This window comes from Gossypium arboreum, chromosome 6 (assembly GCF_025698485.1).
Source record: "Gossypium arboreum isolate Shixiya-1 chromosome 6, ASM2569848v2, whole genome shotgun sequence".
In the NCBI taxonomy this organism is placed as follows: Eukaryota; Viridiplantae; Streptophyta; class Magnoliopsida; order Malvales; family Malvaceae; genus Gossypium; species Gossypium arboreum.
The window spans coordinates 19,359,970-19,504,148 of NC_069075.1; the positions used below are offsets into that span (position 1 = coordinate 19,359,970).

Consider the following 144,179-nt stretch of genomic DNA (forward strand, 5'->3'; position numbering starts at 1 on the left):
ATCAGCTTGTCTGAGTATTCTTTGATTGACTCAGACTCATTCATTTGTAGCCTCTCGAATTCTCTGATCAACTTCAACACCTTCATGCTCTTGATCCTCTCATCTCCTTGGTACTCAGCTTTGAGGTAGTCTCATATTTCCTTCGTTGATCCAAAAGACATAATTCTATTGAATATAGTTGGCGAAACCGAAGCATAAAGACAAGACCTTGCCTTAGCCTTCCTGGTGGTTCTCTCCTTGTGCATTTTGATCTGATTCATAGTTGGATTATTAGGAAGTGGAGTCACCTCATAGTCTTCCTCGATAGCTTCCCAATAATCACAACCCTCCATGTATGTTTGCATTCTCACGGCCCATGCTTGATAATTCTCTCCATCAAACACAGGTGGGGCTAAGATGGATAGGTTACTCGATCCCGATTCTATTTTCCTCAAAAAAAAAACCTCACAAGTGTATCTCTCAAAAAAAAATTTCTCAAAACTCTCACAAAACTTTTCTTACAAGTCCCTCAAGAAAAATGGCTCTGATATAGTAAAGACTTAAATGAAATATAGAACTAAAGATGAAATGAATAGATAATTTCATTAACTAAACTAAAGATGAAATGAATAGATAATTTCATTAACTAACAAAGCAGCCCTTATATACAAGTCCCAAGTAACAACCTCAACAAAAATAAATTCAAATTGCTACTAACAAGCTAACAACTCCTACTCCTACTAACAAGCTAACAAATCCCCCTAAGACTTAGTCTTATTATTTTAAAAATAGTTGCAGCCTTGAGATATTAACAGTATAGCAACAGAATGGAAGTGCAAAGGAGTCAGAAGGCTGAGGAAATTGTTGGGTTTTAACAACAAAGGAGGAAAACAGAAGCAAGTAATCCGGATGAAGTATGAAGCTCTGTCTGGAAATAGAGCAACAATGTAATTAACCCGGATGAAATATGAAAGAAGTTTAAACTTCAAAGACTTGAGACTTGTAGTGAAACTACCAACAAAGTAGAAATTTTTTGGAAGAAAATAAAATTTTCTTACTTTTCATTTCATCCGAGTAAAGTATATATGTTACAATAAAAATGACAGTTACCTAACATAACTACTCCCATAAATGCTTGTCAAAAGCTTAGCTAAAATTACAAACAAAATGTAGCAGACATACCAGCTATTACATTCAAATCATTGACCAAATCCTACTAACTTAAAAGTTAGATTACAAATCAACCAAATCAAGTTACAAATAAACAAAATTATTTTGCTTCATTTGGTTCAGCTCCAATGCTGGTTTGCATGTTACATTGCAGGCCAAAGCTTAACACTCCTCCTTGGACTATATGCAACAATCTCCAATCTTTCTTCTCAAAGCTTCAAATCGTGTGGCACTGAGAGACTTAGTTAAAATATCAGTAAACTAATTTTCTAAGCTGCAGTGAACCAGATTTACCTCCTTCGATTGTTCAGCCTCTCGAAAAAAATGGAATTTAATCTTAAAATGTTTGGTTTTACCATGAAAAACAGGATTTTTAGCTATAGCAACCGCTGACTGATTATCAACCTGATCTCAGTTGCTTCAACTTGTTCTTCATTCAAATCACACAAAAGTTTCCTAAGCCAAATGGCTTGATTAACAGCTGCAGCAGTTGCAATGTATTCTGCTTCAGCTGTAGATTGAGCAACAGTTTGTTGCTTCTTTGAGCTCCAACAGAAAACTCCCAAGCCAAGAATAAAAAAATATCCAGATATGCTTTTCATGTCATCAATGGACCCTGCCCAATCACTATCTGAATACCCTATCAATTTGAGCTCTTTTGCCTTATCAAAAATCACTCCATGATTCAAAGTTCCCTTCAAGTATCTAAGAACTCTCTTTGCTGCTTTAAAATGGACAACATCAAAGCAATACATGAATCTGGACAGTAAGCTCACAGTATATATAATATCAGGCCTAGTAGCTATTAAGTAAAGCAAACAACCTATCAAGCTTTGATATTCCTTCTCATCAACCCTTTATTGATCCTCATTACTAGTCAGCTTCTCCTCTTGAGCCACTGGTGTGCTGACTGTTTTCCATTTTGACATACAAAATCTATTGAGAATCTTCAAAGTAAAGGCATGTTGGCTAATGAAGATGCCTTGATCAGATTGATTCACTTCCATGCCAAGGAAGTATGTCATGACTCCCAAATCTGTCATCTCAAAATACTTCTTACATCTGCACTTTGAACTCATTAATCAACTCTTATTTGCTTCCAGTTACAAGTAAGTCATCCACATAAAGTGAGACAATCAGAAGAGTTTCATTTTCTGACTTCTTTATAAATAGTGTAGGTTCACTAACACTTTTTTCAAACCCAAGCCTAGATAGGTACTCATCAACCCTATCGTACTAGGCCCTTGGTGCTTGTTTTAGACCATACAAGGCATTTTTCAGCTTGTAAACTTTGTCCTCCTCACTAGGAACCTTGAACCCCTCTGGTTGTTCAATAAAAATTTCTTCCTTTAAAAAGCCATTTAAGAATGCTGACTTGACATCGAGGTGGTGAATTCTCCATTGCTTCTGTGCAGCCAAGGCAAATAGAAGTTTAATTGCGTCTAGCCTTGCTACTGGAGCAAATATCTCCATGAAATCAATGCCATATTGCTGACTGTAGCCTTTCACCACAAGCCTTGTCTTGTGCTTGTTCAATGAGCCATCAGCATTGTACTTGGCTCTAAACACCCACTTGACACCTATGACTTTCTTATGATCAGGTCTATCAACCAAATCCCAAGTGTCATTCTTGTGGATCATATCTAATTCAGCTTCCATGGCCTTCTTCCAACATTTATCCCTTGTAGCTTCTTCAAAATCTGAAGGTTCAACTATTGCAATATCACATCTTTGGTAGATATTAGCAATAGTCTTTGTCCCTCTCACAGGTGCTTCATCAAAATTATCATCAACTGGTCCTTTTTCAGTTAGTTCCAAGCTGTTGTCTAGCTGATCTTCTTCAATCAATCTTGCATTTGTATCATTCCAGCTCCAAACCTTCTCTTCATCAAGCCTTTCATCCCTACTCACCAAAATATTCTTTGTTGAGGGATCAAATACCCTATAGCCCTTATTGATGCTGCTGTAACCAACAAAGATTCCAAGCATAGATCTTTTGTCAAGTTTGGTTCTCTTTTCAGTTGGTATAAGAGTGTAGCAGACACAACCAAACACCTTTAGGTGTGACACTGTTGGTTTGAGATTATGCCAAACTTCAAAAGGAGTTTTGTCCTTGACAGCAGTGGTAGGCAGCCTGTTGAGCAGATACACTGAAGTGTTTGCTGCTTCAGCCCAAAATTTGCTTGGCAATTTGCTTTCAAATAATAGACATCTGGCCATATTGAGCACTGTTTGATTTTTTCTTTCACAAACTCCATTTTGCTAAGGAGTATAAACTGTTGTTAACTGATGATGAATTCCAGCTTGCTCACACAACTTCTGAAACTTCTCGGAAAAATACTCATCACCATTATTTGATCTCAAAGCTTTGATCTTGCAGTCTGATTGGTTCTCAACTAGAGCTCTAAATTTGTTGAATGCTCAAACACCTCTGATTTTTGCTTTAAAAAATAGATCCAACAGAATCTACTGAAATCGTCAATAAACAGTACAAAGTATTTACTGTCATTAAAGGAGGAAGACCTCATTGGTCCACAAATGCCAGTATGAACTAATTCGAGCTTGCCTCGAGCTCTCCATACCTTATTAACTGGAAAAGGCAATCTTGCCTGCTTACCAAGCTGGCAAACTTCACAAACATCATTACTGACCTCAATTTTGGACATGTCTTCAACCAAATTCAATCTATTCAGTAAACCAAGTGACTTGTAACTGTCATGGCCTAACATTTTGTGCCATAAGCTAGCTAAGTCAGTAGCATTAGCATAGGTCTTTTTCTCTAAGTGATTTACATCCAGCATAAAACACCTATTAGTCATAGCTACTATAACCAGTACTTGACCAAATGCATCATCAACAACACAGGAGTTATTCTTGAAAACTAGTAAATAACCCTTCTCAATTAGTTGACCAACACTAAGTAGGTTTTGGTCTATGTCAGGCACATAAAGTACATCAGAAATAACTTTGTTACCTGAATGTATGTTGATCACTACATCTCCTTTGCCTTTGGCCTCAATAAGGTTACCATTTCCAACTCTGACTTTGGAAGTAAACCTTCTATCAAGATTCTTGAACAGCCTTTCATCTGAAGCCATATGGTGAGAACAACCACTGTCAACTAACCAGTTCTTACTGATTTTGTTTGAGGTTGGATAACAAGATGTAGAGAAAACATGCTCCTCCTAAGCTTGAAGGTCTTCAGTAGCCTTAGCTTGTATTTTCTGCTGACCTTGTACCTTCTTTTTATTCTTGCATACCTTCTCAACATGACCAAACTGTTTACATCTCCAGCACTGAACATTTGGTCTATGCCAACAGTTCTTCTCTAAATGTGTAGTCTTTTTGCAGTGAATGCATGGTGGAAAGCTCTTTTTTTCAACATCCCTTTTTGATTTCTCCCATTTGTCAAGCCATGGTTTCTTCCCTTTCTAACTTGAACTTGAGCCTTCTTTAGCTTTTGCTTGGAAAGCTCCTTGAGGATGCTCTTCCTGCCTATTGGCCCTCCTTTGCTCAAGTGCATACAAGGAATTTACCAACTCAAATAGTGAGATGGCTGATAAATCCCTCGAGTCCTCCAATAAAGAAATATTTGATTCAAATTTCTCAGGGAGAGTTGTAATGACCTTTTCAACAACTCTGCTCTCACTGAAACCATCACCAAGGAGCCTAATGTTGTTGACTATGGCCATTATCCTATCAGAGTACTGCTTGATGGTCTCTGACTCTTTCATCTTCAATTTCTCAAAGTCTCTCCTAAGGTTGATCATCTCCTACTGCCTTGTCTTTTCTGACCCTATAAACTCCTCTTTTAGCTTCTCACATGCTTGCTTTGGTGATTCACATGCCATTATCCTAGTAAAAATCACATCAGATACTCCATTTTGTAGGTAAGCCATAACCTTATGCTTCTTGGCACAATCTTCACTATGTTGCCTTATCTGTGCAATAGTGGGATTGGCCCTCAGTGGAGGTGGTTCAGTATCATTCTCTACAACATTCCACAAATCGTGTGCTTGGAGATATGTCTTCATCTTCACTACCCAGATGTGGTAGTTTTCTCCAGCAAACACATGTGGTGGTGGTGGTGTAAAACTCATCTTGCAGCAACAAAAACAACTTCAACTTCTTTCTCTGTAAGTTTTCTCCACAAAGAAAAATACCAACAATAGAGGCCCTCAAAGATGACAAGCTCTTGATACCATTTTTTGGGTTTTAACAGCAAAAGAGGAAAACAGAAGCAAGTAATCCGGATGAAGTATGAAGCTCTGTCTGGAAATAGAGCAACAACGTAATTAACCCGGATGAAATATGAAAGAAGTTTGAACTTCAAAAAGACTTGAGACTTGCAGTGAAACTACCAACAAAGCAGAAATTTTTTGGAAGAAAATGATTTTTTCTTACTTTTTATTTCATCCGGATAAAGTATATATGTTACAATAAAAATGACAGTTACCTAACATAACTGCTCCCATAAATGCTTGTCAAAAGCTTAGCTAAAATTACAAACAAAATGTAGCTGACATACCAGCTATCACATTCAAATCTTGACCAAATCCTACTAACTTAAAAGTTAGATTACAAAGCAACCAAATCAAGTTACAAATAAACAAAATGATTTTGCTTCATTTGGTTTAGCTCCAATACTGGTTTGCATGTTGCATTGCAGGCCAAAGCTTAACAGAAATAATATGATCATTGATATACGCCCTTTAACCGTCTCATTAGGTCAAATCCAAAACAAGGATTTACTAAGATGATCGTTATCTATTAATCAAATTAATTGAGAAGTTATTTGGTTTATAAAATAATTTTATATTTACACACAAATATTAAAACTATATATAATATGCAATGTTATACTGAAACTTTAATTTTGTGTGATTTTATAAATGAAATTTTGATTTGATTCAGTTTTCACAAATCACTAACAATATTATCGAATTAGCATCATTTTACATTTATATATTGCATTCACAAACATTTATATTAATCCAATCGAATATACATGTATGTATTCATTTCTTTAAATGTGTATAATTGAATCAAAATTAAATTTCATAAATACATATTAATCAAAATTCAAACTTCTTGTGTATAATTACTTCAAATCAAAATTCATGTATCAAATTGCACATTAAATCAACTTTCATGAATAATTTTGAGATTTATCCTAAAATTTATCATATTTATAAATAAAAATTCTTATTCTTTCAAAAGACTTTTGTTATAATAAATTTATAATAAATAAAAATATTATATTTTGTAGAGAATTACTTCATATTTAAATTATTATTTTTTCATTAACCAAAAATTAATATAAATATATATAACACTTTAGTTTTAAATAGAAAAAATAATGGGTTCAAAGAATCTTTTCAACAGACTAAAATATAATTTGTTGTTAATTTATATTGTTATATTGACATTAGAATAATATTATATTATAATTATTAAATTTTGAATATTAAAAATTATTTTATTAAAGATAAATTTATATTACTTATCAACATTAAATTATATACTTTCATATTAGTTTAACTTTTAAGGGCATTTTAATAAGAAAAATTGATAGTGTTAGAGTTGTGTGACTCAAATTTTATTAAAGAAATAATACAGTGATAAAATTAAGGTATTTGTAGAGGGCTTAAGGCCGAGGGCCGAAGTAGAATTTATATAGAACTGCACTTCGTCTATTTGACATTGATTAGAATAAGATTTTTCAAACTTTGAATAGATTTAGTTAAAACTCTTTTTGTATTATTCGATTTTCAACATTAGCAAATTTTATTCTCTTCTACTGTGGTTTTTTTGGGAAAATGTTTCCACATAAAATCTATATATTTCTTAGTGCTTTGCGGTCATTCTATACTATCATTATCAACGTTCAGTTATTTCAATACAACAACATTTTTAAGTAACTAAAATGAGTTAGAATTTAATTTTCATTGTTGTAATTTTTAATTATTAAAATACTTTTATATTTAATTATGTTAAGCAATATAGTAATATTACTTTACATGTAAGTAATTAATAATAATCATGTAAAATCACGTTAAAAGTATATAACATTAGATGAAAACGAAAGCTCCAATTTTTTTATGCCGTACAGATATGTTTTAAAAAAACAATCAATATATATACTTGTAAAAGGAAGGATCTCTCTTTTGTTAAATTTCAGTTTTGGTCTCTGTCATATTTAAATTTGAGATTTCATTTTAACAATTTGATCATATTTTTATAAAGTTATTAATTAATTAAAATATATATATATTGTTAATTTCTTTTACTAAAGTATCATGTGGTTATATATAATTTCAATGTATTAAAAGTCTTAGAGATTGACATATTGTTTTCTATTTCTTTTAAGTTTGCTTTTTTTAAAAATTATAAAATAATAGTCAAATTTTAATTTTATCCGCCCATTCTATGATGAAACTTAAGATTTAATCTATATACTTTAATTTTTTATATAATTTGATTCTTCTACCTTTATAATGTTATTAGTTAGTCTATATAGTTAATATTGTTGACTATTTCAATCAAAACGATTACGTCAATTTTTCTTAAGAACACAACTCTAATAAAAAATTATTTTATCATGACGAGTTCAACAAGGTGTTTTTAAGAAAAATCCTAATCAGTATTTTCAACATTTTTTTTAATGTTACATGAATACCAAGTGTTAACCTGAAACAATTGTTAAATAACAAGTTAAGTGCTGGTAGAAGTGACCAAACAAAAAACATGGTACACAAAAATTGTTTATACAATTCGATTTCCCTATGTCTGCTAAGCCTAGCTCAGCGAGAAATATCCATTATTTTCAAATACTTATAACAAGTGAACCTAAACCTATCACGTCTCCAGTGACAATTTCCTCATTTAATTTGCACTTTTGAATACTAGAACTCTCACCACTAAATTCACTTCCAAAAACTTAGCTTTTAAAATCACAACACGAAGGTTTTATAATCAAATGCACTCACAAAAATAATGTTTCTCACTTGAAAATATTAAGTGATCTCAATACTCAATACATTACCTATACAAGTCTCTTAATTATATAGAGTTTTTCGAAACTTATTAACATAATCAATATCTATCACAATCTTTATTAAACAACAACTAAACTAGTTGAAAACAATATAATAATAACAAACAAGGTAAACATGGATTGTTGTAGAGCTAAGACTTCAACATTCCAATTCAATCCAATTTTCTCACTCCAAGAAATTAAATAGACTCGATCCGATCTAATCATGTTTCTCCAAGTTATATGATTTTCATTGATGGATTAGATACTATCCATGATTTCATCTCAACCCAAAAACCCGATTCAATAAATTGTCAATCACATAAATATGAAAAGTTACTTGTTTGTTGCAGTGAGTAAACAAGTGAGCACTTATGCATATATAAGCAAATTCATATTTTTGAAACACCAAATTAATATATATTATAATTTCAAAATGTTAAATAAATAAATTTAATAGAAGAATTTTAACAATGGTAATAATTGGACTTAATTTTTAAATCCAAAATGTAAATGAATTAAATTCCTAAAATAAAAATAAAAGTAGGAATTAAATTCCAAATGTATAAAATATATAGAAACTTAAAACATATTTTAATATTAAAATTTTTACTCTATAATTTATTATAAATAAATAATCAATTTAATACGAATGACACAATGAAACCATTTAAGAAGAGAAAAATAAATTTATATCTAATTTTATTTATTTGAAAAACAAGTACAAATAAATACTAATTTTTATTTTTACTTATATTTTAAGAAAAAGGAGAACTTTACTTTTATGATTTATAAATAATTTAATCCAAAATATATAAAAAAATCTGATTGACAGTTGGGACCCGGAGCAGGTGCCTGTGTAAATTCTCGTGACTTCCCAGTTGGAAAAAGTGAAAAATTAAATTAGACATGTCTGCTTTTAGTGAAAAAAAATCAAATGCAATTATTCTCTTTATTTAAACGGTATAATAATTAATAATTTTTTAAAAAATAGGTTATATTTTTACAGTAATTAGTCTAACGATTTTTTTAGAGAAAATTAATTAATGAATTTTATGAATAATTTTATTATAAGTTTTGATTATATTTATTTTTTAGCACAAGGTTTAAAATAATTCATAATTTCTCCCTAATACATAAATAATATGATAATACACTACAGATTGCATTCGAACTTATATCTTCTTACATTGATAATAATACTCATACTAATTAAATTAAAACTCAATCTTAATAATTCTTAAATGAAAAGAAAATGGGTGAAAAATGTTTCACTGTTTTCAATTATTTTACACTAGAACTCGTCGTAAAATTATCTTTTTATAAAAAATTAATTATATAATCAAATTGAAAATTAAAAAAATGAAAAGAGGTGATTTTTAATTGAATGCTTATAGTAATTATTTATTAAATTTTAGGAGTCATTGAAACTATTTAATAATTAGATTTAGGTGTAATTATTTGTAATTAGATAGAAGTGGTATATTTGGATAATTATTGTAATTGAAGTTTTCCATTAAATTGAGTATAATTGGAGGTGTTTAGTTTAAGGGTGAGATTGGTTCAATTCAATTTTTTGAACTATATCGGAGTATTCGAATTTTCGTTTTCCTAATTGAAACTGAATCTGTGGGCATAAAAAATTGGTTATTACTAAATCGTTCTAAACCGATTCATTCGAGTTTCTATTTATTTTTAGGCTTTATTTAGACAAAATTATCTTTCAATTTGAACTTTTCAACTTTAATTATATAAATTTTTCTTTGCTTTATGTTTCTTAGACACTATTTGACAAATTTAATTTGTTTTCAATTGTACATAAAATATTAATTAATATATTTATCTAAAAATAATTTGTAAAATCTATAATTATAAATGTTTATTAAAAATCTAATTAATCCTTGTTTTAGTCACTCTCAATCTTCACTTGAACATAATCAAATATTAAATTATTTGTATTTTATAATTCTTAATGTGTAATGACAACAAAAAACACCCAACTTGAAAAGGTTAATAATGATAACCAAAATTTTAGAAGTTTTAACAAATATAATAATAGAAAAAGAACACAATACATAATAAGTAAAAAGAGATGAACACATGAATTCTTGAAGTTTTAAGAACAACAATAAATAATAAATGCATTCGTGAGAAATAGACACTAAAATTAGATTTATGGTTTATTTTTATTTTTATTTAATTATAAAATATGTAAAAGTATAATGAAAGTTATATTTAAAATTTAGAAGCAATGAGTTTTGTTTTGGGTTTTAAATGGGTTTATATATTGGGATTATATGTTCAAAAAAATTGGGTTTTTTGGAAATTTTAAACTTTTTTTTTTGGACTTTTTAGTGTTCAATGGAATAAACCGAAACTTAATCGAATTGATGTGTTCAATGATATCATCTAATCGAAACTGAAAAGAATTATAAAAAAACTCGAAACAAACCGAATCCAATTACGGGTTTGACTCGGTTTGATCTTCTTCTTTTTTTTTTTTACTTAGCCCTAATCCAATTATATTTTCGAATACTTATCAAGGAGGATAAGAATTGAAGTAATTACGTGAGTAATTACACTCAAATCAAATTATCTTATGGCTTTTCAAACACTAATACATAATTTAACTTTGAAAAATTATTTTTATAAGAGTTTAAGTTATAAAATAATAACTGAATCCACAGTAGTAGGTTGGATTAGATATATTTTGAGTTTGTATATAACTATTTCATTTTATAAAGATATAATAAAAATATATATTAATTAAATCCTAAAAAATTTAAAAGTTATGGCCAAACAATATATTGTAGAAAATAATTTATATGTTATAAAACTGTTATAAAAATTGTCACAATATATTTATTTATAAAAAGTGTGTCAAAAATATGAACATAACTTATTTATGTGTCTAGACTATATATTATAAAAATATCTTTCTAAAATTATGAAAAAAAAATTATTTATAGAAAGTGTTCTGAAAACTATTAGACATTTTATAAAACATTTTATAAAGCTTATATATATCATAAATTTTATATTACTTTTTACCCGATTTATATATTATAAAAGGTTAGAACCTAGCATAATTTTTCACACCAAATTAGGTTTATATAAATTCTTATAATCCAAGCCATAGATTATGTAACGCCCTCAACACGACTAGATTCGTCGGGTTCCAATCTCGGGTGTTACTACACATATTATTTAGAAAAATCTATGGAACAGTTTACAATTCTTCTTTTGTCTAATTATTTTATTTATCGTTTTAACTGAAAAACTTATATGAAACAAATGAAGTATTTTAAAATAAATTGTTACATCAGATTTGATACAAATCTTTACAATATAAAAGTTTGTTATTAAAGACAGACACTGAAGGCGTATCCCCATACTATACCACTTTTTCGCTGTATACATTATAGCCCACTCCGCCACTACCTTGGTGTACTCCTACTCTAGGCGAAGTCTATTTCCAAATAACTGAAAAACAATAACAAACCTTGTAAGTACAAATGTACTTAGTGAGCTTTATTACGACAATACCTTGATGAATACTTTACATTCTTATTTGAATTACTGTGCTCCAAACATTCTTCTGTACCATTATTTCTGACTGATACCACTACAATTTTATCATACTTCTATACGCCACCTATCATGCTCTTATCACACTCACATCTTCCTTATCTAACTAACTGAATATCCTTCTAAATTTTTCATAAATCTCTTTGTCACGTATTAATTTCTCAATAGAACATACCCTAAGAGTCCACTTCCTACAAACCATGCCTTAACACATACACTTATCTCAAAATAGTTGTTCACTGAAATTTATCACAGGTAAATATATATATGATTGACGAATACTTACGCAGAACTAAATAACATCAAATTCACACCCAGACATACCCTGGTTCAATACCACACATACTTATACTGAAAAAGTATTGCATAGACCATTTAGATGAATTTCATATAATTTTATTACGGAATCTCATAAACTCAAGATAACACTAACTCAGTCTAAATAATTTTAGAAGAAGATACAATACAACTTAGACATAATGAATTTTGCATAACTCGGATTCAACCCTTACATAATATGAATTAGATCATTTAATAATTTCTTAAGTCTCTCATAACTATGAATACACTCAATTTCAATATTTATAGATTATCACGACGGATACTCTTCTTAACATACAGACACGCGTCTCTTTTCACGAAAACACTTAAGACTTATTCAGTTAAATTACAAATCTTATTCAACTCTTAACCCTAAGTATCATAATACATTATCTTAGCTAGAACTAACATAATTTATTCATATCTTACTATAAAGACAAACATTCAAATCTTACCAGAAATTCTTGATAGATCATGCCACATAGGCTAAACAAAACAAGCCATAAAGGCGTCATACAGAATATCGTGTTTACTGTCCCGGCGAACTTCACGAAAAATGCCATGGGTCTCACCCTCATGGTCTTATACAAAGTTTCATGTATCGTGATCTGCTATTTCAATTTAAACATTATCGAAGGCTACATCACGAACATATATACAATCATATCATATCATGCTATGGGTCTTGACCATATGGTTTTACACACATTCATGTATCGTGTTCTGCCTACTAGAAGTTGCATCATGAATGGTTCCAAATCATTTCAAGCTGTCATATACCTCTACCTCATGGTCTTGCACTCGTTTTCAATATATGATATACCAGTCTTATAACTGCCTTACCAGAGGCTTCACAATGGGATATTTCTCATTACTTACTTACCCAGATGTGATCGTATTCCTGACTGACATTCTTTTTGCATCACAAATATACCTGCATTCTTGCCAATCAGTATTCTTCTCAACAGAACCTTACACATATCATCATAACCCTTACTTCATCTTTACTATGATCATACATTTACCGATTATTATAGATATCATCATCATTTATATATAAATACTTCTACTTGAAAAGTTTACACAAGCGAGTCAAGGTAAAGACTTACCTGATTCTCACCTACTGTAGTTCTAAGCTCCAGACCCAAACATCCCTCTCGAACCAACAACAACCACTTCTTAGAAACATAATTTCACTATTACAACTCTTATGCATACAATTGACTTATCATCTCAATCGTTGACAACCTCATGTAAAACCTTACACTTACAACTTATTTTTCAAAAACCACATACAAATTTACTCATTCATAACTTAGCATGTAAAGCTAAAACACTTACCCTGATATGAAATAACCACTGATTAAACTTAGAACCTTAGATTCCAGTTTAGTGAGGAAGAGATATCAAAGAGAATCAGGAAATAATATTTTGGGAAAAAAAAAGAAGAAGAACCTCCTTCAAGACCCATCTCATACATATAAATATGACCCAACTTACTTAATATAACTTAACAAGTGCCACACATTTTCAAAACATGTCCATCTTAATGGCCTATGATGGTCACTAAACTAACTATAATTACGATAAAGGCAAGTGCACCTATCGAACAATAATATAGCTATGGTGAGTAAGGAATATCGTATCCACGAGGACTAAAAGTACTAGTAATTACCGTTTTCCTATTATTTAGCCGATAAATCGAAATGATTGCTTTTAATCTAAATTTACTAATCTAATTTAACTACGAATGCAGTAGAGAATGAAATGGGAAAATAATTGAAGATAACTAATGAAAAAGACAATACCCCGGAAAGAATCCACCTAGATTTCACCTATTATTTTGAATCTGAATTAAACAATTTATTCACTTATGTCTTGATCCGTAGAAATCCCTAAATTATGTTCATATCTCTTTCGAGAGTAAGAACAACTGACTCTAGGTTGATTAATTGAAATCTCTTTCTAATTAAAACCACTATCTTCATATTAACTCGATCTATGAATTCCCCTATTAGATTTGACTCTAATCTGGTAGATTTATGTTGTCCTATTTCTAGGATTGCATGCAACTCCACTTAATTGTGCTAGATCTACTCTTAAACAGTGACTTTTGCTCCACTAAAATAAGCACATTAAACATGAATTAATATCCTAAAAATATTAAAACAAGAAATAAGCATACATAAATGAGAACAAGAATCAAGTATTTATCGCGTAAAAACAGAAATTAAATAATAAAATTCATCGTAGGTTTCATCTTCCCTAGGTATCTAGGGAATTTAGTTCATAATTCTGAATAGAAACATTTTCAAGTTAGGATAACCACAAGACATAAAGAAATTCAATAAAACTTCTAAAGAATTTAAAAGGAGATCTTCAATCTTGAAGGAGATCCACTTCTGAGTTGGATCCTATGGTGTTCTTCGAGTGTTTTCTTTGATCTTCTCTGAGCGCCCCCTTAGGTTTTTCTGCGTATCTAGGAAGCAGAGTGCGATATCGACACGGGCTGGCTCATGGGCGTGTGGCCAACCCGTATGGAAATGCCTAAGCCGTGTGGATCCTGGAAATAACCCTATTTGTCCAATTTTGGCTCGTTTTTCCCTCGTTTCACTCCCCTATGCTCACCTAAGTATAGAAACATGAATTTAGAGGATTAGGAGCATCAAATTCACTAATTTATATAATAAATCATCCAAAAATGCATCAAGAATAGGATTAAAAATATGTTACTTTTATAGCTTATCAGCCTACAATTCCAAGGGAAACATAATTAAGTTCCTTACATTTTTAATTATCAAGTTAAACTGTACAGTTGATTTTTAACCAGGTTACTTATAATCTAACAGCACAATATTCTAGACAAATCAAGTGTACTATACATTTGGCGATAACTTATTCCATACTTACCATTTTATCACCTAACACAAACTTCTCCTTAATATAGAAAAATTTATAACATGAAACCAAATCCTTCTTATGTGGCGGATACTGAACGCCCATACGTATACACTAAAATAATCATTTGGGAAAATAACACTTCGCCAGACAGTCTGTTAACTACTATACGCCAAAACCTTAAATTCGCCAGACCTGAGGTGCTATAGATTATTTGCACTATGAACCCAAATATTTTGTAGTAGATGCTATACTGCAAATAGAAAAGGTTTTCTTACACCATATTGTTGGATATAATACTATTTGGGAGAATAAAGCCAGACACAAACACCAGAAAAGCTTGTGGACTCTTTAAATTGAGACATTTCAAGCTTCAAAATATAATTGAGAGAACATTTGTTGTTATAACTTTTTTTTCTCATATTAACAACATTACCTCAATATAACATAAAAAAGGTTGAATCATAGTAGTATATTGCATACTTTATTACTTTATTCATAGGTAAAATGGGGATAATCCACACTTTGAAGAGTACATGAAACAAGAATATGTTAATAATATTAATGATACAAATTCAAATTCAGATGATGAAAAACTCGGTCGAGGACCAATAGATCTTAATAAGGAATATAAGTTAAACTTTAAAGAGGGTGTGACACTTCACACTCGACCCAATCATTGGGTCCGAATACGAGGCATCACATTCATTGCTGGAACAATTCGAACAATGTTAATTATTAATCAAGTTGAGAAAAAAATTTTAAATTTTTTTATAGGATTATGAAAATTAATTAAAATCACTTATAGGCGTACAAAATCAATTTAAAACACTTTAAAAATGGTTTTAAGGTGTTCGAAGGTGATCAAGACCAAGTAAGGGTCTTTAGGGGTTGAAACAACTCATAACAGGAGAGACATCCCTATCTTGCAACTGTCTGTTCCTGTACAATTTTGCACACTAAACTTACTTGTTACAGTACAACTAAATACTTATGTCGATACAACTATGAAAAAACCCAAAAATCACCCCGAAAACTTACCTAAATTGACCCCTAACACTACCATATCAAAACCAAGACTTGTAATACATAAAAACCAAGTTCAAAACACATACACTTAGCTTAAATACAACTTCAATAATGCCATCTATCCAAAATCAACAAAAATGGACTCGGTCAACTATTTATAACTTAGGTACATGCTAAGACACTTCTATTAATTGAAATAAGCAAAACAAACTTTGGTGGAGTTGAGCTGTAAAACTTTGGTGTTAGTATAATTTGAATTCATTGTTGGGCCTAGTGCCCTAAGTGTAGTATATTCGTTTGTAAACTTGTTATTTTTTCGAATAGATTGGTTAATAAAATATTTTATGGATTACATTTATATATTTTGTATAATGTTCTCATGTGGTTTTTGCATGCAAAGAAAAATAAAAACAAATATTGACTCACTAGTTGTATAATATTTAAACTAATATTAAGCGGTATTATGTGGTCAAATCATGATATAGAAAGGTAACTTATATTAATTGATGAACCTAAACATGTCCTTAGTCTAATCGAAATGACCAAACTGATTGAAAGACTAATATGTTGCCTATCAAGTCCAATCGAGGAGATGTCTTATCATGGGCATCGGATGTAACCTCCCTAACACGACCTAGACATTATGACTGGATTCTGAAGGCTATGTTAGCCACCAAAATGCCTAGTAAAATTATCAGAGTTTTTAAAACAATCTTTCGAAAAAAGTTATTTACCTTAGAAGAACTCGTCCATCCCTAAACACCACGTTGTGGATAAACCACCAGTAATTTGCAAATAAACTGCCAATAAAAATTATAGGTAAACCACCATTATTTTCAAATAAAAAGTTTGAAAATAAATTGCCAATAAGTTATAGATGAACCACCAATGTTTGCAGATTATTAAACTGCCAATACTTACTTCATTCATATCATTCCACCCTATGCAATATAATATGACATGTTTGTAACAGAACAATGCGGATACAGTAGACATGCTTAACATGTATTCGATTCAACAATAGTAGTAGACATGCTTAACATGCACTCAGTATAACAGAAGCAATAATAATAGAATCGATTTATCAAAAATACAATGAAAGTAGGCATGTAATGATTACATATCATACATTATAACAATAACAATTCAGCCATTAAATCATAGGTTTTAGAATAAACATAATATCGGGGACTCAATTTAGTGAATAAAAACTAAAAAGAAAAAACAATTCTGGGAGTTACAAGGACTAACTTGAACAATTCAAAAAATTTTGGGCAATATTGTAAAATAAAGGCACACGGCATTGTGGAAGGCTGTCGCTAAGTGGGACGGGGTACATGGTTGTATAATAGCTTGAGGTCATGTGAAAAATGATAAATTACCCTACAATAAGGACATGGTCATGTAGCAGGTCGTGTAATAGGATAAGGTCGTGAGGTTTACGAACTACCTTAAAATTTATAGGTGCACATGGTCGTGTGGTCCACACACCCAATGGGAGACCATGTGGCCCTAAAACTGCACACGATTGCCACCAATTCACTTGGAAAAGACATATTTCACAACAAGTTTGATGGGCGCTCCTCACGATCGATTTTGATCTGATTCATTTAGATCCAATCCTTTAAATGACAACCATAGAAGTATTCATATATTAAATTCGTCGGTTGGGATTTCGACAAAATCCAAAAGAAATTGATTTACGAGTTGAAAAGATTTACGTCGAATTATGATATTATAAAAATACGGGATCTAATCATTGAAACAAAGTGTACTTACCGATTCTTGGTAAATGTAGTGGTTGTTATCGATGACAATTCTAAATATCGATAGAAAACGATTGAACGGGGGACGATTTAGCATGGGAAAGAAAATAATTAACAACATAAAAAAGGAAAATATAGTGCAAGATTGAGAGAAAAGAAGAGGAAAAAGAAAGTGGAAGGCAAATTCTATTAGATTTATGAAAATAGGTAATATGCAAGGTCTAATTAGGAAAATAAAGTGATTAAATACCTAGGGTTTGTAAACCCTAAGGGCTACACCTGTAATTTTCCCAAAGGCTCGTAAAATTCACTAAAATAAAAGGGAAAGAGAAGACTCAAACTTGGGTCTCTAGGGAAGGGTACTAACACTTAACCGTTGAGCCTATAGCTTATTTCTTATTTAATCTTAATTCCTGACCATATATATTTCAAGGTGTGACATCGAAGAAGATGACTTCAGAAGATAGAGACACAGATGTGATTGATTGGACTGACAATACATCGGGTTGAACCCAAGAAGAATAAATCTTGAATCTATTTATGGATTTATTCACTTTTGATGTTCAAAGTGTGGCATACCTTAATCTTAAGTGGATGATGGATTATGTATGTGTGATTCATGAGTTCAAATAGATAAGGAACCAAAAGCTGATGCATTGGGTATACGACTTCTACAGTATGTAGCGTCATTCACAATAGTGGAATTCATGGCTTGAGATATGGGTAAAGGATATCCTCTCATTGGTATTACATGGTTGATGAAAAGTAAACGTGGCCACAAGTCGTTCGTCTTTGTGATGAATGACTTAATTACTATTTGATAGTAATTGATTTTGCATGAAAGAAGATGTAATGATTACCATGAGAAAAAATAGGATCATATTGGGAGAACATATTTATTCCAAAGAGATTAAGGATATCCTATGAGGGTAACACACCTATGACAAGGTCATTGAACGAGCACTGGTCGAGTTACTTTCGAAATAGTATGCCATTAGGGAGAGCTCATTCATGATAATATAGTGGAATGAATTCATGACTAAATGAAGTTGAAACTTAATTATAAATCGTTTGAGTCCTAATCACATATGTCCAATTAACCCCTCTACTAGCTCGTTGAAATAAAAAATGAATTACATGATGAATCAAATGAACAAAAATGAATAGAAATGGTGAAGTTAGAGAAACGAGAAACATTTGGAAATGAATGTGATTTTCTCTAAGTGGAAATGACCTGGAAAATTAAATTTATGGTTTTTCAAATTATTATTTAATTAAGTGATTAAATGATGCGGTCATTGAGAGCACCAAAAATATCCTATTCCCTGTAAAATAATGAAAAAGAACAGTAAAGGGAAAGTAGGGTCGAATCCTCAGGGATCGGATTATACGAATGCCTGTTTGTCGAAATCCTGAGCAGAATCGTGCCCAAGAAAACTTGCGTGACAGAAAAATAAAAAAATAACAGAATTAAAGATTTGATTTGGAAAAAATAAAAAACAGAATCTAAAGTTGACTGAAATTGTTATTACAAAAATAATAAAAATAATAAAGAGAGTTGAAGGAAAAGAAATTCTTATTGGTAGATTCCAGCCTCCAGTTGCCTCATTCCGCCTTGGGTTCGATCCTCAGTTTTTAAATGATCCTTCTCAACTCAAGTAAGCCAGTTATAGTGGAAGAGGACGCCTACGACCACCAGCTCCAAAGATTAGACTTACGATTTTTAGGGAACCTGACTCTAGCCAGTAATCTATGCTAGATCAACTCTTCTCAATGGCGAATCCCACGCCATTTCGTCTCTTTGGCTCACCAACCTCTGACGCAGTAAGTTAACGAACCGACTATACAATCCTTCCAAAACATACAAAGCGGTCGCCTTTGCATATGCTGAAAAGTTTACTTTTTAAGGGCCATGGACGGAAGCGTCAGCCCGTAGTGCAGAGAAACGATGAATACTTGGCGAGAAGGCTAAGTACGGATTCTAGGCCTCAAGAACCCTTTTTGGGGAATATTGACAACTTTCGGCTAGATAGGTTTTAGTGGCTCATGATAATGGTGGAAAAAGAAATAAATATAAAAATAGAAAAGGGAATTTTATTGAAAGAAAATATGAAGAAACAAAAGCCTAGACTTTCAGGGGGAGAGTGTTTACAGAAAAAGATGAACACCAAATAGAGTCACTTCAACCCTTATTTATAGTGCTAGAGAGATAGTCTAATTTAACTTAAATTCTAAAAAGATAAATACATTTAATTAAAGATAATTAAAGATAATTAAAATAATATCTTAAAATTAAATAATCCTAATAATTATCTTAATATTAACTATCCTAATATAAATAAAATGGAGTCTTATAAAATAAAATCTCTTCTTTTTGCGTTTTTAGTCCTTGTGTCTTCCATGCTCGTACTTTTGGCACAATCTTTTTCCTGTGTCACATATCTGCCCATTGTGTCTCTAAATTCGCACTTTTGTCCTTTAATTTTGCTTTTGCCTCCAAATCAATCCCTAATCGATAAAAAGACATAAATAGCTCAAATTAGTAGGATCAAACTCAGAATAAACACATGATTAATACATAAAAATATGTTATTCTAGAGCATTATCATTAAATAATTGAAGTTCAAAAATTGAAAAAAAAAATTTGGTCATTGTGAATCCATTGAATGTAGAAATATTAAATATTTTTTCTCAGGTTATTTTACTGTAAAGTTTTCATGATTTTGACGGAATCAGAATTGAGTTGAGAAAATTATTTAATTGGGAAATTAATTTAAGATGTTTATTGTGGGAAATAGAAAAGCAAATATCATGTTGGATTGAATTATAAAGTACTGTAATAAAATTTCAGGAAGTACTTGTAATTGGACACGATATAGAAGAAGCCCAAAAGTCTCTCATGTTAATGCTAGGGACGACAAACCCTAGTTTGTTTAACTAGGGTTTCCACCCCACCTAATCCTTGTTAAACTAGTAGTTTAGTTTTCTATTGAAATAGACTTTTATAATTCAACAAGAGTTTCAACTCTTCTCCCTATAAATAGATGGCACCGATAGGGCTAAAAACAAACTTTGAGATATTGTTATTTTGCCCAAAAAACAGTGAAAGTTTATTCTCTAAGTATTAATTCTATTTTACGAAATAACAATTCTGCCAGTTTCTATTGAGAGAGATTTTGCTTTTACACTAAAAGTAAAGGAAATTATTTGTGTAAAATGTGTAATTGCCATGTAAAATACTGATCACATATCTGGGAAATATCTGATAAGAACTAAGTCCCATTTGAACTTTGGAAATTCGATGGATACAAAAGACAATCATGTCATTAAGGGTTCCTGATTGGTTGTGATCCTGCATGTGTTGCAGACACACCACTACTCTTATGAGCGTCCTGATACTTGGCTCTCATGAGCTTCCCATTATTTAGCTCTTATAAGCATCCTATTATATGACTCTCTTGAGCTTCTTGATTTATAGCTCGTATGAGCTTCCTGATAATTGGCTCTCAAAAGCTTCACGATAAAAGGCTCTCTTATGAGTTTCCTGATTAATAGCTCTTTGAAGTTACACGATATTGGCTCATATGAGCTTCCCGATTATGGCTCTTATGAGCTTCCCGTTACATGACTCACATAAGCTTCCTATTATGGCTTGAAAGAGTTACCTGTTTATATGCTCACATGAGCATTCTGGAATATGAATTGACAGATATTATATAAATTGACGAATTATACTTTTGTACACTTAGTGTGTACTACCTGTGTATCCATTGACATTTAAAATGGTTCAATGGACAATATTCTGATATAAGAAAATGTGAACCCAGTACGATTTGTTATCTGTATGTATATGAAATTACATGGAAATGAAAATACATGATATATGGAAATTATGAGATGAGTGATACATGCATGGAACTTGCTTGGAGAACTTATTCATCCATGATTATGGATTATTATATGTGATTACTTGGCTAACGTGTTGAGGATATGTGCTTAGGCTTTTGGCCAAGTTGTTGGAATATGTATTGTATGCTTACCTTGTATGTGAAATAATAGTAAGTTAAATTCCATGTTATACGAACTTACTAAGCTATAAAGCTTACTCTGTTCTATTTCTCCTGTTTTATAGTAATTCAAAAACTCGTTGGGTTAGAAGCTTGGTAGAGATATCTCACATTATCCATCAACTCATTTCGGTATAAATAGTAAATTAATTTTGGTTATAATGGCATGTATAGGTTAATTAGCCAATGTTGACATGTAAATGTTTTGTTGTGATTAGCCATTTGAATGACTTATTTATGATACATTTTGGTATATAAGTGTATGGCCTTATCATGGTAGATGTGTTTTTTGATATAATTAATTGATGATTAACTAATAGATATATTGAGGCATGGCATGAGTTGGCATATTTGGTACAAATATGTTTATATATGTAATTGATCAATTTGTTAAGCATGGATACTTGGTCATATATGATGATATGGATACTTGGTCATATATGATGATATGTCATGTATAAGACTTGGTTTTGGCTTGGTTTAAATGTCTTGTATTGGTTTGTGAATATGTTAAAGTGTTAATATAGGTGGAAGGTAAATTTAGGTGAGAAATGTGGCCTGGAAATAGCCTATTTTCATTTACACGGGCATGTGTTTCAACCGTATGTGACACACAGTCTAGCACATGGGCGTGTGTTTTGGCTGTGTGTCTCCTACATCCCTTAAATTACAAAATAGAATGTTTAAAATATTCACATGGCCTGGCACACGGGCATGTGGCTTGGCCGTTTGACCCCTACACCTATTTAATACAAGTCAGTATGCTCACACGTCCTAGCGCACAGTCGTGTGGCTTGGCTGTGTGACCCAAGTCAGTATGCTCCCAAATTTGGACACTGGCTGGGACACGGTCATGTGTCCCTATTTCAAATGCCCATACTGACTGAGACAATGGCGTGTTTCTTGGCTGTGTGAGCCATACGACTTGACCACACGGGCGTGTGTTCCCTGCAACTTTAGAAACTTTTGATGTTTTTTGAAAAATTTTCTGAGTACTCGGTTTAGTCCGATTTATTTCTAATATGTAATATGGGGCATCGATGTCTCATATAAGGGAAAATATGATTGATTTTACTTGGTTTCTGATATGAATGCTAGATGAAATGAAATGTCTATTAATTGATCTGTAAATTCTGGTAATGCTTCGTAACCCTGTTCCTGTGACGGATATGGGTTAGGGGTGCTACACTATTGCAAGGTTTTGTTGGCTAAGAATTGACTTATGAACAAATTGGCTAACTGATCAAAAGTGGAATGAAACCCTTCGGTGATGACAAGTGCCATGTCCAAGCTGTATAGGTTAGGGTCATTATCTGAGGTACCAAAAATGTTTATATGGTTGTTACAGTGAGTGAAGTGGTCCTTTGGGTCTCCTAAGCCTATGTAGGAAACCCTGGAGAATTTAAAGGATGATGGAGGTGGTATGCCAAGACCGCTACAGATAGTGTCCCGTTGGCATAGCTCCATGAAGCTTCATCATGCTCGGCACCTCAGAATTCCTACAAAAATTCTATTTTCATTACTTGCATTTGCTCCTCCAAGAAAGCATTTTAGTCATGTGGACCATTGTCCTAAGAGTCAACTAGTTAGGGGTCATCTTGAGGTTGGTGTTGGGGATCACTTGGTGTTTGTAATAGCCCATTTTTGCCCGGCCCATTTCAGTATTTAAAATAATAAACCCCCAAAAAATAAAAATAAAACAAAGTCCAAGTCCAGTAAAAAATTACAAACATATAATTTGGCCCAATCAGAATGGCCCATTACTTGAAAAGATTTAAGGTCCATCTATAAGCTTGACTCATATGGAAATATAATCTTTAAGGATATGCAATCTTAGATATGATGCAATCTTAGATATGATATGCAATCTTAGATATGATATGCAATCTTGAAGATATGATCTTGTAATCTTGGAGATTTAATTTGTAGATATCTTTTAATCTTAACCGTTGATGTAATTGATCTGTACCGTTGGATTTGGGGAGGCTCAACTATAAATAAAGGCCTCTCCCTTCATTGTAAATCACTTGAGTTTTGGGAAACAGTAAGAATTCTTGAGAGCATTCACTCAAATTTCTCTCCCTCTTGCGTTCTTACTCTTTGTGGTTTGTTCTTATTTTATTCTTTGTCTATCTTAGTTTTTCAATCCTTTTTTTTATTTTAATTTCTTCATTTTACAAATATGAATATTTATTCCTATCTTTTATACATTTGATTATGTATTTTATATATTATAATATTTAACCTTTTTATATAGTTTATTTTCAAATATATATTTTCTATGCATGTATATATATTATATTATCATTTCATGTATTTTGAACTATTGCATTATATTTTTATAATTTGTAAATGTTCTATTTATTCATTTTTTAGTGTATGTTATTTATCTTATTTGTGCATAGTTTCATTTTTTTATATGCTATTTTATGATATATATTGTTGTATAATTTTTGCATTTATTATGTTTTTCTTTTAGTTTACTCATATTTTTATTTGTTTATTATCTTATATTTACCCTAGTATGATTTTTTTCATTAAACGTATGTTCATGTTATTTAGTTTTGTCTTAATTATATTATTTATGTTTGTATGGAAATGTTAGAATATTTTGTACATCTATGCTTCATGATGCATTAATATGTCATCCTAAAACATCGTTTAAAATAATATTCCAAGGTTTTTTTTAAAAAAAATAAAAGGCAATGCTTGATGTTTGGAAACTTCGAGAAAGATAGTGCCCTAACTTACTGGGTTGCGACTTTTCTCGTTGAATTCGAATAGTCAAGCACCCTTCTAAGTGATTTTGAGTTTTCAAAACTTAAACAATTATTTCGAGATTTCAAAACATAGTGTCCTAACTTACTGGATATGGCGTTCTGTTGTTTCGAGATAGAAATTTTCGAAAGACGAGCTTAGTTTCGAAGGTTTTAAAATGTTGCGTCCTAACTTACTGAATGTGATGTTTTGACTCGTTTAAAATAAGTGAGCCTTAATTTTCAAAATTGAGACATTCTAATTAAACGAGGTTTGCATCTTAAAACTTTCAAATTTCCGACATTAAAGACACTTGATAATCAATTAGGTACCAATTTTTGGGCGTTACGAGGGTGCTAACCCTTCCTCGTACGTAACCGACTCTCGAATCCGTTTTCTCGACTTTCGTAGACCAAAATTAATGTTTTAAAACAAAACATTTTATAAGGTGATCCAATCACACCTAAAAAGATTGGTGGCGACTCCCATTTTCGTTTTTCTTAAAGTCGATATCCATTTTCCAAAACTCGATTTAAAAATAGTTTCGACAGTGTTCATCGGTTCTACTGCCTCTAGAGGAACGAGTGGGCAATTTACTTCCCCTAGCCTGGTAGGGAGGCCTTGTCAGAGTCTTTACCAATTGTGTGCTCTTTGATAATTTTTTCATTTTTGGCATTCTATTTGTCCAACATGTGACATCGTTCTGTTGTTATTGTTGTTGCTCGAAGAGTTGAGCTTTATGGCATGTCATTTTTTCTTACATCTTAGTGAACTGTTGGGACCAAGAGTTGCGGTTTTGGGATGCTTTGTTATTGGATTGAGTGGTGGCATTTCCCTGAGGAGGCTAGGCGTATCACCAAGGTGGAGGGGAAAACTAGTTTTAAGGTGGGTAAGTGAGAGTGATACATGCACGAATAGGGTGAAATTTATTAAATACCATTCACCGAAGCTACCAATTTTCAAGTTTGGAAAATCAATTGAATTACGACGAGTTTTTGGATGGGATCTACATATTTTTGGGTTGAGATGTCTTCATAATGCTCGAAGATCTATATCTTAGCTTCGAAACGCACTTTGGATTTTGTTTTAGTGAAGACTACACGAGTAGAAATTCTAAACGGGATTATTACAAAAATTACAACTTTCAGGCTTTTAATTTGAATTTAAATCATATTGGGTTCAGTTTTTAGGCTTAATTTTTATTATATATGATCCCAATATTGTATTTATTAGGTCTTATTATTCCATTACTTATTTATTCCAGATTTTAGATATATTTTTAAGTATTTTACGTGATTTAGGAGTTTTATGTCAACAAAAAAGTTTAGTTTAAAACTACTTCTTGTTTAGGTTAATTAGAGTTTCATTATACTTGAGAATTTTATTTGGATGTACTTAGCTAGCATATATAAAGGCCTCTTCATTGTACACAATTCATAATTCATTCAACAACTTCTCTTTTTGAGTTAATAAAATTCACTTTGAGTTTTTGTCTTCAAGAATTTCTTTTGAGTTTTCTTTTAGAAGAGTTTTAACAATATTTTTAGATTGTGGGGATCATATTCATGTTTTTTCTTGCCAAATTTTCTTTATTGGATGGAAAATTAGTGTAACAACCCACCCGACATGGCTCATACCGATATGCTATTGGCGGTAAGCTAAGGTAGAAAAAGGGGTGAATTATCTATTCAGTGTTTGGATATCATATTGTGTAAATTTGATAATACGCCCTTTTGAGGGATGCCTTGCTAGAATTCGCCATTTGACAAACTCTAACATTTGGCGAACTCTAGGGTTTGGCAGACTCTTTTATGAGACAATCTGTCAACTTCAGATGTTCTAAATGAACTGGTTAGTTCGCAAAGCGATAGAATTATTTTACATGGAAACGATAGCTCAGTGAGTATCGTTGAGTTTAGTTGAGACCTAGTTGGAATTGAACTAAAGTACTATAAGTGACAGCTTGATATGGTTAGGTAGCTGAGTGACTTGCTTAGTTGGTTGCTTAAGTGTACAAGCAATGTTTTACCTTTTTGACTAGGCATTTGGCAAAATATTAGACTTCAAATTTTGTTAGGCAAGTTTAGTATCAGATTTCAAAGGTGATAGTGAGATTTCTAACCTTCCCACTAAGCTTATTTTCTATTGTCTATACTATAAAAGGATGCTTATAACTGACATGTTTCACTTTTGTTTTCTCTCTGTGTTCTTTCCTACATCTCTAAGAATTTTTAAGTTATCTTCGCTAGAGGAGACGAGGAAGGTTTGCAGAACCTCGTCAAAGCGCCATTGGTAAGTATCAGATAACTGGTAATTTTCTAGTAAACCCTTAAGTTGATGACAAGGGGATTTACATCTTTGCATTAGCGTATGCATGATCAAATTTTAATAGATAAGTGGTTTGATAGTTATGATTTTTTCTTATTTAGCTCAAGGAGCTAGTGAAGGTTCGAGCAATTAAGGTAAAGGACCAGTAGAGTAAATTCTATCCTGAAGTTTCTAGTGAGTTCCTTCTTACTTCCTTTAATTTATGAAAATTCTATGATTTGTGGGTTGTGTAAAGTAAGTTACCTTTATTGAAGATGGGTCAATATGTTGTGAATTAACATGTGAGTAATAAACCAGTATTGTATGTGTGAGCATGGCCATTGTCGAGGTAAAAATACCCACTTGTGTGTGAGCCGAGTACCAGACTATCTGTGACATGTGAAAATGTGGAAAGAAGCATTATTTGTGATGCCTCTAATAGGGCAGCTTTATTGCAAACCGGACTGATAGATCACAGCCCAACCTTGTGGGAGAACACAAGTTCAATTTAATAAGGAATATGAATATAAATATGATTATGGCTGATATGCGATTCTGATTTCTGAAATATGGGTCATAGGTAAACATATATGATTGAGGGAAATATATATATAAGTTGGCGGTATGTATCCACCAGGGATATTGTGTTCGTTATAATGGCTAAGTGTTGTCACCAGAAAATTGTACTAACAACTTGGTGCAATATGTCTGTAAGACTAAGTCTCAAAAATGTCTTTATTTTTTGGTTAATTATTGGCAACCTGATAATGATTTTGTCTGCTTGGAACTCACTAAGTTTACTTGAACTTTTCTGTTACTTTTCTTTCTCAGATGATTTATTAGTAGAAGAAGATCAATAGAAGGGGATCACGCCAGAGCTATGTTTGCAAGTAAGCCACTTGTCTATTTTTTTATCATGCATGACTATTTAGCGGATAAAGTATATATATTTTTTGTACTTAACTTTTTCTTTTACCCCAAAGTTTCATTGTTTTGTCTTAAAATTGGAATTGCCCCTTATTATACATGTGTACACGAAGTTCCCTTAATTTGCAGTTTACAAACTTGTCTTTTCTTTTAAGTGTATTCACCATACATGGCAGTGTATGATTAATAGATTGCCTTTATTAATTCCTACTACTTTCCTTAAAGATGTGTTACTAAATAAGTAAAGAATAATGGTTTTTAACAAAAAGGGGAACCCTTACAACTGTTTTTTTTTTTTAAGATTTAAATTAAGCCAAAGGATCTGAATCTGTTAGTAATGCCCTGGTCCATTGAGTATTTTTTTTGGTTATTTGATACACGCTATGTCATTCCGGTGGGCTAAGGGGTATTACAATTAAATTCATTTGAAGGGAGTTGTTGATTCATTTGGTTTCCAAGGCTCCTTAGGACTTTTACATGTCACTTTCCATCTTTTTCATCTATCTTGTTTCATTTCTTTGTTGTTATGTTTTGTTCTTGTTTAATTGTTTCTAATCTTTAATTTGGTTTCGGTGTTCTTTTTTTAATCTTTTATTACTTGTTCTAATTACTGCCCTTTTTTAATTCTTAGATCTGACTTGAATTTGATTGCGTTTCAGATTGTGTCAAAATAATTATATCTAAAATTTAGAATAAATAAATAATGAAATACTAGGACCTAATAAATACAATATTGGAATCATATATAATAAAAATTAAGCTTGAAAATTGAATATGATTTAAACTTGAATTAAAATCCCAAAACTGTTAATTTTCGTAATAATCTTGTCTAGAAATTCTGCTCGCACAATCTTCACTAAAACGATCATAACTTGAGTTCACGAACTCGATATCAAGTGATCTAAAGTGCGTTTCGAAGCTAGGTCATCTCAACCCAAAAATGCCTAGATCCCATCCGAAAAGTTATCGTAAGTCGACTAATTTTCTAAACTTAAAAATTGGTAGCTTCGGTGAATGGTATTTAATAAATTTCACTTCATTCGTACATGTATCAGTGGTTATCTTAGGGAAGAGTGGAGGAGGTACCTAGTGGAGGTTGGGACTGGTTCTGTGCTATGTTGCTTGCCAAGGTTGAGAGGTGGTTGTTGAGTGGCTTATTGAGTCTGATGTGTTTTTGGTTGGGTTGAAGGGAGTTATAGATTTTAATTTGTGACATATTCAAGGACTACAGTGGAAGAATGAATCATGGTTCATTCCACGCTCATTGCACTAGTTGTTGATACGAGTATTCAACAATGAGAGAATAAAGAGGAGATGTGGTGGTGATTGGAGGGCCGATTCACTTGTGACAAATGGAAAGTCGAAGATTGAAGGAGGAGGATAGGAGAAGGAATAAGGAATGAGATATTTGGGGAATACTTAGGTTTGCTTAGTGAGGAAGAATGATCATTTGCTTTTATGCTCTAATGTATATATAAAAGAGGTTCCCCTTGTTTGGTAGTGCCATGTCGTCGACCATACAAATGGTAGGCCTGCTCGTGTGGTTGGCTATGTGGTAGGTCGATTACATGTCAATTGTCGTTATGCATGGTACTATGTAGTCTTTCTTTGACATTCTCCTTGCTGATGCTATACGAGATTGTTATGCTTTAGTGATCCCTTAATGATCCCCCCTTAAAAGGTTTGTAGTTGGTGGGCTATGGGGGATGGCCTCTCAACTAGCTTAAGCGAGATTTGCGAATAGTTGGTTGCAAGTGACTCTAGATGGAGGGTACAAGACAAAGGACCACTTGCAAGTCACACCTAACGAGGGTCCTCATCTAGGTTCTTGCCAAGTCATCCATCGTTTTGCCACATGTCATTTTTGGAGTAAGGATATAACAATTAGAATGGTGTGGAAATATGGAAATACACTTTGTGGAGTACGGGTCTAGCAATGTCCTTTATATATAGAATTATGGTAAAAAGAAAAGATGCTTTGTGGTAAAGACAAGAACTAGCGATTAGTGAAGTACTGAAAAAAAAAAAAGGGAAAGGATGACCCTACAAAGGACGTATAAAAGGACATTTTAGCTACTCCATAGCTTTAAGGAGCAGTGGGGTAAAATGTTTTGAACTTGAAGGGTGTCCCATGTGAATGTTGGTTCAATTATAGGATGCTACCAATACATGATGGTTGTACACTTGTAGGATATTTTTTAGATGAAAACTACCATATCCAAATCTCACTTTGCCGCATGTGCTTGGGGTTTGGTTCAAAGTCTTTTGGTCTTTCTTTGTGTTTAGTGCAGTCAGTTATTCAGGTGCATGTCCTAAAAGTTGCAAAAGCTATAAATCCTTCATCCCAGAAAACACTTGGCTCACCTTTCTAGGCGGGGTGGCCTGGTTATATACCATATCATATGCCTCCAAAATTGGAGCAGAGGGACCCCTTTAGCTTTGGCATCTCTCCTCCATCTGAATTTCGGAGTAATGGCCCCTCTTTTCAATTTCCCTTTTTCTTCTTGGCAAAAGAACCTTTCCTCTATTACTCTCTCAGTGACTCTTAGATTCCATTAGACATTAGCTACATGGCTCATAAATCTGATTGCTATTACTCCCTATTGGTCCCATCGTGATAGACTAGTTTTTGGTAGAACAAAACATCTTAGGATTTGGTTGGAAAAATGAGCAATTTACTAGTTCAATCCATTTCAAGAATTAAAACTATGTTACTATCATTTGTACCGTTATAAGGGAAGCTCCCCCATCTACACCCCAGCAAGAGAAAATATGAGCTAATTGGCTGCTTGAGTTAATTTGACTTATTAAGTTCAGTGTTTATGATAATTTATTTCATTTGAAATGGTTGATATAATTAAATGTAACTTACAAAAAATATGAAAATAATGTAGTAGACATGATTGTCACAATAATACATATTTATAATATTCATGTTTAAGATTTTGGGACATATAATGATTGTGTTATTTTTAATTTTGCCTAGTTGACAAGAAAAATACAAGATAAAACATTGATACACGAATTTTCAAATCTAAAGAATGCGTTGCTTCAAGGTTGAGACAAGACAAGTTAGTATATTGCTTTCAGTAATCCAGATAATTGAACAATAATCATCAAACTATATTTCTGACGCTTGCAATGCATAATGTCGTGTGCTGTCAACTTACAGGTATTGAGCATTCCCACGTTCTTGGATGAAGCTAACCATCTTTGAACAAATCTTTGCTTCTTGGATAAATTCTAACGTAAAAGCTGGTCCAGACAACTAGGTGACTACAATTAGTGGAACATAAAAGTTTAATACGGAGATACAGATATGAAATTCTGCAACGTGCATTTTCTTCTAAAGGAAATACCAGCAGCAGATTCATCCTTGGTGTACAACAAGATCATGGTGTTGGAGTTAATTCTTGTTCACAGTAAGGAACGGTGTTTTGGATATGACATGAAAGCAAGTATGCCTACTAGCGAGGACATGGAATTCAATGCCACCTTCAACACTTCTTCTGAACAACCTGGTTTAATCATTATCTTCACCTGCAACATACCAAGCTCTAGGTTAACCTCAGGGTTAGACTTATTTAAAAGTTGTAGAAGGTTTTTAATTTACACAATTTGTTTCACAAGAAGCAAAACTAGATATGCCCCAATATTAAAAATATACATACATAATGCCCATCCTGAGAAAACCAGATCATTGCAGTCAAATTTTGATATAAAATACGGACTGTGAAAGATACAAGAAATTAAGCCTTCTCAATGAACAGAAATGTACCGGTTGAGTTCAAAGAGCATGAATCAGCAAGGATGTGAACCCATTAACTCAAAACATTATAGTAAACATATTTCCAAGCTGAAAATGTTCATATCTGAACTAAAGAAGGCAGTAATCTAATCAACGTGGATACTGCTACACTAATCTTCTTTCTGCCCGTCAATAAAAGGAATCCATGTTTGCTAGCCACACAATTACCAACAAAACACAATCCAAGAACTAACAGAATTTCACATGCCAAAACTTTTAAAAGATGAAAAACAGAAGGGGTAAGTGGGAATAAGTATATATATACCTTTTGAAGGTAATCCTGAAATTCCTTTATCTTTCTAATGTGATCTTCATCCTCACTGTGCGTATCCATAAGCTCCATACTGGAATCTGGTTCTTCCAACAATGTGATTCCTGCTTCTCGATAGAGCTCATCCATTACATTGTTTATGTTATCTGATTCCTCCGTCTGCTCCCAAGATACACAATTGTCATAGGGCATCAGTATATTGGATTATCTTATGGATTGTGTCAAAAGACAGAGAGCTATTGCCACCAAACTTCATATGCTTGCTATAGACTAGGAATAAGAAGAAATGAAAAAGAAATGAATAAAAACTAAGGAAACAAGGAAAGAAGATTTTGAACGAGTTATGCAGGAGTAAGAACATACACCATAGTCTCAAACAAAGGGCTCAGTGACAGGGATGTTTATGTCCATCTCAAGCAAATTTGACTTTATTTTGCTTGAGAACCACAGAAAAACGTTTTTCATTGTAATATGAAGGACAAAAAAAATCGGTTTTTTTAAAGCTTAGCAAATTGTGTAGCTGAAGGATTTATTACACAACAAAGGAATCTCTCTGTTATTGTGTAGCCTAAGGATTATGTACCAGACATGGCTATTCAAATCTCCCGTATCACAAAAAGTTCCTCCAACCATGCTAAAACTCTCCTTAGCATCTAGAACATCAATAGTGTGCAAAGCAATAGACAATTTAACAAGTAAATTTTTACAAGTCACCATGAAATCCTCAGATTCTAGCATAAAATAAATTTTTTAATCATACTCAAGATAGACTAACTTGGTATCAGAAAACAAATCATTCAAATACCTTGAATACAAAAAAAAAAAATAATAATAAATAAAGTAGTATGATTTATAATCCAGCCAGATAAAGTAGGAAAATAAATTGGGGTTCTTTCTTCTTTGTGGCATTCTGCCAATGGGAGTAAGTTTTCAGATTAATATTACCAGTTAAAATTGAAAAAAATTTAAGCCAAATGAAAACGTACCATCTTACTAGAAGAACCAAGCGTATCAAGCGAATCCATTCTCGTCTAAAAAAAGAAAAAAAAAATTGTTTGAATTGGGCAATCCTACCTGCCCTTCAGCTCCATAGCAGTTTACTTATTTTTCATATTTTTGTCAGCCTATCTCCATGAAACATGCGCAAGTTACAAGTTTACCCCTAATTGAAAATGACTTAACATGGGCTAGGCCCAAGAAAATTGCAATTCGAGAGTCGAGATTATATTGGCATTCCTTTGAAAGCCCTTTTTCTTTTCCTTTTTATTTTAACCAAGAGATAATAAAATAGGCTTGAGTTTGAAGGCTGGCTAGAGCCAATTTGATATTAAGTTTGATCAAATCTATATCAACTTAAAAAGTACAATTTTGAGGGATTAAGTATTGAATGCAGTGGTAAGACATATCGTATTTTCAATAGCCTTAAAAATGATATTATTGGAAAGGACAATCCTAAACCCCAAACATAAATTATAAAAGTATCCAAAAAAACAAAATTTTGAAGCTTTAAAATATTTAGAATTCAAGAAAACATGAGTTGAATAAGATTCAAACTTAAAACACCCAAACTTTTAACCTATTTAGTTAAGGCCGAAGATAAAACTAATCTAAAATTTGAAAATATAACCTCAAATTTATACCTAAAAGCAAAAAGCACATTAATATAATTATATAATAATGATTTATTAACAATAAAAGTAATTAATAATTAATTTTATGTTAAATTATGAATTAGAAAAACTCTAGTTATGAATTATATTTTTAAAATATAATCATCATATATAATAATAAATATGCAAAATTACCATTAATTCAAATATACAAAATTCAAATAAATTTTTTCAATAGTATAATCATAAATTTCATGTATAGGCATATTATAATTTTTCATTAAATTTTAAAATACGATATAGCATTACATGATATAATAATATACAATTATTATATTTATATTATAATATTGGTTGTATAATATATATCTTTATACTATAATATATTAATTCATATTTTATATATTAAAATTTTAGCTAAACTCACTCATAGGAATATCTTATTAATCATGTTCATAATGTACACATACATATAATTACCCTATAGTAAAACAGGTTTTTAGCGGTTTTTGGATAAAAAAAACCCTATAGATCGAGAACTAGCAGCGTTTTTTGAAAAACGTCGCTATAAAAAATGCCACTATAGATCAAGTATTAGCAGCGCTTTTTTAAAAGTGCCACTATAGGTCGACCATTAGCGGCGCTTTTTAAAAAATTCTGCAAAAAATTTAAGCACAACGCCGCGTTTGAACTTTAGTGGCATTAGCAGCGCTTTTTAAAAAACGCCGCTATAGATCGAGTATTAGCGGCGCTTTTTGAAAAACACCGCAAAAAATTAAACAAAACCACATCGTTTTATGTTGAGCTTTAGTGTCACTAGCGGCGCTTTTTGAAAAACGCAGTTATAGATCGAGCTTTAGTGGCACTTTATCAAAAATGCCACAAAAAATATTTTATCTATCTATTTATTATTTAATTGGTTTATTTATATTAATTAAAAACAATTTATTTTAATTGAATACTTAAATTCTTCAAAAAAAATAATGACACGTTGAAAAATTTGAAAGTAAAAACATAGAAAAATATATGTTAAAAATGAAAAAATTGAAATACTATTATTTAAAATAATTTAAAATTTTTTGTGTATATGATGATTGTTTTTAATTTATATATTAAATAATTTTAAATTCTAAAGATTTCAAATTTTAAATAATTTTCAAGATTTCAATTTTATCTAATTATTTTAAATATTACTTAAATTTTAAAAATTATTTATTTAAATGAAAAAATCAAAATACTATTATTTAAAATAATTTTAAAATTTTTGAGTATATGACTGATTTTTTAATTTATATTGTTTTTAATTTATATATTAAATAATTCCAAATTTTAGAAGTATTAGCAGCATTTCAAAAATGCCGCAAAAATTATTTTGTTCTAATCAAAATGGTGTCGTTTTATTGACTTTTTTTAGTGGAGTTTTCGGTAAAACGCCGCAATTTTATCCCCAACCCAGATACCCGAACAAACTTAATTTTTCCCCTAAAAATTCCCCCAACCTTAAATTTTCCCCAAATCAAAATTCCAACCCATCTCTACATTGCCGGACCCGACCATTTGCTGCATCGCCGTCGACTTGACCATCTGCTATGTTGCCGTCGCACTTCTCTGCCGCAACCAATCGGTACGCAAGACACAGCGAGATTAACCCAAAACCCTCACTCAGCTCTTTTTGCCATTTTCTTCTCGGTTTTCATTCGCCTTTTTTGGTGGAATATCTTATTGTTTCGAGGGGTTGTTGTTCAGTTTCAAGGTTTCTTGCTTTTTTGTTTTTACAAGTTTCAATCTGCAGCCATGGGAAAAGCAAAAAAGGCCCCCAAATTTACTGGCATGAAGAAAATAGTCACTCAAAAAGCTATTAAACAGCAAGTGTTTTTCCCCGTTTTCTTAATCCTCTTTTTTTAAAATAAAAAATAAAAAAAAATCTTTTCCTTCTCTTTAATTTACTTTGGTTGATATAATCATCTGGATTGATTGTTGTTTATGTAAAATTTCAGTTACAAGGACCAAGTTTTGAATCCTAACAAGAAGGACTTCAGTAAGGAAAAACTCCCCAGAAATGTGTAAGCTTATTTATATTCTTGTATGCTATTTCTAATTCTTCTTTCCGTCGTTTTTTTTTTTAATTTAAGAATTTATTGGTTCCTTTCCAATTTTGTTGATTGTCATATGGACCAGGCCGAACATTTCTTCAACTCTTTTCTTTACACACAATACCTCCTTGGGACCGCCTTATTGTGTTTTGGTTGATACCAACTTCAATTTCTTCATCCAAAACAAAGTAAGTGCTTCGTAGTTCTTGCCCTCTTGAATTTTGTTTTAGGGTTTAATTTGATTGTGATAATAGTAAAATTAGGTCTGTTATAAAATGTTTATAATCCCCTCTTACAAAGTAAAAAAAATAAATAAATTGTAATGTTAATTTTATCCACGTGCTCTTTTCTTATGATTCTTAATATTTTTTCCCCTTTGGTAGTTGGATCTGGAGAAGAGAATGATGGACTGCTTATATGCAAAATGTGAGTTATGGAGTTGGTTTTCCTTTTAAACATTACTTTGAATACATTGTGCATTTTTCTTAATTGCTAAATCTGTCTTTTTTAGTTACAATCCTAGTCCTTTTTATTGTTGAAACTAATCTGTTCTTTTGCATTTGAAGGTACTCCTTGCATCACAGATTATGTGATGGCTGAGCTTGAAAAACTGGGCCAAAAGTACCGTGTAGCTTTGAGGTAAAGCCTCCATTAACCTTTGATATGCAATATCTCTTTGCAGTGTCTTATCTGGCTAAATGCATCTAAATGTTAATCTTTGTTTCTTAATTTGCCCTCAATCTGTCTTTGGAACCTTGATTCATTTGTTGCCATACGACTTGGTTCAATGCTTCTGAATGTTAGTCTTTGTTTCTTAATTTACCCCCAATCTATCTTTTGGACTTTACACTTAACTGTCCTATCTCTATTCTACCTTGGCTATTCGTTGCTTTTTATGTTACAGGTGCAGTTTCATGAACTTTTCTTGTAACACCCCTAACTCGTATCCGTCACCGGATTAGGGTTATGAGGCATTACAGATCATAACATAGTTCATACAATTATGCATTACATTTTATAACTCAAAATATTAATGACATTAATACTCGCAACTTAATATATTATTAAGCTTAAAAAAAATCATATCATTCATAACACGGCATAATTTAAAACATGATCCAACATATTTTAAAACAAACTATATATAGATATAAAACATATAACAAACCAACAACTTTATTAATTTAATATCGGACCCATTATATTTTTATTTTAAAAGGCTTATGTATATGCGAATTACATGCCAAACAAAACAAGTTTCAATACTTCATTTATGCAGCATGATTACATTAGTTAACATGAATTAACATATATCATACATTAATACAAGTTAATACATCCATTTGAATATATACAAATAAAGGCATTTAATCACATTCGAAATAAAGCTTTCTGGCAAATCATATTTACGGTTTACTAAACAACCATCATATAGCAAATGCAACATGTTTCACCAACTCAAGCATATTTCACCATTTCAACTTAAAACCATTTTCGAACATAATAACAACTTAATACCAAAACATGCGAAATTCACTATACTTTCAATCTGACATTTAAGCACGAATAACAACATCTGCATAAGCTATTAATAAAACCAATCGAAACATAGTACATAATTTAATATGCAATCACATATACATATTTAGTACATTATAACTTAGCCGAATATGCTATTAATGCATATATACATGGTGCGCATCTTACCCTAAAAATAAAGGCCATACTTATCATTTGATACATACCAAAACAGTTGAGAAAACAATGATGGGACACATTCATTATGTACCATATAACAACCGAACCTTACAAGCTATTATACAATCATCCATCATTCTAATTATATCATATCTCATAATTCCCTCATGAACTAACTACTATACCAAATACATATTAAACATATTATTATTTGTAGCCGAATCCTATTACTAAAAACCACATAGACATCCAACATTTCCATTACCGAATTACCAAAACCAAACTCATAAAATATTATAACTAAGCCCACATAAGACCAAGTCTAAACATATTTAGCAAGCCATTTTTGCATGGCTTTAAATACATAACCAAAATTCAACATTTCAACCAAAATTCAACATTTCAAAAGTATGTTCCAGCCTATACATGCCATAATTCGAGTTTAACTTATAAAGGTACCAAAACAGTAGATAGTGTGATGAACTTTGCTGACGATCTCCGAGCTTGTAACTTGATCCAAAATCTATAAAATAGAGTAAACAAGAACACACAGAGTAAGCTAACTTAGTTTAGTAAGTCATAAGCAAATAAACAATCCAATGATATATTCAACTCATTTTAACTAACCGAGTTATATTAACATTATCACACTTGACCTCAAACTTACAAATGAGATAATTAAGACATTTTCATTGACAATTTTCCCACTTGGCCGAATACTCACATAGCCATTTTAACATATTAATAATCAACTTCCAAAACCAAATAGTTAAAACCATACACATACATACTTATATGCGTAAGCTCAAAAATCATAATATAACATCACATATATATATTATCTATATGGCCGAATATAAATGGTCACACATATGCGCATAGTTAAGAATCATTTCATTGATACTCAAGTTATTTAGTCAAAAGGCTGAATACACATACCAATCTCACATATATTCATCATTAGCATTACACATGACTTGTAACAAATATCAAGTTATATACTTACCTTATTACTAGTAGCCCATAAGCTAGTTCATACCTGACCATTCAGCTCATTTTACCCATCCGTACACGATTTACCTTTGCCCGATGAACCATTCGGAATTGGATAGGACACTCGAATAATCACGCATATCGTACAATGCCAACATCCCTGACGTGGTCTTACATGTAATCACATATCGATGCCACTGTCCCAGACAGGGTCTTACTCGCACACATATATTGGAATCACATATCGATGCCATGGTCTTACTCGCACATCACATATCGGAACCCTATGTCATGACATATGTATCCTAGCTATTCCTAAGGTTCATACGGGACTTTCAGACGTCGTAACTCGATCGAAACGAAGTCGTAAACATAGTTGCCAAGCTTATCAATATTCGACTATTGCATATATAAATTCATATATTTCATTTTAGCATAAATACTTTGCATTTAATTAAAATTAAGCACATCTATTTACTTATAGACTTACCTCGGACGAGGTAAAACGGAACGGGACAGCTAGTCGATAATTTTCGTTTTCCCCAGATCCAAATCTGATTTCTTTGGTTCTTGATCTAAACATATTCAAATTAAGCTCACTCAAACATATTTTCATTCAATTTAGTCCAAAAGCACATAAATGGGAAAATTACCATTTTACCCCTAACATTTACACTTTTACAATTTAGTCCCTATTGCACAAAACACAAAATATGCAAAATTTCCCAATACCCATGTTAGGCCGAATCTTAACCATATTCATACAAGTCCATATATTTCATTTATTTCACATTTTAGTCCCTCAAATTATTATTTTTGCAATTTAGTCCTAATTACTCAAAATCATCAAAAACTCCAATACAAAACATGTTAATCTAATACATATCTTTCCTATTTCATTATCAAACAAAAAAAATAACAAGCTCTCAACAATGGCATAACTCAAAATATTCACCAAAATAAAAAATTCAAGCAAGGGTTTACTAGTACTCGAAGCAACGATCTCAAAAACATAGAAATTATCAAAAACTGAGCTAATTGATTGAGCTTGCCAGTAGCAGAACCCTAAGTTTCTTTTCTCTTTTCTTTTTTTTTAAGTTTCGGCCAAGATCATAAGAATATAAAACCATATTATGAATTTTATGTTTTATTATACATATATTATTTCATATTTTACCATTATAACCTTAATAATTTAATTAAGAAACCATATATAACATGCCCATTACCATCCACCTAAAAGCACAATGGTATAATTGCATTATAAATACCTCCATTAACAAAGACAACAACAATGAAGCACTTTCACATTTAACTACCAAATTTTCATTTTACGCGATTAAGTCATTTTATTTAATCGGGCACTCAAACGACAAAATTAAATTATGAAAATTTCACACATATTAATTCACACATAATAAACACAAAAAAAATTTTAAAATATTTTTCTGACTCAGATTCGTGGTCCCGAAACCACCATTCCAACTAGGGTCTAAATCGGGCTATTACAACTCTCCCCCTTTAGGGATTTTCGTCCCCAAAAATCTTACCTGCGAATAGGTTCGGATAACGCTTTCTCATTGCATCCTTTAGCTCCCAAGTTGCTTCATCAACTCCGTGTTTATGCCATAGTACCTTTACTAATGAAATTTTCTTATTTCGCAATTCTTTAACCTCACGGCCAAAATACGAATCGGTTCTTCCTCATATGTCATATCGGACTTAATCTCACTTTCAGACAGACTAATCACATGTGAGGGATCTGATCGATATCTACTAAGCATCGAAACATGGAATACATTGTGGATCTTTTCTAACTCAGGTGGCAACAACAGTCTATAAGCAACCGGCCCACTACGCTCTATAACCTCATATAGCCTAATAAATCTCGGACTCAATTTGCCTTTACGATCGAATCTGAGTATTTTCTTTTACGGTGATATTTTTAAAAAGACTTTGTCTCCAATCTGAAACTCTATATCTTTTCGTTTCAAGTCTGCATACGATTTCTGTCGATCTGACGTTGCTTTCAGACTTTCACGGATCACTTTTAATTTCTGTTCAGTCTCTCTGATCAAATCGACCCAGTGTATCTTGTTTTCACCAGTACAATGGTGTACGACATTTACGACCGTATAAAGCCTCATAAGGTGCCATTTTAATACTCGATTGAAAGCTATTATTATACGCAAATTCAATCAGAGGTAGGTATCGTTCCCACGTACCTTTGAACTCGACAATGCAACATCTCAACATATCCTGAAGTATCTGAATGATTCGTTTAGACTAGCCATCTGTTTACGGATGGAAAGCTGTGCTGAAATGTAACTTCGTACCTAGTGCATCTTGCAGTTTCTTCCAAAACAGCGATGTAAACCTCAGATCTCTATCTGAAACAATAGAAATAGGCACACCATGTAATCTCACAATTTGAGAAACATATAACTCATCAAGCTTATCAAGTGAATAATCTGTACGAATCGGAACAAAATGAGCCGATTTAGTCAATCTATCCACAATAACCTAGATTGCATCTTTCTTGCTCAGCGTCAACGGCAAATCGGACACCAAATCTATCGTGACTCTATCCCATTTCCACTCAGGTATCATAATCAACTGAAGCAATCCAGAAGACACCTGATGCTCAGCTTTTACTTGTTGATAGACTAAACATTTCAAAACAAAGTCAGAAATGCCTCGTTTCATACCATGCCACCAGTAAAGCTGTTTCAGATCATTATACATCTTTGTACTACCCAGGTGAACAGATAACCAACTGATATAAGCTTTGTTTAAAATTATCTGAATCAATTCGAGATTTCTTGGAACACACATTCGATTTTTGAACCTCAAACAACCTTCAACATCAACTCTAAACTCTAAATCAATATTTGAATCACATTGAACTCGTTTTGCAATCAAATCATCATCAACTTTCTGGGCATCATAGATTTGCTGAACAAATAGCAGTCTTGCTTTTAATTCAACTATTATCGAACCATCATCAGACATAGCCATATGCATATTCATTACACGCGAAGCAAATAGTGATTTTCGACTTAGAGCATCAGCAACAACATAAGCCTTTCCTGGGTGATAGTCAATCACAAGCTCGTAGTCTTTTAACAATTCTAACCATTACCTTAGTATATTTGCATATACTTAATAATAATCTTGTGTCAACTATGTAACACCCCTTACCCGAGTCCGAGGTTGAGACTGGGCATGAGGCATTACCATACTTAATCACATGTATACCATCATTTTCGAGTCACCAAGACTTGATCAAATTTAAATTTAAATTCCTTAATGTGGGCCTACGAGGCCTCAAACTTTCATTGGAAACCATATGGAACCAAACAGGTCCTTAAACTGACTAAATAAAAATAAATCTTAAAACAGGGCATAGGCCCGTGTGGAAGAGCAACATGCCCGTGTGGTCATTATAACATGGCCGTGCTGATGGCCCGTGTGACACACACGGCCTAAGCATCTAGGGACACACTCATGTCCCATGTCCGTGTAAATTATATTCTAAATTCAAACTTACAGGGGTTTTCATACAGCCTGACACACGCATGTGTCTATGGCTGGTGTCCCTCACACGGCCATGACACGCCCGTGTCTTAGCCTGTGTCTAAGAACCTTGACATTCTATTTCTGACGTTAGCACCCAATTTGGGGCACACGGCCAAAGCACACGCCCGTGGCCAGAGGCCTTGTCCTCCACACAGCTGAGACACTCGGCCTTGTCCCTGCCCATGTGTTTACTACCATGCATTTTGACTTGCAAATTTTACGTACAGAGGGCACATGGCTGAACAACACGCCTATGGGGCTGACCGTGTGTCTCATAGGGCCTAGACACACACCCGTGTGTCTACCTGTGTGGACAATATAAGGCTATCTACCAAGCCTTTTCCATCCTCAAACACAATCTAACATCAACCAACATATCAAAGATTAACTTAATATGATTTCTCAACCAAACAACCATAGTCAAAACCTATATACATTACATATATTCAACCATGCCAAAAAAATTTGCATTCATAATAGACTGGCTTGCATTCACATAAAAACTTTCAATATTATCCATTTTCCATGGCCTTATACAAAATGAATCAAGTACTAAAGTAAGCCAACACATTTAGCCAATTAACAATGACACAAAACTCAAAAGTCAGGGTCCTATACATGCCATAATCAAAACAAAAGATCTAACTATACCAAGTGCTACTGGTGATAGTGTGATCGATGCCTCCGACGTCCGATGGTCCTCGAGCTAATTAGGCGGCACTATAAGAAAATGGAAAGGAGAGGGAGTAAGCATAAAGCTTAGTAAGTTAATGCAATAAATATAACAACAACTTTACCATTCATCATCATGCTCATAGTACTAAAGTAGGCATAAGCACAACTTACTCATCACTATCCAATACAATTCACATAGCATATATTGAGCTCACATATCATACTTCTCAAATAGGTACCTGTATCACTCACAAAATGGTTATACTTTCCTCGTTTAACTTAAACTGTAACTCTCACTGTTGAACCGTTTGGAATGCTATCAGATATTCATTAAGCCTCAAACATAGGGTGTAATACCGATGCCATGTCCCAGACATGGTCTTACACTGGCTCATCCATCAAGTCGATGCCATGTCCCAGACATGGTCGTACACTGACTATCGAAATCGAGGCCAATACCATGTCCCAGACATGGTCTTACACTAGCTCTCACATATCCATACTGATGCCATGTCCTAGACATGGTCTTACACTAACACCTCTATACGTGCCGATGCCATGTCCCAGACATGGTCTTACACTGACACATCTCGTACTCGATGCATATCCCAGACATGTCTTACACTGGCTTACATCTCGAGGCCGATGCATATCCCAGACACGTCTTACACTAGTTCTCATCTCAATGCAGATGCCATGTCCCAAACATGGTCTTACACTGGCTCTCATAATGTGGCTGATGCATGTCCCAGACATGTATTACACTAGCGCACAAATGACCCAAATGTTATGGCATGAATATCTGATTTGTTCCTAAGATTCATCCCAGATTTTTATTATCTCTATTATCATCATGCATTTTCATTACCACAATTAAGCAATTTATGCTATAAAAATTCATGCACAATTGATAACAATGTAGTTGCATTATTTATATACAACTTACCTCGGTAATCAAAATGTAGATGACTAGTCGGTTTTAGTCTGCTAGCTTTGTTTTTCCTCGGCCTAGGCCCGGGTTGTGTAATTTTTTATCTAAAATGAAAATTCACAAGTTTAATTATTTTATCGATCTAGGTACTCAACAATTCATAATTGGGAAAATGATCATTTTGACCCTAGACTTTCACAAAATGACCATTTTACCCCTAAACCTGAAAATCAATTTTTATCAAATTTCTTTGTTAGCCAAGCCAAACCGACCATTTATTTCTCTTATAACAACCCCAAATTCTTAATATTTCACAACATTATTATATATTTTACAAACTTTACAAAATGGTCCTATTAGGGTTTTCATGAGAAGTCCCTTCACAAAAGTTGTTTATTTCTCAACCATGATTCATTTTCTTCTATAAAATTTCAGAAAACGAAATGAAAACTCTCATGGTAAAACCCTATACTTTTAACCATTTTACAAAATAGTCCCCTCATTTGAAAGCTCATGCAACAAGGGTTCTAAAAATATAAAAATCATCAGGAAAGACCATCAAAATCACTTACTTGAGAGGGTTACAAGTTGCTGAAATTTTCAAGCTCTCAAACCCCAACAATGGTTAAATTTTCAGTGGAGAAGAAATGGTGAAAAGGGATAATATCATCTTTCTTTTATTTTATTTCTATTTTAGTCAAATAAGCTACCAAAACCCACCTAATTTGACTTTTTGACCATTCTTGTCCCCATGATCGGCCAAGCACTCTTTTTAGGGTCTATTTGCTCTTTAAAAACCCCAATTTTGGTTCTCTAGCTATTTGACACCCTTAACTATCAAAATAGGACTTTTGTACTTTATGCGATTTAGTCCTTTTTCTCGATTAAGCTCTCGAACCCTAAAATTAATTCACCAATTTTTTCATGCACCTTTATAATCATTTCATCAAACATAAAATAATATTAAAATAATTTCTACGGCTTCGGAATAGTGGTTCCATAACCACTGTTCCGACTAGCCCCAAAATCGGTCTGTTACAAACTAATTATTCTATTTTTTTATTTAATTGTTTTGTTTTAAACATTTTATTTTTATTTGAGTTGAAAGAAGAAAAACACGAATTGCAATTTTGACTTAGAAAAGCGAATATTCATTAGAAGCTTAATCAATTTAAATAATTAATGTTGATATTTCACATGGAAATAGATATTCAAATCTTATATTTTACATGGTTATGATTTAAGTCCTTATTTCATTTAAGTAACTTCATTATAATATCTTATTTTATTGTTTTTATTATTTATTTTAGTTTTGATTCTAAATTTTTTTTATTTTAATATTTAAGATAACTTGAGTTCTAGCTTTTGGATTTTAATTGTGTTATTAATTTATTATTTTAAATTCTAAATTTAAATTCATTAATTTTTATATTTAGTTTTAAAGTTAAAATTTTAATAGAAATTTTAATTTAATTAATATTTTTATCCTTAGAAGTATATAGTTTAAAGTTCAAATTTCAAAATAAAACATAATATAATATTTATCATAGAAATAAATATAATTTAATTAAAATATTTTTTAAAGGTCATATTCTTTATCGGCGTTTGTGGGAAAAGCGCCGCTAAAGGTCTGTTCTATAGCGGTGTTCGTGGGAAAAGCGCCGCTAAAGGTCATGTTCTATAGCGGCGTTTGTGGGAAAAAACGCCGCTAAAGGTCATGTTCTTTAGTGGCATTTGTGGGAAAAGCGCCGCTAAAGGTCATGTTCTTTAGCGGTGTTTCTGGGAAAAGCGCCGCTAAAGGTCATTTTCTTTAACGGCGTTTGTGGGAAAAGTGCCGCTAAATGCCATGTTCTTTAGCAGCGTTTGTCGTAAAACTGCCACTAAAGGTCATGTTCTATAGCGGCGTGCAAAATATTAGCAGTGTTGTCTTTAACGGTGTTTTTTTTGCAGTGCTTATAAAGGCCACTATAGGCCCCAAAAAAGCGCTGCTAAAAACCTATTTTGCTGTAGTGATTTTCGCTAATCATACATTATTATAAGATATAACATAGTTATAGTATTTGGTAGATTGCAGTAAACTATAGTGCTGTCATGATATAATTTTCATTAGTTTATATTATAATCATATACATTCTCAAATTTCAGAAAGATGTGTAGAATCAAGCCATCAACAGAGGTTGAGACATCAACGAGTGAACACCAAATTTGGGGAACTTGCCCGACGTACCCGAGTAAGACATCAATAAGCGTAAGTCGAACCTGCCGAAGTCGTCGGTCCTTCAAACCTAACTCCTTATCCAATAAGGATACCATGGTGGTGATCAGGACCAAACCCAACTTTGTATAGATGTTAACCCTAATATGTAGCTTATCCACACTTACAAGTCTCGTCAATGTTTCTAGCTTGCTTGTAAAGAATTAATGTAGTTACTATAATACCTCTTATTCGTTCTAATGTTCAATACGAATAAATAGTGTTACTACAACACTTTCAAATTTAAATTAAAATTTTCTTTTAATAAACACCATTTGATAGCTCTATAAAAGTCTTAAAAATAATATTTAACATTAAAAAGAGAATAAAATGTGATTTGAAATCATTTTGGGTCATTGAATATATGATAGGACCCATTTAAATCGTAAACCAAGTGTTTGGGCCTTATCGACTTAAATTGGGCATGTTCAATTTGAGAAAAATAAGAGTTTTATCGTAATTTAAAATTTTAAAAATACTTTTATAAAATCACTAATCAAAGTTTAGGACAATTATAAGACTTTATAGATGGTTTAAAATAATTTTAAAGTCGCTTGGGGGTGTTTGGGACCCAAAATAGACCCCGAAAAGTCAAAACAGCTCAAAATGTGTAGTAGCATGAATTTGGGGCACTTGTTGCAGCACAAGTCCCAAATAGTGGTGATAGAAGTCCCTAGAACTGTAGCAAATTGCTCTTTATTGAATGTAATTAAAAATTTGATTTCAGATCAAAATTAAATTAATTAATTAGTCATCACAATTTTACTAAATAAGACAATTAAATTTATTTACCCATATATTCTAATATAATAAAGCGGTCATGACTTAGACGAAATTAGCATTAAGTTGAAAAATTAATTTAATTGGATTAATTATTTTTATTAATTAAATAAATAATATTTAGGAATAGAAAAACTAGTTATTGGATTGGATAATTGTATGAACTTGTTTGAAATTTAATTTAAAATTAGATTCGACATATAATTGAACCCAATACATGAATGGCCCAAAGAGCCCATTTGTCGAGCAGGTGGGTGGCATGTATAGGGAGTATGTCCTATGCTTGTTGCTTGCCCTTGTTGGAGGTTCTAGTAGAAGCCCAGTTTTTCAATAAAATATTATTTTCCCTCTCCTCCTATTGTAGTATAACTCTTGTAATATTTCCCTATATAAACAGACTAAGGGTGTAACACCCTTTGCCCAACCAGATTACTAGGTCCAAGTTATAAGATGTCACATTTGTTGCTGGAGAAACTACAATTGATTTCAACACAATATAACCATTCCAACATGCTAACAAATATAAAATACATTCACTAGTATTGTACAATTATTTACGGGTCCTATACGAGCTTACAAAAGTTCTTTTCATAACCCAAGACCATCGGAGGACTAAACTACAAAGCTTCAAAATATTACAGGTTGGAGTCAGGATTTCAGTGGTTCGATGTTGCAACCTCCAAAATAATATGTTGCCATCACAACTCGAGGACTAAAATATAAAGTTTCTAAACTTCACTGAGTTGATGTCGCGACATCAAGAATACAATGTCGCGAGATAGAAGGTTAGTGTCGGGACATACATGGGGCGGCGTTGTGACCTTGAGAACAATCTACTAGAAGTTCATATCTTTTGTCATCTAGTGTCATGAAATCTATGTGGTGGTGTGTTGACTCTATAAGCAGAATACAATAATTTCAATCCCTTTTGGATTCAACCTATCATCTCATATAAGATGCAAATTTGGGACCTTTAATGACCATCATCACAATGAAACTTCATACGAATCTCATAAAATCATTATTTCACGCCAATTTATACCAAATAAAACATATGAACATTTGAAATAATGTATTTAATAGGGCACCAAACACATGATCCACATCTAGGCATATCCAAAGACCTTAATCAATCTTAATATACCAAGTTACTTCACTTCACAAGATTTAACATATAAGGCATATGCAAGCTTGAAATCATGAAACCAAATGACATCACACATGATCAAAACTAAACACAAACTAGGTCGTATACCAAGCTTAACAAGCAATTAAACCTTAGCCATATTTACAACATTGGCATTCACAATTAGAGATGACCATTTACAAAATAAGGACCCTATATACATGCCATAATATTACGACTCAAAATGAATATCATTCTATCATCTTGTTGATTGTTTGTTATTCGCACTGATTCAGCTTGGTTTTGCAAGTTGGGGATCTATATGTAGGAAAAACAACGATAGGTAAGCAATTAATGCTTAGTAAGTTCAAATGGAATTTACAACACTTACCTTTCTCATAAGTGAGCATGTTACTACCAAAGATTAGGCACACATTTGGCTAGAACATATCACATGATGTCACCACAAAGTGAGCATAATATGCATAGGTACACATAAGTGTTAGGCATTATAACATATCCAAAACATCACTAATTCATACCAAACTATATAAGATCATTACAATTTCATATACAACCATCAACCTACCAATTCATGCCATTTCAATTTGAGTCACATATCATTATAACATATCAAATCCGATTCATTTCTTCTTTTTTCCAATTATAAGATCCACTTTCAATATTTTGCCCAATGGAACCCTAGTAAAACGGACTTGGACAAACGGGTGAACTACACCACACCAAAATAGCTAGTATAAGCATAAACTATAGCACACCAAGGCACCAAAGTGCAAAGCTCGTAAGCCTAAAATGTTTAAACATACTTAAAATCCTTCAACCACACAAAGGTCTCTAATGGGACAATGAATAGTCGATGATCCACAACAGATGTTGGATCCTAAAATAACCTTTCATAATCTTCATATCACCAGCTATGCTATACACAAGTGCATATGACCCTATTGGCATGCCAATTGTGTTCTAGTCATTTATTAAGTTCACATAGGCATAAATCATTCATATTGTATATACATAACTTCTAACTGTCACATATCATTTTTCGAATCCTGTCGATTGAATCTAAACATGAATTATACAGAAAGTAATTATTTTTAGCATTCTTCTAGTTACAAACAACAGACATAATATCAACCACTTATCTCGTTTCATTTCAAATTCAATCTCATTATTAGCCAAGTATGCCAATTTCCACCAAAATTTCAATATGTGTTCAAACATAAATAAAAATGGAAATAACACAAGCAAACTTATTAAACAAGGAAGGGTAATAAGTTCCATAAGAACTTACCTTTCAAAACACAAAACAGGTAGATTTCTTAAGGTCTATTCTACAATTTTAGTTTTTCCTCTATCAGCTCCACTTGTGCCAATTTTTGGTTCTAAACAATTATATATATACCAATCAATATCATATGTTAACACACAATAGCCATTAAATGGCTCGCAAAAACAATACCATGAAATGCATTATTAAAATTAATCCCTATTTTAATATACACATATTTTTCATTTTATTCAATTTATTCCCTAAAATCGGGATAATCATAACTTTTTATTCCAGGCTTTGAATTAAAATCTGATTTCACATATTTTCACTATGGGCCCTATATTTTCTATTCCTAGTGTAATTTCATTATATATTTCACATTTATTCAATTTGGTCCATAATGTTACAAATCTAATAACAAAGCTTAATGAACTTTGCAATATAGTCTTTTTCATAATCTAAGCTCAATATCTATAAATTCCAAGCCTAATTTATCAACAACAAGAACTTGCTAAAATTTTAACAATTGATCAATTTGGTACATGGGCTAGCTAAATCAATCTCCCATTATCATAAATCTATAAAAATTACAAGAATAAAACTTGTCTTTCTTACCTAATTTAATGGTTGAATGGTATAAGGGTTTGAAAGCTTTTCTTCATTAATTTTATTTCTTCTTGGACAGCATGTATGAAATGGAGAAGATGACTTTATCATCTCCACTAACTTTAACTTATATACTTTGATTAAGACTTAATTAATTTAATTTAATTAACTTAATCATAATTTAATTAACTTAACTAGTTATTAATCTCACTTAGTGGAAATGACATCATCACCCACTATCTATCATTTAAAATGGTCTAATTTCCATTTTGTCTCTTTGGTTAATTTCTATTCAAGTCCTCAAGTCTTTTGTTAATTAAAGCTCAATAGCGATTGGACTTTTACAATTTAGTTCCTAAGTTTTAATTAAGTATTTTATCGAAGAATTTATTTGATCATTCTTTAGCATATTTTCATATTAACTCAATAAATATTCTATTTTATCTTTACATACTCAATTTATGAAAATGGGGTTTCGAAATTGCATTTTTTGATACCACTGAAATTGGGCCTTTACAAAAGGCTCCCAAAAATCATAAGGAAAATATACAATGATACTCCATTGAATTTTAGTGGAAATATATTTGAGATCAAATAAATTCTATTATTTGTGAGATTATAATTGCAAATTTATCGGCTTGAATTTTGAATTTTAAATTTTTTCTTAGAAAAAAGTTAGATTTTCCCTACTAGAAAGTCTCATTTTTCATGCTATGTCTAGTTCTTGAAAAGAGCCCACTCTTTTAGCATTTGATGGTTTGAGAATAGTGAAGAAGATCATTCGATTGAAAGTTAGAAGGATTTAGATGCTAGATACAAGATTCAACAAATCTCCCTAATTCGAAAACACATATACTAAATTTGGTAAATTTTATTGCTATAGATAAATTTCTAGTTTTATGAAAAATTTTAAAATTCTATTGTGCCACAAAACCCTTTTTCATAATAATTTTTTTTTCAATAGGGAGATGGTTCAGTGGCATCCTAAATGCCAAAAGAGTAAAGAAAAAACTTAGCAAGTACGACCTTGGGGCTAATATGGGAAGAATTCATAAGAAGAATGAAATCTTTCAAGGAATCATAGATAAAATGAATAATAAGCTCGCACTTTGAAAAGCTAATTGCCTCTCAACAAGAGGGGGGATTAAATTTACTAAATCTACCATTGCTTTCCTGCCCCCTTATTTGTTCTCTACTTTCAATGCCTCAACATACATTTGTGACAAAATTAAACGAAACATCATATCCTTCTGGAAGTGCCACACCTCTACAATTGGGACAGGATTTGTTCTCGTACCCTGGGAAGAGAATTGGGCACAAGGCAAGCAAAATTGATGAATAAAGTCTTCCTCTCTAAGCAAGTTTGAAGAATTATAAACTTGCAAAATTCTCTTCTTGTTTGCATTCTTAAACCAAAGTAATGTAAGTCTAATTCTTTTTGTGGTTGTTAAGGTTAATCTTTCTGACTTATGGATTTAAAAAGTATCTTGCTTGGGAGGGACATTTGTAATCAAGGGAAGGATGCCCATATTTGGAATGGGAATGATTATTGGATTAACATCACTCTTTATATGCTTTATTCCGATATTGTCAAAACTTATTGTTCCTCCTTCCAAGTGCATTCATGCTATGACTTTAATAACAGAAGTTGGGAAGTTCTCGATTGTCTAAAACACATAGTGAAGGAGTTAATAACCTTTTAACCAACCCTTCTCAATCTTAGGAGGTAAGGATAGGTTGGTATGGACAGTCGAAACCAGTAGGAACTTCTCTACTAAAGGGGTCTACCATTCTATTTGGAAATCCAATCATCATAATAATCTAGCTCGAGTGAATAGTTTCAAAAACTGGAAAGCCCTCTTGAAGTTTAGTCTTCCTTTTAAGCTAATCCTATTTTTATGGAAAATCTGCAACAATTGACTGCCGATAGGGAAGCCCTTCTAAGAAGAAATGTACTTTCTAATAGCTTTTGTCCCCTGGGTCAAATGGATTTGAAACTTTAGAGCAACTTTTCATTTAATGTGATTTCACTCAAGCTATATGGTTAGGCTCCTCACTCTTTTAGTGGATCTTCCAGTGGCTTCAAACTAACGACATCTTCTTTTGCACTTTCTTCATGATTCGAAAAACCAGAAATGACCTCATTTTTAACAAAATCCCAATAAATAAGATAAGTTCCATCCCCAGGCTAAAAGACCAACGTTTGTCTATGTATCTTCCTTCAATAAGATAGTTGACCAAGGAAACATCACCTCTTCCTCTACCTTCATGTTGCAATCGCCTGTGAGATCACTGGAAACTAGGACCAACAACATTAGTTGGACCCTTGTCTCCATATTAATAAGGGGTGATATGATAGGTGCTGCCACAACTATACGAAACGAAGAAAGTGTGTTCTACATTGTCTACAAAAGCTTTAACATCACTCTAAAGATACATGCCAAATTTCTCATTCTCTGCCTATCCTTGTTCGTGCTAAAAGATCTCCAAATCTCATATTGCTAAAGGGTGAAAAAAGAAAGGCAATGGGCCAATCTCTTTCTCAGTAACTCAAAGGTATTATGGAAACCTTTTTAGGCATTTAAGGACATTCCGGACCACTCAAACTTGTCAAAATTATTAAATATGACAATGACAATCATGCTCGAGGAAGAAACCAAATGACGGGCAATTTATGCCTCTACTACTAATATTTCTTTCACTTGACCTTAATTCTCCCGTTTACTTTTTGAATTTCTAAGCTTTTTTAGGAATCTTGCTGTATAAATTTTTAAAATTATGAAAATGACTCAACTTTAAGACTAATTATTAGAATGACCAGATTCTATAATAGAGTTGAGTGTCGCCACTTTCCCAGGCAACACCACCCTAAAAATCTCCCCCCCAATTATGCTTTAATCATTACAAATAATAAAATAAAAAAATAATTTGTTTGTACCACCTAACAAATTGGCGGCACCGGATTGAAGCTTACAGGGACAAAATGTTTAAGGACTTGATAAAGTAATTACCCTTTTTAGATTGACAGAAAAAAAAAAGGTGTCGCATGATAGTATGGCCGCACCAAATTAAACTTTTGATCTATTTGCATGTTACGCCCGTCCCCTTTGAAATTAAATTTAAATAGCCCTTAAAAGATATAACAATAATAAAAATAAACCCCTCTCATATTTTATTTTTTGAAAACAACAAAATTAAAAATATATATATAATGCTTATTTAAATTACTCAAATATATCCCTAAAAAAAGTGTATCTAAATTTAAACATTTTCAATTTATTCCTAGCATATTTGAATTTAGATAAACAGTACGAGCTTGGAGGCATTCGAGGTGCAATGCCAGGGCCCAAAAGATAAAAATATCTTTAAAATAATATTTATTTAAGATAAGAAGATTCTTAAATATTATTTGTTGTTTGGTATAAATAATAGATTTTTAGTAGGGTAATTATTTTATCTAATATTAATGGAGTAAAAACTCAACAAGCATATCTAAACTAATGCCAAATGTTTTTTTAATTATTATTTTATTATACTTTAAAAACAAATGACATCAATCTCGTCAAAATTATTTTACTCCAGTAACAATATAAAATAACTATATTTTAATAATTCACAATTAAATTGAAGTTGGATTAATTCATCATATGGTTAAATAAAATTCTTAAATAATAATAGTATGAATAGATAATTTTTCTTACTTGAGTACAAAATTTATATTTTTCGACGCATTAAAATTGAAATTTATGATTTATTGTGATAACCATTATACCACTTATAATTAGTTTTAAAATAAAATCTTAAAAAATCTAATCTCGAGATTTGTACAACGACGACCGTGTAACTAAAATAGATATTATATATATAATAGCTTAAAATATGTTTTAAAATCTTATACTTTTATATAATTGAAATCTAATCCTTTTATTTTTCATGTTTTAAAATTAGTGTTCAATTATTAACTTCGTCCAATTTTTCTAATAAGTTCACTAATATGATATTTTTAAAATAAAAAAGATACTCACTTAATATTCATGTATAACATTACACATTAGACCAATATTTTTGCGTAATTTTGAGTTTTGTCCATTTTATTAGTAGTAACTAATTTTAAAATAAAAATCGAGAAAGATTTTTTGGAAAATATTGATGTTGATGTTATCAATAATGATTTTGCATCTCAAAATGCTCGTAGACATTTTTTAATGAATTTTTGTGTTTTTGTAGTTTATGACATAAGAGTAGATTGAATGAAAATGTTTTTTTTAATTTTGTTAGAAAAATATATTATTCGCGTAATGTCATAAAACATATTATTTTAATGAAATTACTAGTATATGATTTTATTTTATTGTATTAATTTTTATAATTTTTTTTAAAAAGGCTCGATTTATTGTTTTGCCTATGGCCCCAAAAATGTCAAGAACAAGCCTGTAGATAAACTTAAGGAAGTTTTTTTAGGGGCATATTGGGTAATTTAAATAAAAATTTTATATAGTTTTTTAAGTTTATTGTTTTTAAAAAAATAAAAAAAATGAGAAGGGTTTATTTTTGTTCTTCTTATCTTTTAAGGGTTATTTAAATTTAATTTCAAAAGGGATAGACTTAGCATGCAAATAAACAAAAAGTTTAATTTGGTGCCATAAAGCGGCACCTTTTTTTCAGCTAATCTGGAAAATGTAATTACTTCACTGTGTCTCTGAAAGTTTTGCCCCTGTACGTTTTCGTTTGGTGTCATCACGACACCAAAAAATATTATTTTTTTAATATTTTTTGTAATGATTAAAGCATGATTGAGGGGATTTTTAAGGTGATGTTGCTTGGGAAAGTGGCAGCATCCAATTCTATTATAGAAATTAGATCATTCTCATAATTAATTTTGAAGTTAGATTATTTTCATAATTTTAAAAATTTATAAGGTTGGATTAAAAAAAAACCCAATTTCTATCTTTGCCTTTTATAAGAAAAAAAAATGCCTTTTAAAAAAACAATTCTAGGACAACAAAGTAAAAAACATTATTTCAATAAAAAAAACTTCTTCGATATGTTCCACTGCTTGAACATGCAAAAAAAAAAGAGGGTATATTAATCCATTTGGTTTAATCGTGGAACTTTCCTCTCGAAGTCATGCTAACGCGTTAATTTCTACTCTTGTCCTGGGGCTGCCTTGACGTTAAACGACCTAATAAGTGACCACTTTCCCTCGTTCCATCTATAGGGACACGTTCTAACCGCGAAATAGAAAATTTCCCATCTCCTCATGCAAAGAATATGCTAAGAAAGATTTTGGAAATTTACCTTTTCCAATTTTTCTTCGGTTGACCTGTTGTAAGTGATTTTTGCTTTTGTCGTTGACTTTCTTTTGTACATAATCCTATGGATGACTTGGCTATAACGAATAAAAAAAAGTCTAAAAACCATGTTGAGTAGGAATCCTTCGGTCAGGTCATGTTTTTCGGCAGGATTCTCTAACTCAAGCCTTGATGACAATGGACAAACTTCGAGGAATAGCAGCTATGTGTTAAAGTATGAGGAAGGAGTTCTATTAATCTTTTAATTTGTTATAATCCAGTTGTAATGCAGTTGTAGTATGGTTAGAGTTGTTAGCTGCAGTTAACTCATCCAAGTGTTGTATATATTCTTGCTATTGTTAGCATAGAAGGACAGATATCAATTCAAGTCTCAAGATTCATTTTCTGTTTTACATTTTCTTCATAGCCTATATTTCATTGTAATTACCTTGTGTTAGATATTCTATCATGGTATCAGTAGCTCGGTAATCTTCGGGCATGGTCGCCGTGCACTCCGCTGATTCTGAGTCTGTTAAGGCGAATGGCTCTGTGTTCACCAGTGATCGTGTTGTCACCTCTTTTCCTCGACATGACGTGGTGAATCTTGACGAGTGGACGTTCATTCAATGGGAACAGCAGGTGCATTTCATTCTTGCTAGTTATGGTCTGTTAGGTTTTCTTGATGGCTTCTTATCTGCTCTGACGAAGTTTGTTCAGTCCTCCGATGGCACTCTTGTTGCCAATCCGTCTGCCTCTGTTTTTGAGCAACAAGATAATTTCCTCACCTCGTGGCTGCTCTCTACCATTAGTTCATCTTTTCTATCTTCTTTCACGGATGTTCGTACTGCTTGTGATGTGTGGATCATGGTAACCAGTTTGTTTGCGGCTGATACGAGTGTGAAGCAGTCGCAACTTCGACACGAACTCTATTCCCTCAAGAAAGGTAGTCTTTCCATCCAATCTTATGTTGATAAAATAAAAGGCTTGTGTACTCTTCTTGCAGCATCCGATTATTAGATTTCAGAGGTTGAAAGAATGGCAGTATTACTTGCGGGTCTATCGTCTGAATTTGAAGCCGTCGTGTCCTCTGCCTCGCTCTCCTCAGCTCCACTGCCGTTTTAACGTGTTGTTGATGCTCTCCTTGAATGCAAAGCTCGTCAGGTGAGATCTGTTCAATATGTGTTGATTGATGCGAATCTCGTGGAAGAATCTTAGTCGCCAGTAGTGGATGGCTTCTCTCGTGGTGGCCGTCCTCCTTTTCGTGGTCGTGGTCGAGGTTTTCGGCCTCAGATCCAGTGTCAAATATGTAGTCGCTTTGGTCACCTTGCTCAAAGGTGTTACTATTGGTATTATTGAGATGAGCAATCGCCGACTGACGCTCCGATTACACAAGGAGGGTTAGTGTTTAGTGCGCCTAGGGATTCTTGGGTGCGTGGCTCTCGGTTTCAAAATGGAAATTGTCAAAATTAGAAGGCTAGTGGTCAAAATTGGGCTTTGTCTTCACCTGTTTATCCTAGGCCGAATGTGGGGGTTCAAAATATAGATCCACGTGGGCCACGTGCAGTAAATGTGTCCTTTGGGCCACCTTCGTTTGTGCCACTTGAATGTAGGCCACCGAATGATGGTTTCCATTCGGCTTTTAGACACCAATCTTTGGGCCAGCCTTTTGGTGATGCTGGTGGTCTGCCTACAATAACGTATGGGCAACCCGATACAGGCCAGGCTTTTGGGCCTAGTGGATCAGTTCGACTGCGTCTAAATGATGGGCCAATTTCTTCTGGGGCCAATGTTAATTGTGTTAATCTTGACCGGCCTTTGCAGCATAATGCTCCTGTGGTTCCTTGGCAGACGAAGCCACGGGCACGTGTGTTTGATAGCGACTCATCTTCGTATGACTCGTCTCAGTTCGTTGGGATACCCAGGCTTCCTAAATTTCATGCTTTCGATTTTTCTGATGCCACAGCTTATGATTCAAATTTTAATGGTACTGATTTGTATGTTCTGTTGCCAGTAGGGAGCACGTCTTGCTGCCCTGATTCAGGGGCTACTCACAATGTGTGCCAGAACACCGCGGGCTTCGATGCCTCCACTTCTTACTCAGGTAAATATTCTCTCATAATGGGAAATGGTGCGTCTACTAGAATTTCCTTTGTTGGGTACACGGTTCTACCCACGCCGAATAAATTGTTGCATCTATCTAATATCCTCTGTGTGCCGACTATTCGAAAGAACCTTATGTCGGTTTCTCAGTTTGCATCTGATAATAATGTATTTTTTGAATTTCACTCATCACATTGTGTTATTAAGGATGCCTAGACACAGGATGATACAAGTAACTCAGCCCAATTCAAAGGCCATAATAGAGATGAGTTTAGTTTTCCTCAAGGCCCAATTACGAGATCCAAATCCAAACAAATAAAGTCAAAACTCAACTTAGTGGTTCAAGACTTTATCACGAAAAAAATTTGAGAAGAAGAGTTGAAGTTTCAAGACAATAAATTCTGGAGTAATGATGAATTAGAAGAGACTAATTATGTTCGTAGGCCTAAACTCTCAATCTATGACGACAAGCCCATGTGGAAAATGCTAACAAGCTTAAGCATTTCACTTCAAAAACCCTCATTGATCTTACAAGCTTAGACGTTTCATATTGGGTTTAAGTTTTAGGCTTAATTTTTATTATATATGAGCACAATATTTTATTTATTAGCTCTTATTATTTTATTATTATTTTATTCCGAATTTTTGATAATTATTAAGTATTTTAAGTTATTTAGGAATTTTATGTTAACAAGAAAGTTTAGTTTAAAACTACTTCTTGTTTAGATTAAATTAGAGTTCTAGTATAGTTAGGAGTTTTATTTAGATTTATTTATCTAGCCTATATATAGGCCTTTGCATTGTACACAAGGCTGACAAATTCATTATTATTCTATTTCTCTTTTGAGTTAATAAATTCTCTCTGAGTTTTTTGTTTTCAAGAATTTCTCTTGAGTTTCTTTTAGAAGAGTTTTAACAATCTTTTTAGATTGTGGGGATCATCTTCAAACTTTTTCTTGCTAAGGTTTTTATCTTGGAGGGGAAATTAGAGCCGCTTGAAGGGGGTTATGGATTCTTCGTGTTTCCAAGGCTTCTTAGGACTTCTACACGCCACGTTCTATCTTTTCATTTATCTTCTTTATTCACTTCCTGAATCTTTGATTTATTATTTGTTTTAATTATTTTATCTAACTTGGATTTAATTTCGTTTCAGGTTGTGTCAAAAAAATCCAAGTTTCTTTCAGAACGTCTAGAGCCCTAAGTCAAATCGCGATTTTGACAAACTTTATGATCCGCTTTCACTTTCATCATTCTCACCCTTTATCATTTGGTATCAGAGCTGGGCTTTTTAGGTGTTTTTTTTAAACTAATTTCTAGAAAACAGCCTCAAAACAAATTTTACCCCTACAGTTTTCAGAAAAATATTTTTCAGTGGGTAAACAATTTCCAAATGATCTAAAATTTTACATACTATTTCTTGGAACTATTTTAAAGTATAAAAAAATATTTCCCACAAAAAAAGTGATCAAAAAAGTACAAAAAATAAAATACGAAAAAAATAAAAAAAATCTGTGGGTTGAAGTTTGTGCCGAAACTTTCCAGATCAAATCTACATTATTTGAGGTGGCTCCAGTTTAAATTTTGTGATTTTTGGAAATCAGGAACACCTTGAACGAAGTTTGTCAAGTTGCTTCGCAGTTTTTTGGGTTTCAGCAATTTTCATTGACTCTTAGCTTTAAGTTTTCATTTGTTTTCCTTTTTATTTGCTCCTTACGCATTCTAACACTTTCTTGTTTCTTGTGTTAGTAGGTTAAAGCACGTTGCATATTCCTTCCTCCGTGCAACAAAATTCTTTGATGTCTAAGCCAATTTTAGACTCATAATGCTATTAGGTTTGCTTTGATAGTTTGATTCTAAAACATCTTGATTGATTGATTTAGACACTTTTAAAAGACTCACAAGATTAATTCTTACCTCATTGAGAATTTTTTTTAGTGCATATAGGTGAGGTTTGCTTAATTTTTTCTTTTGAAGTGTTGTGCTTTTCCAAGCTTTCACTATGACTTGTGACACTCGTGCCTGTAAAAACCATGATGAGATACCATCTGATGAAAGAGAACAAGATGCTACATTGGAGAATATTGTGGGGATGGTAAAATTGCAACATCAACAATTGAATGAGGTACGTGATACATTTAAGGCCAATTTGACTACGTGTCGAACGGAACTACAAGAGAGTATTAATCAGCTTTCCAATCATATTCAACTGCTCACTCAAGCTGTTGCTCGTTTGGAGACTTCTTCGAATCGACGATCTCGTGCTCGTGATAGTGATCATGATAGGGATAATGAACAACTTCGTATTCGTTCTAATCCTGGTAGACACGAATATCGTCACATTGATGAAATTTTGGGTATTTCTAATCAAGGCCATCCTCCTGTCGCTAAACCAAAGTTCAACACTCCACCATTCCAAGGAAAGTATGATCCAGATGCATATTGTGATTAGGAGGATAAAATGGAGATCATGTTCTGTTGTTATAAGTGTCCGGAGGAGGAGAAAGTTCCATTAGCTATATTGGCATTTTCTGATTATGCATTGAGTTGGTGGACTCAACTTGTGTTGAACCGCCAAAAGAATCGTGAACGAGATGTTGATTCATGGGAACAGTTGACACAAATCATGCGAAAACGTTTTATCCCACCTCATTATTATAGGGATATTAAACGAAGACTTCAACGCCTTGTTCAAGGTAATCGATCTGTTGATGAGTACTTTAAGGAGATGGAGATGCTTATGCATAGAGAAAATGTCCAAGAAGATGAGGAGACTACCATGGTGCGGTTTGTAGATGGTTTGAACGTTTCGATAGGCAATGTTCTTGATCTTCAAACCTACATTGATCTTGAAGATACGGTACGCAAGGCAATTGAGATTGAGCGACAGTTTCAACAACGTCAATCTCATCCATTTAGTACTTCACAATATTATAGAGGTACGAGTTCTATTTCTACTTTCAAGAATTCAAAATTTCCTTTTACTACTAATAAGTTGCTGCCAAAATATGATGAGACTAAATCTTTTGAGGGGAAAAGTGGGGCTCCTACAAAACCTTCTTCTTCATCTTCTAAGCAGCTCACTTCTACTACTTCACCAACACAACAACGAGCTCATGAAATTGAATGTTTTAAGTGCAAAGGGCGTGGGCACTATAGCCGTGATTGTGCCAACACAAGACTTTTGTTGATCAAAGAAGATGGTAATTATACTTCTGATTCCGATAAAACAGACCCAGATATGCCTGAATTAATTGATGATGTCAACGATTACGGTAGATTTTATGGTGAAGAAGAGTTGGTGAAACCACTAACTCATCCCCGTTGTTTAGTTGTGAGGCGCACACTCAACATCCAATTGAAGGATGATCATGATCTTCAACGGACGAATATATTCCATTCGAGGTGTTTGATTAAAGGTACACTTTGCTCATTTATCATTGATAGTGGAAGTTGTGCTAACGTTGTGAGCAGCTACCTTGTGGATTCTCTTGCTTTGCCATGTAGCAAACACCCTACACCATACCATCTTCAATGGCTTAACGAAGGTTCAGAGGTCCGTGTGGTAAAACAGTGCTTGATCACTTTTAAACTTGAGACTTACATTGATGATGTTTGGTGTGATGTCGTTCCAATTCATGCTGCCCACTTGTTACTTGGTAGACCATGGCAGTACGATCGTGATGTTATTCATCATGGTAAATTAAATCTATATTCTTTTATTTTTCGTGGGAAGAAGTACACTTTCACCCCTTTGAATCCGAAAGATATTCACAATGATCAAATCGACATGATGAAGTTTTGTAAGGAGGTTATCGGAAGTAAGACACAAAATTCAAAAAAGGCTGGGAGAAAAGAGGTCTCTACTGAAAAAATCCAAATTAATAATGACCCAATGGTGAGTGCATCCTCTTGTGAGAAAAAAAGAGTGGTTCATAATTTTTATGCGAGTGGAAAAGATGTGCGACGAGCCTTACTCACTAAACAACCTTGCATTATTATCCAATTTAGGCAAAATTGTTTATCTTTGACTAACATTCATAACTCTTTGCCTAGAGTTTTTGTGTCTCTTTTACAGGAATATGAAGATATTTTTGAAGAAGCACCTAAAGGATTGCCACCTTTGAGGGGTATTGAGCATTAAATTGACTTAATACCTGGGTCAACAATTCCAAATCGACCAGCTTATAGAAGCAATCCCAATGAGACGAAGGAGTTACAAAAGCAAGTAGATGAATTTTTGGTGAAGGGTCACATTCATGAAAGTTTAAGTCCTTGTGCAGTGCCGGTAATTCTGGTGCCAAAGAAAGATGTAAGTGCTCAAGGTATTCATTCGATGAAGACAAAGTAAAGGCAATTAGAGAATGGCCCACTCCTAAATCAATTACCGAGGTGAGATCTTTCCATGGTTTAGCAAGTTTTTATAGACGTTTTGTGAAGGATTTCTCCACTATTGCTGCTCCATTAACTGAGATTATTAAAAAAATTTGTGGGTTTTAAATAGGGAGAAGTTCAGGAAAAGGCTTTTCAAACTTTAAAGAATAAGTTATGTTCTGCTCCAGTTCTTAGATTACCTGATTTTTCTAATAGTTTCAAACTTGAATGTGATGCTTCAGGCATTGGAATTGGTGCCGTGTTGATGAAAGAAAAAAGGCCAATCGCATATTTTAGTGAAAAAATGACAGGGGCGTAATTAAACTACTCAACTTATGATAAGGAGTTGTTGACATTAGTTCGAGCTCCACAAGTTTGGAAACATTACTTGCTGCCAAATGAGTTCGTTATCCATACAGATCATGAATCCCTAAAATGGTTAAAGGGACAAGGTAAGTTAAGCAAGAGACACGCTCGATGGGTGGAATTCATAGAGACATTTCCATATACAATTAAGTATAAAACAGGTAGAGAAAATGTAGTTGCTGATGCCTTATCTCGTAGATATTCTTTGATAACTACATTAAATGCTAAAGTCTTAGGGTTTGAACATATAAAAGATTTATACTTAAATGATATTGATTTTTCCAATATTTTTTTCTAATTGTGGGAATGGTGCCTTTAACAAGTTTTATCTTGTAAATGGGTTTCTTTTTCGCCTAAACAGGTTATATGTTCCACAATGTTCTATGAAAGAGTTATTAATTCGTAAAGCACATAGTGGAGGCCTAATGGGACACTTCGGTGTCGCCAAAACACTAGATATTCTACATGAACATTTTTATTGGCCGTACATGAAAAAAGACGTTGAAAAGGTCTGTTCTAATTGTATTACTTGTAAACAAGCAAAATCTAAGGTAATGCCTCATGGACTTTATACTTCTTTACCGATCCCTTCTTCGTCATGGGTAGACTTATCCATGGATTTCATTCTTGGTTTACCACGAACAAAAAAGGGTCGAGATAGTATCTTTGTTGTTATTGATAGGTTTTCAAAGATGGCTCACTTCATTCCTTGTCACAAAATGGACAACGCTACACATGTGGCTAACTTGTTCTTTCGAGAGGTGGTGCGCCTACATGGGATACCTCACACCATTGTATCGGACAGAGACGTAAAGTTCCTAAGCCACTTTTGGAAAGTATTGTAGGGTAAGCTTGGTACTAAATTATTATATTCTACTACATGTCACCCCCAAACAGATGGACAAACTGAGGTAGTCGATCGAGTCTTAGGTGCTTTACTACGAGCTGTTGTGGGTAAGAACCTTAAAAGTTGGGAATAATGTTTGTCATTTGTTGAGTTTTCATATAACCGATCTATTCACTCTACAACTACATATTCCCTATTTGAACTTGTTTATGGTTTTAATCCACTAACTGTACTTGATCTTGCACCATTGCCTATAGAAAAAATTTCTAGTTTAGATGGTGAGAAGAAAGCTGAATTGGTGAAATCCATACATGCAAAAGCAAGACAACGAATCACCAAAACAAATGAAACAACTACCAACAAAGCTAACAAGGGGCGCAAGAAAATTATCTTTGAGCCCGATGAATTGGTTTGGGTCCACATGGGAAAAGAGCGATTTCCAACTAAACGTAAAACAAAATTGGACCCACGTGGTGATGACCGTTTCAAGTACTCAAGCGCATTAATGACAATGCATATCAAATCGACCTTCTCGGTAAGTATAATGTTAGTGCCACTTTTAATGTCGTTGACCTTTCTCCTTTTGATATTGCAGATTTGAGGACGAATCTTTTTGTGGAAGGGGGGAATGATACGAGTAACTCAGACCAATTCAAAGGTCATAATAGAGATGAGTTTAGTTTTCCTTAAGGCCCAATTACGGATCCAAATCCAAACAGATAAAGTCAAAACTCAACTTAGTGGTTCAAGACTTTATCACGAAAAAAATTTGAGAAGAAGAGTTGAAGTTTCAAGACAATAAATTCTGGAGTAATAATGAATTAGAAGAGACTAATTATGTTCGTAGGCCTAAACTCTCAATCTATGACGACAAGCCCATGTGGAAAATGTTAACAAGCTTAAGCATTTCACTTCAAGAACCCCAATTGATCTTACAAACTTAGACGTTTCATATTGGGTTTAAGTTTTAGGCTTAATTTTTATTATATATGAGCACAATATTTTATTTATTAGCTCTTATTATTTTATTATTATTTTATTCTAAATTTTTGATAATTATTAAGTATTTTAAGTTATTTAGGAATTTTACGTTAAAAAGAAAGTTTAGTTTAAAACTACTTCTTGTTTAGATTAAATTAAAGTTCTAGTATACTTAGGAGTTTTATTTAGATTTATTTATCTAGCCTATATATAGGCCTTTGCATTGTACACAAGGCAGACAAATTCATTATTATTCTATTTCTCTTTTGAGTTAATAAATTCTCTCTGAGTTTTTTGTTTTCAAGAATTTCTCTTGAGTTTCTTTTAGAAGAGTTTTAACAATATTTTTAGATTGTGGGGATCATCTTCAAACTTTTTCTTGCGAAGGTTTTTATCTTGGAGGGGAAATTAGAGCCGCTTGAAGGGGGTTGTGGATTCTTCGTGTTTCCAAGACTTCTTAGGACTTCTACACGCCATGTTCTATCTTTCCATTTATCTTCTTTATTCACTTCCTGAATCTTTAATTTATTATTTGTTTTAATTATTTTATCTAACTTGGATTTAATTTCGTTTCAGGTTGTGTCAAAAAAATCCAAGTTTCTTTCCGAACGTCTAAAGCCCTAAGTCAAATCCGCGACTTTGACAAACTTTACGATACGGGACCAAGTTCGTGATTGTCTCTATCACTTCACTGTTGGTCGCTCTGTTTCCTCTGCTCCAGTTCCTTCTATTCATAATACTGAGGTTGTGCGTAGTTCTGTGAGTAGTGATGTTTTTGATTTGTGGCATAAATGCCTTGGACATCCGTCTGCTGCTGTTGTTAAAGATGTCCTTAATAAATGTAATATTGTTTCTACTAAGAAATGTTCAGAAAATGTTTATGTTGCTTGTCAAAAAAGGAAAGCACATAAATTTCCATTTGTATCTTCTACAACTGAATATTTGGATTTGTTTGAATTGGTTGTTTCTGATTTGTGGCGTCCAGCTTCTATTCCATGTGAAGGTAACCTGTACTATGTTTCTTTTATTGACATGTGCAGTCGATTTACTTGGGTTTATCTTATTAAGCGTAAATCTTAGGCGCTTAAGTGCTTTATTCAATTCCAGAAAATGATTCTCACTCAGTTCAGTAAGCATATTAAAAAGTTTCAGAGCAATTAGGGCGGTTAATTTTTGTACTTTTGCGTCGGTTTTAGCAAGTCATGGTATTTTACATCGTTTGTCTTGTCCACATACCTCCGAATAAAACGGTGTTGCTGAGCGTAAACATCGACATGTTGTAAAGACTGGTCTTACTCTCTTAGCTCAAGCCAATCTTCTCATGATGTACTGGGGTTATGCATTCTGTAGTGCTATTCATCTTATCAATCGTCTACCCACTCCTGTTTTGAAGGGTCAATCTCCTTATCAGGCTTTGTATAGGACAAAACCTACATATGATCATTTAAAGGGTTTGGTTGCTGTTGTTTTCCATGTTTGCATCCGTTTCTGAACCACAAACTGGAATTTCGGTCACAACCGTGTACTTTCTTAGGGTATAGCTCTAAACATATGAGGTATCACTATTTCACACCGGAGGGTAAGGTGGTCATCTTTCACCATGTGGTCTTTGATGAACAACGGTTTCTATTCTCTTCGCCTGCCATGCACCCTGACTCTACTCTTGGTTGTGTTCCTACCTATGTACCTATCATTCGATCGTCTGCTGTTCCACCATTTGTTCGGCAGTCTTCTACTCCGAGTCCCACTCTCAATCAATCTAGTTCAGTTGACTACCATGCTACTTGTAGTCCACCATCATCCAAGTCTGTTGATGTGTCATCTGGAGGCCATTCTACCTCAATGTCGGAGGCTCCTATTCCCCTTACAAATACTCATCGTATGGTCACTCGCTCTAAGGCAGGAATTTTTAAACCAAAAGTCTTGCATGTTGAAGCTGATGCTTTTGAACCTCGCACTATTGAGGATGCTCTTGCTCATCCAGAATGGAAATTAGCTGTTCAAGCTGAGTTTGATGCTCTTACTGTTAATTCTACCTGGACTTTGGTTTCCTTAGCCCCTGGTCGGAAGGTTATCGGATGTAAGTGGTTGTTTAAGGTTAAGAAAAATCCTGATGGGACTGTTGGTCATCGTAAGGCTCGCCTGATTGCTAAAGGTTGTTCATAGGCTCCCAGCTGTGATTTCAAGGAGACATTTAGTCCTGTGGTTAAGCCGGCTACTATTAGAGTCATATTATCGGTTGCTGTGTCTAAGGGATGAAAACTTCGTCAGGTTGATATCAACAATACTTTTTTGGATGGGGACCTTACTGATAAGGTGTTTATGCAGCAACCTCCAGGGTATGTTCAGTCTGGTCCTAATGGTGAACATTTGGTATGTCATCTGACCAAAGCTCTACATGGCCTACGTCAAGCTCCACGTGCCTGCTTTGACAAACTGAAAGGTTTTCTTGTTTCTGCCGGTTTATTTTGTCTAAATCTGATGCCTCGTTATTTGTGCATGTTACGTTTACCTTCACTTTGTATGTTTTGGTTTATGTGGATGACATTATAATTACTGGTGATCTACTAGATAGCATTGATGTTTTTGTTCAACAGTTGCATCAAGAATTTTTCCCTTAAAGATATGGGTGACCTGCATTACTTTCTTAGTGTTGAGGTTACGTGATCATCTAATGGCAGTTTACATTTATGTCAACGCAAATAAATTCGTGACATCCTTGATCGTAGTGGTCTGACAAATGCAAAAAGTGTGAACACACTAATGATTAGCTCATCTGTTCTTTCCAAGGATGATGGAGAACGTCTCAGTGATCCCACCGAGTATAAAAGTCTTGCTGGTGCTTTGCAATATATAGTTTTAACTTGCCCTGATATTGCTTATGCTGTAAATCAGGTTTGTCAATTCATGCATGCTCCGACTTTTGAACATCTGGTTGCATTAAAGCGAATTCTACGATACTTATGTAGCACACTTGATTATGGGCTACTTTTTCAGCCATCTAATCGGTTGTCTTTGGTGGGCTATGCCGATGGCAATTGGAGGCTAGATTTTGATGATCGTTGCTCTACGACCGGATATTGTGTCTTTTTTAGTCAAACACCTATTTTTTGGTTGTCGAGACCATTTTCAAATCGAGTTTTGGAAAATGGGAATCGATTTTAAAAAACGAAAACGGGAGTCGCCACCGATCTTTTTAGGTGTGATTGGATTACCTTTAAAACATTTTGTTTTAAAATCATTAGTTTTGGTCCACGAAATAAAAGAACGGGTTCGGGAGTCGGTTACGTACGAGGAAGGATTAGCACCCTCGTAACGCCCAAAAATTGGTACCTAATTTGATTATCAAATGTCTTTAATATCGGAAATTTAAAAAATTTTAAGATGTAATCCTCTTTAAAATACTTTGATTTTTAAAATTTGGGTTCACTCGTATCAAAACATTGACACTAAGTTAACCTTTTGGAAATCCCTCTCTAGAAACGATAAATTGCCACATCCAATAAGTTAGGACACAACACTTTGAAATTCCAAGATAGTTGCTCATATTTTGAAAATCTTAAAAACTTAGAAGGGTACTTGACTATTCGAACTCAACGAGAAAAGTTGCAACCCAATAAGTTAGGGCACTACTTTTCTCGAAGCTTTCAAATACTAAGCATTGCCTTTATGTTTTTTTGAAAACTTTTGGGCCTTATTTTTTAAAAAATGATGTGTTATGAATGGTATTATATTATAAATCATATATAATAACACATTATTGTAGTAGGTAAAGGATACATGCATTTAAATAGAATAGAGACAATAATATAAAGATCGTGCTAGATGCATAAAGATCATATATACATGGCAAATGCATACAAAGATATATATAACATGTATTGAAAATGAATAAACAAAATATACAAACATATAAAGTAATAATTAAATAATGCATGATATACAAAAATAATGCAATATCAATGTACATGTTCATGAAATGTAATATCAAATAATAAATATAAGATAACATATAATACATGATATATAAAATGAAATGAGTTATTATTAACCAAATATACATATAACACAAATAATAACATAATTTAATAATAATCTTAAAATAGTATTTGCTATACAATATAATAACAAAATATTTATAAAAGAATGATAAAATATATTGGTTTTTTTAAAATACATAGAAAAGAGTATGTAAAAGAATTTATAACACATAAAATATCATTTTAAAATAAAATAATACATAATAAGTAAATAATTAATAATTTAATGTGTGTATAATATGAGTTAGAAATATAATTCAATTTCCAAATTTTGAAATTTTAAGTAATATAAGGAATAGCAAATAATATAATAAATAATATATACATAACATATATATATATATATAATATATAAGAAAAATAATAAGTAATATAGAATAAAAATAATCAACGTTATAGAATAAAACATAATTTGAATATATAGGAAATAAGAATTATAATAGATATGATATAAAATAATGAAAGTATATATGTAAGGGCAATATATATATATATAATTAATAAATATATAATACAAGTAAAATATATTAATAATATATAAAAATAATGTTAATAATAATAATAATTTGTGAAAAATAATATACGATAAATAATAATAATGTATGATAAAAATAATCTTATAGTATATAATAAAAAGTAAGGTTTTGAAAAAACAATATCTACATATAAGAATATATATATATAATAATAATAATAAATGAATATATAGGGCTAAATTGAAAGTGCAGCAAAATTGCGAGACGAATTTAAAAGAAATAAAAATGAATTAAGGCCCAATTTAAAACGCGCGTAAAACGAAAGGGACTCATTGGGCAAATCGCCCTATTCCCAAAACGGCGTCGTTTCCCTTAATATGGTTTCAAAACACTGTGAGGGTTAAATTGAAATGGAATTGAAACATTAAGGCTAAATTACAAATAAGTATTAACGAAATTATGAATAATTAAAAAATAGGAGGACCAAATGAGCAATTATTCCAATTTTCAAAGCACGAGGATCCTCCCCGGCTAACCGGGTCAACACGCGGATCCTGGGAGCTTCAAAACGTCATCATTTTAAGCTTATTAGACTAAGCTAAAATGATGTCATTTTGTTAGGGTTATTTAATCCAAAACTACGGCCTAAAAATCATTTGAAATATCGTTTTAGGAAAAAAAAACAAAAATCCTCTGAAGAGGACTAGGGGCCGGTCATCAGAGTTCTGTGGAGTCTCCATCCACCAGTCCCCACACGCCTACGCGCCGCCATGTACGGCGGTCGGAGGGTTAAAAAACCCTCCCTTTTTTAAGCGTAATACAGGTAACTTTCTTTCCTTTGTAAAACCTCAGTAATTTTTGCTTAGAACAATTTATGTATGCATGCTAAAATAAAAAAAGGTACACGATTAAATCACCTTTTGGAAACTGTTTGTCTTTCTCTCTGAGTCGAATATATAAGTATATTTCTATTTTCAAAAATCCGGTCCTTTACAATGGTTTGATTTCGGGCTTTTATAGCCACGATTATGATTACATAAACTGGAAATAAATCAAAGATTTCTTTCCATTTCTTGTCTGTTGTATCATATCTTTGATTGATCTGCTGAAATCTTTTTAGTTTCCTTTTGTTTGCAGGTAACCTACGAGAATCTCGCTTAATCACTGAGGTTTGCACGTTGATGGAACTAACACCAGATTCTGGCGTATCTTGCGCGTTGATGGTGGTGCGTCGATTGATGACAGAGTCGAGAAGTCACGGCGTGCTTGGTGTCGATGATTGAGATGAAAGGTCATGTCGTTTGAAGTGCCCGAAGCTTTAGAAATTCCTTACTGGCGAGGAGGAAGAAACCCTAGGGTTTGATTGTGTGTTTGGGGTTCATTGGGCTGCTAAGAATTTGGGCCATGGTGTATTGGTGTATTGGGTCCCAGAACGGGCTATGGGGTTATTGGGTTTATTTGGGTTCTTTGGGTAGTAGCGAGTGGGTCCTTGGTAGGACCTTGTAATTTGGACTTTTTAATTGGACATTTTTAATTTTTATTTTTTTGCTTTCAGCCCGGTCAAATTTGGGCTATTACATTGGTCCTCCAAAAAGTAACAAGTTGTCTCTTGCTCTACAGCTGGGGCCAAATAGAGGAGTCTTGCTACTGCTGCCAGTGATGTTACCTGGTTACTTTCGCTTTAGCACGAATTACATTTGTGTTCTGCTAATGTACCCACTCTTTGGTGTGATAATTCTAGCACCGTTGCTATTGCAGCTAATCTTGTTCTCTATTCTAAGTTCAAACATGTGGAGCTAGACCTGTTTTTTACCCGCGAAAAGGTGGTTGCTGGCTTACTCGTGGTTGGTGAGGTTCCAGCTTATGACCAGGTTGCTGATGTTCTTACTAAGCCACTGTCTGTTTCGCCTTTTGTTCGTTTTTGAAATTTTCTTCAGGTTTTTCTGGTAGAGAAGATGGGAGAATGTTAGAATATGAGAAAGGAGTTTTATTAATCTGCTAGTTTGTTATAATCCAACTGTAATGCAGTTGTAGTATGGTTAGAGTTGTTAGCTACAGTTAACTCATCCAAGTGCTGTATATATTCTTGCTATTGTTAGCATAGAAGGACAAATATCAATTTAAGTCTCAAGATTCATTTTCTGCTTTACATTTTCTTCATAGTCTATATTTTATTGTAATTACCTTGTCTTAGATATTCTATCACAATGGTACATCACCTGCAACTGCAACTCCGAGTTGGAGCCAGCCTAATTCCAGCAGCAGGGCCTGCCGCACTGACGACAAAAAGCCTTTTACTTGTACACAAATGCCAGCTTCTAGTGCAAACCTTGTTATCAATAATCCCTCTAAACTCCCACTCCCGGAACATGCAAGTGCTCTACGGGTCTCATACCAGACTCATGCTACTAATCATCACCACAACAACAAGGATGTTAATGTTAATGCTGCAACACCAGTTCAAGTAGTTGACAAATTTATACCAAACCACCTCTTGCAATTCCGCGACCCTCTGTATTACCAAATGCGCTTCCGAGAGTCGGTAAGTCAACTTTTTTTAGACAGATTTTTGTCTAAGAACAACTCGAAATTCTGACATTCAATCAATATAATGGGTGGCAGGGAGTAATAGGATTTCTACACGGCTTACCTTGTATGCACCTTTACATCAAGCCGCAATGAAAGGTGATTGGGAAAAAGCTAAAGAGTTCCTAACTATTCATCCAGGTGCTGCAAATGTCAGGATAACCAACCCATTGGAAACAGCTCTTCACATTGCTGTAAGGGCTAGACACATTGGATTTGTAGAGGAGGTAGTCTAGTTAATGAGCGTATCAGACTTGGAATGAAGGGACAAATCCAGTAACACCACGCTTTTTGTTGCCGTTGCTTCGGGTTTTACTAGGATTGCAGAGGTAATGGTAAAAAAGAACAAACTTTTGCCAGGGTTAAAGGGGAACAAGGGGGTGACACCACTCTGTATTACTGCACAAAAAGGCCACCGAGACATGGTTTGGTATCTTTACAATGTGACCACTGCTGATTATTTTAATCAGGAGGATTATATTGGGTTGTTTATAGCAACCATCACTACTAATTTATTTGGTATGAACTTTGAAGTGAATTATATTAGATGTTTAGTAATGGTTAGAGCCATTAAGTCCATACTTTATAGTCCATTTATAAAATAGCTGATCAAATTCTCCTTTTCTACTTAGACTTAGCTCTCTGCTTAATTCAGCACAATCCAGAATTGGCTATTTTGTGTGATTCAAATGGGGAGACGACACTCCATGTTTTAGCTCGAAAGCCCACGGCATTTTCCAGTAAAAATGCTGGGAATCTGGGAAAAGTTTATCTACCCATGTAAGTTTTAAGACTTTCCTTTTAATATCCTTTTCATAATTCAATTAGCTGGATTTGGGAAGCATTGGAAATTTAATCAAATGATTCAAATCGTTATATCTTGTATTTGTAGTTTTATTTATGATTGTCTTATTGCAAACCAGTATTTTCCATTCCCTACTTATGTTTTGATCAACATTTGCAGCATTTTTGAACTTTCCTTGCCTTTATTTCAAGTAATTTTAGTTAAGTCCACTGAGAAAGAGAGAACAAACAGAGCACGCCTTCAAACTAGTAAACCTAACTGACTACTTGTAATTGTCAAAGAACTCCGATAGACAAGTTAATGATTACAATTTACCGCTGTAATATGAGAAAAGATTGTATGAAATATATATATTAGTTAGATTTATTGGTGGTACAAACCAGAAAAAATAGCATTCCTGGGCTGTGGAATAGGGCTTTTTATAAAAGATTTATTGCTTGGGGAAAATGTAAATTGTAATCATAATAGTTACTTATATGCTCTTGCAGGGATCTATGTTGAACCAGTAACTAAATGTAGTTACCCCTCGGGCATGTCGAAGCCTTGCCCTGCGATACAAATCAAGGTTTCTCTCTCATTTTGGGAGTAATGAAGTTTTATGGTATTCCAGGTTAATCAAAACTTCATTTTTAACTAGAAAGTTTATTTGGAATGTATGCAGTGTGTCGAGATCATTTTTAAATCGAGTTTTGGAAAATAGGAATCGATTTTAAAAAACGAAAACGGGAGTCGCCACCAATCTTTTTAGGTGGGATTGGATCACCTTTAAAACATTTTTGTTTTAAAATCATTAGTTTTGGTCCACGAAATAAAAGAACGGGTTCGGGAGTCGGTTACGTACGAGGAAGGATTAGCACCCTCGTAACGCCCAAAAATTGGTACCTAATTGATTATCAAATATTTTTAATGTCAGAAATTTAAAAAATTTTAAGATGTAATCCTCTTTAAAATACTTTGATTTTGAAAATTGGGGTTCACTCGTATCAAAACATTGACACTAAGTTAACCTTTTGGGAAATCCCTATCTCGAAACGACAAATCACCACATCCAATAAGTTAGGACACAACGCTTTGAAATTCCAAGACAGTTGCTCGTATTTTAAAAATCTTAAAAACTTAGAAGGGTACTTGACTATTCGAACTTGACGAGAAAAGTTGCAACCCAATAAGTTAGGGCACTACTTTTTCGATATTTCCAAACACCAAGCATTGCCTTTATATTTTTTTTAAAATTTTGGAGCCTTGTCTTTTTTAAAGATGATGGGTGGGGAATTGTATTACATTATGAATCATACATAATAATATGTTATTGTAATAGGTAAATAATACGTGCATTTAAAAATGAATACTATGATATAAGGATCATGCATTAGATATATACATATAAAATAATACATATAAAGCAAATATTAACAATATGCATACAAAGATATATATATATATATAGCATGTATTAAGAATGAATAAACAAAATATACAAACATACAAAGTAGTAATTAAATAATGCATGATATATACAAGAAAGCAATAATTTAATAATGTATAGCATACAAAAGAGTAATATAATATCATTGTATATGTTCATGAAATGTAATACCAAATAATAAATATAAAATAACACATGATATATGCAAAATAAAATAAAATAAGTTATTGTCAACAAAGTATACACATAACACAAATAAAGACCTAAATTTTAAGAATAATTTTAAATTAGTATTTGCTATATAATATATAAAATATAATAACAAAATATTTATAAGAGAATAATAATTATAAAAAAATATAATATAAAAGTAGGTAAAATGATTTATAAAATAATACATAACATAAAACATCATTTTAAAATAAAATGATACATAACTAATAATTATATATATATATATATATATATATATATATATAATATGAGTTTAAGATATAATTTAATTTACAAATCTTATAATGAATAATATAATAGATAATATATGATACACATAACATATATATAAAAAAATAATAAGTAATATAGAATAAAAATAAAATATAATAAATGTTATAAAATATAATTTAAATATATAGGAAGTAAGATATATAATAGATATAATATAAAATAATGAAAGTTTATATGTATAAATAATTAACATATAATACAAGTAAAAATATAATAACAATATAGAAAAAAATGATGTAAAATAATTGGAAAAATAATAGATAATATGAAGAATAATAATATATACATAATGAAATAATCTTATAGTATATAAATAATAAGGATAAAATAAATATCAATATATATATATAAATATATATATAGAACAAATATAGGACTAAATTTCAAATTCAGCAAAATTACAGGGCGAATTTCAAAGAAACAAAACTGGATTAAGGCCCTATTTAAAACGCGCGTAAAATTAGAGGGACTCACTAGGCGAATTGCCCTATTCCCAAAACGGCCACGTTTCTCAGAATATAATTTAACAACTGTCAGGACCAAATTAAAACTAAAATAAAATAATAGGGCCAAATCATAAAAAAATAAAGTTTAATTGTAAACACAAAAGGGGTAGAATGACCGATTGGGAAATTAACCTAATTTTAAAAACTGCGCGGATCCTCCCCGGGTAATCGGGTCAACGCGCAGATCCTGGGGTCGCAAAACGACGCCGTTTCGTTCAAGCTATATAAGTTACATTCTCAGCTTAAGATTCATTTGAACCCCGATTTTAAAAAAAAACTAAAAAATTCTCTCTGAAAGAGAGAGAGGAAGGGAGCTCCGGGCTCTGGCCTTCGTACGCCATGCGCCGGTCCACGCGCCCACGTGCCGCCCTAAGGGCCACCGTGTACAGAGATCGGAGGGTTTAAAAACCCTCGTCTCTTCAGATCCAAAACAGGTAGTTCTTCTCCTTTTCAAATACCCTTAGTATTTTGCTAAACAGTTCATATATGCGCTAAAAAAAATAGAGAATAAGTCACTCGGTTATCACCTTTGAAACTGTTTGTATTCGTTTTTTATTTCTGTATCTGTGTGTTTTTTTACAAGGGTTACAAAGGGCTTTTTATAGCCACTGATTTGTTACATAAGGAAAGAAATCTCCAATTTCTTTCTATTTCTTGTCTACTGTATCTTTGACCATTATCTGCTGAGTTTCCTTTTCCATTTTGCAGGTACCCCGACGATCTCGGCGTTAACGGTGGTACCAAGGCCAGAGGGGAGGCCTGAGATCGCGGAGCTAGACGGTCGCGAGAGGGACGAACGCATTGATGGCGCATCAGTGTGCATTGATGGCCTCGATTTGGGGAGTTGAACCGACGCGTCTGATGGCTTCTGGAATCTTTTGCTTGCGCAAGAAGAAGAAGAAAGCGAAACCCTAGGTTTCTGCCTGGTCTCATGAATAAGATTTGGGCAGTTGGGCCTCTAGGAATTTAGGTTTGCAACGGGTAGAGGTGGTTTTGACCTGTTTGGTCGAGTTGGGTATTGGGTCTGTGTATTTGGGCTAGTTTAGTGTATCTGGGTAGGATGTAAACTGGTTTAGCTGAATTGTTTTGGTTTTGGGCCCATGATTTGGGCTTTGTAACTTGGACTGTTTAAATAAACAAACAAACATTTATTTATTCATCTCTGTATTTTGGTTTTGGTATTAAGGCCCGGACGAATTTGGGCTCTTACACAGTGTTCATTGGTTTAGCGGGAAGACTTTGGCATGCAATTCAGAAAACAAGTGGGTGCTGATATGAAACTTAGATTTTTCTCTTTTTTTTCTTCTGGCATAGTTAAAAATCCAATATTTGATCCGTGTTTAACTTAGTCCCAGGACATAAAGCAGTTTGCAAGAAAAAGTTACTGCATATCAGGGATTTAAATAGCGGTCCGCAATCAGAATAGCGGCCGTTATATTGCGGTAGCGGTGCCGTCCGAAACTACTATTACCAAAAATAGCAATGTGAAACCGTTTCACATCGATAGCGGCGGATCGCGGCCGTAATTTAACGGGTAACGGTAGATTGCGGCAATAACGGGCCGCTATTCCCGTTATTTCCCGTTATAGTAAATAAAAAAGAAATTCATCTGTCAACATTCAATAGAAACTCAAACAATCAACACAATAAAACAAAAGCCAAAAGGGAATATATTCCCCTGCAAAATTAGAGTTTTCAATTAAAAAAAAAGTAAAAAGAAGTTGAATACTTGAATCTGAAAAGAAAACAACAGTACGACACAGCAGCATATTTCTCAATCTCATATTTCGACAAACAAGAACAAGTGAACAACACAGCACGACAGCAATAGATGAAAGCGCCGAGGACTTGGATCTGAAAAGCAAACCCTGCCCTAATCACTTCCACATTCAAAGATTGATAGTTTTCAAGTAAGTTACCTGAAATTTTGTCTTGGTTCTTGGCTTCTTGCTTGCATGTCTTGATTCTGCACTTCTGCAGTGCATATGTTCTTTAGAGACTTTAGGGATGAACTGATGAAGGGACTAGGAAGAACTGAGAAGGCACACAACAACCAACAACATATTCCAAGAATTTCAGAGGAGAGGATGATAAGAGTTTCTAAAACTCTTTAGTTTTTCTTCTAAATTTTGTGTGTTTAGTCACTAAACTGTTTAGGGATTTAACTTTGGTTTGAAGAAATAAGAAGAAGTGGAGAACAGAGGCGTTTTGTCTTTTGTGGGTTATAATTTGGGTGTTTGTCATTCTTTTATTTTTTTAATTAAAATTGAAAAATATTTAATAATGCTCCACTTACTTAGGTAACTATTCTCACTTGTTTGAATAAAATTAAAAAAAAAAGAAAGCAAAACAAAGTTAACTTCTAAAAATAAAAATAAAATTATTTTGAAAAATGAGATTAGAATTTGATTTAATTTATATATATATATATATATATATATAAATTAATTCTGATCTTATTGTATTAAAAAGTATTAGTTAATTATTAATTTTTAAATTTAAAGTAAAAAACATTAATTTCAATTTGTTTAGTTGTTTTAATATTAAAACTAATTTCTTCTTTCACCCCAAAATAATAATTTCTTCAGCATTTTATATTTTAAATATATTTTTAATTTATTACAAATAAAAAATTATTAAAAGGTACATTCAAATTGAATCAAATACATAGGTAGCAAAAGTTAAAAATGGTGGTCGCTACTATTGTCACTTCAACATTATATATCTATTTTGTTGTAATGTAAAAACAACTCCTTAATAATCATGTAATAAAAAATAATATTGTAATAAAGCTAAATCTAAAAAAAGAGATAAAATTTTTAAGTAAGAAAGAAAATTAAACTTCAAATATAGAAAGACTGAAAGAGTATAGATGATAACCAATAAATTTTTTTGTGAATCAATATTATATAAAATCATGACATATTTTACATTGCAATTTTATCAATTATAACTTGGGTTGAGGATAAAAAAATGTTTGCTTCCTTTCTTTTAAAACGACATAAGAAAAAAAGAAAGGAAGAAGAAATGCAATTAAGAAAAGAAAGAAAACATGAGACAGTGAAAGTAAAAGGTTGGTGGTTGGTGCCTTGGTGGTTTGGATGCCATATCCGATAGGTTAGTCCAGAATGATGGTGCCATTGTCTCCAAGCAGAACTTGCATTCAACAATAATTCCAAATATTATTCTAGAACCAAAAACTTTGGAACCAAGTAATAATGGGTTATGGTGTATTTTTGTTTTTAAAAAAAAAAATTATGTATGGATTATGCAATAAATTTAAATTTTCCATGTTAATGATGTTTACTATTTTTTTTGTATTATATTGTTGATAATATAAGTAATGAGTTGCTTATATTTCTAAATATAATTTTATGTTTCTTATATATATAAAAATAAAGCATGCCACCATGTGAAGAGTTCTCGACTAAGGGATTGGAGGGTGCACCAAGTAATGATATAGGTTGGCACTTTGGAACTCCAGTGCCAAATGCGGAAGGAAATATCGTATGTAAACTTTGTGGTAAAGTTGTGAAATGAAAGATAACACGATTTAAAGAGTATATTGCTCATAAAACCAGCAATGTTGCACCATGCCCTAATGTTACTGGTCTGTGATACTTTATTGTTATTTTTAAATATTATTGTGAATTTATCAATAAAGTTATATATAATTGATAATAATATAAAGTGTGAATTATTTTTATTTCATTAACAGTGTCATTAGAGAAAGTATGATGAATGTACTGAAAGAAAGCAACACAAAGAAAATAGTAAAAAGAGGAGAAAAGATGATTTCTTATCTCAATTAAGAGAAGAGGAGGATGAACACGAGGAATTCATTGATGAGATTTCTGCTATAAGGCAAACAACTCAAGAAAGTATCCAATCACAACATGAGTGGCATAGAAGGGAAGAATTCAGACGAAGTACTGGTGGTTGGGATAACATTTATGAAAAAGGGCGATCTTCTCAAGGATCATCCATCCCAACTGAGTCTGAGTTTACCTTAAGGGGAGCTATACCTGAATTGGTTAGAAGCAAAAGTTCAAAGCAACCAAAGGTCAGTGACTCTTTTTTAAAGAGTTTTCAAAAGAAGATAGGTGAAGCGGTTTCTAAATTTTTAATATATGAAAGACTTCCTTTTCAATTAGCAAGCTCTCCGTGGTTGTATAACTTAATTCAAGTGTCAACAGAAGTTGGACAAGGTGTAAAGCTCCCAACACCTTATGAGGTTTCGGATGTGTATTTGGAGTCAGAGTATTAACGAGTTCGTAATTGGGTAAACGGACTAAAGACTCATTGGAAAGAATTGGGTGCAACTCTAATGTGTGATGGTTGGACCAACAATTTGAATCAAATGCACATTATTAATTTCCTTGTTTATTGTAGTAAAGGAACCATTTTTTGGAAATTGGTAGATGTCTCAAGTGTTCATAGTAGAGATGCTAAATTCTACTACAGTTTGCTAGATTCAGTTGTAGAAGAAATTGGAGAAAATTACATTGTCCAAATAGTGACAGATAATGAGGCAGCAATGAAAGCTGCTGGAAAAAAATTAATGTTGAAAAGAAAACATCTATATTGGACCTCATGTGCAGCTCACTGTTTAGATTTATGCCTTGAAGATATTGGGAAAAGGCCCAGTGTAGCAAAAGTGTTAGATGAGGCAAAGAAAGTGACTTGCTTTATATACAATCACACTTGGACTGTTGATTTGATGAAGAAGTATACACAAGGGAAACAAATACTTCGACCCGCTCTTACTCAATTTGCAACTCATTTCATTCAACTTGAAGAGATAACAAGACAAAAGCAAGGTCTGAGAGAAATGTTTAGTTCAAAGGTTAGTATTTTATAATTAGTTAATATAATTACTTAAATATGGCAAGTAGCAATCTTTAATGATTTTATTAGTTCCAAATAATTTAAATTATATTATTTTAAAAATTTTCTTATGAATATATAGGAATACAAAGAATCAAAATGGGGACAAAACAAAAGTCAGGGCCTGCTTATAAAGCTAAAAAAATTATTTTGGGAAAAGATTTTTGGAAGAAAGCCAATGACCTCATAAAAGTTTATGAGCCCCTAGTAAAAGTATTGAGACTTGTGGATAGCGATGAAAAACCAACAATGGGCTTTATTTATGATGCTGTTGATAGAGCTAAACGAGCAATTCAACAAGATTGTCGATATTTTACTGAGTACGAAAAGATTATTGACAAAAGATGGAATTTTATGCATTCCGACTTGCATTCAGCTGGTAAGATAAAATGTTTCATATAATTAAGAAATATTTTTATATTTTATTATTTTAAGCTTTAGATTATTATTATTTGATGATATTCTTATAAATTATACTTAGGTTATTTTCTTAATCCTTAATTTCAATTTGGGGTGGAGCATTCTCAGAATCTACTAATAGAAACATTAGAAGGTACACGATCAGTAATTGAAAGATTAGAACCTTCTCTTGATACTCAAGTCAGAATGGTTAATCAGGTTAGATTCAATTCAAGTACTATTATTTGTAACTTAGTTACATAATTTGAAATAGAATTTTTTTTTTACTCTATCTTTTATTTATGCAGTTGTTACTATTTAGAGATAAACATGAGACATTCGGTACTCCACAAGCGCAAAGAGCTTGGAAGCAAATGAATCCGGGTAAACAATTAATTTAATTATTTAATTTAATTTATATTATTTAATTATATTGTACATTTTGTAGTTATTTTGAAATTTAAATAATATTATGCAGCGAGTGGTGGATAATATATGGCACATGTGTTCCCGAATTACAAAAATTAGCAATTAAAGTGCTTAGTCAAACAACTTCAAACATCAAATTGTGAAGCGAAATTGGAGCACATTTAGTTATATTCACACCAAGGCAAGAAATAGGTTGAAGTATAAAAAACTTGAGAAACTAGTGTTTACCTATTACAATATGAGGCTTTAGATAAGGCATCAAAAAAGAATGAGCACTGATGATATAAACACTAGTTTTAATCCTATCAGCCTTGATTATATCTTTGAAGATGTTGATCCACTATCAGATGGAGAAAATGCCGGTGTGTTGCCTGTGGATACCTCTGATGATGAAATGGATGTTAATCAATCTCAACAACAAAATTTGTCTCATTCAAGTTCTAGTTCAACGCCAAGTCAGAGTGGCGATGGACCCGACGGTGGTGGTTTAAGTCCAGTTGATGAGCATGATGGATATAGTGGTGATAGAGGTGAAATTAGGTCTTCTAGTCAGTATGGAGAAGAATATGGGGTCGGTACCACTAGTGGACATTTCCCTGATAGATCAGAGTTTGATGGAAATATGTTTCCTGAACCTAGGAGAGATAGAAGTGAACCTAGAGCTCCATCAAAAGGAAAAGGCAAGAAGCATACTTCTATAGGCTCTTCATCTGGTAGGAGATCGAGTTCTAGTAACCTTGGGTATAGTAATTCATCTACTAGTACTCAAGATTTTTATCCACTAGAACAACCCTCATATTTTCAACCTTCACTTGGTTATCCACAACCATATGGTTATTATCCACCATTTCCTAATTATGGTGTGCCATACCAGCCTCAAATGCATTCTCCATCACCAATGTATCACCCACCTCCACCTCTCATGTATCCTCCTCCTCAAATATATCCTCCACATCAATTATATGAAAACCAATGTGAAAATGTTACTTTTTTTGGATATATTTTTGGACAAAGGCCAAGAGAATCAAGTCAAGAACGCTATCAAAGTTAAGGTGAAGGATCTGATCTTCCTCGTCATTCTACTAATTGTTGAAAACTAAATCGTATCACTACCATTATTTGTAAGGTATGTTTTTTTAAAAGAAAACTTTTGTTAATGTTCTTAATTTTGATGATATTAAAACATTTAAAACATATCTTTAGATAAATGAATGGAACATATTTTATGAAAAGATAATTAAGAATCGAAGCATGGTAAACTATATATAAAAGTAGAATGAGAGTGAGAATAAGTGGTAGGAAATAGGAATAATTAATGAGAATCTATACATTTATCTATTCTTTTTTTTCCTTTTGCAGCATAGAATGTTTATATCTTCACCATCTTCAAAGCTGTCAAGAAATATTGAAAGCATCTCTCGGTATGAATTTTTAATTATTTTATCTATAAAAACTTTCAAACTTATTAAATATGATAAATGTTTAATATTTTTTAATTTGTTATTAGTTAATATAACATTATTAGAAAATAAATATAAGAATAAGTAATGATTATAAAAGTTGTGTTCTCATATCATATTAATAAAAGTTCATAAGTGTTAGAAAACACTCTAAAAATCATTAAAAGTGACTTTTTATAATTATAATTATAATTATTATGATTCACAATAATTGTGCGAATTTTAAAAAAATTTACGACCGCGATACCCGCAGTGACCGCAATAGCATCCGTTATGTCCGCAACCGCGATAAACGCAACGCGATCGAAAACGCAGCCGCAACCGCAATTTAAATCCCTGTTGCATATGCAAGCCATTGTCCTTCTGAAGCTGTTATGGGATCAAATTTTATCATTGGAATACGCGCAAATTACGGATATACTAAGAAGCCCTTCACAAGTGTTATTTGTTGCAGCAGAATTTGGAGTTGTTGACCTCATAACTGAACTTTTTCAGTCTTATCCGGATTGATATGGAGAGTCGACGAGCATGGCCGAAGCATTTTTCATATGGCGGTCATTCATCGCCAAGAAAAGATCTTTAGACTTATACATGATAGAGGGGCACATAAGGATATGATTGCTGCTTACAGAGACAAAAACAATCATTGCATACTGCATTTGGCTGGAAAGATAGCAACTCCAAATAGACTTAATATTGTATCTGGTGCAGCTCTTCAAATGCAAAGAGAAATGTTGTGGTTTAAGGCAAGTCTTGAATATTTTCTCGCTTGTTCACTATTTGACATTATTAGAAGTTGTAATTTGAGTTGGTTTTTGGTAGAGAAGAATGTACAACCATTATACAAGGAAATGAGAGACAGTAATGGCAGAACGCCTCGAATGTTGTTCACGGAAGAGCATGCGAAATTGGTGAAGGAAGGAGAGAAGTGGATGAAGAGCACTGCTTCGTCGTGCATGCTTGTTGCTACACTAATCACAACAATGATGTTTGCAGCAATCTTTAGAGTACCAGGAGGCAATGACAATGAGAAAGGAACTCCCATATTTTTAGAAGCTACATCTTTCGTGATTTTTGCTGTATCAGATGCATTGGTTTTGTTCTCTTCAGTCACCTCTATATTAATGTTCTTATCGATCCTCACTTCGCGTTACGCAGAAGAAGATTTCTTGAGGTTACTCCCGCAAAGATTGATTGTTGGTCTTACTACCCTTTTTTTGTCCATAGCAGCAATGCTTGTCGCGTTCGGTGCAACCTTTTGTATTGTGCTTAGCCAAAGACTAGCATGGATAGCTGTCCCAGTAGCCTTCATTGCTTGTATTCCAGTTACTTTATTTGCCTTCTTACAGTTCCCACTCCATCTTGATATAATCCAATCTTCCTATGGTGTTGGCATCTTTGCCTGAATTTGTTCATTTATTTCTTAGTTTGTAAATACAAGAGAAATGGAAAGGAAAATAGCTTTGTAACTTACATTCGTTTGTGTGGAATGAAATCGTTGACACAGATACGGTATGTGTAACACCCAAACATCTCACTGGTATAATATTAGTATTTGGCAAATTTTCTCATTAACAATTGAATAATGATAGATTCTAAAAGAAATTTTAATAAAGATTAAATTGAATTTGTAAAAGATAGACTAAACGTACAAATTTACTATTTTAGGAATAAATATTTATTTTAATGAATGTGATGTGTTGGAAAATTGAGATATGCACTAGATTGAAAAGTGGTAAAAATACAGGGATTAAGGTTAAATTTTATTATTTTTTGAAAAAGGGCTTAATTGCAATTATACCATGAATAAATTATATATGCATAAGTAATAATTACAAATAAGTATGTCATGTGTAAAACAAATAGTGATGGAAAAGAATAAAATGATTATTTTACCTTTATGTCTTACATACGACAACATATTTTAAAGGGTAATTTGATTATTTGGTTATTAAATATTATTTTTGAACTTTTTAATTATAAAAGTGTGATATTTTGATGGGAAAAATTATAATCGTTGAATTAAATTTTGTTAGAAAATAATTGATATTTTAGAACTTTGAGGCATATTATTTTATTGATAAAATTGAAGGTTTGAATAATAAATTATGGATTTAGATTCTATATAATTTGCTCAAAATTATTGAGTGATGAATGAGAAATTGATGTTCAAATTAAACTATAGTTCTATATCTTAATGAACAGTTGTATCTTTTGAACAATTGTATCTTTTGGTGAACAGATTCATTGTTTTGGGTTTAATATTGCATTTTTTCATTCATTGTATTTGTTCACTTATATCTATTAACTTTTCAACAAAACTCTTTATGAATCGGTCTAAATCCCTTTTATTCATTTCTTTTCCTCTGTATAAAGCCAAGTTAGGAGACTTTCAAACACATCATCAAAAACCATCAATATCAAAAATTCCTTCCAAATTAATTCCTCTTGGTGATAGAGAAAGGCAAGATTGTGTTCGATCGATCATTGTTGTTGTGCTACTACTGTGATCATTGTTATTGTGTCCTAGGAGACAGACGTTCAACGTTACTCAAATCACCGAGTAGAGGTCGAATCTGTCTTAAGGAAACTGTTCATACAGGCCTTGACAAAATTCTTCTTCTAATTTTTAACTCTGTCCGATTACAGGTATTCTGTTGTGTTACTGCTACTGCATTATATTACATTATTATTGTTACTGACATAATAATACAACATATAATATTATATTTTCTCACATTAATTAAATAATTAAATGTTAAATAAAAATTAAAAAAAAAGTAAAGAAAATTCTAGAAATATGAATTGAGATCCTTCTCTGCTATAAACCCCAACGTGGGGTGCATGTTAAAAAAAAGGAGAGGAAAAAATTTTAATTTTATTCAATTTATCATTTTAATCTAAAATCTTTAAAATTTCATAAAATTAAAGTGAAATTTCACACCAAAATCTAATTCAAGAATGTTCTTTCATATGAAATCAACCATGAAAGCATGAAGAAGATGGAAATGAGAAAAAACATGGGTAAGTTGCTTAAATTATTATATTATTTTTATTTAATTGTATAATTTGATATAAAATTGTAAAAATTAAGTATGTATGATTATTTGTTATGTTTTTAAAGTGATGAAAGTATTATATTTATGTATGAAATGAATGGTAAATGATATTTTGAAAAATTTGGTGGATAATTTTATGTAAATAATTGAAAGTAATAAAGTGTAGGTGATTTTACTAAGAATATTATTTGAAATTGGAAATAAATTTTTGAATGTTATGAATATTTGAGTCCAATAATAATAAATTAAGTATTTGAATATTATGAAAAGTTTTGGAAATTTTTATTTAATGTGTCTTGTTCGGGTTTATTCTTGAATCGAGTAAAAGTGTTACAATATGTTGACTAATTTATTTATTGCTTACCTTTATCTTTAAACGAAGCAATAAGAGATTAGAAATATACATTTCAGTTTTTGGTTTGTATTTAGAAATATATTAATTTGATGGTAATGTAAGATTTTCTATTTTATTATTATATCATCTTAGGAAATACAATTTATCAAATTTGACAAATATAAAAATTATTTTAGGAAAATCTTAATTCCAACTAAAGCTCAAATATAAGAATTGAGTAATCAAACTTAAACGAGTAAGTTCGAATAGTTTAATTATATCTCAAGCTAAATAATAAGTCGTTTGTTCTGAATTGAGCTTGAGCTCAAGCTTATCACAAATCGAACTTTGTCTAACTTGATTCCAACGCTAGACTCTAAGCATGGTGTAACCATGTTTTGTAAATGAATTTTGATTCTGTTAATTTTAATTCAAAATTGATTTAACTTGATATGACCAAAAAGAAATTAATAATTTAAACTTGTTCGCCTTGAGTTTCAGAATAATCTTAACTCATAATGAATCAAACTTAAAAAGAGACGATTTGAAATAATTCGAACAAATAACTTGAAATAGCATCAGTATAACATTTTAAAAACAATTTAATAAAAATAATACCAATAACATAAATTACTAACTTTTTAATAGAGTATGTAAATACAATTTGGTGTTCCCAAATTGTTTATTTTATCATTATTATTATCATTCTCTTATCTAAATATAAGGTAAATTTATCATTTTGGGCCAAGCCTGCATGTTAACCTAAATGGTAAAATTTTCTTATAAATTCTTCGAGTTTTGTAAAATTACAAATTAATATAGATGTAAAATTCCACTTTGATTACCCAAAAATTTATAAATCAATTTTTGCCCCTAAATTGTCATGTAGACCCTTCAGGTTTTGTGAAATTACAAGGTAATATAGTGATAAATTTGCAAATTGGCCTCCCAAAAGTTTGAAATTCATTTTTAACCACCCTAAAGTAAATTTTTTTTGTCTTCGTCTTGATTTTGACGAAATTTTAACATTAAATTAATTTAAAATTATATTAAATATTAATAAATTTATAATATTTTTACTGTTTATACTTTATATATTATAAATTATTTAAAAATTATATTTAATTATTATTAACTTTTTTATAAATTTGAATCTATTAAATAAATTGTTTAACTTTGATTTAGTTTTATTTTGGAACTAAGAAATTAAATCTTAATAATTCAAATGATCATACTAAAATAATCTTAGTAAAAAACACAAATAAAAAATATTGTAATGCCCAAAATTTAAAGTGTTAAATCTAAATCATTAAACATAAATCCAATTCAAAATAATATGAACTTTAAATGATAAAAAAAAATTAAATCTTGAACTACTACAATTCTATACAAACATCATTTAAATCATAGGGAGCAACATGATAGACTTAAAAGTGTTATTTTATACAAAATTTTTGAATATCTTCCATGTTGGTTTTACAGTTTATATTTAAAGTTCATGATTATTTCTTTTAATTATATCGTCCCCAAAATTCGAACTTATATTATCTCATTAAGAATGTAATCTATCTTACAACTGCATCCAATACGTGTAAGTTTATTTTATACAATGTTTAATAAAATGTCTCTAATCATCATTTTACCTATTATGTACTCTCTATTTGTTTTATTTTTATTTTTAACTACAAAATCATAAAAAAACATAATTACATTAAATTATAAGAATATAAAATTATATTATATTTGAATTCAATTAAAATTAAATATTTAAAATTTATGTTTAATTCAATTTATATACTAATATTGAGATGAATTGATTAGATTAAATATTTTCAAAATTAATTACTTACCCTTACTTATAAAGTTTTAATGGAAAAGAAATACATGAAAGTATAAAAGCAAAGAAATAAATGAATTAATCTAAATGTTAATATATAATGTAAATAAAATTAACTTTAAACTATTAAATATGTATTTGCATGAAAATTTTATTAAAAATAAAATGGAAAAGTAAAAAGAGGACAAAAGATATAACCGTCGTTCATGATAATTTATTAAAGGTAAACAATAGATTTTAATAAAAATTTTGATCTAATAATTGTGTGAATGTATCATATTAAAATATTAATTTATATTTAATAAAATGTAAGTGCATAAATCTACATACAAACACTAATGAATTATTATCCTCAATTATTTCAATAATTAAATATTATTATCTGTCTTGAATTTCGAATTTTAATTATATGTTGGATGTTGGAATTCGAAAATTTTAAATCTATTAAATTTCATTTTAATCTATTTAAATCAAATAAAATCTACTCTAATGAATTAATATTTATATTTTATATGTTATTTTATTATTTTACATGTACTCTTTTTAATAATATAAGCGGAAAAAGGAAAGGGGCCCTATAAAACTTTATCAAATGAAAAGCTAAAACTTATAAAAGAAAGAGTTAAAATAAAAATTTTAAAATATCAGGAAAGGCTTCAACTTGAAGTAAAATAAAGAGTGTTTGTGCACGTGTGATTGGAGATTAAAATAAAAATAATAATTATTTAATTTTAGTTTTTAAATAAATATACAAACAACATAAAGTTTTCACTTTGATAATAAAATGGGATAAGTACTAAAATTATACATCAACTTTGATTCAATGTACAATCTTATCCATAAACTTTAATTTTATTCAGTTATATACATAAAACTTTAATTAAGATACAATTTTCTCCTATCATTAACACTATTATCTACATGGCACTATTTTTCATTATAAAATAAACAAATTTAATGTATTTTCACCTAACTAAAAAAATAAATATGAAAAGTTTTTTATTTGAACAAAATTAGACTAACTATTCGTTTACCTTTTCATCCATAGAAAAAATTGCTTCCACCATAATAGATTTGATAAAGAAAAAAAAGGCTATAAAAAAATATTTCTGAAAAAAAGTTGGGTTCTTTTAAAAAAGAGTTGAGTTGTCTTTTCCAAATTCCAACTATCAAAAGATAAAAAACAGTAAAAAAAAAAATTGGGTTGTTTTTCTTAAGCAAACCTGGTAAATGCAATTAGTTTGTCCCTTACCTTTCCATTCAAACCTTTCAGTATCTTGTCTGGCCATTGTCTTTTGTCGTACTCTCATCTATTGAGAATGGGTCTCTTGCCACTTTCCTGTGGAAAATGGATGTTGTTTGCTTCATTGGTTTCAGTATCCTTTACTTGGTCAATTTATTCCCACTTTACACACTCTCTTTTCTTTTTTTTGAAAGCATGTTTATCAAAAGATGAAAATTTTGGTTATTTTCTAATGGAAAAGTGATCTCTTAGAATACAAATTGTTGCCAAATGCATGGGTAAAAGGTTAGAAATTAGCAGATACAAATTTGTACTCATCTGTAAATTACTATCAAATTCCAGGCAACAATAATTTTAGTTAGATAATGATCTGGGTTGATGCAGATCATAAAGAAAGATAACAGAAAACAACTGTGAAGGTAAATTTCTTGTATTTTATCTAGTGAGGAGCCAAGAAGGGTCAATCGCTTATATGGGTTGATGGCGTTTATATATTTGTAAAGTTCTTTTTATGTGTTTTAGCAAACGTGGCTCACTATATTTGTAATATACCTAATACATATTCGTCACTGGAATAGGGTTACGGAGCATTACCGAAAATTTACAACTCAAAACAACCAAATATCCAAAAGATTTAAATCATAACATCATTCATAGAACAATCAATCAATCTCTTATATATAGTCTCTTATACAAGACCTCGAGGCCCTAAAAATACATTAGAGATAAATGGAGACTAAATCGGAAAATATAGAATTTTTAGGGAAAAGTTGAAAATTTACATACTGCAGAGGTCAAATGGTCGTGTGGCCAGGCCGTGTGACTCACACGGCTGAGACACACGCCCGTGTCTTAGGCCGTATGGACATTCGAAGTAGGGACAAACGGCCGTGTCCCAGCTCATGTTCGTGCCCATGTAACTCTTTGACTTGGTTCACATGGCCAAGCCATACGCCCGTGTGTCTGGCCGTGTAACCCTCGAAATACAACCTTTAAAAACCTACAAGGGACACATGGCCGTGTGGATGAAAACTAGGTCAGTTTCAAGCCATTTTCCTCACCCAAAACTTAGCCACTTACACAAGCAAAATGCACCTATATTCATGCGTCTAAATTGTACCTAACACATGCATATTCAAGCTAGATCTTCATAGTATTTAACCTTAAAACCAATATGCCAAAAAGGCACCTCAATCATAACAGTCAAACTTGGTTATACATTTGCTAAGTTTAGCCATAAATCAACCAACCATTTGAACTAATTTTATACCAACATTTACCACAATGTTCACATACCGATCATACTCAAATATACCAATTTGACCGTTCAACAACTATCATCACTAAACCTTAGCAAACTTGGCCATATGCCAACCACATCCAGTTATACCAGATTAGCCATTTATCTACTCAATACTCACTACTTATTTCCATATCAAACCATACCTCAAAGGACAACATTCCAACATATCATGTAACGCCCCAATTTTCGGGAATTCTGTGAATGTTGGCAAAATTTCATGCTTTAATTTTGTCATTTGTGAGTGAAATTATGAAATAGGACCTATGTGAAAATGTTTGAAAATGCTATAGGCTAAATTGAAGTGGCCAAATAAATAGGAGTGCAAAATAGGAGGATTTGCATGACAAACCTCCCATTTTACATGAAGTGGCCAGCCATCATGTTGTTGTAGACAATATGAGCACTTGATATCCATAATTCATGGTACAAATTGATAATGGGTTAGGTAAATGTTCCATTATAATGGATTAGGTAAATATTCCATGATAATGGGTTAGGTAAATGTTCCATGATAATGGGTTACGTAAATGTTCCATGATGGGCATTTCATGTCTTTTGTATTAAAGAATTAAATAGATGAAATATGAAATTTTATTAAAAAAAAAGGGGTGAAAAGAACAAAGTTTTGTCCATCTTTGTTCATCATAGCCTAAAGTTAGAGAAGAGAAAGGAGAGGAGAAAGCTCTTGAATGTTCGGTCACTTGGGGAAGAAAATTGAAGGTAAGTTTTTGGTACCTTGCTTCTATTTTGAGGTTCATGAGTTCTTCTTGATTCTACCTTAACTCTTGAAGCATATTTTGGTTTTTAGTTGTGTTGTGAGAATTTAGTCATGAATTAAAATGAAGGAAATGGTTGTTGTTTCATGTTCTTTTGATGAAAAATGGAAGATAGGTGAATTTGAACCAAACAAATGAGCATGCATGTGCCTTAGATGCTAAAGGGAAAAATCAGCTAACATGTTGTGCTTTAAAATGATGAAATGGAGATTATACTTAAGTAAAATCATAGATATGTAATGATTGATTGGTGATATACATGTTTAAACAACAAGCATGCAAGTTAGGTGTGAAAGAGTGATTTGGTAATAAATCTGCTTGGGACAGCAGCAGTAACGTGACTTTGGAAAATCACCATAAATTTTGGGAGATGAGATAGAAGCTTCATAAATTATGTAATTAAAGATTAATGAGTCTATTTTCAAATGGAATAAACAAGAACATATTTTGAATTCTGTACAATGAGAAATTTGATTCGAAATGAAGAGTGGTCAGATTTGTCAAACAGTGAAACATGAGAAACTTTGAGAAAAATCTGGTATTGATTGGCTAAACTAAAAATTCTAAAAATTTTATGGATAGAAGATATATGAGTCTATTTTCAAGAAAAATTAACGGCACTTGATTTGGAGTTTCGTAGCTCCAGTTATAAATGATTTAGTGACTGTTGCTCAGGAAGACAGCTTGCAGTGAAATTATGATTATGTGGTAAACATTGACAAAAATTTGTTAATGAGTTGCTTATTGTTTTCTTATAAGCTTACTATGATCTGTAGGTGTGGTTGGCCGAATATTGTAAGGGGTTAATACGTAGTTTGTATTTGAAAAGTTAGATTAACGTGTTAGTAATCCAATTGTAGGCGTTCATGTGTGGATCTCACAAGATATCGTCATAAGCAAAATGTGTGTAACTAACACCCTCTTTCTTAGTCTAGATCGGCAAAAGTCGAAAAGCCGAAATGCCGAAAACTGGTATTTTGTAGATTTGCGAGTGTGCGAGTGCTCGTGAGGTAAATCAATTAATGTTTTTGGTAAGCTGCAATGTTTGGACTACAAAGTGCATGATTTCTGTGCCCTCGATATTTTTGGGCTTAATGGGCCAAAATTGGAATGATGGGCCAACGGGCCCAATAAAGTAAGAACCCTCGGTAGTGATTCTGTTAGTACATGAAAGGTAGGAAGATGCATGAAAAACCCTAAAATAGATAAATTACTGAAATACCTTTAAAAGTGAAAAATTTACAGTTTTACCCTTAGGAGATAAATTACCGAAATACCCATAGGGTTAAATTGACCTAAATGCATGTTTGACTGTTGTTATTTACTGCATGTCATGTTGTTATTATCTGATGCATGGGACTGGGATATTGACGAAGAAAGTCTGAAAGTGGCTTGTCCACGTCTTGGAGGCTTTGCCTCAATTTATGATAATCGAGCAGCAAAAAAGCAATTGTGGAGTGTTAAATTTGGGTGGGTTGAGCTATTCCCACATGGAGTGTATGGCTGGTACGGGTGGAGTGTAGTGGTTGGTGGGTTGAGTAGTCTCCCCAAATAGGCTTGCATATGTTTATTGATGTTGCATGTATTTTGAAATTGGCCTATGGGCCATATCATTATCTGAATAAGGGCTAAGGCCCGTTTATTATAATCTGAAAGGGCTCGGCCCAATTACCACTATTACTGAATGGGCTTAGGCCCAATGGGCTTGAGTGACATGGGCTTTGAATGGGTTTTCCTTACACACGAGTTTCCCCAAACTCACCCTTCTTTAACCTTGCGGTGAGCCTTGATGTGGGTGACTTGGAGCCGGAGGGATTCAGAGTGGCCATGGTGAATACTTTTGGGTTTAAAAAGAGACCTGGTTTTCTTAAGTTATTTTTAATTGCTATTTAATTTTTGGGTTGTAATAAGGCCATTTTAACTTTATTTTCTTATTTGATTTTTTTGGGATTATATTATTAAAAACAACTTTAAATTGATGGATACTAATTCAAATGGGCTAGACTTAGGGTGTGATTTCAAAACGATACTTGTTTTGTTTTTTAAAATAACACGACGTCACGAATATTCGGTTTACCAAAGATAATCACTCAAAGAAATTTCAACTTGTTATAACCAAGTGTGGCAATGGATGTGGGTATGTCTAGGATTGGATCCAATAGGAGAGTTTGGTACTTAAGCAGCCTTCATGGCTCACCTCCTCTGTTATGGATACCTACCTAGTGCCCAGCTTCCATTCACTTGGTTAGTTTGACAAAAGTCGGTTTTTTTTAAAACACTAAAAAGGGAACACGGGTTTTTGACTTTAAAGTGGCACGTCGGATTCGGCCTTAATGACTGGGCCAGGTTTGGGGTGTACCATTTAGTGGTATCAGAGCCTAGGTTGCAACAACTCGGCTGTAGAATGGGTTTACAAAAAAACAAAGATTTTCAAAAACAAATTTTTTTTTACGAAAAATGCGATTTTCAAAATTTAGATCTTTAGAATGTGGCATTCCGAATCTCCGGCCCAAGCTTGTAAGTATTATTCTAATTTTTTCTGAATATTTTCCTGAATTATCTGTCTGTACTGAAACCCTATTAGGATACTCTAGATAGGATGATACTGAAACCATAGAAAAATCTGATAAGAGGCTGAAACTGTAGCTAGACTTGATTCTGCGAAAACAAACTCGAACTATTCGATTCATAAAACATCCGTAATAAACACTGGAATATTAATTGATGCATAAAAATTCGTAATCCAGATAATACGATATGAGTACAAGAGGCCGTGGACGGAGCCGAAGAAGTGCTCGAGCGAGATCTTCGTCTTCGGGACATATGCCGGCGGTGGATGCACCGGTACCACTGGCAATAGAGGTAGAGTCTTATGACCGTGGTGCCGAGGATGATGCCCTGTCATAGGCAATGCTTCGTGTTCTGGAAAGGGTTGCCGGAGCAAGTACGGGCAATGGAGTTCGGGGATCTATTTTTGAACGACTTTGGGCTAACAGAGCGGAGATCTTTAGGGGCGTGTCTGGTATAGCCCCGAATATGGCGGAATATTGGTTGGAGGCCACAGAATGGATTATGGACAACTTGGACTGCTCTGAGGAGATTGTAAGTGGGGTATCTGTACTAAGTCCTTTGGGTCACTCGGTTAGGGTAGACAAACTGTATAGGGATGTACCCTTAGAAACTCAAGGTAGGATTTTCCCTGGAGATCTGATGGAGTTACCGTTCGGAGAGTTTGATCTCATTTTGGGAATGGACTGGCTTGTTAAGCATAAGGCGACCCTGGATTGTACTGCTAAACGAATGGTGTTAAGGACCATAAAGGATGAAGAGGTTATGATGATAGGTAAGCGAAGGGATTATTTGTCCAATGTGGTGTCGGCATTAAGGGCCGAAAAGTGGATTCAGAAAGGTTGTGAGGTCTATTTGGCATTTGTAAGTCAGTCAGAAGAGGAGGGACTGATAGTGGATAAGGTTAGGACCGTAAAGGAGTTCCAAGATGTTTTTTTGGAGGAGTTTCCAGGATTGCCTCCGAACCGAGAAGTTGAGTTTGAAATAGATTTGTTGCCTGGAACGACGCCCATGTCCATCGCACCGTATAGGATGGCACCGAAGGAGTTAGTGGAGTTAAAGGCTCAAATTCAAGAGTTGTTGGATAGGGGCTTCATTAGGCCAAGCGTGTCTCTATGGGGAGCACCGGTGCTATTCGTGAAAAAGAAGGATGGTACGATTCAGATGTGCATTGATTATCGCCAGTTGAACAAACTGACGATTAAAAATAAGTATCCACTGCCAAGGATTGACGATCTGTTCGACCAGCTTAGAGGAGCTTCTGTATTTTCTAAGATCGACTTCGATCTGGATATCATCGATTAAGGGTCAAGGAGGCGATATCCATAAGGCGACATTCGGGACTCGGTATGGTCATTACGAGTTTTTGGTTATGCCATTTGGACCGATTTAACGCTCCTGCAGATTTATGAATCGATGAATCGGTGTTCCAACCATTCTTGGATCGATTCGTAGTCGTCTTCATTGATGATATCTGGTATATTCTCAAACTGAAGCGAAACATGATGAGCATCTCCGTATAGTGTTTGCGAGTGTTAAGGAGAAGGAACTCTTTGCGAAGTTCGACAAGTGTGAATTTTGGTTGAGGAGGTAACCTTCTTAGGACATGCGGTCTCTGCTGAGGGGATTAAGGTGGACCCTCGGAAAATTGAAGCGATTTTGGAGTGGAAGCCGCCTAGGTCAGTGTCGGAAATACGGAGTTTCCTAGGACTGGCAGGATGCTACAGAAGGTTTGTGGAAGGTTTTTCTGTGATGGCAGCACCTCTGACAAAACTTATAAGGAAAGGAGTACCGTTTGTATGGACTGAGAAGCAGCAGGAAGCTTTTGAGAAGTTGAAGAAAGTTCTGACTGAAGCACCTATGTTGATTCAGCCAGAGTTTGGAAAGGATTTTACTGTGTACAGTGACGCATCACACGTGGGTTTGGGCTGCGTGTTAATGCAGGAGGGTAAGGTGGTTGCATATGCATCACGACAACTTAAACCTCACGAAGGGAACTATCCTACTCATGATTTGGAGTTGGCGGCAGTGATATTTGCACTTAAGATTTGGAGACATTACTTGTACGGGGAGAGGTGTATTATATACACAGACCACAAGAGTCTTAAGTATTTGTTGACTCAGAAGGAGCTGAACCTTAGGCAAAGGAGATGGATTGAGTTGCTTAAGGATTATGACTATTCGATCGAGTATCACCCAGGCAATGCTAATGTGGTAGCCGATGTTTTAAGTCGTAGAACTGTATCTGATCTGAGAGCAATGTTTGCTCGTTTGAGTCTGTATGATGATGGCAGTTTGTTGGCTGAATTGTAAGTAAGGCCAACCTGGGTGGACTAGATTAAGGAAAAGCAGTTGGAAAATGAGTCTTTGGTTGCTCGTTTTCAACAAGTTAAGGAAGGGGAAACTTCTGAGTTCGGTTTAAATGGTGATGGAGTTCTGTGTTTCCGAGGAAGAATTTGTGTTTCGAGGGACTTTGATTTAAGGCAGACAATATTGAAGGAAGCTCATGGGGGACTATGTGCCATGCATCCTGGAAGGAATAAGTTGTATCACGACTAGCGAGAATTGTACTAGTGGCCTAGACTTAAGCGAGAAGTAATGGAGTTTGTAGGAAAATGTCTGACATGCCAACAAGTGAAAACTAAGCATCAATTACCTTCTGGACTGTTACAGCCGGTGAAGATACCACTTTGGAAGTGGGAGAGGGTAACCATGGACTTTGTGAGTGGGTTGCCTTTGACACCATCAAAGAAAGACTCGGTGTGGGTGATTGTGGATAGGTTGACCAAATTAGCCCATTTCATACTTGTACGTACTGACTTTTCGCTTCAAAAGTTAGCCAAGCTATATGTGGCGGAGATTGTACGACTTCATGGAGTCCCAGTTTCGATTGTCTCTGACCGGGATCCCAGATTTACATCTCAGTTTTGGCAAAGGTTGCATGAGGCGTTGGGAACGCGATTGAATTTTAGTACGGCTTTCCATCCCCAGACTGATGGTCAATCGGAAAGGGTTATTCAGATTCTGGAGGACATGTTGAGGAGATGCGTGATTGACTTTCGAGGTAGTTGGGAGGATTACTTGCCGTTGGCAGGATTTGCGTACAATAACAATTACCAGGCGAGTATTCGAATGGCACCGTATGAAGCACTGTATAGACGAAGGTGTCGTACACCTAGTTGTTGGACCGAACTAGGAGAGCGACAAGTTCTTGGACCAGAGTTGGTAGGCGATCACGAGGATAAGGTCAGAATAATTAGGGACCGGTTAAAAGAAGCATCTGATAGGCAAAAGTCGTATGCAGATTTGAAGCGTAAGGAGATTGAGTACTCAGTAGGTGATATGGTCTTCTTAAAGGTTTCTCCTTGGAAGAAGATATTAAGGTTCGGTAAGAAGGGCAAGTTGAGTCCGCGGTTCATTGGGCCTTATCGGGTTTTGAAGCGAGTAGGCCCAGTGGCTTATCAGTTGGAATTGCCTCCAGAGTTAGACAGGATTCACGATGTTTTTCACGTCTCCATGTTAAGGCGTTATCGTTCTGACCCTGCTCATGTCCTGCCAGTTGCAGAAATTGAAGTTCAGACTGATTTGACCTTTGAGGAGGAGCCTGTGCAAATATTGGCTCGAGATGTTAAGGTTCTCAGAAGGAAATCTGTCCCGTTAGTGAAAGTACTTTGGCATAATCATGGAAGGGAAGAAGCTACTTGGGAATCAGAAGAGACTATGTGTCAACAATACCCTTAACTAGTTAGATCAGGTAAATTTCGAGGACGAAATTTCTTTAAGGAGGGTAGAGTTGTAACGCCCTAATTTTCGGGAATTCTGTGAATGTTGGCAAAATTTCATGCTTTAATTTTGTCATTTGTGAGTGAAATTATGAAATAGGACCTATGTGAAAATGTTTGAAAATGCTATAGGCTAAATTGAAGTGGCCAAATAAATAAGAGTGCAAAATAGGAGAATTTGCATGACAAACCTCCCATTGTACATGAAGTGGCCAGCCATCATGTTGTTGTAGACAATATCAGCACTTGATATCCATAATTCATGGTACAAATTGATAATGGGTTAGGTAAATGTTCCATTATAATGGATTAGGTAAATATTCCATGATAATGGGTTAGGTAAATGTTCCATGATAATGGGTTAGGTAAATGTTTCATGATGGCCATTTCATGTCTTTTGTATTAAAGAATTAAATGGATGAAATATAAAATTTTATTAAAAAAATAGGGGTGAAAAGAACAAAGTTTTGTCCATCTTTGTTCATCATAACCTAAAGTTAAAGAAGAGAAAGGAGAGGAGAAAGCTCTTGAATGTTCGGTCACTTGGGGAAGAAAATTGAAGGTAAGTTTTTGGTACCTTGCTTCTATTTTGAGGTTCATGATTTCTTCTTGATTCTACCTTAACTCTTGAAGCATATTTTGGTTTTAGTTGTGTTGTGAGCATTTAGTCATGAATTAAAATGAAGGAAATGTTTGTTGTTTCATGTTTTTTGATGAAAATGAAAGATAGGTGAAGTTGAGCCAAACAAATGAGCATGCATGTGCCTTAGATGCTAAGGGGAAAAATCGGCTAACATGTTGTGCTTTAAAATGATGAAATGGAGATTATACTTAAGTAAAATCATAGGTATGTGATGATTGATTGGTGATATACATGTTTAAATAACAAGCATGCAAGTTAGGTGTGAACGAGTGATTTGGTAATAAATCTGCTTGGGACAGCAGCAGTAACGTGACTTTGGAAAATCACCATAAATTTTGGGAGATGAGTTAGAAGCTGCATAAATTATGTAATTAAATCTTAATGAGTCTAGTTTCAAATGGAATAAACAAGAACATATTTTGAATTCTGTACAATGAGAAATTTGATTCGTAATGAAGAGTGGTCAGATTAGTCAAACAGTGAAACATGAGAAATTTTGAGAAAAATTTCGTATTGATTGGCTAAACCAAAAATTCTGAAAATTTTATGGATAGAATATATATAAGTCTATTTTCAAGGAAAATTAACGACACTTAATTTGGAGTTTCGTAGCTCCAGTTATAAATGATTTAGTGACTATTGCTCAGGAAGACAGCTTGCAGTGAAATTATGATTATATGGTAAACATTGACAAAAATTTGTTAATGAGTTGCTTATTGTTTTCTTATAAGCTTACTATGATCTGTAGGTGTGGTTGGCCGAATATTGTAAGGGGTTTGTAACACCCCAAACCCGGCCCAGACGTTATAACCGGATTCGACATGCCACATCGAAGCGTTCAAAACATTTTATATTGTTGATCCAGAAAAAAACTTACTTAGTGTTTTAAAAGATAATTTCATTATAGGTTAAAGTGAATGGAAGCTGTGCACCAGGTAGGAAATCGAAAAAGAGGTGGTGAGTCCATCGGACTACTTAAATACCAAGCTCCCTTCGGATCCAATCCTAGACATGCATACTGCCATTGCCACACCTTAACGTCATGGATATTTCTAGGAAACCGATTTGATTACGTCATTTTTAGGAAAAGTGATTAATTTTGGAAAATACTTTCACTGCGGAAGCTTTGTTTATTGTCGTGTTATTTTGAAATCAATTGTTGTTTTTGAAAACGCGCCCTAAAGCTATCCAATTTCAACATTTAAAATAAGTAATACCTATCTTAGTAATACATATTAAAACCATCAAAAATAATTAAGCGGCCTTATTACATTTAAAAACCCAAAACTTCAAACGTAAATAAAAGGTTATCCAGTTCACTAGAAGAAAATCAAACTTTCAGAACGGGTGGCCACTCTGAATTCCCTCATAGCTCCAAGCCCACTATGGTTGGGGATTTCCTGCGTGGATGAAAATAAAAGGGGTGAGTTTGGGGAAACTCAGTGTGTAAGGAAAACCCATTCAAAGCCCAAGTCAGCTCAAGCCCATTGGGCCTAAGCCCATTTAGGTAACAGTGGTACTGGGCCAGAGCCCTTTTCAGATTACAATAAACTGGGCCTTAGCCCCTTATTCAAATAACAGTATGGCCCATAGGCCCATTTCAAAATACATCCAACATCAATAAATATATGCAAGCCCATTTCGGAAGACTACTCAACCCACCAACCACTACACTCCACCGTACCACCATACACTCCATGCGGGAATAGCTCAACCCACCCATTTAACACTCCACGCATTTTGACCTTCTTTGCTCTCGCTTAACGAAGAATTGAGGCAAAACCTCCAAGACGTGGACAAGCCACTTTCAGTACTTCCTCCGTCAATATCCCAGTCCCATGCATCGATAATAACAACATGGCATGCGATAAATAACAACAAATCAAACATGCATTTAGGTCAATTTAACCCTAGGGGTATTTCGATAATTTATCTCCTAGGGGTAAAACTGTAAATTTTCCACCTTTAAAGGTATTTCAGTAATTTATCTATTTTAGGGTTTTTCATGCATATTCCTACCTTTCACGTACTAATGTAATCACTACCGAGGGTTCTTACCGAATTGGGCCGTTGGCCCATCATTCCAATTTTGGCCCATTAAGCCCAAAAATATCGAGGGCACAGAAATCATGCACTTTGCAGTCCAAACATTGCAGCTTACCAAAAACATTAATCGATTTACCTCACGAGCATTCACACACTCGCAAATCTACAAAATACCGGTTTGTAGACTAAGAAAGAGGGTGTTAGTTACACACCTGTTTGCAACGATATGCTGACGAGATCCACACACGACCCGCCTACAATTGGATTACTAACACGTTAATCTAACTATTCAAATACGAACTACGTATTAACCCTTTACAATATTCGACCAACCACACCTACAGATCATAGTACGCTTATAAGAAAACAATAAACAACTCATTAACAATTTTTTGTCAATGTTTACCACATAATCATAATTTCACTGCAAACTATCTTCCTGAGCAATAGTCACTAAATTATTTATATCTGGAGCTACGAAACTCCAAATCAAGTTCCGTTAATTTTCCCTAAAAATAGACTCATATATCTTCTATCCATAAAATTTTCAGAATTTTTGGTATGGCCAATCAATACTAGATTTTTCTCAAAGTTTCCCATGTTTCACTATTTGACTAATCTGACCACTCTTCATTACGAATCAAATTTCTCATTGTACAGAATTCAAAATATGTTCTAGTTTATTCTATTTGAAACTAGACTCATTAAGATTTAATTACATAATTTATGCAGCTTCTAACTCATCTCCCACAATTTATGGTGATTTTCCAAATTCACGTTTATCGCTTTGTCCCAAGCAGATTTATTACCAAATCACTCTTTCACACCTAACTTGCATGCTTGTTATTTAAACATGTATATCACCAATCAATCATCACATATCTATGATTTTACTTAAGTATAATCTCCATTTCATCATTTTAAAGCACAAAATGTTAGCCGATTTTTCCCCTTAGCATCTAAGGCACATGCATGCTCATTTGTTTGGCTCAACTTCACCTATCTTCCATTTTTCATCAAAAAAACATGAAACAACAAACATTTCCTTCATTTTAATTCATGACTAAATGCTCACAACACAACTAAAAACCAAAATATGCTTCAAGAGTTAAGGTAGAATCAAGAAGAAATCATGAACCTCAAAATAAAAGCAAGGTACCAAAAACTTACCTTCAATTTTCTTCCCCAAGTGACCGAACATTCAAGAGCTTTCTCCTCTCCTTTCTCTTCTCTAACTTTAGGTTATGATGAACAAAGATAGACAAAACTTTGTTCTTTTCACCCCTTTTTCTTTTAATAAAACTTCATATTTCATCCATTTAATTCTTTAATACAAAAGACATGAAATTCTTATTATGAAACATTTACCTAACCCATTATCATGAAACATTTACCTAACCTATTATCATGGAACATTTACCTAACCTTTTATCAATTAGTACCATAAATTATGGATATCAAGTGTACATTTTGTCTACAACAACATGATGGCTGGCCACTTCATGTAAAATGGGAGGTTTGTCATGCAAATCCTCCTATTTTGCACTCCTATTTATTTGGCCACTTCAATTTAATCTATAGCATTTTCAAACATTTTCACATAGGTCCTATTTCATAATTTCACCCCCTTTTTCTTATAGAACAAAAATTAACTAAAATTGTCGGGTTCTATCTTAAGTTTGGGCTTTCTAGAGGCCTACTAACATAATTAAACCTATGCCAACATTCATAGGATTCCCGAAAATTGGGGCGTTACAACTCTACCCTCCTTAAAGAAATTTCGTCCTCAAAATTTACCTAATCCAAGCAGATGAGGGTATTCTTTGTTGCATCGTCTCTTCGCTCCCAAACTCGAAGTTTCCTTCCTTAACTTGTTGAAAACGAGTGACCAAAGACTCATCGTTCAACTGTTTTCCTTAATCGATCCACCAGGTTGGCCTCACTTGCAACTCACCAGCAGACTCCCATCATCATCTGAGACTCGAGACGAGCAAACATTGCTCTCGGATCGATCTGACTCTACGACTAAGAGCATCGGCTACCACATTAGCCTTGCTTGGGTGATACTCGATCGAGCAGTCATAATCCTTAAGCAACTCAATCCATCTCCTTTGCCTAAGGTTCAGCTCCTTACGAGTCAACAAATACTTAAGACTCTTATGGTCAGTGTATATAATACACCTTTCTCCGTACAAGTAATGTCTCCAAATCTTAAGTGCAAATATCACTGCTGCCAACTCTAAATCATGAGTCAAATAGTTTCCCTCATGAGGCTTAAGCTATCGTGATGCATATGCAACCACCTTACCCTCTTGCATTAACACGCAGCCCAAACCCACGTGTGATGCGTCATCGCATACTGATAAAATCATTCCTGACCACGGTGAATTAACACAAGTGCTTGATCAAGAACTTTCTTCAACTTCTCAAAAGCTTCCTGCTGTTTCTTAGTCCATACAAACGGTACTCCTTTCCTTATGTGTTTTGTCAGAGGTGTTGCCATCACAGAAAAACCTTCCACAAACCTTCTGTAGTATCCCGCCATCTAGGAAACTCCATATTTTCGACATCGACCTAGGCGGCGTCCACTCCAAAATCACTTCAATTTTCGAGGGTCCACCTTAATCCCTCGGCAGAGACCACATGTCCTAAGAAGGTTACCTCCTCAACCAAAATTCACACTTGCTGAACTTCAAAGAGTTCCTTCTCCTTAATACTTACAAGACTATACGGAGATGCTCATCATGTTTCGCTTCGGTTTGAATATACCGGGATATCGTTAATAAAGACGACTACGAATTGATCAAAATGGTTGGAACACCCGATTCATCGATCCATAAATGCTGCAGAGGCGTTAAATCGGTCAAATGGCATAACCAAAAACTCGTAATGATCATACCGAGTCCTGAATGCCGTCTTATGGATATCCGCCTCCTTAACCCTTAACTAATGATATCCAGATCGGAGGTCGATCTTAGAAAATACAGAAGCCCCTCTAAGCTGGTCAAACAGATCGTCAATCCTTGGCAGTGGATACTTATTCTTAATTGTCAGTTTGTTCAACTGGCGATAATCAATGCACATCCGCATCGTACCATCCTTCTTTTTCACGAATAGCACCGGTGCTCCCCATGGAGACACACTTGGCCTAATGAAGCCCCTATCCAACAACTCTTGAATTTGTGCCTTTAGCTCCACCAACTCCTTCAGTGCCATTCTATACAGTGCGATAGACACTGGTGCCGTTCCAGGCAATAAGTCTATTCCAAACTCCACTTCTCGGTTCGGAGGCAATCCTGAAGCTCCTCCGAAAAAACATCTTGGAACTCCTTTACGGTCCTAACTGTATCCACTGTCAATCCCTCCTCTTCTGACTGACTTACAAATGCCAAATAGGCCTCACAACCTTTTCGAATCCATTTTTCGGCTCTTAAAGCCGACACCACATTGGACAAATAATCCTTTCGCTCACCTATCACCATAACCTCCTCATCCTTTGTGGTCCTTAACACCATTCATTTAGCAGCACAATCCGGGGTCGCCTTATGCTTAACAAGCCAGTCCATTCCCAAAATGAGATCAAACTCTCCGAACGGTAACTCCATCAGATCTCCAGCAAAAATCCTACCTTGAGTTTCTAAGGGTACATCCCTATACAGTTTGTCTACCCTAACTGAGTGACCCAAAGGACTTAGTACAGATACCCCACTCACAATCTCCTCAGAGCAGTCCAAGTTGTCTATAATCCGTTCTGTGGCCTCCAATCAATATTCTACCACATTCGAGGCGATACCAGACACACCCCTAAAGATCTCCGCTCCGTTGGCCCAGAGTCGTTTAGAAATCGATCCTCGAATTCCGTTGCCCGAACTTGTCCCGACAACCCTTTCCATAACACGAAGCATTGCCTGTGACAGGGCATTATCCTCGGCACCGCAGTCATGAGACTCTACCTCTGTTGCCGGTGGTACCGGTGCATCCACTGCCGGCATATGTCCGAAGACGAAGATCTCACTCGAGCACTTCCTCGGCTCCATCTACGGCCTCTTCCACGAACGGCTCTTGTACTCATATCGTATTATCTTGATTACGAATTTTTATACATTGATTCAATATTCCAGTGTTTATTATAGATGTTTTATGAATTAGATAGTAATTCAGAGTTTGTTTTTGCAGAATCGAAGTCTAGCTACAGTTTCAGTCTCTTATCAAATTTTTCTATGGTTTCAATATCATCCTATCTAGAGTATCCTAGCAGGATTTTAGTACAGACAGATAATTCAGAAAGATATTCAGAGAAGTTCAGAGTAATACTTACAGACTTGAGCCGGAGATTCGGAATGCCACCTTCTAAAGATCTAAATTTTGAAAACGGCGTTTTTCACAATCTTTATAAAATTTTTCTTTTCGAAGATCTAAATTTTGTAAACCCATTCCACAGCCGAGTTGTTGTAACCTAGGCTCTGATACCACTAAATGTAACACCCAAAACCCGGCCCAGACGTTATAACCGGATCTGACATGCCACATCGAAGCGTTCAAAACATTTTATATTGTTGATCTAGAAAAAAACTTACTTAGTGTTTTAAAAGATAATTTCATTATAGGTTAAAGTGAATGGAAGCTGTGCACCAGGTAGGAAACCGGAAAAGAGGTGGTGAGTCCATCGGACTACTTAAGTACCAAGCTCCCTTCGGATCCAATCCTAGACATGCATACCGCCATTGCCACACCTTAACGTCATGGATATTTCTAAGAAACCGATTTGATTAAGTCATTTTTAGGAAAAGTGATTAATTTTGGAAAATACTTTCATTGCGGAAGCTTTGCTTATTGTCATGTTATTTTGAAATCAATTGTTGTTTTTGAAAACGCGCCCTAAAGCTATCCAATTTCAACATTTAAAATAAGTAATACCTATCTTAGTAATACATATTAAAACCATCAAAAATAATTAAGCGGCCTTATTACATTTAAAACCCAAAACTTCAAACGTAAATAAAGGATGTCCAGTTCACGGAAGAAAATCAAACTTTCAGAACGGGTGGCCACTCCGAATTCCCTCATAGCTCCAAGCCCACTACGGTTGGGGATTTCCTGCATGGATGAAAATAAAAGAGGTGAGTTTGGGGAAACTCAGTATGTAAGGAAAACACATTCAAAGCCCAAGTCAGCTCAAGCCCATTGGGCCTAAGCCCATTTAGGTAACAGTGGTACTGGGCCAGAGCCCTTTTCAGATTACAATAAACTGGGCCTTAGCCCCTTATTCAGATAATAGTATGACCCATAGGCCCATTTCAAAATACATGCAACATCAATAAACATATGCAAGCCCATTTGGGAAGACTACTCAACCCACCAACCACTACACTCCACCCGTACCAGCCATACACTCCATGTGGGGAATAGCTCAACCCACCCAAATTAACACTCACAGATTCTGACCTTGCTCGCTCGATTAACAATAAATTGAGGCAAAGCCTCCGATCGTGGACAAGCCACTTTCAGTACTTCCTCCATCAATATCCCAGTCCCATGCATCAGATAATAACAACATGGCATGCAGTAAATAACAACAGTCAAACATGCATTTAGGTCAATTTAACCCTAGGGGTATTTCGATAATTTATCTCCTAGGGTAAAGCGTAAATTTTCCACCTTTAAAGGTATTTCAGTAATTTATCTATTTTAGGGTTTTTCATGCATATTCCTACCTTTCACGTACTAATGTAATCACTACTGAGGGTTCTACCGAATTGGGCCTTGGCCCATCATTCCAATTTTGGCCCATTAAGCCCAAAAATATCGAGGGCACAGAAATCATGCACTTTGCAGTCCAAACATTACAGCTTACCAAAAACATTAATCGATTTACCTCACGAGCATTTGCACACTCGTAAATCTACAAAATACCGATTTTCGGCATTTCGGCTTTTCGGCTTTTGCCGATCCAGACTAAGAAAGAGGGTGTTAGTTACACACTGTTATGCGACGATATCTTGTGAGATCTACACGAACCGCCTACAATTGGATTACTAACACGTTAATCTAACTATTCAAATACGAACTACGTATTAACCCCTTACAATATTCGGCCAACCACACCTACAGATCATAGTAAGCTTATAAGAAAACAATAAACAACTCATTAACAAATTTTTGTCAATGTTTACCACATAATCATAATTTCACTGCAAACTATCTTCCTGAGCAATAGTCACTAAATTATTTATAACTGGAGCTACGAAACTCCAAATCAAGTTCCGTTAATTTTCCCTGAAAATAGACTCATATATCTTCTATCCATAAAATTTTCAGAATTTTTGGTATGGCCAATCAATACTAGATTTTTCTCAAAGTTTCCCATGTTTCACTGTTTGACTAATTTGACCACTCTTCATTACGAATCAAATTTCTCATTGTACAGAATTCAAAATATGTTCTAGTTTATTCCATTTGAAACTAGACTCATTAAGATTTAATTACATAATTTATACAGCTTCTAACTCATCTCCCACAATTTATGGTGATTTTCCAAAGTCACGTTACTGCTGCTATCCCAAGCAGATTTATTACCAAATCACTCTTTCACACCTAACTTGCATGCTTGTTATTTAAACATGTATATCACCAATCAATCATCACAATCTATGATTTTACTTAAGTATAATCTCCATTTCATCATTTTAAAGCACAACATGTTAGTTGATTTTTCCCTTTAACATCTAAGGCACATGCATGCTCATTTGTTTGGCTCAACTTCACCTATCTTCCGTTTTTCATCAAAAGAACATGAAACAACAAACATTTCCTTCATTTTAATTCATGACTAAATGCTCACAACACAACTAAAAACCAAAATATGCTTCAAGAGTTAAGGTAGAATCAAGAAGAAATCATGAACCTCAAAATAGAAGCAAGGTACCAAAAACTTACCTTCAATTTTCTTCCCCAAGTGACCGAACATTCAAGAGCTTTCTCCTCTCCTTTCTCTTCTCTAACTTTAGGTTATGATGAACAAAGATGGACAAAACTTTGTTCTTTTCACCCCTATTTTTTTAATAAAATTTTATATTTCATCCATTTAATTCTTTAATACAAAAGACATGAAATGGCCATCATGAAACATTTACCTAACCCATTATCATGGAACATTTACCTAACCCATTATCATGGAATATTTACCTAATCCATTATAATGGAACATTTACCTAACCCATTATCAATTTGTACCATGAATTATGGATATCAAGTGCTGATATTGTCTACAACAACATGATGGCTGGCCATTTCATGTACAATGGGAGGTTTGTCATGCAAATTCTCCTATTTTGCACTCTTATTTATTTGGCCACTTCAATTTAGCCTATAGCATTTTCAAACATTTTCACATAGGTCCTATTTCATAATTTCACCCCCTTTTTCTTATAGAACAAAAATTAACTAAAATTGTCGGGTTCTATCTTAAGTTTGGGCTTTCTAGAGGCCCACTAACATAATTAAACCTATGCCAACATTCACAGGATTCCCGAAAATTGGGGCGTTACAGGGTTAATACGTAGTTTGTATTTGAATAGTTAGATTAACGTGTTAGTAATCCAATTGTAGGCAGTTCATGTGTGGATCTCGTTAGCATATCGTCGCAAACAGGTGTGTAACTAACACCCTCTTTCTTAGTCTAGATCGGCAAAATTCGAAAAGCCGAAATGCCGAAAACCAGTATTTTGTAGATTTGCAAGTGTGAGAATGCTCGTGAGGTAAATCGATTAATGTTTTTAGTAAGCTGCAATGTTTGGACTGCAAATTGCATGATTTCTGTGCCCTCGATATTTTTGGGCTTAATGGGCCAAAATTGGAATGATGGGCCAACGGGCCCAATTCGGTAAGAACCCTCGGTAGTAATTTTGTTAGTACATGAAAGGTAGGAATATGCATGAAAAACCCTAAAATAGATAAATTACTGAAATACCTTTAAAAGTGAAAAATTTACAGTTTTACCCCTAGGAGATAAATTGCCGAAATACCTATAGGGTTAAATTGACCTAAATGCATGTTTGATGTTGTTATTTATCGCATGCCATATTGTTATTATCTCGATGCATGGATGGATATTGACTTGAGGAAGTACTGAAAGTGGCTTGTCCACGATCTTGGAGGCTTTGCCTCAATTTATTGTTAATCGAGCAGCAAGGCTGCAACTGTGGAGTGTTGTGCTGGGTGGGTTGAGCTATGCCCCACATGGAGTGTATGGCTGGTATGGGTGGAGTGTAGTGGTTGGTGGGTTGAGTAGTCTCCCCAAATGGGCTTGCATATGTTTACTTATGTTGCATGTATTTTGAAATAGGCCTATGGGCCTTACTATTATCTGAATAAGGGGCTGAGGCCCAGTTTATTGTAATCTGAAAGGGCTCGCCCATACCATCATTACTGAATGGGCTTAGGCCCAATGGGCTTGAGCTGACTTGGGCTTTGAATGAGTTTTCCTTACACACTGAGTTTCCCCAAACTCACCCCTTCTTTAACCTTGCAGGTAAGCCTTGATGTGGGTGACTTAGGGTCGGAGGGGATTCAGAGTGGCCATGGTGAATACTTTTGGGTTTAAAAAAGAGACTGGTTTTCAAAAGTTATTTTTAATTGCTATTTAATTTTTGGGTTGTAATAAGGCCATTTTAACTTTATTTTCTTCTTTGATTTTTCTGGGATTATATTATTAAAAACAACTTTAAATTGATGGATACTAATTCAAATGGGCTAGACTTAGGGTGTGATTTCAAAACGATACTTGTTTTTTTTTTAAAATAACATGACTTCACGAATATTCGGTTTACCAAAGATAATCACTCAAATAAATTTCAACTTGTTATAACCAAGTGTGGCAATGGATGTGGGCATGTCTAGGATTGGATCCAATCTGGAGAGCTTGGTACTTAAGCAGCCTTCATGGCTCACCTCCTCTGTTATGGATACCTATCTGGTGCCCAGCTTCCATTCACTTGGTTAGTTTGACAAAAGTCGGTTTTTTTAAAAACACTAAAAAGGGAACACGGGTTTTTGACTTCAAAGTGGCACGTCGGATTCGACCTTAACGACTGGGCCGGGTTTGGGGTGTTACATATCAAAACAAAATTTCGTAGCGTGCATATTTATTCATCATTCCAACTACCATCATTTAAGCACCAAAATGCCAAAATAGCAACCATTAAAAGACCATACATACATGTCAACATAACCACCTAAATGACATAAACCAACCATTTCCAAATAGTACTAATCAACCAACATTTATATACCATATTTACATCATGCACATCTAATTAAAAACCTTTCCAAAATAAACTATACTTTGACCATGTTGAGATCAATTTATCACATACCATTTTGGCCATTTAAATATACATTAACATATACCAATTTTGGTCATTTCAAAACATGCATCAATTTGACCATATTAACCACAACCAACAAGACATCAATAGTACTTTAAGTACCTTAAATCCAAGGAAACTTTTCATGCCATAATCATCAACCAAAATGACATATACATGCCAAACTCATCAATTAAACATTAAACATAGTCCATCTATATATGCCATTATAATCACTACCAAAGCATCAAAATCTACCGATTTATTCGTTGGATAATGTGATAGATCTCCGATGAGCTTCCAACCCGATTGAGCTCTCAATAATATTAAAAATAAAGGAAAAACAACTACATAAGCAATGAATGCTTAGTAAGCTCGTATAAACCATAGACATAATATTACATTTCAATAATGAAATTTATAGGTTAAATACAAGCCTATACCAATGCCTTAAGATTTATCCAACCATAATTATCAACTCACAATTGAATAACTTCATTAATGTCGCATAATTATTAACCATTCATAACATGATAGGATTTCATGAGACATAATATATAATCATCAACCTTTCTATAAGATTATATACCTTTTTATTTACTTTCTTTTCATTCCATTCCTAATGCTTATCATAAGCCTAAACAACAATATCAATTCCTAAATTAGTGTATTTATCCATGATATAGGTATATTCATCCATAGCATAAGCAATTTACTCACATATAAATACATTATTTATCACATTAGACCTTTTATAACACCATGATGCATCCCAATTACGTACTTACTGTTTCATTTCCTTTCCTTATCCGATTTATATGAATAGTACTAGCGTAATTATAAACATCAATGATATCCACAAGCTTGGCATAAGCCTAAGCACATCAACAACACATGTTAGTTCATTTAAACATGATTCATATGAATTTGACATTGACAAAAATTATACTTGAGCATGATTTACTTGGATTTATCATCCATCTCATAGCATACCATGTTTTCCATGTATCACCATTTCAACGAGTTTCACACATACATATCTTAATTCATATTAAACACTTACCATTTCATTTGCATAACACATAAGACATAAACATAACATTAACTATAGTCACAAGTTAGTGATTAAACACATAACGTAGCTATATCATCACTTGGTAAGATATGGTACATAAACATAGCATCACTTAAATCATACTTTTCATAATCATGAATGTTCTTACTTTGATCGTCGATACATCATACCTTTCATACAAGATAAATTACATAATAACATATAATATATTGATTCAATCACCATAGAATCACATACTAACATTCAATTTAATCAAAATTATACAAAATTCAGTTCATACGAACTTATATGGCTAAATTGCATAAATGACAAAGTACAAGAGCATTTTGGTAATTTTTCATTCTCCTCGACTTTCCACTCAATATTGATCTAAATTAATAATTTTATTCAATATATTAATTTAGAAAGTAAAAAAATGTATTTTATGCAATTTGGTCATTTTATATTTGTACAAAATTATCCCTAAAGTTTTACTTTTATTCAATTTAGTCCTTGAGCCCAAAACATGCAAATTAACCATTTTTAATGCCAATTTATAATAGCCGAATATTCATGGCACCCATAGCAATCCATATTTGCAACAATTTCACATCAAATCCTTAAAATTTTACTATTTTAACAATTTAGTCCTTAATCAAAAAATTCATAAAAATTACTTAATAAAATACTTTTAGATAATAAATAATATCTCAAATTCATCATTTAACATCTAAAATCACAAGGTTCATCAATGGAAACATTCAAAATCTTTAACATTTTCAAAATCGAAGGTACATGCTAGCTGGACCTAATTGCAACGATCTCAAAAACATAAAAATTAAAAAAAATGAATGAAAAACGGCTTACCATGCAAAGGTATAGCCATAGCCGAACCTAGAAGCATAAAAATGGTATATTTCGGTGGTGAACAAGCCAAATGAAGAAGAAAACTTTATGTTTTCTTCTTATTATTATATTTTTAACATTTATTCTTTATTTTAATACTAAAATAACTTATAAAACTTATAAAATTAAAAGAAATTTAAAAATTAAACCGTCCACCATCTTAAGAATGGGTAATTTACCCATTAAGGTCATCCAATTATGATTCTTTAATCAATTAACACCTTTAAAGTAATAGCAATTGACTTTTTTAACTTTTACGATTTAGTCCTTTTCGCTTAATTAACTATCGAAACGTTAAAATTTTTTAACGAAACTTTAATACCACCTTAATGACACTCTTTAAATATTTATAAAAATATTTATGGCTCAGTTTATGGAAATGAAGTCTCGATACCTCATTTTTTAAAACCATTTAACCTTAGGGTCTTACCACTTGAACTTAATTAATCATCAATATAACAAAAATCACTATATCAAAAACCTTTTTAAAACCAAATTTGACTCATAAATATTAAATAATAATATTTACAAACTTACTCGTCGAATTTGGTGGCCCCGAAACCACTGTTTCCGGCACCACTAAAAAACGGATTGTTACAATATCCTTCTTGTGTTTTGATTTGTAAGTTCTGCATGAGAGAGTGCGATGATCATTGGGTTGAAGAATGAAGGTAAATTTCTATTCTTGAGCAACAAAAATAAGTTTTATTTGTAAATTTTGTTGGGAATTTTAGTTTCTTGTGAAATTTTGTACCAATATCACTAGGTTATATATATTCAATTTTCAAAATATAATTTAAACAGGATAATGTGTTTTTCACGATTCAACGTTTTGTTGCATGTTTTAATATGGTTAAATGAAGAGAGCTTATAGTCATTTCGACATTGGATTAAAAACATCAAATAATTATTTTTCTTTAATTTTAGAAATGAGGATTATTTTTCTTTATATACTGCTATTAAGAGTTTAAATTTGAAATCTGTATATATAGAAGAAACTATAATTATCATGACAAATCATTTTCAAGTAATATTTTTTCTTGGTTGAATTGAGAAGCTAGGATTTGGTTCTTTAAAAGGAAAGTTTTTGGATTTCATTAATTAAGCCAATCATATTATAATTCCAGCTCTAGTGTTTTTCAAGCCATGAAAATGTAGATTTAAAAGAAGACTTTTGGTGTATTTGCAGGCGAAAATAGTAGTGAAAAACTAAGTCTAATGAAGACAGCAATGCTTATAGAAAATACCGCTAGAATAGGAGGGTATGTTTTGGATTTTAAAGGCAAGTTGATGGACCAAATTGAGATCACAGTTTGTCACCAATACTTCTCTTGATAGTTCTTTCTCTGAAGGTATTTGATCAATTAAAATTTTGTACTCTTTGAAATTTTCTCTTTAAAAAGGACAAACGATCAAATTTTATAATAAAATTGTTCTATTTAATGATTAGTGTTAAATCTGAACCTTAGTAAATTTGTACATTATCCCTAATTTTATTAAATTGAATTGTGTTTTGCATTTGTTTAGTTTACTGGCAGCAATAAAGTTTAATTGTTAAAGTGGTGTTCAACCTATTTTTTGAGATTTTGAGTGGCCTTCTAACTAATTGACTTTAAGCCTTAACTATAAACATACATATAGTCAATAATCAATCTTAAAAATTAAAAATTCTTAAACAACAATAACAAAATTAAGTTTTTCCATACAATTAAAAAGAAATTAAAAATTCATGTAATTAAGTAATTAAAAAAAAGTAATAAACTGCACTTAAAATTTTACTTCTCAATGAACTTTTTGTTTGAAACCCCGTTTTGCCTCTATTGCTTTTTCTTTGTTGTTGAGTAATCATTATCAGTTGGTCTTAGAATATAGATGCAGCTACTGTTGGTTACCATTATTCATCGATTGTGATTAGTAGAATTACACAAAGTTAGACAAAGTTAAAATGCATTCCTCCATAATTTTGCAAATTAATTTCATTAAAAAATTATTACCTAGTTGATAGTAGATCTTTGTGGACAACCCCTCTAGTTATGTCTTGGTTGTTTACAGATGCTACAAGTCATCGTTCTACCAATTTTAGTTAGCCTCTTTGTTTTCTATCTTTAAAATAGAATGTCAATAATGAAATGAATCGTAAATAAAAGAAAGAAAAAAATAAAACACATATATTTTTTGTGGAAACCTTTTCGGAAAAAAACCACAGACAGAGGAGAAAAAATTCACTAGGTCGAATTCGAATGATACAAGAGGAGTATAGACTACGTCTATTTATAGGTTTGTAAAACCATATTCTAATCAAAGTCAAATAGAAACACCTTATTCTAATCAACATCAAATAGAGGTAGTATACTTCTATACAAATTTCACTTGTGCAGCCTGTATTGTATCTTGGGGGCCGGTTGCGACCCCAATCTAGTATTTTGCCACTTTTATTTTTATTTTAACAAGAATTTAGGTCACATATCTCTAGTAACATTGAATAAATACATTTCAACAAGAATTTCGGCCTTCACCCTCGTAGATCCCTATATCTTGCCACTTGTATTTTATTTTAACAAGAATTTGGGTCACATATCTCTAGCATTATAGTCATCTTGTACCATCTTCCTCCTTATTTTTTTAGGCCTTCCTAGCACGACATTGAACTTTGGTGGTATTATTTCTTCATTTCTAGTATTCTCTTACAAGTTAGGTCTATTTATTGGTTGTAAATCATACTCATATGTCCTCATGTACATTTCCTTACTATAACATTTTGCCAAATATTTCTCTGGATCCTCTTCTTTGTTGTAAATGACACACATTACATGTGCACATGGGATGCTTGACAAGTCCCATAATCTATGTGAACAAGTCATCCTTTCTAAGTCCACAATATATGTGATCCTACCACACATGATCTCGTATCCATAATCTCCATTGAAATACACATTCCACTCAGTAGATTCTTTTATGCTCTTATCAAGCTTAGCTCTAGTTAGAGGACCACATGACTCTTTCCATCCAAGTATTACTTTCCTTTTACTAACAATTTGTTCCATAACAACCAACCTAATATCATTTAGCATACTTATTATTGGCTTTGACCTAGCTTGTACGATGCTAGCATTGAATGCCTTGGCTAGGTTGTTATATGTTGAGTCACAATTAGTATTATAACTGAAATATGCTTTGCAAAACCTTGTCTTATCTACATCTAAAAGATCTACAACTGCCATCTATTTTTCCTTTTCAAGAGCAGTACACATTTGTTCAAAACATGGTACGTTAGTGGCTTTCACACATGCCCAAAAAGCCTTTTGCAAACCTTTTCCTCTAAACCCATTCGGACCTTTTCCAACCCAATTTCCCCATACATGTCTAGCACAAAACCTATGCTTTGCATGTGAGAATAGTTGTTTAACAATTTTTTAGCCCTTACAAAATTAAATTAAAAAATATAAAAAATATGATATACTAAAAACTATGCAAACCAATTAATTAATTAAAGGTAATATTACTTTTTGTTGATCTGATATGAATGTCCACCATATCCATCAGGAGTGCCAATGTCTCTTTTCAAAATCTCAAGAAACCAAGTCCATGATGTAGACTTGACCTCCACAACACACCATGCTAGAGGAAATATTTGGTTATTTCATCCCTAGCCACAGTAGTTAGTAACTGCCCTTTAGCTATTCCTTTTAAATAGCACCCATCCAATCCTAAGATAGGCCTACATCTAACTAAGAAGTCTCTCCTCAAATCATCAAAACAAGTATAAAACCTATGGAATAATGGTGGAAATCCAAGTGCAAGCCTCTCTATCTTAATTTCAATTGTACTCCCTCTATTAGATCTTCTCAACTCTTCTGCATAATCATATAAAGTTGTATAATCTTCAATCCATCTATCTCCATCTCTTTTAGTACCTTTAGCTTAGTTCTTCTATCTTTACTGATGTTGATATTAATAACAAGCTTCGTTTTCACTACAGATTGTATGTAATTAAGTTTGATAAATGGATGAGCAACAATTAATTCTTTGTATCTATTTGCCAAGGAAGCTATTGAAGCTCTTTGCACCTTCCATTGAGGGTTGCACTTATGTTTCTTTTTTAGCACATTCACTTGAAAGTCTCTAGTATTCTTCTCTACAGATGCAGATATATACCACTTAAAATTTTTTTCTCACATTTAGTTGAGACCCTAGTTAGTTCGCTCATTTTAATCTTTATGTTATTCCTAGTAGTGATTGCATACTTGGTCAAGGCTTCCTTAAAGGGTCTTGCGCAAGAAAATCATTCCAATAGTAAATTCTAGAGCTCTAATATTTGGATTATAAAAGGGAAACTTGCTTTTTCTCACACTAAGTTCATCTTTGGTTTCCAAGTGCACATCACTATTTGAGCTTTCACTTAGAGTTCATCTGAATCAAATCAATCAGAGCAAAAATTGTCATTCAAATCACCATTAGATTTAAAATCATCTTCTAAGTTACCTGTCTCATCCCCACCATTTGTTTTCAGCTTTCTTTTATTTCTTTGGTTGTCATTGTCTATTCTATTGTACTCTTGAATTGCTATCATGGCTTCAAATAACTCATCATCATCATTAGATAGGTAGGTTACATCAATAATTAAATTCTCTTCTTCATCAACATTTTCCTCCATCTCTCTTAATGGGACACAAAAGAAATTCTCAAATCCCCCACTCATTTGACTGCAAATAAATTAAAATAAATATTTAGAAAGTATAAACACAAAGAAACCATTTACAAAACTAGATAATTTTTTACAACACTTGCTAACTATTCAAACTACTCATAATGCAACATAATTCACAATGAAAAATAAATCAAAGATGTACAACAAAGTATTCATAATATGATGTTTGTGGTTAAATGAGTGTTTTTTTCCATATTTCTTATTATTTTGGCAAAGTGAATTATTGGTTCTGTTATATTTTGGTTTATATTATTATCTGCCCTTATTGTTATGTGTTTGTTGTTATACTAGTCTTTTCTTTACTTAATAAAATTTTACCTTTCAAAAAGAAATATCGACAATGTCTTTCTATGTGTTTCTCATCTCTTACAATAAAAAAAAAAGTTTTCAACTAAATGAATATTATAATGATAGTCATTTTAACCTTTAAAAAAGTACTCCACAACAACAATTTGTAAGTTGCATGGAGTCGAAGCAAACTCGTTCATAAACGTTTCATTGCTACCAGGTAAGTTTCATTGGAAATATTACCTAGCTATTTCTAACATTTAGATATTTTTGTAGTTGATGAAGTTTATCACATCAAGGCTCACACCTCACCCAAAACAGAACACTCTCAAGAGTCTTCTAGCTAATGCTACCACACAATTTGAAGACTTACAAGAATACTATCTATAATAGAGCCTTTTGACTTTAGAATCCAAGGCTTTCTAGTTTAAACTTTTTTTAGCGAAGTTCTAGTTTAAACTTTACTGATTCATTTATGTTTTATTTGCTTTACAATTTTTTTGTTTGAACACTTTCTCTTTTCAATGTATAACTTGGTATCTAAAAAGAATGTGTTTCACGCTTTTAAAAAAAATATTCATAGGAAGAACTACTCCCACAAGATACCTATAAAACAACATAAAAAGTTATATATGCATACCTCGATAAAAGAAATTATAATAATAAACAAATTTGAAATCCTAATCGGACTAATGAAAAAAAAATCAACTGAGGTTGTTTTAGTATTGAAAGAACAATAACATACATTTTCTTATGATGTTTTCCTATTACTTCTATTTCTCAATTTAAAAAAATATTAGTTTTTCTCTTTTTCTTAGTTTAAAAAATACCTAGTCTTTTTCTTGATCTCCAAAACATGTTGAAAACCCTTTTTTTTCAAAGCAAGCATCTTTTGTGTGTTTTTTTCTTGCGCGAAAATATTTTAAATTTATTTATTTTTATAGTAAAATGCCATGTCATCATTTTCCACAGGGTTTAATAGAAAATAGTGCCACATAGATAACAGTGTTAGTGGTACGGGCAAATTGAATTAAAATTAAAGTTTTGTGTATATAATTGAACAAAATTAAAGTTTGTGTATATGATTGCACATTAGGCCAAAGTTGATGTATAATTTTGGTATTTATTCCTAATATAAACCTTCTCTATCAAACTTATTAAAAATAATAAAAGTTCAAAATTTCATGGATGAAGTTTTTGATGAACTTTTAACACCATCTGGAATAAAATCCCTCACTATGAGAAGATCATGAAGCTATGGAATAATAAAAGAAGTATGCTCATTTGGTTGAAGGGAATTTCATCCGTACCATAATCAAGATTTGATTCATAGGTTTATCTGTGTGGTAGTGTGGAATGTATGTGTGTGGGTGTGAGAGTTTGAAACTGTATTGTATCAAAAATAAAAATAAAAATATATTAATAAAAGAAGCCCTAAAATGTTGGCATTGTTGTTGCAGTGCAAAAGTGCTTTTGAAAAGTTATGATTGGGAAAAGTGCTTTCCAAAAGTGTTAGGGAAAAGTGTAGTTTGTTAATTTCAAGTATTTCACATTGTTGTCAAAAATTGTGGTTGAAAATTAAAATATCTATTTTAGACATTACATTAGAAAGTAACAAATCTATATAATAAGTACTACACAAACAATACAATCACTATTAAATTAGTTTGTTCAAATAATATTTAAGTAAATTAAATTAAATATATAAGTCATATATTAGATATTAGTGACATAAAAACAATTACTGTAACACCCCAAACCCGGCCTGGATGTTATGACCGGATATGATGCGCCACATTGATGCGTTCAAAACACTTAGTTTGGAAAAGCTGAGATGGTGTTGTAAAAGACACTTTTAAAAGTAAGTTAAAGTGAATGGAAGCTGCGCACCAGGTAGGAAGCCAGAAAAGAGGTGGTGAGTCTATTGGACTACTTAAGTACCAAGCTCTTCATGGATCCAATCCTAGACATGCACACATCCATTGCCACACTTAAAGCATATTGCTTGTCCACGAACAACAAATTAAGCTTAAGTCTATTTAAAATATTTATTTCCTTTGATAACATTTACGTTGCGGAAGCTTTGCTCGGTAATCATGATATTTTGAAAATAAGTAACTTTTATAAAACGCGCCCTAGAGCTAACCAATTTAATAACCCAAAATATTAAAAATAATAAAAAGAGAGGCCTTATTACAACTTAAACCAGAAAATAATCAAAATAATAAATGCGAAACTTATTTTAAAGAAAACAGAAACTTAATCTTCGTGGCCACTCTGAATCCCGCCTTGACTCCAAGTCCATCGATCTAAGGCTCACTGCAAATATGGGAAAAAGGGGGTGAGTTTAGAAAACTCATGTGTAAAGTATCCCAACCGAGCCCAAATCGGTTCAAGCTTTCTTGGCCTAAGCCCTATTTAGAAATCGATGTTAACTAGGCCTTAGCCCATATCAAGATTAATGGGCCATAGCCCCTTACGAATAGAGTATCTGGGCCTAGCCCATATCAAGATCAATCGGCCGTAGCCCTATTACAAGTCGAGATATATTGGGCCTTGCCCATATTAACATAGTTGGGCCCTTTTAATACGATTGGCTCTTAATAAAACAGTCTCATATGATTAATGCATGATAACCCCATCCAACCCTCGCACTTCCTCCGTCCATCCCTACACTTCCGTGGGAATAAATCACCCACGCCATCCCTACACTTACAAGTGTTAGCAGCGATTAAGCACTAACTATAATCCGCAACAAAGTCGCTTATATCGAATATGTGGCACGACCACCGAACAGGTTCTTCCTCCATAACAAAACCCAACCCCATGCAAGATATACATGTCATGGCATATAACAAATGTAATCGAATATCATGTATTTCGGTCAAAATTAACCCTAGGGGTATAACGGTCATTTAGCACCTAGGGGTAAAACGGTAATTTTCATACTTAGGGTAGTTTAATAAAATTTACTATTCTAGAGTTTACATACATATTCTAACCATTAACACAATAACAGAAGCACTTACCGAGCGTTTTTACCGAATCGGGCCCGTTGGCCCACTAACCTATTTTCGGCCCATTGAGCCCAAATATACCGAAGTGCACGAAATTATGCACTCTGCAATCATTCTGCTTGCGATTATCAAAATTAACAACCAAACTACCTCACAAGCGCTCGCACGCTCGCAAGTTCATAAATGTCGACTTTTCGGCTTTTCGGCTTTTACCGATCTAGTCTATGAGTGGGTGTCGTTTACACACCTGATTCGCGACGATTGCTTCTGAGATCCCTTTCGATGTCCTACAATTTATTAGCACAGTACTTATTTACAAACCATAATCACTAAACCCCCAAAACTTACTTATCCATGATCGAACCATATCCCTAAAAACCTTTGAAACCTTACCTTTTTGCTAAAATCGATAGCTAGCTCGAATCGATTGCTCCAATGAACCACGCCTTTAATTCAACACTTAAGAAGACTCTAGTCACCGAAAGAAAACATCGATTAAAGACCCTTAGAGCCATATGCCCAAATCGATGACCTCCCTAGATTTTAGGGACTTGCTTTTTCGAAGTTGTAAAATAAGACTAAATCAAGTGATGAGCACTTACCACTTGTTCCTCTTTGATTTCTATGTAGATCGATGCGATTTATCCTCTAACGATGGTAGAACTCGAATCTAGAAGATCTGAAGTTTCGCTATAAGTCCCTAAATCTATGGTATTTCACTTTTTTAGGTGATGAAGAAGATGATGGTTTGAGGCTATAACCTTGGAGTAACGTTGTCGAGCAGATATTAAGGGTTTAGAGAAGATGAATGTTGATCACAAGGAACAAAAATTGAAGGATTTGGATTTGGAGAAATCGGCACAAGTAGTGAGTTTTGAGATTTCGACCTTTTAATGGCGATTGGTGATGAAGGTTTAATGGAAGATGGGATCGACAAAGAAGGTGAATAAGATGGTCGGAAGGTTTGGCTAGAAGGAGAAGCATAAAGGAAGAGAAAACATGGAGGAAAAGAGAAGAAGAAAATTCGCACAATGAGAAATAGACTTGTGTTTTCGCTTTTGTGAGAATTGAGAAAAGATGAAAGAAAGCTTTGGTGGCTAACCCTAATTCTCCAAGATAGAAAAGAAAAGAACCTAACCCTAATATTAAATTAGGGCAATCGGCCCATCTCTCTAAGGCCCTTGTCAAAGTTTACTTGTGTGATCACATGCCTAGTACATGCCTAAAAATTAAAAGAAAAACAATATGCCTACCTTACAACTTGAACCCTGGACCTCCAATTCCTTCCCAGGCGCCACTTTTTTAGGAACTTAGTGGCGTCACCTTGCCACTTTACCAAGGTCTTATTTGTGTCATAACTTACGCAGTTCTTCTTAAAAGCCCACTTAACCAAATCTCCTATTCACTTAAAAATCCCACATTGATATTTTACCGTGTTTAGCTTAGTCTTGGGCCTTCTAAAGGTCTACTAACACATTTAAACATAATTCCAATATTTAGAACATGAAAATTTCAAGATTTACTAAAATCACAAAACCCAAAAAAATCCCGAAAATCGTATGCGTTACAACTAATATTTTTTTCCTTTCCAATAATAATAATAATTTTATAAATATATCTAATAATAAAAATTTCAAATATCAATAATACAATAAATAATAATAATTTTCGTAAAATTTTCAAACATACATACAATAATATTTTTCTAATAATAATAATTTTATCTCATAATACTAATTAAAATTTCATAAAATTTAAAATATCCGTAATAATAAATACAGTAAAAATTTCCTAGTAGTAAAAATTCTTTCTTAAACGATAATAATTAAAACTTCTTAATTATTCGGGTTTTCTTCTATCCGAATCCAGGACTCAAAGCCCAACTCTTCTAGGCCCAATTTTTGGGCGTTCTATATTAGAATTAAGTGACCCAAATTCTTATTTAAATAAAATACGATGGAAAATAAAATAAAAGTAAAATCCATATAGAACTAGACTTCTTTTATTTTATTTTAGAATAAGGTTTTAAACCTTATTAAACTCCATCTATTTTATATTGATTAGATAAGGTGTTTCAATCCTACTAGAATATGGCTTTGCAAGCCTATAAATAGACATAGTCTATTCCTCTTGTATGTGGGTAAAATTTTTCGACATAGTGAATTTTCTTCTCTTACGCCTGTGGTTTTTTCCCCAAAGGGTTTCCACGTAAAATTTATGTGTTCTTTATTTTTATTTATTTTATTCTATTTTATTTTTCACAAATTGGTATCGAGCTTAGGGTTATTCATCTCGATCACGGTAATGGCGTCTTTGAAGTATGAAATTCATTGTTGGATCGCAACACCGATTTGCGTTGTGGCAAATTAAGATGCAAGCGATTCTTGCAGATGGATCTAAAGGATGCCCCGCTAGGATAGATAAGATGCCTTCGACATTAACAGATGAAGAGAAGAAGCGTAAGGATCGAAAGGCATTAACACAATTACATCTGCATTTGTCCAACGAAATTTTGCAGGATGTGATGAAAGAAAAAACTGCCGCTGCATTATGGAAGAGGCTAGAACAAATATGTATGTCGAAAACTCTAACAAGCAAGTTGCATATGAAGCAGCGTCTTTATGCTCATCGTTTGGAGGAAGGTGCGTCAGTACACGAACACTTAATGGTGTTTAAAGAAATTCTCTCAAACTTGGAGGCCATGGAGGTTCGATATGATAAGGAAGATCTAGGGTTGATTCTACTTTGTTCGTTGCCCCGTCTTATTCAACCTTTAGAGACACGATTTTATATAGCCATGAGTCTCTCACGGTTGATGAGGTTTATGATTCTTTAACCTCGTATGATAAGATGAAGCATCTTGTGGTTAAACCCAACTCTCGGGAGAGGGTCTCATTGTTCGTGGGAGACAAGACCGGAATGTTGATGATGATCGTGGTAGAACACAGAACGGAATCCTCGTGGTAAATCTAAGGGTAGATCGAAATCTTCAAGCAGAGGTAAAACTTGCAACTTCGCAAGAAGAAAGGGCACATTAAATCGAGTGCTATAAGCTACAAAATAAGATTAAAAGGGAGGTCTGCGAATCAAAAGGAAAACGACCGGAAAATTCGGTGAAGTGATGTTGTAGAAGACTACGTGATGGTGAACTTCTAGTTGCTTCATCAATGATTCTAAAGAAAGCGAGGAGTGGATACTTGATTCAGTTGCACCTTCCACATGAGTCCCAATCGGGATTGGTTTACAACTTATGAAACAAAGATGTCGAAGGTGTTGTTTTGATGGGAAATAATGCTTCATGTAAAATCGCGGTGTTGGAACAATTAAAGTTAAGATGTTTGATGGAGTTGTCGAACACTTAGTGACGTGCGGCATGTTCGAATTGAAAAGAAATTTAATTTCGTTGAGTACTCTTGATTCAAAAGATGCAGATACACGGTGAAAGTGGGGTTTTAAAGATTTCAAAGGGTCCCTTGTTGTGATGAAAGGGCAAAGAAAGATTGCCAAGTTATATGTTTCTGAGGTTCTATCATATCTTGGTGATGCATTATCGCTTCCTCTTCCTTGTCGGATGATGATATTACTAAACTTTGGCATATCGCCTAGGGCATATGAGTGAGAATGGCATGGCGAATTAAGCAAAGAGGACTTCTTAATGGGCAAGGAATTTGCAAACCGAATTTCGTGAGCACCTTGTGTTTTGGGAAGCAAAGAGAGTTCGATTCACTAGAGGAATCCATAACACGAAGGAAACGTTGGAGTATATCCATTACGATCGTGGGGGCCGCCCGAGTGCCTTCGAGAGGTGGAGCTAATTATATGCTAACCTTTATTGATGATTTTTCGAAATGTTTGGGCGTTCTTCACAAGCGTAAAAGCGATGTGTTTTCCACATTTAAGTCTTGAAAATTATGATTGAAAAGCAGACGGAAAAGCAGATAAAATACCTCCGCATGACAATGGCTTAGAGTTACGTTCGATGAGTTTAATAGATTGTGCAAGTCGAAGGATCATGAGACACTTGACGATTCGTCATACTCCACAACAAAAGCGGCGTTGCGAGCGAATGAACGAGCGATCATGGAGAAGGTTCGATGTATGTTGTCAAATGCCAACTTACAAGTCATTTTGGGCGTAAGCGACCTCTCTTGCATGTTTTTGATCAACCGATCTCCATCCGTTGCCATTGAGAAAAGACTCCACAAGAGGTATGGTCCGTAATCCGCTAATTATTACGATTTAAAGATTTTTGGGTGTCTGCGAATGCTCATGTTGATAATGGAAAATTGGAACCGAGATCCATTAAATGCGTTTTCTTGGTTATAAAGATGGTGTAAAAGGCTATAAGTTATGGTGTCCTGAAAATAGAAAAGTTGTGATTAGCAGAGATGTTGTTTTGATGAAGCGCTATGCTACCTAACTTATCTCTTAAAGACTCTTCCAATAAAGAAAACCAAAAGCGGTGGAGCATCGATTAATCTGAGAATCAACTCCTCAAGCCAAGTACAAAATTGAGAATAGAGTTGCTTCTTCACCGCAATACTCTATCGCCAAAAACAGGACAAGAAGAGAAATTAAACCTCCAAAGAAGTATGCCGAGGTTGATCTAGTTGCTTATGCTTTAAATGTGGTGAAGATATAGATGCGAATCAAGAGCCATTTAATTATTACGAGGCGATTAGTTGTGAAGACTCGAAAAGTGGATGTTTGCTATGCAAGAGGAGATGGAATCACTCCACAAAAAGCGAACATGGGATCTTGTAAAACTTCCTAAAGGTAAAAAGGTCATTCGTTGTAAATGGGTGTTTAAAAGAAAGAAGGGACTCGGAGTTGAAGAACCCGGATATAAAGCAAGGCTTGTTGCAAAGGGTTACGATCAAATTCGAGTGGACTTCACAGATGTGTTCTCTCTAGTTGTTAAGCATAGTTCGATTCGAGCTTTGCTTGGTATTGTTGCCATGCATGATTTGGAGCTTGAGCGGTTAGATGTAAAAGCGCATTTTGCATGGAGAACTTGAGGAAGATATTTACATGCAACAACCAGAGGGTTTTATAGTCTCGAAAAAGAGGACTATGTTTGCTTCTGAAAAAGTCCCTTTACGGTTTGAAACAGATCACCAAGACAAGTGGTACAAGAGGTTTGATTCCTTTATGACTTCTCATGATTTCAAAAAAGTAGTTTTGACAGTTGTGTCTACTTTAAGAAAAAAGTGATGGTTCTTTTGTGTATCTACTTCTTTATGTTGATGACATGTTGATAGCAAAGAAAAGATAAAGAGAGATAAGAAAGGTTAAAGCCCAACTAAGTGAAGAATTTGAGATGAAAGATTTAGGACCAGCAAAGAAGATACTTGGTATGGAGATTCTCGGAGATAGAAAAGCAAGTAAATTGTACCTAAGTCGGAAGGGTACATTGAGAAAGTTCTTTGCGAGTTCAATATGCGAGTGCTAAGCTGTTAGTACTCCTTTAGCGACCCATTTCGGACTTTCATCGGCCTTATCTCCTCAATCGATAATGAGATTGAGTACATGTCACATGTTCCATACTCTAGTGCGAGAGGATCTCTCATGTATGCTATGGTTTGTTCACGCCCGATTTATCATATGCGATCGGCGATTAGCGAGATACATGGCGAATCTGGTAAAGAACACTGGAAAGCGATTCGATGGATTTTAAGATACTTACGAGGCACTACTAATGTTTGCTTACAGTTTGGAAGAACTAAAGATGGAGTTATAGGGTATGTTGATGCTGATTTTCTTTGGAGACCTTGATAGAAGAAGATCTCTCACGAGTTACGTCTTTACAATCGGAGGTTGTGCAATTAGTTGGAAAGCCACTTTGCAAACTACGATCGCTTTGTCTACCACTGAAGTGAGTACATGGCGATTCTTGAGGCTTGTAAAGAAGCTATTTGGTTGAAGGGACTATTTAGTGAACTCAATGAAGACCTTCAAATCAGCCACGAAGATTTTGTGACGATCAGTGCCATCTTTCTTACAAAAGATCAAATGTTTCATGAGAGAACAAAACACATTGATATTCGGTATCATTTTGTTCGTGATATTATTGCTCGTGGTGATATTGTTGTGAGCAAAATTAGCACTCATGAAAATCCTGCAGATATGATGACTAAGTCACTTCCTATAACCAAGTTTGAGCATTGCTTAGACTTGGTTGGTGTTCATTGTTGAAGTTAAACCCTTAAGGGGTTTTTGGAAGAGGTGAAGAACTTGTTTATTGAAAGTTCGCGATGAAGAACTTGTTCATTGAGAATTTGTGTCAAGGTGGAGATTGTTAGAATTAAGTGACCCAAATTCTTATTTAAATAAAATCGATGGAAAATAAAATAAAAGTAAAATCCATATAGAACTAGACTTCTTTTATTTTATTTTAGAATAAGGTTTTAAACCTTATTAAACTCCATCTATTTTATATTGATTAGGATAAGGTGTTTCAATCCTACTAGAATATGGCTTTGCAAGCCTATAAATAGACATAGTCTATTCCTCTTGTATGTGGGTAAAAATTTTTCGACATGGTGAATTTTCTTCTCCTCTGCCCGTGGTTTTTTTCCCGAAAGGGTTTCCACGTAAAATTTATGTGTTCTTTATTTTTATTTATTTTATTCTATTTTATTTTTCACAGTTACAATTACAATTAGTTTGATAATAACAATTACCGTCAAATCTATGCATCTATGTATTTCTACTATTGCAAAAATAATAGAATATAATGTATCTAAGTTAAATGAACTCATTAAACTACAATCAATTGCATCCCCTATAGCTTCCACTTCAAAACCACCTGAATTGTGAATTCATTGTCATCGTTACTTTCTCCATCATGTATATCTTCTGGCTTAGTAACGTTTTCATATGTTCTATCATTAGTTTCAAATTTCATAAATTCCACATCATCTAGACCTCGATGTTTTTGAATAAAATTGTGTATTGCCATTGTAGCAACAACAATTAACCTTTGTTTTTCAAAACTATAACTTAGCAAATCCCTAATAACGGTTCATCTTTTTTAAGTACACCAAATGTTCGCTCAATCACACTACGTAATGATGAATGTGCATGATTGAATACTTCTTTACTAGATATAGGTCCACCTCCACGAAAATTAGGTAAATGATACTACTGTTCTCTATATGATCCAATGAACCTTTTCATTTGGGGATATCCAGAAGTAACAATATAATATTTTCCTACATGTCATAAGATGATAATAATTCAATTAAAGAACTTTTACTTTTTTTATAAATAAATGAATGAATGAAATAATTTACCATTTGATGGGTATGGAAATTTGAGTCTTGAATCTTGAATTACATCAAGGAATATTTTAGTGTCATGCATTGATCCTTCCCATCCATCCACTAAAAATGTGAAACAGATATTAAAATCACATACAACCATCACATTTTGAGTTGGGAACCTTTTTCTTCCGATGTAAAGAATTTAGTCATTTTGTTAGCTCGATAATTCAACTTGAAATCACTAAGAGAGGGTGAATTGGCTTTTCAAAAATATGGTGGTTGCTAAGAAAAGGATAGAGATAATAAACACTTTGATTTATAGTGGTTCAGCCCCAATTATCTACTCCACTACCTTAGCTTTATACAACTAAAAATTTTCCCAAATTCACTAATTTGATAACCTTTGAGAACAATGTTTAACCTTACAAACTTTCTTAAGGTTTCTACCCCAAACCTTAAGACACAAACCCTCTCAAAGAGATACAAAGAAGCAAACAAAGAAATAATCTTTACAAGATCAATGTGTTTGCAAATTAAGCTCAATTAAAAAAAAAACACTTGAGCTAATAGAATAGCAATGAAGCTCACAAGTGTATTATAGAAAAGTAAAGAAAATTTTGGCACAAAGGTTGTTTGATTGATCTTTAAGTTTGAATATTCTCTCTTGTTGTTGTAGGATCTTTGAGAGCTGGTGTTTATACCCTCTAATTGATTTTCAACCGTTGTGGTTGATAGAGACATGAATAGATTCATTGGGTATGTGAAAACCAGTGCATTTAATTCACCTGCAACAACGAGTATCGATACCAAATAAAATGGTATTGATAATTTTTGCATTAAATGAAAAATTCAATGACCGTTGCAGTTTAAATATCGATTCCAGATAAATTTTATCGATACCGGATCGATACTTAGTTGAATTTGTGAAAAAAAAGAATGTCAATTTGTTATCATTTTAAAAAGAGGAATCAATATTTTGAAAAATATCGGTACTTTTTTGCCTAGAGGTATTCTAACTTGTTTTAAAAATAGTTTGACAAGTTGAAATAGTTCTTACTTGATTAAAATTATTTTAACTTGATTTTAGGGTTGATTCAAAAATTTTCTAAGAGTTTTAAAGTAAAGATTGAAAATTTTATCTCTTAGACTTCATTTGAGAAATTATTTTGTCAATTTTGTTCAACTTTAACTTTTATTCAAAAACACTTTAATTTGTTATATCAAAACATATTATCAAATAAAACTTAGTTTAACACATTTGGTGGAAGAATCGCATAACATGTGTACCATCAATTGCACTTATGAAATCCTAAATAAATTATCATATTTAGTAAATGTATATTCAATAATAACAAGTATATTAAAAGAATATGATACTTTAAAATGTTACCGAAAATGCAACATATATCTTGAATCATTATGTATTTGATTTGATATTGTACTAAAAGTGTAATCATCTGGTGAAATTATATCAATAGTCAACTTTGAAACTTTATCAAGGACAATTGCAAAGTATTGACTTATAGTCGATTCAGACCTAATTTTTGCACCAACATACAAATTATGTAAAAAAGATACTCAATATTTCATGAGAAGAAATATTTCTTGAACTTTGCAAACCATATCATGTTTCTAAAACTCTTGATAAGCATCTAAATATGGTTAAAGATATTCTAAAATTAATCATACAACAAGATTCGTGACCATTAATGACTTTTCGAACCCATGCATCACCCAATTGTTTTGAATTCTTGCATGGTTGTTTCAATAAATATTTATCATAATATAATTAGACAACAAATGTTGCAACACTGAATAACCTATTAAAACTTTCCACACTTTGTAAAATCTCTCTCCTTTCATCATCACTTCCATCACCATTAGAATTGTTGTCACTACTATTTATACTCATTCCCTGTGAAAATACATTAGCCATGGTTGCAACATTTAAAAAAGTGAGAAAGATAATAAACATGAATCATTGTAGGAAAGTAAACAAAGTAAGCAAACATACAATTATTGTCAAACATCATCAAACATAGGTGGCACTTAAAGTGTCCAATACAAACTAATATCTAAACATACTGGTTAAATATAAAAGAAATATAGAAAAATTCAATAATGCAAATCTTATGGCCTAAAAAGACTAGCAAATTTAAAACTCTTCTTCATTTCTGTTTTAAGCCATCAAACTCTAATCTGAGGAGATAATGATAGAAACACAATTCTCTTATCCTTGTTGAGTAATAACTTCAATAAGAAAAAGTACAGCGGACTAGCTTTTGGAACTTCCTCTAACAAGCTATTAAGTGCTTTGATAGCTTTTTGAATGCTATATGGATCCATAGCAGGAGTCAGACTAGATGTAGCTTATTTCATATTATCAGCAACACTACATAGTTTATCAATTGGCTAGATAACTTTGTAGCTCCTACTTTGAATTATTTTTTACTAGTCTTAACACAAGAAGGCTAGATGTAACTCTTGCGTCGGTAGATTTTATTTTTTGATATTGTTTAGGTTCAAGTGACCTATCAAGAGTTTGAGTGTCTCCATCTATGTTCAAGTCTAATTTCCTTTATTTTCTTCAAGTGTCTTATTGTCTTCATCCTCAAATAAATTGCTAAGGAGCATACTTGAAGAAGAAGCCCATGCTTTGTTGTCAGTTACAACTATTCTCATAAACATTTGATCCAACTTTTCTTCTAATTTCGGATCAATGCTTGTAAATCTAAATTTCTAAGCTTCAGCACAACTTACATATGAAATAATCATTAAGTCAAAATTAAAGACCTTACAAATAAGCAAAATAAATATTATAAAAAAAATATTGTACCATCAGCCTACTCTCCCACCAATTTTTGGAGGCATCAATTGTTCCTTTTATAGGATTCCACTCTAAACCAGTATCTTTCCCTTTAAGGTTCTTTCATGCCTTCCATTCTTTTTTCAATAAGTCCCACCTATTTTTTAATTGTTTTTGTATGTATGCCTTGCCCATTTCATTCTTAAATTTAGCAACTATTCTTATCCATCCTTCTCTTTTGAAATGAGTACTGGGTCTATTGTCGTTACTTATCTCTTTAATACAAAGATCACAAAATGTTATTGCCAACCTCCTATCTCATATTGCTTTTCGCTTTTCACCTTTGGAAATTCCACATACTTCATAAAGTAGAACACTTTTCATCTATCACATATAATAGTTCCTTTTAAATACTTTAATATCATACAACATTTAACATAGGAAAAAGATATTTAGTTAAACTCAAGTTATGTATTAGCACTTTAATAACATCTCAATTTGTGCATTAGCACTACCAAATCATGCATTGAAAATCTTCAAAGCAAAAAATATAATAACCCACCAAACTAAAATTTAATATCCAACTTCTAGAATGCATGCAATTTCAATTTTTTTAGTTCTTATCTATTATTCAAAACAATAAAAATCAATATTAAATAAAACTAATAAAATAATTCTAAATGGTTTATCCTTTTCTTAACTAAAAAAAACATATCATCCTCACACCAAAACTTTCAAGATTTACTAAAGAAAACATATACATATTTATTTAGAAACAAAACACACTAAAGTTTGCAACAATACCACAAGAATAACATGTGTATAACTAAAAAATTAGATGACAAATTATAACTTACTTTAATATGATTAAAAAAAAAAAGAAACCAGAAATAATCCATTAAAGAATGGGGTATACCTTCAACAATTTGCTTTGCAATTTTTTATTGAAACAAAGGATTGAAAAATGACTTTAACAACATTTAATATTTTGTAAATACATGCCAAAGCTATGCTTTAGTAAAGGCTTACGTTACTTCACATTTAATAACCCCAAATAGCTAAAACCAATAGCCACTACATTTGATACTAGCTTCTCAGTTTGGGTAAGTATTTCTTGAAAGTGTTGTTAGTTAAAAAAACAAGGTGTTTGGAATCACTTCGGTTAGGGGTGTGCAAATTTTGATTAAAACTGATTTAACCGACCAAATCGAACTAATCTGGTTAATCGATCGGTTAGCCGATCTAATTCGATCTGAGGTCGGTTAATAATTTCTTGAAAATTCAGTTAATGGTTAATTTCATTTGAAATCAATTAATTAACCAAATTAATTGAACTTAATAATTAATATTATATATTAACCCACCAAGCCACTACCCACCCAGACCTAGGCCTCAAACACTAACCCATTCCCAAAATAAACCCAATCCACTAACTTACACAGACACTGGCCCACTCCCAAAATAAACCAAATCCATTGACTCACACAAAAAATCAAAAAACATAAAATTCTAATTCCTCCTAAGCCTAAAAATAATGCACACAGTAAACTCAAATATCACAGATTCAAAAATCCCTAACTCGAAATTGAAAATCCCTAATCTAAAATCTCTCAAGTCCCAAAATCTCTACTTCTGGTCACCACTTTTCGACGTCCACCAATCACACCGTCCGGCGTACACCAGGTCACCATCATCGTTTGACGTTCGTCTACCACTGATTTTGACTTCACCCAAAATCCCTAATCGAAAATCTCCCAAAATCCCTAACCCAACGAATGATGCACCTTCAATTTCAACTTCACTCACCACCGTCTGACACTCACCTTGGAGTTTTTAGATTTTTTTTGTCAAAAGTATATTTTTTTTGTTTCCACTGAAATGGATTTTTCTACTACTTCTTTTGTTTATGACAAAATTTTCATTCTTGGGTATTTCTATAATTCTGCTATTGCTTCTTTGTTCTCAATGTGTGTTTGTGAATGTAATTGAGTAGAAAAGAGTAGAGGATAGATATTTGAACTAAGTTTTTAAGTTTTAAACGATCAGAAAAAGAAAAGGTGTTGGTCAAAACTAAAATTTATATTTAAAAAGTGATTTTAAATTCTATAGCGACAAATGATATATAGTTCTATTAAATTTCATAACACTGTATTGAATTATATATGTTTACACAGCAACTTGCAAGATGTTAACAATTGTGTCCAGTTTCTTACTCTTTATATACTTATTAATTAATTGTTTACATATATCTATTGGTTTATTAGAGTTGTTAACTTACTCTTTATAAAAATATTGGCTTTTTTCCCTTATTAAAGTTAATGTCTACTGTTTATTATAATAATTAAGCGGTGGATATATCATAAACCAAAGAAGTCAAATATATTGCATGCATTATTTTTCAAGAAGTCGATCCATAGCAGTAAGGAGTAAAGTATTATTTCTGCTAAAATTACACTATTAAAGGCTTGTTTCGATGTTTTATATATAATGCATAATAATCCTATGAAATCAAATAGCGAGTTGCAAAATATAAACTTTACAAAATATTGTAGATGTATAAATATTTTAGAAAAATAATATAAATTCTCTAAAACTTCAAATTAAAACATTTAATTGCCTAAAAAGTTGATGTGATCATAATTTTTTTAAAACAAAAATTATTTCATTTTAAGGAAGAACATAGGAGCTCAGATGACAAAACCTGATTTTTAATTCATTTATATATTATATATAAATGTATTTTAATCTATTATATAATTTTTTTTCTTGCAGAATGTCATCGAACCAACAATTGTTGAGGGTAGTGTTACACCTCCTAGTTCGATAGATTCTAGAAAATCGATAGATGAAGCTTCAAGCCAAACAAAGGGGATTGCTGGAAAAAGAAGTCATTCCTCAAAAGTCAGAAGTTTGGTCTCACTTCACTAAGATGATTAATAGTGAGGGTTAAGCAAGGCTAAATGTAATATTGTGAAAATGAATTTTGTTGTGATGGGAAAAAAATGGGACGGGGTCATTGAAATATCATATCGGTTAATGTAAGAAAAATCCTAGTAATGTTGTTGACACTAGCCAAGGACAACTAGTTTTACCTAGTAAGGGAGTTGAAGGGGAGGAGGGCAACTTGGAGATTTGATCAAGAAACATATAAGAAAGGGTTAGCACAAATGAATGTGATTGATGAATTACCTTCAAGTTTGTTGAAAATGAAGGCTTTAGAAAATTTATGTTCGTGGTATGTCCTAGGTTTCATATTCCTTCACGAACTACTATGACTAGGTATGTTTATCAACTGTATTTAGATGAAAGGACCAAGATAAAATAACTTTTGAAAAGTTCTTATTCTAGAGTTTGCTAAAATACTAACACATGACTACTGACATATAGACTTCTTTGTAAAGAGTTAATTATTTTTGCATCACTGCTCAATTTATTGATAACGATTGGAAATTGAATAAAAAGATTTTAAACTTTTGTCCAATTTCTAGTCATAAGAGTGAGTCCATTGGGATAGTGATTGAGAAATGCTTGTTAAATTGGGGGATTGATAAATTGCTTACTGTTACTGTTGATAATGCAAGTTCAAACGATGTTGTTATTGGTTGTTTGAGAAAGAAATTTAGCACTCGAGGGGGTTTAGTTCAAAATGATAAATATCTTTATATGAGATGCATGACACACTTTGTGAATTTCATTGTTGTTGAAGGCTTAAAGGAAATGAATAAATTTGTTGCACATGTTAGGGGACTGTTAGATATGTGAGACAATCTCCAACTAGATTACAAAAGTTTAAGTAGTGTGTTGAGGTGGAAAAGATAGAGTGCAAGAAGATATTGTGTCTTGATGTTTGTACTAGGTGGAACTCAACCTACTTAATGTTAGGCACTGCTTAGAACTTTGAGAGAGCTTTTGTGAGATTTGAGGAGTAAGATATAAACTTTAGAGTTGAACTTGAAAAGGGAAAGAGTTAACCTAGTACGAATGATTAGGCTAGTGCTAGAAACTTCAGGATTTCTTGGAACACTTTTATGAAATCTGCGTATATCTGGTACTTCATATGTCATATCCAATACTTTTTTTTATGAGCTTTTTGAAATTGATATTTTTTTATGAGATGTTTAGTCAAATATTGATGTTGATTTTAGTGTTATGGTCATGAAGATAAAAGACAAGTATGACAATCATTGGGGTGATATTGATAAGATGAATTTGCTTATGTTTGTTACTTGTGTTTTATATCTTAGACAAAAATTAAAATATCTTGAATTTGCACTTATGAAATGATGCAAAAATTGAAGGAAGCTTTGTATGAATTGTTTGATGATTATAAACCTCCACTTCATAGTACTTGTAGCCAATCGAGTGTGGTAGCATATGTTTCTCTCGATGAACCATAACCATAACAAAAAATGCAAAGGCATATGCAAGCTTTGCATAAAAAACGTGAGTTGAAAAATGGTGGTAAGGACAAAACATCTGAATTGGATAAATACCTAGCTGATGCTAATGAGAATTTTGTTCAAGATTTTGATTTTATTGTGGTGGAAAGTGAATAGCCCTAAATTTCCCATTCTTTCAAAGATGGCCAAAGATGTGTTAGCTATACTGATTTCTATAGTTGATTCAAAGTCTGCATTTAGCACCAGGGGGCATGTGCTTGATCAATTTAGGAGTTTTTTAACTCCTATAATTGTACAAACTCTTATGTGTACTCAAGGTTGGATTCAAAAATCATCATCACAAAAAGACATAAAAAAGATTGAAGAACAAATCCAAGAGCTTGACAAGATTGAAAATGGTATACTTATTTTTAATTTAATAGTTTCAATTTTTTTTACCACATCACTTCTACATTAACTTATTTAATCAATTCAATGTTTAGACTTTTCTTGGAATGCATCAGAGCCTACCCTAAATTCATGAGCTTTCGTGAGTTGAAGGGTGTGCTTGTTATCTTATTCTTGTTAGCTTACAATCTATTCCTTTGTTTATATTATTTGATTTTTTTAAGTGCATATATTTCTATTATATGCTCATTTTTTGCACATATTTTTTATAGGTATAATGGAAATGGAGATCTTTTGGAGAGAAGAAATGGATGCAAATGGAGAATGTTAAAGACTTACATTTTAGTTATATGTTAATTTCAAGACTTATGTAGTAGTGTTTCTAATTATGTAGTGATTCAACACTTAAATTTTGGTTAAATCGGTTAATTTGATTATTTTTTTTATGTTTTATACTTGTTTTAACAAAAAAAACACATAAATTTCGATTAATTCAGTTAATCGAACAAATTAACCGAAATAAATTGGTTCGATTAATTTTTTTTGAAAAATTTTGATGCAATTAATGATTAAGGGTTTAAAAATTTTGATTCAGTTAACCGATTGAACACCCCTAGTTTCAACTGTGTAAAAATGCTTTTAGACTTGTAAAAGTATTCTAATAGGTGTTTGTTCTTAACAGTAAGAAGCATAGGATGAAGTTGAAAGAGTATAGGGATAAGGAAGTTGCCACGTGAGAGGGAGATGAGGGAAATATTTGAAGTATTAGGGTTAGAATATAGAAGGGTAATATTAATTTTTATGCTAAAAATGAGAACCCATATGCTTATACGAGAAGAAAGTAAAAAGATAATAATGAAAAAGGGAAACAAAAAAGTTAAAACTAAAGTTAAAGTTAAAGGAATAAATATTAGAAATTATAATAATTTTCATTGGAAAAGGGAAAATTTGCCTATTGGTATGTGCTTTTTCTGGGCTATTTTCATATTAAGTCCTCTACAATTTGCCACTTCTATAATTTAGTCTCTAATTTGTTTTAAGTACTTCAATTTAGCCCTAATTCAATTCAAATTGCACTAAATTTATTTATTTATTTCATTGATCTAGTTTATCGATATTATTGACATGATCGTGGTAGGTATTTCCGTGTTTGTATGATGTTTGATTTATATTGGGTAAACTATACCATCAAATTCATTAACTTTGTTCAAAATTATGTTTTCAATCACCTAGCTTTTAAAACTTACATAATAGTCATTGATGATATCAAATTATTACATTTTGGTTACTTGTTTGTTAACTTCCATTAAGGGGACAACATGGCAAGTTAATTCGAAGGGTTAATGGCTAATTTGGCCCCTAAAGTATAGCTGAAGTGTCATTTTGATAACTTTAATATTTTTCTTAACAATGATTCTAATTTTTTTGGAAATAATTGAAGTTAATGAAAAATTAATAAAAAATCTTTAAAATATTATAAAAGTTATAAAGGATTTCCAAAATAATTAAAAATAAAAAATAAAATCATAATTTAATATTTGAATGATGCATATACTTTTTTTTTTTTGGTTTGGATTGAGTTTTGATGGTTTTTCTCCCTAGTAGAGGATCAATGTGATTTTTAGCTTTTATTATTATGATCAATGTGCTCCTTGGATGAATATGCTATTGAAGTGCATTTATACTTTGATAATGACTTTTTATTTTATAACATTGCTAAGTTAATTACGAAGTTGAATTTTATTTGTTTAAGGGTGCAAAAAGCTTTTAAACTTTTTTACAAAAAAAGGCAATTAAGTCTTTTTTTTTTGTACTTTCTTGGGTACTTGAGCTTTTAAAATGTATTAAAAAGGCCCTCAAATCTTTTCAAAAAAAGTAATTAAGCCCCTACTTTTTTTTTACCCTCAATTGGATACTTGAACTTTCAAAATGCATCAAAAGACCCTCAAACTTTTTCAAAAAAGTAATTAAGCCCTTGCTTTTATTAAAATTAGAAAAAAATATAAAAATTAAAATTAATAAAAGCTATAAATATTACTAAATTTTAATTAAAAATTCAAATATTAAAATTTATTAAAAATTAGAAAAAATATAAAAATATTAAAAAATAAAAATTGTAAAATTTTATAAAATCGTAAAAAATATAAAATATATAGAAATATAAAATTTTATAAAGTCGTAAGAAAATTATACAAAATATAAAGAAATATAAGTTTCATAAAAATTATAAAATTATCGTACCAAAAGAAGCATTTATAATTTTTCTATAACTTTTATTGATTTTATTTTATTTTATCATTTTTCGCCATATGTCATGCCATGTTGTGACACATTATGACTTCAAATGAAAAAGCTAGGTCGTTAACTTTAACTATTAATAGTTAAAGTTAATTGTTAAAGGACTTTTGATGCATTTTATAATTTTTTATGATTTTTATAAAATTTTACAATTATTTTTATACGATTTTATAAATTTTTATTTTTTATATTTTTATTAAAATTTAATAATTTTCTAAAATTTATTACTTTTATAACTTTTTTCTAATTTTAATAAGACTAGGGGCTTAATTGATTTTTTGAAATTTTTTTAGGATCTTTTTGATTCATTTTGAAAGTTCAAGTACCCAATTGAGTGAAAAAAAAAATAAGTAGAGGCTTAATTGCTTTTTTGAAGAAGTTTGAGGGCCTTTTTGGTGCATTTTGAAAGTTCAAGTGCTCAATTGAGTGCAAAAAAAGAAAAAAGGAGAGGCTTCATTACTTTTTTTGAAAAAGTTTGAGGGTTTTTTACACCATCAAGCCATTTTTTTAACAATTTCATCATAAGTTTTGATTGTATCTATTTTTTATTTTACATAATGCCTAGCAATATTCATAGTCTCCTTCCCAACTCATAAATAGGATGATAATGCGATTTGTGCACTTGAACCCATGTCCTCCTGCATTGATAACAATGTCCATACCAATTAAGTTAGTACTCAATCGGCTGAAGTTGAATTTTTAGATTTCTATAAATTTGAAGTGGATTATGACTTTTTACCAAAATTCTCTTATTTGTTAATGCTAAGCGGGATGAGTATCCATTTAAATAAATGACACAATGTTAAAAAAGTAAGGGTAAATTATATAAAATGGTCATTTAATTATAAATTATATAAAATGGTCATTTAATTATATTTGTCTTTTGTTTTGGTTATCCAATTTTAAATTTTTTTACTTTAAGCACTAATGTTTGAATTCGTTCTTGTTTCAATCATCCACCCTTAAACTAATAATAGAAAATTTTTTTTAGCTGGTATAATAACACATTTAATCATCAATACTTACATATTCTATCAATTTGATCCTAATTTTAAATAATTCAATAAATTTAACTCTTTACATTTGTAAATTGCATCCTCAACCTTTCTGCTTCCTCAGTTCTCCTCAATTAGGCTCCTACTCTCTTTGCCAACCAGAACCCAGCGATTCCATGGCATACCCAGGCATCGATCCTTCCAAGTAAACCTATTCTTTCCTTCTTAAACTCTCTTCTACGATTCTATGGGTTGTTTTACTTGCCGATCTTGAAACATGTTTAAATTGGATACTTTGAAAACTGTCGCTATGTTGAATGTCTCGAATATATACTACTATAATCGATTTGTCTATGGTTGTAGACTGACACTTCTTTATGATTGTTAATGCATCTCCTTCAACTTCAATCTTGCCCACTCTCATGGCTAACCCCATTTGCACTGCATGAAGACATGCATGGGCCTCCGTTGCAAACAAAAAGGCAACTTCTGTACACAAAATCGATTTTGAGGCCAACACCTTTCCTTCACCATTTCTAGCCACCAACCCTGAAGTCGATCTGAGTTGATTACAATCATACGCCGCATCAAAATTGATCTTAACAACTTGGGTTTCTGGAGGCCTCCATTTCGACATTACCCATTGTTTGGTAAGGGATCTATTCCCTACTTCATCAATTTCTCTGAGAAATCTATTGGTCATTTCAACAATCCCTTTTCCAGTACTACTTTTACCTTAATGCAACTTCTTATTTTGCTTTGTCTAGATCACCTATAAGGCGCAATAGAATAAACGACACTGAGAAATTGAGTTTCGTCAAATAGCCAGGTGAGCCATTCCCAATTATTTAAATTTTCCATAGAGACAACCCACATAAGATTTAAAGAATTCCACGCTTCCAATGACACAGGGCAAACTTGAAATACATGTAGAATACTTTCCACTCCTCCTCCACATCTTGGACAAATTGTATTTACCCTAAGTCTTCGAAAATGTAAATTAACCAAAGTAGGCAAAAAGTTCCATGAAATCTTCCAAATTGTAATATTTTGTTTTGCATTTAAGTTGAGCTCCACAATCGCTTGTAAAAATTATTTATATTCTATTGTAAGTCTATAGCAGTTGGGTTGTAGTTATTTTTAAGTAATAATTTGTAACCACTCCTCATTGAAAAATCACCAGAAGGTTCACCCCTCCACACCAGCATATCCTCGTGCTCCACCATGGCTAACGGGACTCGTAGGATTCTACCCGCATCAATTTCAGAAAAGGTAATGTTAACAACTTCAACTTTCCACGTTCTAGTTGGTAAATTAATTAACTCTGATACCCTTGTAATATCGTTACTAATACTACTGCTGATTTTATAATTCTTAGCTCTTGGTGTCCATGCATCATTAACCACTGATATCTTTTCACCTGTTCCTACTCTTCAACATAGCCCTTTCTGCAAGAGTCCCTTCGTTGCCCATATACTCTGCTAGGTATAAGAAGGTAAACTCTTTAATCTGGACTTTAAGAAATCACACTGCGAATAATATCTAGCTTTTAAAATTTACGCTAATAATGAGTTTGAATTTTAAATTAAACGCTAACCCTGTTCAGCTAATAAGATAAGGTTAAATTTAGTAAGGCTTCGGAAACCCAACCCTCCACTTTCTTTGAGCTCACACAACCTACCCCAATCACACTAATGAATGCCATTTTCCCATGTCCTTTCTGTCACCAAAATCAAGCCATTATGCTCTCCAGTTCCCCACAGAGTGATTTCTGTAACAAAAAGCACATCATAGAATACATTCCCTCATTTAGATAAAAACCTGGTGCTCCAACTATCAATTTTCTTTTTAAACCGGTCCTTTAAGCCTTGAAATGTCGTTTTCTTCTGTCGACTAACCAAATTTGGAAGTCCCAAATATCTTTCAGTATCACTCAAATTTTTTACCCCCAAAATTCTCGAAACCACTAATCTATCTCCCTCAGAGGTATTTGAGCTAAAAAAGATAAAATATTTATCATAATTAATGCATTGACTAGAACATACCTCATATTCTCTTAACATCTGCTTCAATATTTGAGCCCCTTTATCATTAGCTTCCCCAAATAGCATATAGTCATCCGCAAAAAAGAGGTGCGTTAGCTACGATCCCTGTCTACTAACCTTAACCCCTTTTATTAACCCTTCACTCAACACTATCTTCATCAAAGTCCTCTACTCGGTTTAAAAGCATCGCCAACCTTCCTATTAACAATTGCCGAATATGAGACCAAGGAAGTACACCTCATGATTAAGTCTATCCACTTTTTATCAAAACCCTTCTCTCTATCATTATTCTAAGAAAACCCCACTCAACCCGATCGTACGCTTTGCTCATATCAAGCTTTAGTGCCATAAAACCCTTCTTCTCCCCTCCCCTCTTTCGAAAAGAATGTAAAACCTCATATGCTAACAAAACAATATCAGAGATCAAACGTCCTTGTACAAAAGCATTTTACGTAGCATCAATACAATGATCTAAAACACTCTGAAACCGATTAGCAATCACTTTAACTATCAACTTATAAATAATGTTACATAAGCTAATAGGCCTAAAATTGGTCAAATTCATCGGGTGATTAATTTTTAGGATAAGTAAAATATGAGTATTATTCAAGGTATCAAAGAGCTTTGCCTTCATTCAATATCGCCAAGCAATGGGAAGTAATGTCTTTCCCCAGAATATGCCAACATTTTTGAAAAAATAGAGTCGAAAAACCATTTTTACTCGGTGCCTTAGTCGGACCCATCCCTTTCAAGGCTACAATAAGCTCATCCTCCATATATTTCTCCACTAACATTCGATTGGCTTCATCATAAATACAATTTTTGACTCATGTCGGTATATGATCCGTGGCTATTGTCCCATTTGTTGAGAACAAATTCTAAAAATAACCACGAGTAGTCTTCTCCATCTCAACCTCATCTACTGTTACTTTACCATCTTCATATTGCAGCCCCCGAATTCTATTCATGTTTCATCATTGAGATGCAAATTTGTGGAAAAAAATCGTATTCTTATCACCCAACCTCATCCAATTCGCTCTAGCCCTCTGCTCCTAATATATCTCATCTTTGTCCACTTCCAAATTTAATTGAATTTTTGTGTCAATTAAATCTACAAGATTCCCATAATCTCTGTCCATCTTTGATAACTTGCTCAGTTTTTTAGTCAAATATCTCTTAATCCCTTCATTCTTTTGCCCAATCAATCTCGCCCATCTACCCAACCCCATCTTCACGCACTCTGGTTTAACAAAGATATCATTATTAATAGATCGCCATAACCTTTTAACCTTCTTCTCAAAGGATTCTTCCATTACCCACCATACCTCAAACCTATATCTTTTCGGTATCAAAACAAAACCTTCCACTTCCAATTGAATAAGAATGGGACAATGATCAAAATACGAGTATGGAAGATGGCAAATCAATAAATTTATAAATGAAGCCAACATATCTACATTCGCCACTCCCCTATCCAATCTTTCTCTAATATTTGTCTCCAAAAAATTTCCCTTTTCCTAAGTGAACCAAGTCCTAGAATATTCCACATCTCTTGGTCGACATTCTTCTAATACTCCATGAAAGGCTTTCATTCTTCTCTCATCCTAAGGTAACCCCCCAACCTTCTCAAAAGAATACATGATCTCATTAAAGTTTCCACATACCAACCAAGGAAGGTCTTACGAACGCTCTAAGTTTTTCAATAAATTCATCACCTCGCTCCTATCCTGTACATTAGGGGAACCCTAAAACCCAGTAAATCTCCACTTTTTGTTATCCTATAAATGATCTACAACAATATCAATATGTCTCCCAAAGTAACTCTTAATAGAGACTTCTACATTCCCTTTTCACGCCATACTTAAACCACCTTTAGACCTATCAGTTGGAACGTCAAAACCATTCAAGAAACCACACCTCCTTCGAGCATTTCCCATTCTCCTATTGTTCAATTTCGTCTCCATAAAGAAGACTATATGAAGATTATATATCTTCAGCATATAACGAAGCCTTCTAATTACCTGTGGGCTCTCCAAACCACAAACATTCCAACTCAACATTTTCATTGCGATCGGTCGACTTGCCTCTTGGCAGTAGTCGATATAAAATGAAATTTCCCCATCATTTGTTCCCCTCTAACCAGCATTGATTCATCCCTCCCAGAATCACCTATGCTCTCAATTTCCTATCGAGGCCTTTTGTTCCTATCTCTACTTTCAATTGGCCTCTCTTTTGCATCATGTTCCATATCAATCTGCCCTAAAATTTGCAATCATTCCCTAATCTTTCTCAATAAATTCCTTATATCTTCTTCCTAATTTAAACCTAAAATCGGATCTACTCTTAATCCAAATCTCTGCCAAATTCCATCTCCCTTCTTTCTTTCCCTACTTGAACATCCCATGGAGCCTTCACTCATCCCCTCATCTGTTTCCTCTATCAACCAAACATTATTCATAGCAACAGCCTTCCTAGATTGCACTCGAAGGGATAAATCCCATTCCATCTCTATAGTTTCTTCCCCTTTCAACATTCGAATCTAACAAAAAGAATCATTATGTCCTAACCATCCACAATAGAAACAAAACATTGTTAATATCTCATATTTAAAACTAATGTATGTGCAATTCCCGGATACTAACATAATTTTCTTCTTTCGTTTCAGAGGCCTCCTCACATTCCACTGAACCTTGATTCATAAAAAACTTCGTAACCCCTTACTTAAACTTTTAAAGTTGTATTCTAAAATTTTACCAATGAAATCACCCAATTGTTTGGCAACAAGTCCCGAAAATAGCCCTAAGGGTAACTTATGAACTTGCACCCCAAAATATGAAAAAATCAGCGGGACTTTTATCGGGTCTTCTCTATTCTCCAAGCGGCGATACAGTAATAGATGATTGTTAAAAGTCCAATGTGCTCCGTTTAGAACCCGATCCATGTCTATTTTGTGAAAAAAATGGAATAAAAATCTCTTATCACCTAGATCCGAGATCTGAACACCCTTTTCCGGATGCCAATATTCGCCATAGTGCTCTTCATTGCCATAAAATGGACAATATTGGCCGTAATAAAGCATCCTACTAGGCATAAATCCCTTTGTGCTCTGAGATTCTGTAATCCTTTGAATTTGTAAAACCTCTTCGTCTTCGTCATCCAAAGACAAATCTGCAAAATCAATCTCCACAATCCAAAAACACCTAAAATCCACACAAATCACGCACTATAATCCACTAAATTGCCAACAAGAAATCAATCAAAATCTTGTACTGAAGAATAGAAACAAAAAAAAAAAACCTAAACGTGCTAGGGCAACAGATAAAAATGTGCTAGAGTAGCAGACCTAAAATATTTTTGTTTGTGAACTTAAAAAAGTACATTGCACATCTATAAATTTCTAAAACTCAAAAATAGAAAAAATTTCTCTAATAAAACAAATGGTTAGGATAGGGTGCAACTTATATTTTAATTTAATAATAATAAAATAATTTTAGAACTAATTAATTTTTTATTATTTTAATTGAATATTATTGAACATAAAGATTAAAGATAAAAAAAATAAATAGAATAATGATTAATTAAGAAAGGGTAAAATTTCTCTTTTATTTAAAAATAATTTAAAAATATATCTTAGGGCTAGTGGATTTTGTCAAACCTTATGAGAGTGATTGAGTATTTTAAAACAACAAGAGGTAATTGGATTTTATCAAATGATTTTATTATTTTTGTCTTGAATATGTTTATTTATATTTGGTGGTACATTGTCGTAATTTTATTCATTACTAATGAATTAAATGATGATACATCAATCAAAATAAAGATAAGTAATTGTAATAATTTATTTTAAAAATATTAAATAATGTATTATCATGTAATTTATTGATAATTCATAAAATATATATACCATAAATACATCAAATTTAACCCATATAAGGGTAAAACCAAAGACAAATAAAAATTAAAACCGAAGACAAATATAAGTCCATTGGACTCAAAACCAAGAATCTGCTGCTCCAACACGTAAGTTTCATATGTCCACACTTAGTTCAATGTAAAACCTAAACATATATCAAAGTTTTTTTATTGGAGTTTTTTCTTTCATTGGTTTTACAAATTTATAGGTATGGGATGTCTATCTTAAAAGTTAAAAGTTTGGGTAGGAAGTTTGAGGATTAAATTAATAGAATTTGTAAATGTGAAGGGAAAAATTTATTAAATTATTTAGAATTAGGATCAAGTTGATAGAATATATAAGTATTGAGGACTAAATATGGTATTATACCAGTTAAAAAAATTGCCTAAATTGAAGAATTTTAAAGTTAGGTGACCAAAATAGGAACATCAGCATAGTTGGGTACCCATTTCTTAGTTTACCCAAAAAAGAAATGGCACTTCCTTTTTGGGGAGCCTGATGGATATTTCGAGATTTGAGAATTAATCATAACCTGGACGGCCTTGTTGCCTTATAGCCTCAACGACTCGACGGGCAAATGGTAATAATATTTTCAATTTAAGCTTTAATTTTTTTTTTATGTTTTGAATAAATTTAAATTAAATAAATTATTTAAAATTCTTATTTCCAGAATGTATTGTTTAGTAATGTATTTATAATTTTTTAATAATTTTTTATTTTGGAATTTTATAATATTCTATTATATTTATTAATTTTAATTATTTTATATTTTAAATATTTTATTTATTTTTAAGAATTTTTATTTTTAAAACATTTTAAGAAAATGTTAACAAAGTATCAAAACTGATATTTAAATTAATGCTTCACATCATCTTCTTAATGGAAGGTGATGGACGAGTGACCAAAATATAAAAACTTGATAATGTTAATAACTATTATGTAATTTTTAAAATTTAAGTGATTGAAAAGTAATTTTAAACAAAGTTTAAGTACTGTTGGTGAATTTAACCATCTATGTTTTTTTTAATTTTATATTCTTATTAGTGTTTTAATTTTAGCCTAATAACATGTAGAAAAGAACATACTAATACGTTTGATATAGTGTTAAATTTGATCAATATATATTTTATGATTTATATTATTATTAATAAAATTTCTTGTTAAGTTGGTGTCGTTGCTTAACTGTGAACCAATTCAATTAGAAAATAACTAATATACATTTTTATCAAATGATTATTTTTATTATTTGGATGATAATTTTGTATTTTTATACATTTATATAATTTTAAAATAAAAAATTAAAATTAATATGTCTAGAGATTAAATTCATAATTAATGAATTTATAAACAAATTCTTTACCTCTACACCAATAATAATTCTTAAGTAAACTTTAAAAAGTAACTTTTAACATAAAATATTTTCTCTCACTAAATTTGTGTATATAATATTATTAATTTCTTTGGTGTCACAAATTAACAAGAATAGAGTAATCCTTAATATATTTACTTAAAAATATATTCCAAGATAAGAAATATACATATATATATAATATAATCCTAAATAGGAAAGATATATGATATATTTAGATATTTCTAAAAGATAATATTCATAATAATAGTCTAACACAAGTTAACTGAATATTTAATTTTTTAAAAATAAAATTTTATTACCATTAACTTAACAACTTTTTAATTTAATATTTTTAAAATAATGTATTAATCTATTTAATTTTCTTTTACTAACAATTCAGACAATACATGTGAAAAAAGAAAAGAAGTTGGAAAAGTAAACCATGCGTGTGAAAACGAAAAGGAGTTGGAGGAGTTAATCGTAGATTATCAAGGTAATACGGCATGAGATCCTCCGCCACTCCCTCACACTTCCAGCGAAAAACCCCCTCAGCTTCCTCGAACCCATCGAAGTTTCTGGAATTTCTTTAGATTCCTATCCTAACTTTCGCTCCTTCCATCAATGTTTTTTTACCAATCAAATCATTTAGTATTGTCAATTATCTGTAACACTAAAACGCGCTTACAAACAATAATCCATCGTAAGGTTATTTCTGTAATTTCATTATCCGACCCTCTCCCTTTATTATAAACC

At 32.8% G+C, this 144,179-nt stretch overlaps 3 protein-coding genes, 1 long non-coding RNA gene and 1 pseudogene across 6 annotated transcripts in view; 4 read left to right on the forward strand and 1 right to left on the reverse strand.

The window, feature by feature from the left end:
- Positions 1-30,748: 30,748 nt before the first annotated feature.
- LOC108451891 (pyrophosphate--fructose 6-phosphate 1-phosphotransferase subunit alpha-like) lies at positions 30,749-33,088 on the reverse strand. Of its 2 annotated transcripts, none has more exons than XM_017749597.2 (3): positions 32,911-33,088; positions 31,919-32,194; positions 30,749-31,385 (listed from the first exon to the last, which is right to left on the reverse strand). In XM_017749597.2, exons 2-3 carry the CDS (start codon positions 32,114-32,116, stop codon positions 31,263-31,265), a joined length of 321 nt encoding a protein of 106 aa, XP_017605086.1. In that variant the 5' UTR covers positions 32,117-32,194; positions 32,911-33,088; the 3' UTR covers positions 30,749-31,262. The 2 variants fall into 2 exon arrangements, with proteins under 2 accessions (XP_017605086.1, XP_017605085.1); XM_017749596.2 differs by having other exon boundaries at positions 31,919-32,083; positions 32,911-33,078.
- Positions 33,089-35,328: 2,240 nt separating this feature from the next.
- Positions 35,329-36,270, forward strand: LOC108452759 (uncharacterized). Its single transcript, XM_017750553.2, has 5 exons — positions 35,329-35,399; positions 35,532-35,597; positions 35,713-35,815; positions 36,011-36,053; positions 36,194-36,270. The coding sequence occupies exons 1-5, from the start codon at positions 35,329-35,331 to the stop codon at positions 36,268-36,270; spliced, it is 360 nt and encodes a 119-aa protein (XP_017606042.1).
- A 28,797-nt stretch (positions 36,271-65,067) lies between these two features.
- LOC108451584 (uncharacterized) lies at positions 65,068-82,443 on the forward strand (annotated as a pseudogene).
- Positions 82,444-136,207: 53,764 nt separating this feature from the next.
- LOC128293695 (uncharacterized) lies at positions 136,208-137,046 on the forward strand. Its single transcript, XR_008283870.1, has 3 exons — positions 136,208-136,322; positions 136,569-136,767; positions 136,885-137,046. It is a non-coding gene; the product is annotated as an uncharacterized LOC128293695 (long non-coding RNA).
- A 6,783-nt stretch (positions 137,047-143,829) lies between these two features.
- The window catches only part of LOC108477515 (protein argonaute 2), a 5,005-nt gene continuing 4,655 nt past the window's right edge, over positions 143,830-144,179 (forward strand). The window contains exon 1 of one of the 2 annotated variants that reach the window (XM_053029212.1): positions 143,830-144,179. This exon is cut by the window's right edge and continues 601 nt beyond it. The gene's annotated coding sequence lies outside the window, so the exon portion shown is untranslated. The other variant, XM_053029213.1, reaches the window with a different exon arrangement.

What these genes read in the sequence shown, in the direction of transcription:
- LOC108452759 (XM_017750553.2), top strand. Translation starts at nt 35,329, where the DNA reads ATGGGAAAAGCAAAAAAGGCCCCCAAATTTACTGGCATGAAGAAAATA. An exon ending in ACTCAAAAAGCTATTAAACA is followed by an intron (nt 35,400 to 35,531) that starts GCAAGTGTTTTT and finishes GTAAAATTTCAG; the next exon opens with TTACAAGGACCAAGTTTTGA. An exon ending in GAAAAACTCCCCAGAAATGT is followed by an intron (nt 35,598 to 35,712) that starts GTAAGCTTATTT and finishes CATATGGACCAG; the next exon opens with GCCGAACATTTCTTCAACTC.
- LOC108451891 (XM_017749596.2), bottom strand. Translation starts at nt 32,949, where the DNA reads ATGGATTCGCTTGATACGCTTGGTTCTTCTAGTAAGATG. An exon ending in TTGGTTCTTCTAGTAAGATG is followed by an intron (nt 32,084 to 32,910) that starts GTACGTTTTCAT and finishes TCTTGGGAGCAG; the next exon opens with ACGGAGGAATCAGATAACAT. An exon ending in TTCAGGATTACCTTCAAAAG is followed by an intron (nt 31,386 to 31,918) that starts GTATATATATAC and finishes GGTATGTTGCAG; the next exon opens with GTGAAGATAATGATTAAACC.